Source organism: Coturnix japonica, chromosome 1 (assembly GCF_054131305.1).
Source record: "Coturnix japonica strain WE chromosome 1, WE-NBRP24, whole genome shotgun sequence".
Classification (NCBI taxonomy): domain Eukaryota; kingdom Metazoa; phylum Chordata; class Aves; order Galliformes; family Phasianidae; genus Coturnix; species Coturnix japonica.
The window spans coordinates 112,914,029-113,058,207 of record NC_140663.1 but is presented as its reverse complement, the minus strand read 5'-3'; the positions used below and the strand labels follow the sequence as shown (position 1 = coordinate 113,058,207).

General features: G+C 41.2%; 3 long non-coding RNA genes across 7 annotated transcripts; 1 reads left to right on the top strand and 2 right to left on the bottom strand.

Moving 5' to 3' along the window:
• The first annotated feature begins 8,467 nt into the window (after nt 1-8,467).
• On the top strand, nt 8,468-23,429 carry LOC146762650 (uncharacterized). Its single transcript, XR_014947339.1, has 2 exons — nt 8,468-8,592; nt 22,741-23,429. It is a non-coding gene; the product is annotated as an uncharacterized LOC146762650 (long non-coding RNA).
• A 49,745-nt stretch (nt 23,430-73,174) lies between these two features.
• LOC107305690 (uncharacterized) lies at nt 73,175-108,045 on the bottom strand. 4 transcript variants are annotated; one of them, XR_014947310.1, is made up of 4 exons: nt 103,367-103,502; nt 97,791-97,861; nt 83,709-83,803; nt 73,175-73,447 (listed from the first exon to the last, which is right to left on the bottom strand). It is a non-coding gene; the product is annotated as an uncharacterized LOC107305690 (long non-coding RNA). The 4 variants fall into 4 exon arrangements; XR_014947321.1 differs by lacking the exons at nt 73,175-73,447; nt 103,367-103,502 and adding exons at nt 83,118-83,610; nt 107,808-108,045; XR_001551863.3 differs by lacking the exon at nt 73,175-73,447 and adding an exon at nt 83,118-83,610.
• A 4,314-nt stretch (nt 108,046-112,359) lies between these two features.
• On the bottom strand, nt 112,360-142,829 carry LOC107305692 (uncharacterized). 2 transcript variants are annotated; one of them, XR_004305550.2, is made up of 4 exons: nt 142,287-142,728; nt 139,168-139,280; nt 128,782-129,014; nt 112,360-114,738 (listed from the first exon to the last, which is right to left on the bottom strand). It is a non-coding gene; the product is annotated as an uncharacterized LOC107305692 (long non-coding RNA). The 2 variants fall into 2 exon arrangements; XR_014947334.1 differs by lacking the exon at nt 139,168-139,280 and having other exon boundaries at nt 142,287-142,829.
• Between the last annotated feature and the right edge of the window lie 1,350 nt (nt 142,830-144,179).

The window sequence follows — 144,179 nt, the reverse complement described above, 5'->3', positions numbered from 1 at the left end:
AGCAATGGACAGTGATGTCTTGTGGCTAAGATCAGATGTAGAAGACCTTACCCTCTTCTACTGCATTGCAGTCAGCTTAATGTCACCACTGAGTTGTTTTGAGAGTTTAGGACAGTAGGAGTAATGCAGATGTAGATAACATCTGCTTCAGTGGTATCTACTGCCTCTAAAGCCATAGAAATTAAGGAGATAAAAATGAAATTATCATGCCAAGTGCTTTGCATAGTCAAAGCAGAACACCCACAAAAGGGTTTTGATAGCATCAAAATGTTTAAAAAGTTAAAAGAAGTAGTCTGAGCATTGATGAGAAACCAAGATGGAAACTCAGTCTGATTTTACATGAAGTAGACATCTACAGCCTCAAGAACTGAGGCAAAACCAGGTTTTTACCTCACAGGGTCAGAAGAGGCTCAGAATACTTACAAGTTCTAACAATATTTTGGATATATTTTAAATCTGAGGGGAAAGCTTCAATGAAAAAAGAAAATGTGAAGCTGAGAACCAGAGCCTGACCAGGAAAAAGTGCAGCTAGGCATTGGGGCTGAACTCTCATTCACCTCATATAGTCCTTATAACTTTCTAGTAACAGAAAAGGTTCACCACTAGAGCAGAGAAGCTTTTCAACAGAAATGAAAAGTCAGAGAGCTAAAATTGGAAATGGGATAACAAATGGAAAAAGAAAATTATTGCAGGCTTTTTCTGTGAAAATAATGGTGTGGGTCTAGAAAGGAAACAAAAATCAAGCCTTGGTGGGATGTAAAACCAGTCCTACTGTATTTGCTTGGTCTGGAAGAGTAAAATCATTTCAGTGCAGAAGGGTGATTTCCTGCTATATCTCAGCCTCTTTTTGAAATTTAGTACAAGGTACTTTACAGCAATTTGGTTCCTGGCATAGACTGAAGAAAGTTACAGCTTAATGACTTATGGGAAGTGTGCTGCTTATGGCAGAGAGGAGCCAAGGTCAGCTCTGCTTCTGTAGCAAAGGATCAAACATCGCCGGTTGGATCTATCCCAGCTCTGTCTGGCAGCAGCAGGAGGAGCTGGGAAGCCCCACAAGTCTTGCCCCCTGCAGACAGCCCCATTCCACATCCAGTAGGGATTTAATCCTTCTCTTGTAACCTCTGCCAGCAGGACTTCTGTGAACTTAGCTGCAATCAGAGCCTCAGCTGTGAGGTGAACTGCTACAGAGAATGAGAGCACAAACAATATCTGTGTTTCCCCAAAATGTGTGTTGCCAGGTAAATGGCCTCTTAAGTTGGTGTGGGCTTGTCTAAAGTTGGCTTATGTGCTTCCATCCAGCACTGCAGTCCACATGCAGTCAACTCACCATTTTATGCTGATTTGGTCCATAAAATGTTCCCAAATGCTTCCCAGCTGGGCAGTGTGTATGATGAGATAATGAACCCAGAACAGATTTATCAATTGGCCTATACAGCTTCTGGATGTTCTGGGACTGCTCTGTGGCTTTCTACTAGCTCAAGTGCTTTTCTTAAAAGGATTATATTCAATGCTTGCAACAAAGAATCAGTCAGCACCTTTTTACAATGCATATAGAAAAGTTAGTCAAAATCACTGAAGCTGCAAAGCCATTTTTCAAATTAGCTTTGAAATGTTACATGTTCACAATTTCTTCTCCAGGTATTTAACAGTGAGTGTAATATAATTCTGATTTTTTTTTTTATTTTATTTTTTTTAGTAAGAGAATGAAAAGTTGGGTGTATATATATATATATATATATATATGTATATAAAGGAGCAATAAACTGAACGTTTCTTGGCAAAGACCAGTAGAAGGAAGTAGCTACTAAAAGCTGCCTTTGATTAACCTTTCCCTTCAGTACATGCTTGTGACTCTATTCACTTGTGTCTCATTGCAGCAAATGCATAAAAATGCCCTGACTAATGTGATGGCCTTAAAATAATTTTTATTTGTCACAGCTTCCAAATATAAATCTGCATATTCAGGACATCTGGGTGCCAGCTACCTCCCTGCCCTTCCCACAAGTGCCTTGCAGATGCTGTTCTCTCAGGGATGGGGCTGCAGACAGGGCACTGAGGCCTTCCTTCCTCTGTTAGCCATGAGTCTGACATGCCCAGTCATGGTAACAGATGAAAGCATGCAGGGACAGGATGTGATCTATATACCTGGCCATCAATGCTCCATTAGGAGCAGGGCAGGCTGCTGGAAAAGCCAGGCTACAACAGGCAGAAGAGCGGGGATGGCTTTCTTCTTCCCTTCCCTTCCCTTCCCTTCCCTTCCCTTCCCTTCCCTTCCCTTCCCTTCCCTTCCCTTCCCTTCCCTTCCCTTCCCTTCCCTTCCCTTCCCTTCCCTTCCCTTCCCTTCCCTTCCCTTCCCTTCCCTTCCCTTCCCCTATTGCCTTTTATTCTCCTCCAACCAATTACTACCTTGACATTTTGCTTTTTTCTCTATTCTCCATCTCGTTCCTTTTCCATCACCACATTCCATCCTTTTTCCCACAACTCTTGGTACTATCAGCCTGCCTGAAACCTTGGCCAGCTGTTAATAGCTCTGGAATAAGCTCAATAGTGTGAACAAGAATGGGCAGAGTCCTGCCATCAGCAGACCCTGCTCTTGCACTGGTGAGGAGCAGAGGAAAGCAATAGGCTCACCCAGTGTACCTGCACCAGGGTTTAACCACGACCCAGATTTAGCATTTGACAGTAACTACAGTCTGTGCTAACCATCATCTCATCTTCCTCTCCAGCCCCAGTGAGTGACATGCCATAGATGGACGTCTTCTTCTGTTGTTGCTGAGTAACCTTAATCATCCAACTTTAACACAATACCCAACTTTTAGATGACTAGATCTTTATAAAAGAACTCTCCCTCCGGGGCATAGAAATAAAGGGAATATAAATAACTCAGATAGATAGATCAAAAATGATTTACCCTATGAGAACTCAAGATCAACCAGATCTTTCTACTATGAATCTTATGGCATTTTATTAATTTAGTACAATAACCAGTTATTATCATGCCTTTCTACTAGAGGTGCCTGAATCACTTCCTGATATCATCAGCTAATGGAGCCAGTCCTGTGCTAAGTAGGTATAGACTTGTATTTGGTACACCAATCCCCCAAGAAAGTCGTTGAACATGTAATGGCCCAAACCCTCAACAAAGCTTCTCATCACCCCATGAGTTTGGAGCGCACCAGTCCCATAGCTCAGCAACATGGGCATGGGAAGATAAAGGGCTTTAGCTTTTAATGCAGAACTGAGCACTGGAGCCCAGAGCTTGGGAGAGTGAGGTGGGTGTTTTGAAGCACAGGTAACACTGTCATCCACAACTGTGATTCAGTATTCATTATGTTCCAGGAAGAGTTGTGGCTGCACCTGGTTACTGCAATGGAAATTTGATCATTTCTAGAAACACTCCAACTAGTTGTATGGAACCAAAAAGGGACTGGGAAATGTGTCTGGCTGGCTGAGAACACGTAGGAAGGCCAACTTGTACTCCTGAGCAATTAGGAATATGACACTTCTAGACATGCTCTAAAGTACCTCTCTAGGGGAGGAGAAATGTAAAAGTGTGACTATTAAAAAATTCTCTAAGAATCAGAGCCAGTGGTTTGTTTGTTCGGCTGGTTTGTGGCGTTGTTTTGGACATAGGTAACTACATCCTCCTTAAATCCTAGAGCTACTCCATCAGAACTGGTCATTGGCCTGTAATGTATTTCGTCCTGACAGCTGTGTAGAAATTTTATCAAATATGTATCAGATTTGGAATGCTAAACCCAGTTGCATGAGTTCCTCCTGTTAGCATGGAGCGACTGAACTGAGATGCATCATCTGTCTAACCACAGTATTTCCCAGCAAGATAAAATAATCATGACATCAGGGCAGGCCTGAAACAGTGTGAGATTGGAGCCTGATGTCCTACTTTTGTCTGCCAAGCAACATCCCTTCCTTTTACAGCCCCTCTTCAGATGGTGCTTAGAAGGCTCTTTTAGCATTAACTGTCATTGCAGACATGGGACATCCTCTGATTCAGGCCCAAAGCAACAGTGAAGAGCTAATCTTTCTGCTGGCATGCATAATACATCCACACTACATCATCTGTCAAGAGTGTATTCCTAGGTACTGTAATGGTTAGTGGTACAGTGGACTGAATGATCTGTAAGAGTCCCTTCAAACTCAAATCATTTTGTGATTTTTACCATGAGCATTATAGAGGAAAATGCATGTAGAGACTGTAATAATAATGTGAATGCACAGAGACTGAGTATATGGTGTGGAGAATGGGAAGATGGGAAAAAGATCATTAACAGGAGGAGACTGTTTTTGTTTTTTATTTAAGAACAGATCACTGAATAATCTTGGTTGCTTCATCTGTGAGACAGAAAGAGCAATGCAGGTTTTTTAGTGTAAACTTTCTCGGGCCCTCTTTTTAAACAATTGTGTTCTTGTAGAATCATTGTGTCTTGTATCTGTTAACATATATTAAAGGTTCAGGATGACAATACAGTGTGGAGTGAAGGGTAGAGTAGGGTGTTAAGTGGCAGTGATGGAGCTCCAGAACAAGGGATGGAGAAGTGACAGAGAATGTGGCATTAATGTCCTGGGGTTAAATGAGACACAAGAGAGGATGTTCTCCTGATGAGTGCAATGATTAAGGGAAATAAAAACAAACGAAAGGTATATCAGTGCTTATTTTCACCAAACTGGTCCACTTCCTTACTTTGAGTACTAGAGCGAGCAAATTCAATTATGTGCTTTTGTCTAAACAGTAAGCGTGGTCTGTATTTGATTTGGGTAGAGTTCAGAAACTGACAGAAGTCAGATCTCCACAACATGTGTGTGCGTGTGCATGTGTTTCTGTGCATCTGTATTCTACTAACAAGGAAAAATCCCCATTAATTACTGCAGGCTGGCTTGTAGGCAGGGATCTACAGGCAATGGGGAGATTAGCTTGGAGGCAGCTCCTCGCTCTGACAACTGCATTCCCTCTGGAACCAGCTCTTAAGCGCAAGCTGTTTAAAAAAGACAAAAGACAGATTCCTCATTTAAACTTTGTGTTTAAACTACATTTTCAAATGAAATGTACCCTCAAGGAATCTCACTGGTGATGTCAGACACTCATTTGCCTTGCTTATGCAGAGGTTGTGGAAATGTTAGAGATCAAGCCAAAGCAATGAGAAGCCTACCCCTCTGTACCACTGTAATTACAGCACAGGAAGTATGTAGTTACCACACAGAAAGCATTAGCCGTTTGCCTCCTTTCTGTAAAGCACTGCTTTGCGGTTCTCCTCACATGGAGTTGTAAGCAGTGAATTTCCATGAGCCAGCGGTGACCTACATTCAAGGCAGCAGCCTTGCTGCCAGTGCTCAGCGCACACAGGAGCATGCCCTGGCTGTTCTCCAGGTCAACTTTAAGATTTGCAGAGTTTCATTTCCTGGCCCATCATCATCAGGTTCATCAGGGACCAGCTTCACAGTGAAGTATTTGCATGGGAAGGTCGCCACAAAAAGCAGGGTTGGAATGAATGCTTGTGGGATGCTTGCACTCTTGCCTGACAGAAGTTATAAAAATACAGTCAACCACAAACACAAATTAATAAATGCTGAAGAAATTATCAGCCTGATTGTAAGAATCAAAGCTGTGATTCAGTCGCAGCGTGGTTCTTTCAAGCTTTGTCAAACTATTCCCACTAAAGGAGCTGTTTAATTAAGTTTGCCATTGATACTTCGTTCTGCCCTGTACCTTCACTTACAGCTTAAGCTATCCAGTCTGCAAAGCAGAGTAAGAATTATGAACAGCCAAACATAAGTGTAATCACAAACCTTGGTGTCAACAAAGTGAGAGCGTTTAAGCTGAATGCATGATTAATTTATTAATATATTACTTTAGCTCTACAACACCAGCAACCTGGCTGTGAACTTCCTATTTCTGGTTTGAATTTTGTTCAGCAAATGAAGCAGCTGCTCAGATGCCTGCAGAAAGTTGCGGTTGTGTTGAACTGTATGAATCATCAACATTTTTCAGAAGGAAGCTCTGCTATAAGTGTAGCCGTCCCAGTAGTGTGGTGGTATGGAGAATAAGTGGCTCAAAACCAAAGCAAAAATTAGAGAAATGAACCAAAACTACTCAGAAGTAACAATTTCTTGAGAAACGCAGACCTACTGTATCCTTGGATTCATACAGCACAGCTTGACAAACACTTCAGAGTAAGTGGCACTGATCATCTCACTAGCTGCTTTCACAGCCATGAGGGTAACTAAGCATCAGAGCATGTGGCTGGGCTCCACCTTTCCAAGTAACCTCTGCTCAACATGAAAATGCTCATGAGGCAGGGGAAAACATTCATGTTCACTCTGATCTGCATAAATTGTAACCACACAGACCAAAAGAGGAACAAAATAAACAGAGCAACCCTAAACCCTAACTATTAAAAAAAAAAAAAAAAAGGAAAGGAAAGGAAAAAAAGTCCCCAAAAACACACGGCACAAGGACTGCAAGTTTCTGCAACTTTGGCAAACCAACAGCAATTTTTTGCTTGACATGTGAATGAATAGGGAAGATACAGGAACAAGCCTTTAAAGTTTTGGTAAGGCTAGCTCAGAGTTTAGATCTTGTTTTGGGAGTTTGCTTCAGGCAAATGACAGCCACTGGAAATGCTGAAGCAACAGAATCAGAATGATGAATGATCATGACTGCATAAGGATCCCCTTTGCATCATGCTGTTCACCTACCAGAAGGCTACTGACAGTGGAGAAGTAGTAGACTCTGGTTTTGTCTATTTGTTGATGTTATTTCAGCGTAAAGTGGATAAAGAATGATATCAATACCAACAGATGTAGAAGATTTGAGATTTTACATATTTTAACTCCTGGCTGTTTCCCTTAACCAGGGGAGATTACCCACTTTATTTTCCAGTCATCTCTCTTTCCAGAGGGTCCCACTTAGTCCTGCTCTGTCTGACCTATGAGAGCAGACTGAGGCAGTTTTGGTGGCAGCAGTGCAGAGGTGCCCCTAAGCAGAAGCTCCCCAGCACAGCCTAAGAGCAGTATGGCAGAGCAGCACTGTCTAGTCATGGCTGGATTGCTGCTAGGTGTCCCTCCAAACACCCCATCTTTCACTTCCATTTCTGCATTCAAAACTTCTGCACACCACCGTGCTTTACTTATTTCTGCCTTGCTCTGTCTGCTTCTCCTTTCTTTCCCTCATATCTCGCCTCCACTTGTTTTCTCTTCTTCTTCTCATATGCTCCCCTTCTGCTGTTCTTCAAAAATTGCTGCTCTGGCTTTCTACCACCAGCACTTGGGGATTTTCACCCTTCTCAAGCACTGAGCAAGACCATGAGCTCAACCACTACAACAAACCTAGTGGGTGAATTTTATCCCTGAACTTTTTTTTTTCTGGTTGCTATGCTACAGAAAAGGCCATTTTTGGGCACGAGGCTGTAAAGCTTTCTAGCTGTACTCTACCTGGAGAAACATAGAAACTGAAACTAGGATATTCTAGTACTAGCTGTTAGATCCAAAGTTAACATTGAGCTAAGCCAGGGTTTTAATGTGTGAAAACAAACACAAACGTAGAGCTACACTATCCAGCCAAGATTTCAGTGCTCTTGTTTTTTCATGAAGAAGCATGGGAAACTGAAGCACAACTCTCTGCCACCAGGCACAGCGTGAAGCAAGATAAAGACAAATGAACAGTACGAGGCTTCTTCTCTACATAATTTGCCTGGGGAAAGCACCTAGAGCAAATCAGAATGCTAAGAGGTGTTTAGAGGGATACAAATATAAAACAGATAGAAACCAATGCTCTGAAACTTGACTGTTTCCTCAGTACTGAAAAGTGAGTTTGCTTAGATTCCATCTCTCCTGTTGATAATGTGAGAGTAAAAGCTTTTCTGAAAGACACAAGGTGCACTTGTGTACCCTCCCACCATTCAAACCAAGAAATGCTTCTCTTTCTAAAGCTGAAGAACTCAGAATTGAATACAGCCATAGCTGTAAGCCAACATGTTACGTGTTTGTATAAGCAGACTATGCCTGATGTCTCCACACCTTCTCTTTCTATTTGGTCTGCTGGAAACTTTCCAAGGTAGTTAAGGCAATGGAAATGCAATCTCAGTCCTAACATCCCTGCATCATGCTTGTTTAAAATAATAGAAATAGATAAATTGAGATCAGACATTAAGTATCATTAATAAACATAAACTTCATCAGGGCATCAAAAGTAAACTCATCTAGGAAATTTCCCAACATTAACTTTTCATTTCATTTATTTTGACTTCTCACAAGAAAAGAAAAATGATCTAGTCACTGTCTTAATTTCTTCTACGTTAATTCTATTTTCAGTCAAGCTCAAAATTCTGGTCCGAATACTGAGGGTCTATGAGATAGACCAGCAATGGGTACACTGTGAATTCCCATCTCATTAATTAAGTAGTGTGAATGTGTTGTACAAGCTGAAACAAAGAGACAGGTGTGGGTGAGACTGCAGGGTGCAGATCAGCCCACTGATGCTGAAAGGGGACTCTTCCTGCTTGCCTCCCCTCTCTTGTGCCAGTGGAAGCACTTCTCTGACTGCAGGGTGCTGAGCTAACCCCTTCTCTTCATAGGGTAAGTTTTTCACCTGCTTTGCTCCATGAGGAAACAAGGCACTCAGGGCTGGGCATGGGGGAGGGAGGAGGTACACTGCTGCTTTCAGCAGTGACACTTGTGGACCAGGTCAGCCAGGCTGCAAAACTTCCCGTTTCCACAAAGGCCTCCCCACTATGAGCATCCTCTCTTCTTGGGTCTGCTAGGGATGTGTTACAGGCAGAATTTGTAAACATTTCTCAGTTTCAGGTGTTCTCATGAAGTCAGTAACTGTTTTTTCATAAACGAGCAGCATTCTATGTTTGTTCAGAAAACTGTGCTGAAAATATTTCACTTCTTTCATGAAAGACTATTTCCTTCTATGCAATACACTAATGTGACTCAAAAACTATGGTAGTGATTTCATTGCCTATAAAGTAAACATCCCATACACTGACTATAAAAAAATAAAATAATAATAAAAAAAATCATACCCTTCTTGTGTTTCCTGGATTGTATGGCCCGAGTCTTAGCCTCATAAACAGAAAGGGACATATGGTACTGGGAACAGTACAGTTCCCAGTGACTCAAGCAGCCAAGGATATGCGTGGGAGAACAGCAGTGTAAGGATTTGCCACTAACACTGCTTGTTTGGATCCTGCTCCTCAGACATAAATGTAGTTCTGCATGTCCCAAAATGATACATACAGTATCTGGTGTGCAAAGCCATCCCTGTTGCATGAGGAAATGGAAAACTTTACTGAGATGTAAGATTCATACCACATGTGAAGCTTGAATTTTTTGCACTAGCTATAATAAACTAGTTTTACAAATGAATTCCAAGGGCGCTTTGTGGGCTACAAAGATAAAATAATATTGCCTAGAATGATTTGGAAGATATCAGAAAAGGAAACACAGTGCCCAGGGATTTAAGAATGGCTATTGTACACAAGAAGCCTGACAAGTACATGTGGGTGGGAAGGAAAATAACACTTCTCACAATGCAAAATAATGGTCAGTGAGAGCAGGATTATGGCTAGGATGTGAGAAGAGGGTGATGATGCAGAGAACCAGGATAGTGAGACAGCAGGAGCTGCAGTTGATATTAATCTCCTCACTATGGAGCACACTGTTCTCTAGTGACAGGCTGGTTTCCAGCTCTTAGAAGAAAACTTAACAGCAAAATAATACATTCATCTTCCTATACTGATTAGCTTTTCCTCATTTGCTTTTTTTCACATCCATGTCTGTCCATGTCCATCTTCTACACAGTTTCTACTTAATGGGACCAAGAAAAGCCTTCTGCAAGCTCTCTGGTTGGAGCCATGTGTAACAGAAACCGCAGATGATGTTGCTGGGCACTGGATTCTTTAAACTTGTAACAAGCAGAAATATAAAAACTAACTTCAAGCAGCATTTGACCTGTCCTGTCTCCATTGTTTCATGATTGATGAGTCTCAAGGAGTGTTGCCTCAGCTCTTTCGATTCTCTACAGTTTTCTCAGGCTATGGCAGAGGAGCGCCCCAAATGCACCTGAAAAGAGCAGAGAGCAGTCTGCAAGTGTGCCCATACTATGGGTTAGCATTTATTCAGGAATTAGTGAGTACACTCCTTAGATTTCCCTTGTGATAATCAAATAATGAGGGCAGACAGAAATAAGAAGGTGGGAGTGCACTTAGGGGAAAGAGTTCCAGCTGTTATTCCTGCTTTCCTGGTCCTGGCCTGTAGAGTCCATTTCTTCCTAGCCCCTATTTCCAGAAGCGCTAGCTTCTGCCTCTGGAGCTCAGCTGTTGACAATTTTTTGGTCCTATGTAAACTGACAAGATATAAAGATACAATGTACCACAAGGAGAATGCCACCAGTTATGGAATGTTAAAGCTAAGTTTCTCCTTCTTAGATACATTGGCTTCAGCGCCTGCACACTGCCTAGAGCTGATGCACCTGGAACCCTGTACCCCTGTGTGATGTTATTCTGGGCTGATGATGTGTTGGTTGGGAGAGAAGTGGAGAGGAATTATCCAGGATAGGCAAGAGCTTTTAAAGTTAAAAAACTCTGCATATGCATCCCAGCGTGTCTGACATCATTAGTGTGGTCCTATGCAGAGGCCTTGTTGCTAAGTACCACCAGGAGAAACGTTTGCTTGTTACTTATATGAGGGCTGCTCCAAAATCAATGCCTTCTGTTTTATTATGTTGGACCATGATGTCAGAGGCTGATGTTGGTGGCATGGCAGTAGAGTTTGAATCTTCCCACCAATCATCCACTATATTTTCTTGCCATGTGACAGATGGCAGCAGAAGAGCAGTCTGACAGAATGGTGTCTGACATGGAAGCGTGGATGAAACAAAGATGTGCCATCTAATTCCTGCACACAGAAAAAATGGCACCCAGTGACATTCATCAATGCTTGCTGAATGTTTCTGGAGATCAAACAGTAGATGTGAGCACAGAGAGGGTGGGGGGGGGGGGGGGGGGAGTGGAGGAGGTGGTATGTTTCAGCAGTGGCAACAGCAACAGTGGGTAGTCTTGGCTGCTGCAGATTATTAGAAGTGCTGCATGAAATCTCTTGTTTATTGCTGCTGAAACTGCATAGCCAACAGTGGTGCCTATGCTGAAAAGGAATGTTTTGCAGCTGAGAATTTGCTCTATCAAACAGTGTTATTTTACTGTTTGTACCTGTTGTAGTTTCCATGGAAATAAATAGGAGGCATTACTTCTGGAGTGACATATGTACACAAAAAACCTAATCTGTGCTATAGTTCCTGCAAATTCATCCTCTGCATTTTCTTTCTCCTTTCTGCTGAGAAACCGTTCACCCAGAGCAGAAGATGTCACTTCATTCCCTCTGTTATGCAGAAATAGAACATAAACAAAAGCACGATCTAAACACATGAGCCTCCTGTGCACAGCTCCAACAAGCAGTGCTCCTTCTCAGGGCTGCTTGACTCTCCCAGAGAAGCGCTGTCTCTGAGCACTTGCTGCGAATGCTTTAGAGCAAAATAGGAAATACCTGAGCTTCAGTCTTATAATAGTTGTGTTTGAATCAAAGCAGACGATTCATAGCCAGGGTCAGGTTCACAAGAAAGGGCGAGGTTGCTAGAAAATCATAATGATAAAGCTTCCTGTTTTTAACGATATATTTCAACAACGATTATTGCTGTCTCAGAAAAGGAAAAGGATGCTTGTGAGCTGAAAAGTACCTTGCTATTTCTCCCTGCACTTTTGTGCCAAGAAGTTGCACAAACAAGTGATTTGTGTTGGAAATGGAACAAGGCTTCCTTCTGGAGTTTTCAGCTACAGCAAAATTACTACATGTTGCAAAATTAAGGCTGCTCTGGTTTCTTCTGTTATGCAAACTTTAGTCTTTCTCCTTGGCAACGAGTGCCCTTAAAAGCTAGACATGCTCTATGTCTTATGACTTTACTTTCTTTATATACACAATGATTAAACAAAAGACAGCTGTTAATTTCAGGGAAAAAAAAGAAAGAAACACCACCCATGTAATAGATCTTATGTGCTGCGCCAAAATAATTCTCCTCAGGCATCCACAATTTAGCATAAGAGTTGTCTGCCTTTGGTACTACTTCCTATAACAAGACAGTCTTATTTTCTAAATATGTAGCAGAGTAGTCTCTATGCTTATGTTAAAGACATAAATTAAAACCTTACTTATGTTTTTTCTTAAATGACAGCTGACTGAAGGTATCATGTGCTTTCCATGTCCTGAGATAAGTCCCACTGCTCGCTTTTCACCAATATCATAAAGTTCTTTTCTGCTACAGATGACAGGTTTTGTGCTTATTACCATTTGTCATGTCAATCATCTTGAGTCAGAGGGCCAGAAGGGTCTGAATCCGCTCTTTGCCACCAGGGCTCACCTTAGCCACAATGGGAAGTGTGGGGCAGGAGGAGGTGAAGCCCTGTGCGATTTCCTGTTTATCCAGCTCAGAAACCATGTCACTTTGTTCCATATTGGAAGGGATGAGAGTGAACCAGCACACAGTCAGCTCTCCTTCCACCTTGCCACGAGCCGTCCTCATGGAAAACATCTGGTTTGCTTCAGCATACTGAGGAACAGCAGAGATGGTCCATCATGCAGATCCTAGGCTTTTCCTCACTAGGGAATTGTTCTGCAATGTATGCTTGAATTGGAAGGTCAGCCACAAAACTAAGTGGACAGCTGCCTTTGGAATAACACTGGTTTTAATTCACTCCATCTTGGTTCTGACCAGAGAAATGTCTCAACACAAGGTTTTGAAAGCTGGAATGGGAAAAGGATCCTGCCTGGAAATATTAGGTACTTGATGAAGAAAGTCTTACTTCTGTGTGTTGAGTTGCTGCTGAGGAGAGCAACGAAGTAGCACAGAATTCAGATAGCAGGAGAACACCAAGTCAGCCTTCTTGGTTTAATCATTTCACAGGCTATTCCTAAGTCTTCATGGGTTTTGAGAGAAGTAAAATTTTATATGCCAAGTGTTACAGATGATTTAGTGATCTCTCTATTTCAACAGTGCTATAGAAGGTGATACAGTTCTTTGTTGGGTTCCTCCTACACATCTCTGTTCTCAGAATCTCATCTTTTTTGGGATATTTGTTGTACAAGTAAGTACGTAATTTGATACAAAGAATGTAAAAAGAAAGTAAAATGCATAGATTTATGCTTTAGAAATGAGGGTACTTATAAAATGAAGATTATGAGGTGATGAATTTTAGCAGTAAAACACAGATTAATTTTCTTTCAAGATCACCCCAAAGTCTGATGATGTGCAAATTTAGGGTCCTGACTTAACTTCTGAAAAGTCAACAGTGTGTCTCAGCCCACTAATACTAATACACTAATAATTATTGCTTTGAAACTATCAACAAAATTTGTAATTGCTGCCCAGTTGTAACAGGCTTACATAGACTGACCATAACTCTGGTTCCAGCAGACCTAGTGCAAGCGTGAAGAACATAAGAGCAGCAAAAGAAACTCTTGTGATGGGATTTTAGAACAGTCAGACTGAAGGTTGGATGGGGCTCTGAGAACCCTGATCGAGCTGTCCCTGTTCACTTCAGGAGAGTTGGACTAGGTGACCTTTAAGAATCCACTCCAACTCAATCCATTCTATGATTCAATGAAGGTAATTGCACATCCATGCTATTTCTTCATGTCATATTTAACCTGATAGACTGAAGGAGCCTACAGGTTGCACATAAATTCTGAGATGCGAGAATAGCTGACCATTACCTTTTGAAAAACATGGCTTTTTGTATTGTTAGTTTTTTGAGGTTTTGTTTGTTTGTTTGTTTTGTTGCTTATCTGGGCTACATTTAAGGAATTTTTATTAAACAACAACAAACAAATAACAAAAACAAATCCGGCTTGTTTTTCTTGTATTTAGAGTGAACTATTTAAGCCCACAATGCGGTTATCCTTCTAAATGACAGCTAGTTCTGCAAAATAGTAGAACTAACTGCTAATTAAGTAGAGAAGAAGTAGAGAGATTTCTCAGTTGTTACGAAGAGTGTGTAGTCTAGATTTAACGACCAGAGCATGGTCAAAATGTGGCCAGATGGAAAATAATTCAGACTTCTAAATGGAAGTCAAATGACCACCTAGCTAGCCCAGCTATTTCTGGTCATCTAAGCAAAACAAAACCACTTTCAATTTTTTAATAGCAGACCTCAAGGCAAAATAATGAAGAAAGATGCTTGAGGAGGTCTTCACCAGGACTCCTGATGAACTATTTCTTTCAGGGTAATATGGAACCTAGGCTTATTTCAAAGGGAAGGAATAAAAAAAAAGAACAGAACTGAAGCCCTGTGCTAAGTGGAGTCTGAACTCCCAAAAGGGAACTGCTTTCATCTGCCACAGAGGACAGGCTTAGTTTAGCAAGGGGAAGTTTACTTGAGAGGCCAGTAAGTAAAAGATTAGTCCAAATCATTTGCTAATGGGAATTGGGGTGGGAAGCACTTTAAACTCTTGTCATGGACATCAGCTGCAAGCCCTCCTGAGGAGGCACTCAACAAATGTTCTTGTTCCAGGCAGCACTGTCACAGCACAAATCTTAATCTTTGGACTACAAATTAACAGATTTTATGTTCTCGATTAAGCCAAGGTTGCTTGTTTGACATATGGCAAACAGAGCATCACTTATAGTGCCCAACAGTAGCATCTCATTCAGTGTTCATGCAAATCCTAAAGCTGCTAAACCTGCATAATTATCTACTTCACAAAGAATTAGTGGCAATGGGCAACGGTCTTCAAGCAATGACAACTTGGGTTTACTCCCTAGTGTTGATTTTTAATGAATATTCATTTCTTTAAAAATATGTCATGTGCAGAGTATTTTGCAGAAAAAGCAAAACTCCCCACCACTTCTCAGATTCTGAACTGATGAGCAAGGAGCACTTTGATTTCTCTTTCACTTTCATCAGCCTTTGGGAATAGTTCTATTTCAGTGAGGCAAAGCTGAGCAACTGTTGCAGGGTATTCATTCCCAGCAATCAACCTGTTTTTAAAATGCAAGCAAGCATGCTTCTCCTTCAGTGTCTGTGAATTCCAGATATCCAGCTGGGTGCTGCTGATAATGAAAAGGGACTGACAGCTATGTCCCAGCTGTCCCAGTGCAGGGCCGCCTCCTCTGCTTCATAAAGAGAAAAACAGCTCTGAGACTTGCTGGTATCCCGAGGGGGAGCAGGGTGATTTGGTATTAGAAGTCATGTCTGGCCTGTGTGAAAGTAAATAGTGAGTGGTAAAGAATCTTGCACTTGCAAAGCTGAAAAAAAAGCAATCAGCCTTTTAATATTCAGTAAAGCATGGAGCAGTCAGTCAACTTCACACACAGTGCATCTCCTTTCATTTCACATTCTTGCTCAGTACAGTCCTCTAAACCAGAATATTTATGTTAAGGCCAGATGCACAACAGAGCATGATGCAAGGATTATTCCTGTTACTTGGGAGCAACACCTCTTCAGCAGTAAGATTGGGCAGCAGTGCATATTCCCTGATGTCACTCTGCGCATGTCCAAATGTGGCTCTTTGTTCCATCAGCTGTTCTGTGTGTGACAGGGGCTGTTTCGGAAACAGCAGTTCCTTGTTTATGCTGCTCTGAGGATGAGTGAACCTTACTTAGCAAAAATATCCTCACATTTCAAGTCCAGCCTTCCTGCCATGAAGAGTTAATGTTGCCGTGGCCTTTTCAAAAGCACTATCAATTTTCCGAAAGCATTCTTTTCCCCTCCCTCTGTTGTCTGCCAGTAGTACAAGCCAGCTGTGATGTCCCTCAGCGTATTACAATTACAATTGTATGGAAAAAGCCACAGTCACTTATGTATGCTCCTGCCTGCTTTTTTTTGCTGTCAACTGACTGCTGTTCTTCAGACACATGGTACAAACCCACAGCCTTCCCTGCGTGCAGCCATCGTTAATAGGGAAGGAGACTGTAAGGGAGGTTGCAGTATTCCTCAAAGATGCATACAGCCTGTTTGCTGTGCTGAACTAATTTTCTACATTAATCACCTCTGACTTTTTAAGCTTCAGAAAAGGTGATTTTCTGTCTCCTCTTTCCACTCTGTGGTAGCACTGGAGGAATTTTTGCAGCAACTGATTGCCTCTATTTCCTAATAATTACATGCTAATTACATTTTCCCAGTGAAATTGCTAATAATTACCACAGTGCTATCTAAGAGAACACTTCCTCTCTGTAAAGATATCTATAGTAAGTATGGAGTAATATCTGGTACATAAAACTTGCTCAGTGAAATGCCAGTTCAAATTCTGAGTGACTCTCAATGGTCTGCACACGACTTTTTAGGAGCTGACACGCATGAAATTGGAAATAATACTTTGTAAAATAGATCAGGTTCTTCATCCCTAATTCCAGAAATGTTATCTCTCCTTGACAAGGGAAAATACACTGCTTCTACTGTAGATTTCAATGCTAATGGTATTTTAGCATTGTTCTGCTTTGGTACATGCCAGTGGAACATCCAGATGAACTAAAGCCAACCAGTCCCATGCCACGTTGTGCTGTGGAAGAGACAGGTGATGCTGTGGGATGATCCCATAGAATAACTGTGCAGCTAACAAGATTAAAGAAATCTGGGGGAATTAGCCAGGGAACTTCCAGTGCAGATCAATGGCTGCATCATAAACTGAGATCAGTCAGTATTACCTCTGCTCCTGCAGGTAGGTAGTGCAGTGCTATCTCCAGTCTGCTTGAGCTTGGAGGAAGGGAAGAGGCTGAGTGAATACTCAGAGCAGGAGAGCCACCATCCATGCCCCTGTTTTAACTATGTATGCACTTTCCTAAACAGAAGTGCTCTTTTGCAGTTTTCCCACCTGCCTCCATCACCATCATCACTACAGGCACCTGATTCCTGTGATGCAGGGGGAAGAAATTGAATATAGTGGTGTTGTTCCAAAAATGTTTGGGCTTTTGTAGTATTTTGTCATAAAAACCCAACTCTTCCCAGTTAGGTCAACATGCCCCATTTGCACTAGCTCTACACATCTCTTTGTTATAGACTAGTGTTTCTTTCCTCCTCACAAAAATGATTTTAAGCACTATGTAATCTTTGGTACAAAATACATCAACTTACAGATGTACAGGACTGCAGAGATCTGTAGTGCACAAAATATCCAATAGAAGATTCTGCCACTGCTGAAAAAGTCATTTCAATACTTGGAGGCCAAGCAACCAGTCATCGTTTCCCTTCAGTGCATCAGAATTAGGTGCAGATACAATCTGGCTAAGAAGATTTAAAATTGTATAATTATAGAATCATTATGGCTGGAAAAGACCACTAAGATCATCCAGTCCAACAGCCAACAAATTACCACATTGAGAGGTCAAGAGCCCAGGTTTGTTAATATGAAATCACACTGGGCTTCTAAGCTCTCTGGTACAGCCAGGAACAGCATGGAGCCATTTGTACATGGGTCACTGAAATGACCTCCAAAAGGCCAAGTGAGGCACTGCTGAGGTCTCAGGGTGAGTGCGATGCAAGGCCCAGTGTTGAAAGACTAAAAGCTGTAGGTCTGCTGGGAGTCACCACATATGCCCTTGAAAGGAGTCCCTCTTCTGCCACCCAAGACTGCTCTCTCTTATTCCCTGTGTCTTTTTTTGTGACTTTGCACTAAAATGAAACACGTTGGCATTTCAACATAGGAAGAGAGAAAGAGATCTACAAGACTCCACGGCCTCATAAATCCACCATTGATTTATCAGAATCAAAAGTAACCCCTGGGAGACCAGGAAAAGCAAAGCTCTGGGTAACGTTCTTGGTCTGCCAAAGGACGCTCTATGCAAACAGGTTGAAGTTCACTCTATGCATATAAAAGAAATCCATAGATGAAACAGCGTTAAACATCCATGGTAACAGTGGGGATGAATTTGGTAAGTTGTTGTTCAAAGTTATCACTGCACATTTGCTGTTACCTACTGAAACAAAACATGATGGAGTAGGGGATAGAATTTCTTCTGTATGTGTCCACAAGAAAAGTGAGTGTTGCTAAACTCAGTCCTACTCAGAAGTGAAAAGCAAATTAATCCAATTAGTAACATTACCTTCATATCTAAAGAACTAGTGACCTTGTTTCCATTTTTGAAGTATGATATAAAATACTTCTATGTATCACTTTGAATTATTGCAGAAATGATTTGGATATAAAACTTTTACTTGCTTAGGAAAGTATTCCTTTCATATATTCTGTGTTTAAGCAGCAAGGCTAATAAACTTAAAGAAGAATATTTCATGTATACCCTGAATAGATAAAGAGCCACAAAACTGCATAATGGCCAGACAAATCTTTTGAGCAAATATGATCTCCTATTTTGAATGTTATTTTCAATACTAATATTTATTTATGCAAATACTTACAGTGCTGCTGAATTCTGGAAGGACCCTCATGAACTAAAACCTGCCTGTGAAGTTGTTAATGAATAGCAAAATAAAAGTGGTTTTAGACATTGCTTCAATTAATGAGGTGTCTTATTTTCATAGGTACTCAAATATCGTATTGCTACACTCACCAAATGCATGGAGAGGGTAATAACAGTGATTAATGAGCTGTAGCAACGGACTTGTTAGAAGGAACTAAATATATCATTCTTACTGACTCCGAAGGAGTGCCTGCAAATATTTATATGGGAGACCATGAGATCTTAAGTCTGATATACAACTGAAAGGAGATTTTACCCACCAAAATGCATCACTGAGTGTCTTTTGGATCACCGCACCATTAAGGGTGAATTATGATTGTGGTGCCAGACTTGAAAAGAGGTAAAGGAATTATTAGTTTGATACCAGTGTGAGGATAAATCTGTAGAAAAGAGAAAAACATCCAGAAGGTTAATGACAGAGAAATACTTTCTTAAGGCACAAACTATGAAAAGGCTCCAAGTGAAGAGAATCACAGAATCACAGAATGACCCAGGTTGGAAGGGACCTCAAGGATCATGAAACTCCAACCCCTCTGTCTGGCAGGGCCACCAGAGGAATTCATATCCTTGGGATACTGACCCTGCACAATACCACTAGGTCTATAATGTCAACATATTATTTAGTATTCATTCTGTGCTGGCAAGAGGGTGGTGAATACCACAAAGTATTTGGTGATGTCTTCTAACTAATATTTTTATTAAGATTCCAAAGCCTTAGTCATATCCAAAGATCAAGGTTACCTCATATAGGCATGCAGCATCTCAGTTTGACATAATAGCTTCCAGAAGATCCTATACACCTTTTTTTCTGTCTCATTTTTGTGACTCCTTAATCTTCATTGGAATACTAAGAATCTGGGAAGTGAAGCCTTTACAAAGCATCTAGGGCACCACACAGTACATACACCAAGTTATAGAGAAGTATTGTAATTCCTTTGTTTCAGCTATTCCTTCTGCAATAATGGAGAGAAAAATGAACGTGCCTGGAGATGTGAGCACTCATTCACTTTTTCTTACTCTCTCCACTTTCTCTGAATTCTGTATTTTTCCTAGTCCCAGGTTTTCTAGATAAAAATGGGCATTTTCCCCCATTCTCCCTTGTGCAGAAAGTCATACTGTTGCCTCAGATCTACAGGTGGTAATGTCTTTGTTCCTCTTGTTCACTTCCAGATGAGACAGTCAGAAATCTGTGGCTGGCACACAGAGGAGAAAAGAAAAATGCTTTTATTTTACAACCATAATTTTTAATTAAGGCTCCAGAAAGACCTTTCTGCACAGGGACTGAGATTATGTTATGTAAGACTAAGAGGGTAGGACACAGGGAATAATGAATCCTAAACCACACAAGACTGTATTCATCAGACCAATTTGGGCTACTGGGAGGCCAGGGAGCATTATGGAAATGAGGCAAGCAAGTAAAACAATGTCTAAAGACAAGGGAACAATGGGCTGCACTTTACCAATCTCATCTGGGAGGCAAAACAGCGCTGCAGAGGCTCCATAGCCGTGGCCGCACATCTCCCCTGCTCTGGCCCAGCAGCTGTAGTTGCTCCACAGGAGATCTCCCCTCCAAGCAGTTGACCCAGAGAGGCAATTTCTGCATGACTGAGCATGTAGACGCTCTGCTGGGGCTCTGGCAGTCCTTTTTTTGTGGCACTGTAACCCCAAATCAGTGTTGACTGCCAGGCTCAATAAGTTCTGTCTCCACCTTGCCTGTTTACACTCTGTAGAAGTAGCAATTACCAGGGTTTTCCTTGGTCACTGTTTAACCAGCTGTACATATTTTGTGTTGTAAAGTTTTCTACACATGCCATTCACTCCGCCTCCTAGCTTTTTTTTTAAAGAATTCCTCGTTTTCTTTGAACATTTCCCATAAAGAAGCATTTTAAGCTCTGTGCAAGGATACGTTACAAATTGCTATGCGCATAGGTTATGAACTGTGAGAGCGTGGTGATGGTGAAGCATTACAATTCAACATTAAATGTATTGCACGGTGTCATAAAATATGTTCGTGCCAACTTTGTGCCTATCTTGAAACAATAAACCTCAGATATGCTTCCCAGCTGGAAGGCAGAGGCAAAAAAGCTCTGACAGGCCCTGGCTGAACTGTAGTCCAAGACCCAGGTAACCATGATGTTGGTCCCACTCACACCCCTTGTGCTTTGCTTTCTTTTTGGGGAAAGAAGATGCACAGAGATGCTGCTTTCCTGCAGATCTCCCACTGATATTAAGCAAAGGAGCGAGACTGCAGGAAAGAAAAATGACCAGGGAGCCCCTCTCACAGCAGGCTCCCAGCCTTGGTAAGAACTGAGAGAAAGAAAGTTAGAAAATAAAGGGAAGATGACAAGGTTATAGCAACACGCCTGTGGGTGGTACGGTGTCTGTGGGTGGTATAACTTTTGATCCCATGCTAAATTTTTCTCATTAATTTGGTGTGACTGAGTATTGTCAAAAAGCTTAACTTTGTGATGACAAAGCAAAACATTCAGGAATGGGGTGAAAAAGAAGGAGATCCTTACAGCCCAGCACTACACAGCAATGTGTGATTTCAGGCATGGTATAAACAACAGACAAAATATGATGTAGTGGTATTTTATCTAGATATATACTCTAGATAACAAGTAAAAAATAGGTAAAAATGAACCCTAGAAAAAGAGATACAAAATACAAGATGGTTGTATGATTTAGCCTCAACTCATTCAGCCTTGACTGGGCCCAAATATCTTTAAATATCTGAAAGGCAGGCTTTAGTCACAGGCAGCATACACAATTTCAGTTGTGCTCCTACATAAATGTGCACTAAGGTTGTCTGCCATGTTCCTCCTTGACTTGATGGGGATCATAAAAGCAGAAACAGGATCTGAGTGTAGCAATACCTAGCTTCTCCTCTGGCAGTGAATTCAAATTTTTAACTGGATGAAAATGAAGAGGAGCTCAGGGCAAACATACCTGCTGGTATCCCTTGACACTGATGATCTGACAGTACTGCATTTCATTCACGGCTTCCTTGTTTTCAACCATTCATGTACAAAAGTTCAGTCTTGTCCCACGTTCTTCTGCAACCCATGTATTAACTACAGAAAACTGACTCTCGCTTAAGGGAAGCTTGACAGTGGTGGAGTGATGCTTCAGTTTTCCTCCAGCTCCTCAGGTGCTTTTATCTTCTTGCTAACATCATTTTAAGTCTTTGCTATAAAATCTTGCAGGCAATATCACTGAAATCCTCCAGGACTGGAAACCTGAATTTTGATCCGTATGATCTTTCAGTTTTGTGAGGTCAGCCTAGGTCTGCAGGGACTTTGTTCCTGTCACTAAAAACACTGGAAAAAGAAGGGCACAAACAGCTGCAAGATCACGTCCATGTTCCTACATAACCTAAACTAGCATAACTTGTCATAGGTTATGCTAATGTCTATCCTCTTTGCTGCATAACAGCTTGGATAAAACCTTGAACTGAGTATAAAACAAGTCAGATCCAATGGCTGAGCAACCCAGTATATGCTAGCTTTGCGTTATTCAGATGGTTTCATGTATAATGCAACTAATGAAAATTTATTTCCTACAGACTTTTGTCCTTTTGCTGATTTACATCTAGAGAGATTCAAGGTCTGATCAAACTGTTGGCTTTGACTGGGTTTTTCAGAGTTTCCTCTCATGTGGATTCACTTTGGTTTAGTAATATCTGAATTTAAAAGATCAGACTGCAGCCCTTCCCCCTGTTACACAGTGGTTAGAGCCTTCTCCAATGCACAGCCTTCCTCTTCTAGCCACTGATCTTCATAAAGTGTATTTGGCTGCTGTCTATGCCACTCTCTTAAATTTTGTCAGAGACTGGGGTTAGACCTTAATTAAGCAGGCGAGCAGAGAGGAGGATGGGGAGATATAGTCAGACAATGTGATTGCACAAGTTTTATTTCCTTTGGAAACCAGACAAAAGAAGAAATTGTCTCAAAGTGCATTTTACAAGCCTGCCTATTTTTACTCCCTGGATATTTGAATCCTCTGTGTCCAATATGAATAAAATGCATTCAACACGATATTGATGTAATGGAAAATCAAACAAGTCAAGCCCAATTGCTAGGATGGAAACAAATATTTTTTCATGTGTTCAACTTGCCAGAGGCCTACAAACAAACAAGAGTAGATACATAAATGAGATTAATAATTAAACTCTTTTTGGGAGGCCTTTTAAGGTTTAGAGCTCTCTCTTTCCCTTCTCAACTCATACAGTGCATCTTTCCTTCTCTTCTCTCATCCAGGGACCTCTGTGCAAGGCAAGTCTCCTCCAGCCAAAAGACACTAGGACACAACCATCCCCAGATCCTGGCAATGCCATACCATGAAGGCACTCCACTTCAAAGCCCACCAAATGAGATGAGGATAAGGGATGGATGATGGCCATCACTTCATCTTCTTGGCTTTCAGCTGTCAACCACTTTCCCCTGTTTCAGAATCCCGGAATCGAGCCAGATTTCTTGGAACATTTGGACCAAATCCAATCCACCCCTAGAGATGTGGATACCTTGGTGCACTGTATTTGCAAGTCTCATCACAAGTAGACATCACATATAATGGCATATGTGCTTTACTGCAGCTTATACTGCTTTATGTTGCTACTAGGGACATTGTGCTAGAGTACCATTTGGAATAAGTACTGTAAGTGTATCTGCAGCTGTAGGCAGTAATCCATGCTATACTAGTAAAGCTTTGTTCAGTAACAGTGATAAACACAGATCAGAGACAGACTACATGCTATTTTTATGAGACGTATTATTATTTTGATACCTTCTTCACTTGACAGTCACAGAGGAATGATGGGATGAGTGTTGATATTTCCCTAGTAGTATTATGTCACATGTTAAATCCCTGGCAACCAAACTGTGAAGTCAGGCATTACTATTTCAGATTTACCCTGACTAGTAAAAACTCACTAATTCTGTCTTGGGAATTACTTCTTTTTAACACAAATGAGTTTACTCTACCTATGCTTACCTTTTCCTACAAAAATATGTTTGTTTGTTTTTTTCAATTACTATCAGCAACAGTTCTTTTACTTGTCTTGCATTTTTGCTAGATTAACTTCTTTGACATGAGTGTTCATGTGAAGCTAATAGAAAACACTCTTCATCTTAAATATTTATATCTCTAGACAATATTTACTCCTGTATATTTTTTGTACTAACGCTCTCAGCACCTGTGTTAGGGGTATGGTATGGGCTGCACTACTGTGGTCCTCGAGCTCCGACATTTTGAACACTTCTTTTTTGGCCCTCCTGTCTATCAAATGAAAGCAAACCCCTTAAAGAGATCTGGAAACTGATATATTCCAAATACAGCAACTGCTGCTTCCTCCTGTGTGCTGTTGCTGCTTCAGTAATACTGAGTTCACAGAATGCCCCAGTGAGGATAAAGAGCTCTGTGCCCTGTGTTCCACTTGTTTATGCTCTACTGACTGTGGCTTTTCTTTCAGTGTCACTGCTATGGGGACATTATCATGGACCAACACTCAGCTTAAAGGGAGGAAATATTTCCATTGTTTTTGCACTGATATCCCAGACATCTTCTCCTACAGTGTAATCCAGTGGTCCCAGGCAGAACCCCAGCAATGGTGGCATCACCATCCCTTCCCCCACAGTATGCACTCTCTGTGGGTGATAGTAAAAGTTTGTCATCATTTATCAGCAAATTCACTTTATGCAGCTTTCCCAAGTGCTGTGCTTGGCTCTTGTCTCTCACGGCATATTCAGCTCTTCTGGGTTGGCTAGAACTTGGGGATCCTCAGTCCTTTCTGACTGATGTCCCTTTGCTTGTGCTGTTTTGGGCTCTTCAAATGCAGGGCAAGCACACTGATCATCCTGGGAGATTGCCTGGGGAGCCAGTAGCAACCTTTGCTCTCACTGCATGTTCACACAAACTAGAAGTCACCAGGAGGTTCCATGTTTTGGGACAGCTCCTGGTGTCTACCTGGTCTCCTGCCAGGGGCCGTACAAGTCCCTCTAGTTTGCCAGCTCAACTTTCCTGCTTTCAGCCACACACCAAAGTTTCTCCCTGCTGTCTCACTTAGGATAATCTTCTCACAGGTGCTGCCATCGGTGGCACATCCTCACACACTCCTGATGAGAACCTTTCAATGACAGCTACCAGTGACTGCCAGAGTCATCATGGCAGATGGGAAAAGTGATTCGACTGGTCCAAGTGGAAATCCTCTATCAATCCCCTGCAGGTATTTCTAGGAGTACCTGATTCTCTGCAAAAGCTCCTGATTAGTTGGTGTGGAGGGATTTGATTTGAGTCCCATTCCAAGCTTACTTTCAGGAAAAGGAGACTGTAATGTCAATTTCTGATTATTCTGCTTGCACAGTATTTTTTTTTCTGTTAGTCAACCAGTTAAGGGAGGCTTATTGGTAGTATTGGTAGTAATGCTGTCTTCATTTTCTGCAGAACACAGTGTTACCTGCCTCAGCCTGTTGTGTGTGGGAGGGACCTGCTGGTCCTGCTGTGAATAACTACCACTGTGCTTGTGGGGCTGATCAGAGGGCTGACAAACAACGGGGAATGAGAAATATACCTCCTACCCAAAAGGGAAGGCACAGTCTCTGGTATAATTTACATAGCTACCTTCAGAGCTGATCTTGACTGCAACTGTGATCAGCTTTTTTTAAGCAATGGCACCAGAAGATACTTACATAAGCAGGCGTCCAGGAACAAGAGTAGCCATACCTGATAGGCCATTAAATGGTGATTTTTTTGTTTTGTTTCTTATAGGAAAGTTTATATATGTGCAGTTCATTAGAGCTGATGAGGGGAGGAGGGAATTTACCTCAGAAGTCCCATAAAGAAACATAGCAGAGCTGCTGTACCATGAACTTTAAGAATGATTATGTTACTGAACCATCTTGTTTCACAAACATTCAATTCATTTTTTCCCTCATAATTTATTTTCAATTTAAACGTCCTTCTAACTACTCTCTAGGCTGTAAGCAAAAGAAAATATAATTTACAGTGCTTCTAGAAGAGAATCCTTTGCCCATTTTTCTGTGGAATTTAACATACTGGCAAGGCAATTTTAAAGCAGCTCAAATACTGACAGAGCTTTTGTTTTGCAAAGAAAGTGTGTCCTAGCTTCACAGCCTGAGATCAAGAACGCACCTTTCTTTTAGCAACAGTTCACACAGAAAAACATGAAGTGCTGTCCCAGCTGAAAGGAAGGGTTTCTGCAAGGCTTTCAGAGAGACTACGTAGGACAGGAACACGGCAATTGGTAAATTCCTCTTTTCAGATTATTGGGTTTTTCATAAAGAAATGATACACTTCTGTTTCAAAGAGGAACTACCACAGTACACCAGACACTAATTAAAATTAAATAGCAGACTATTTATTTAGAGGTCATACCTCTCTGCCATTGTTCAGAACAATGAAGTTCCATTTTAGTTAAATAAATTAATTAACTACAATTCTCTGCAGTCCCAGATACCATGCAATCATGTTATAAAAGACAGATGCTACTACACAGAGCTTATAGCTTAAATGAGCTATGCGCAAAAATGGGAGATCTAATAGAGACACAGAGTTATCAGACCCATAGACCTTATTAGTCTGATTCTAGAGCCAACCCAACCAAACTTTAACTGAAGAGCAACAGCTAGGAGCACAATCACCAGAGGTCCCATGTAGATTTGATATAGGATTGTCTTTGCCAAGAGAGGTTTGGAGCTCAGCCACACTGGGTTGTGCCTTTCAGAATCACAGAATCACAGAATTATCAAGGTTGGAAAAGACCTAGAAGATCATTCAGTCCAACCATCACCAATACTTCCCAGTTAAATCATATCCCTCAACACAACATCCAAACATTTCTTGAACACTCCCATGGTCGGTGGCTCCACCACCTCCCTGGGCAGTGCATTCCAATGCCTGACTACCCTTTCTGAGAAGTAATACTTCCTAATGTCCAGCCTGAATCTGCCCTGGTGCAGCTTAAAACCATTCCCTCTAGTTCTATCACTGTCTACATGAGAGAAAAGGCCAACCCCCAGCTCACTACAACCTCCCTTCAGGAAGTTATAGAGAGAAATAAGGTCTACTTTCCATGCAACATCTGGATGAGGGGGAGCTCCAGCTGTGCACTTGTCAAAGCTTGGTGTGCCACTTTCCTTAAGGTCCTTCTCCCCAAGGTGATGGTGACTCTTGTTGGTGACTTTGAGGGTGCTGATTTAAGCACCCTGACAGAGGAAGTCTGCATCCCACTCCACCAGGGCTGCCTGCTGTCTCTCAGAGCTGCTCCTGTGCCGGCATCTGCCACAAGCCATGCATGAGTGCCATCAAAGATCCTGCTGGGCATAATCCCTCTGTGTACTCCAGCACCATGTTAACTTTCCAAGTGATGTGACTGTTTTTTTTCCATTCAGCACTGAACTGCATGCTCTCAGTGAGAAATTTCATTGATGTTCCATATCTTCATCTTTCCTTTTTTGTTTTGTTTTATTTTTGGTTGATGCTATGGAATGTTTTCTGAGTCATAAATTCATTATTCAATAATCTTTTTCTGTCCCCCATGGAACATTTTTATCTAAATCTCCATTATTCTACATTAAGTAACAAGCGAGTTGTGTACCTGCCATAAAGCCATTGCCAGCCTGCAAAGACGTGTCTTGAATAACATCCAGAGTTCTAATGTTTTGGGTGGCCTTTTTGATTGAAACAAGGAGTAACAGCTTGCAGACAAAAAGCACTCAGCTTTTTTTTGTAAAGGAGGCAATATTCAGATACTTTGGTGAAAGATGTGTTATTCATCAAAACTGCAGTTTTTAGGAAGACAGTAACTACACTTAGAATTTTTAGAACTGGTGATTCCTTCAGTTAGAAAAAGGATATTGCTCTTTTATATGCTTTGCAAAACATTTGGAATAATAATTTGTTAAAAATGAAGGGATTACAATTCTGAAAACAAGATTTAGCATTTCCTTCTAGATCAATTAAAATATTTTATTTGTAATAAGCACAACTTTTTAAAAAATTCTTTGAACAGAACAAATCACGCAATGTCTTTTAGGCAGAACGTGATTCAGCCAACAGGTTGAAGAACATACACTTCTGGCCTTAGCTGGGTCACCAGTAACAAATCTAGCCTTAAGAAGCACCTCTGAACATCTTGGACATCATTCAAGAGCTGTTGGTATTGCAGTATGAGAAGACACATCTGATACAGACTATTCTATCTGACAATGCAGAAGTCCTTCACAAAGACATGCAGTAGTTGGTAAAACTGTAGAAAGCTGCCACTTATTCCAACCCAAGCCTCAGAAGCGGTTGTCTTTGGCAGTCATGAGCGCACCTGCCTTGCCTTATTTTCTTCTTTCATGTGTTCTTCACTCCTTTTCAACAGATGGATATTACTGATTTGATGTCTTATGGAGATCTCAGAGGAGCTTGGTTGCAGCTGGAAATGGAACTGAACAGAAGAAAAACTTCAACCACGAAAACTGGACGAGGTGGGGGAAAGAATTAAAGCTGCTCCGCAGGCATGATAATTCATAAAATTGCCAATTATGGGGACTTGACACCTTTATTGCAGCAGCTGGTGCTGACTGCTGTTGGAGACTGTGGGACAGATGATGTACTGCACCCTGACAATTTTCTCCACCTATGATACTCAGAGTCCTGGCACAAGGACCTTCCACTTTGATTGCTAAGCTTTCCCCCAGAGAATAAGCTGTGTTGGTGACACTGATGACTTCCCAGTCACAAAAGGACAAGCCAAAGCTTGGTGTTATCTGAATTTCACAAAATGTCTACTTACCCCCTGCTTTGAGCAGGCTGTAAAGTAAGGGAGAGGTGTTACTGGTCCTGGAATGAATTCTTCACACCAGCAGACTGAGATAGATCCAGCTGGTGAAAGAAACATCGTGGAAACAAAATCTACAGAGGACCCATATGGAAAAGAACTCCTGAAGTAAAACACCAACTGATCTTGGTAGTATGTTGCAAACCAGACTTGATAAATATGGCACTACTACAGGGCACAGACAAGGTTCAAATCCTTCACCTTCTCTGATTTGCACACAGGGGTGAATATAAATCTGCCACATCCTCAACTGCTCTATCTGAAACCAGTGCATGCAGCTTTTCCAGTTTCTCCTGGAGTTAATCTCGTCTGAGTAAAAAACCCAGCATTTTGAGAAAGAAGAAACGATTCTCCAGCCTTAGAAGCTGAAATCTTAAAGCAGTTGGTCTGTTGTTATTTATACAGCTCTTGCTTGTGCATCAGGGAGAGGAAGTTCTAGTAGAGGCATGCTGTGTCTAGGACATCCTGACCATCCGTTTTTGACTGTGTCGAGTGGGTATGCCCCAATCCTTCTTGTATGACAAAGAACTTCTGAGCTTGGCAATTGCCCAAATTCTTGTCATATTGGATGTAAGTTTCTGTGCTAACATAATGGTATCTTCTAATGAAAGCATTTGCAATTGGTGGGGGTGGGAATGAAAAGCCCCAGGTGTGTTATGTGTGTATTTGATTATGTGAGAATTATATGTGGTTGTTTTTATTAAAAAAAAACACAACAAAACAAACCAACTGACTGGACAAACAATGAAAATATCCAGATAAAACATGCTTAGCATATCTCACAGAGACTTAATTTCCTGGGATTTCTAATGGATTTTCCTAGTTAATTTAATGGATAGCAACACTGAGTCACTCATCCTTCATACTTACTCTACCTCTTGTACCTTGCATATTTCTTAAAGCTACTTATTCCTACTGTAGAAAGAAAGGAATGGAAGGCTTCATTTAGACTGGCCATTGTATTAAGAGCTCAAATAGCTTCAACTTTATGAGCAAGTCTGTCACTCGTTTTAGGTCTGTTAGCTTGGTTGCCCCTGCTCTTTGCTTCACTTGGAGGGACCAAGGCAAAATGTGAATTTGAAGTTTAGATTTCCAGGATTACTCTCTTTTAAAAACATACAGCACATGAAAAAAATGGCCTCACGGATAGTCTCAAGACATAATTTCACCAGCCACAGTTTTCCAAAGTGTTCAAATTCTGCAGTAATGACCTGGAACTGCTGGGAGTAGTTTGGCAACCTACTTCTTCCTGAAGCAGCCACACCTTCCGCCTTTGAAGGGCTGATTCCTTGCTTGGGTTGGTTTTGGAGCACAGGGGGAACTGAGACTGGCCACCACACCATTTCTCATTTCTTTTTTTCAGAGACTTTCCTACTTTTGAAATCATTGAGAGATGAGAAGGTCTAGCTAGGGGTGAAGTTAAAAAGTATATTATATATATAAAATGAGCTTTTCTGTATAATTGTCTCAGTTTTAAGCAGTGAACATTTGTTCTTACAGGAAACTTGCCACAAGCAGGGTACAGGAACCTGAGATCGAACGTGTACAGGAATGATTGTAACCTGACAGACCTGGCATAATAAACCACCACATTCTTGTGGTATTGCAAAATATGTAAATCATCTTAGAGCCTACTTTAATTATACTCTTTTTTTTTTTTTTTTCTTGTGAAACATTGCTAAGTTATTATTCTTAATATAAACTGACTTGGCAGTCAAAATATCTACATTTAAAATTCAGCAGTCTCAACATATTTCAGAGAACACCGGAGACAATAATGAGGAGACATTGGAAATATCACCATCAGTACTCATGGATCTCACTGCCTTCTTGCTTGTCAAGACACTGCTGGTTGAAAAGCTGTCTTGCTTCCTGCCCTCAAAACTGGAACCCAACAGCTTGGCAGCATGTTGGCAGGGTCTGGCAAAGAGCAGCCTGAGGATACAGCCAAGGACATTAAACATACTCAAGATCCTCTTGGGGGTCTTGTTGGAGAGTTCCTGTGGGGCTGGTGTTCCCTCCAGCCTGGCAGGATGCAGTAACATCACTGGCAAGTGTGGCTGGGTGCTGTAGCTCCCACGTAGCCCACAGGAAGACATCAGCTATTCTGTGCACTGCCCAGTGCACATCTATCTCTGTCTCATCTTGGCTTTGAAGAACAACTTAGAGCTTTTTATTTGAATGGTTGCTTTCTCTTTTACTGACAAAAATTAATATACTTTTCAGTTTTTTCAGCATTTTTTCCTTCTTTTATCCATTCCTTTTTTTTTCTTCAGTTGTTATTCATTACAATTTCATGTTTACTGTATCTAAATGCATTTGGAATTGTGTTATGTGTTTTACAAATACGTTTGACTGCCTGTTATGTATGGACTTTGTGACTTCACTTTACCGCAGTGAAAACTAAAGGACGGGGGAAAAAAAGGACCAAAGAATACACAGAAGGAGCTTTGGTGTCCAAATCATCCTTGCAACTGGGCAGGAAGTTCCTCTCCGTGGTCATGCCACAGGCTGTTAAGCAGAGAGGTTGCACAAGTCATTTAGAAATTAGAAAAGAGCATCATGTGTTTCCTGTGCAGATCTGAAACTGGAGAGGCCCTTAGCGACCTCCAGCTCCTGCCCTGAGCTGCTGCATGGGCCCAGCAAACTGCAGCCTGTCTGTGATACTGCTCCTCAACACAAATGTACCTCTGGGGCACTCACCAATTGTTCCTTCTGGAAAGCTGGGCCTGATGCACTCTGTCTGGTGCTCAGAATTGCAGGTCTGCTTGTCCAAGACCTTTAGACTTGTAAGACAGAATAAAAAGCTTTTTTTTTCCTAATTTTATTTTTTGGGTTCATCATTTTTCAGCTTCAGTTTCAGTGTCTGTCATAGTGGAAGCAAAGATATCTCTGCATTATATACCAGCTCAAGAATCACTAGGGCTGCTTGGGAGGTACTTGATGAATGGTCCACAGTACATACAGTCAAGAGAAGACTAACGAGCCCACGTATAGTTTATTGGCTGTTTATCTCACAGGTTCACTGCTTATGAGTTAAAGGATCTGAGGTTTAGATGTGAACTACTTTTCAAAAGCCATCAATATGAGGCCAAATTTTCAAGTGTTTTGCACTTTAACAGTAAAAGAAATAGAAAACATTTGAAAGTCCTTTTTCAACAAAATATGTCGTTTTTTTTTCCCATCAAGATGTGCTTTATATTTTTTTCTTCAGGAAGAACTACAGCTTTTCATAATTTTCTTATGTTTCTCAGAAATTACTGAAGTCCAAATTATTCTGCAACAAAAAGCCTTAATTGCTTTTCAAGTAAAAGTTCAATAGCAATAAATACATGCCTTTGCTAAATCATACCTAGCAAGACTTTCAGTATTTAAAGGGAGACTGTAAGAAAGGAGGGAACAGACTCTTTAGCAGGGCCTGCTGTGATAGGACAAGGGGAAATGGTTTCTAATTACAAGAGGGGAGATTTAGGTTGGATATAAGGAAGAAGTTTTTTTTGCAGTAAGGACAGTGAGGCATTGCAGACACTCAAGGTCAGGTTGGATGGGGCTCTGAGCATCCTGGTCCAGCTGTAGATGTCCCTGTTCATTGCAGGGGTGTTGGACTAGATGACCTTCAAATGATGCTCTGTAACTCAAAATTCAATGGTTCTAAGAATGAAAGAGAGAAAGAAAGAAAAAGAAAGAAAGGCCACTTTAATCTCAGCTAACAGAGACTCATTTTTAACTCTCAGCAAGCAGCCAGACATGACCATCATAATGCAGTGCATGAAGAAATGCTCCTCTGAAACCACCCATCACAGCCAGTGCTTCCTGAGCGAAGTGGGATTAGGGCAATTATGGTACAGACACAGGCTGGCAATGGAGAGAGAAAGGCAAGAGTTAGTGCTCATAACTCTCAGACATTTCTTGGCCTGGGGTGAGTGGGAGGAAAGGTGAATTTTGTTTCTTTGGAATCTCATTGGATAACAGTGGTGAGAGGACTGGCAAGTCATGAATGTGCGGTCTGGGAAGCACACGTCCTTGGCACACCTAAAGAGGTTTCCTGCTGCTCCCTGGAGCAGATTCCAACTTTCAAGGCACAGGGTTGGTACCAGTTTGCCTAGCACCCCAGTGGAGATGAAAACAGACCAACTGCTGGGAAGAAAAGCAGGTAAACAAAGGGCCATTTGCAGATGGAGGTGGCTCTCTTTCAAATGCACGCTGAAGCGAACAGGAGCCTCTCTGATAAATTTTACCCTTCTGAGAGCTGTGCTGCATGGGGTTCATGACTGCATAATCTCATTTGCGACTGCTCCGAAAGCAACTATAAATGTCAGGTTGCTGCTAGAAAACCCACAGAGGTTTCCTGTTTCTTACGGTTCAAGATAAAGGTTGCACACAGCATGGGCTCCGCTCTTTGTAGCAATTGTTTTCTAAAAGGACTAGAGTGAAAGATCTACAGTTAACTCAATTTCAACCAGCTTCTCAATCTTCAGAGCAACTAAAGTCATTTGGCACCAATAGCCATGCTACCAGAAGCTGCAAAGCACACATTAGTGGGTGGATTCAGTGCAAAGCATGGTCTCACCTCTTGAGAAAGGAAAAGCACGACACATGGGTTTCTCTTAGTGGAATTCACAGACCCCTGCAGGCTTGTCTGCAGCCTCAGAGAAATAAAGAACTACCTTCAGATCAGAGCAAAGCTGGCAGCTGGCAGCTGCAGCAGCGTCTGAGAACTCAGAAAGGGGGAAACACTGTTCATACTAATAAACCTAATGTGTTGGTTTTTTTTTTTTTTTCAAAAGAGAATGGTATTTCAGCATGGTGATCTATCCACCACAGTGGAATGCACCTCCTGTATTATCCTCTTCTGATGGCTTCTCTCTATCTTGGTTCCCCCCAGAGGGAGAGCAGCACTGTGCATGGCGCTGCAGCATCTTCTTTGCTGCCTTGTGAGTGAACAGATGTGAGAACCTCTGAGCACATCACCCAGTGCCAGCAGCAGAGAAGGAGCATCTATGGTAATGTGAGCTGGGGAGAGCTGGGCAGCAGCGTGCATGCTTGGGGGACCTTGCATGGGGAGTAACATCACCGCAGAGTGTGGTGTGATCTGAATCACAGGTTGCTATGATGATGCAGTTATGTAAACTCGTGACTTGAGCTGAAGTCAAAGATGTTACAACAACACAAACTGACTTGGAGATAAGAATCACCTCAGTTTCTCTCGTAGCAGGTCCCATGGGGGATGCTGCTGACATGGCTTTGAGCTACAGAGCAAGCACCCTTGGTAAGGGGAAGGTGGAAGCTGGTACTGCTTACAAGAACTGTTGTGCAAAGGAGCTGAAGGAAACAACTGTCCCTTTGGGAGGCTGCAGCACATTCAATGCCTTCCTAGGCAGAAAGAAACAAGCAAGGTAGGGATTGGTTCACTCAAAACTTTTCTGACCACATGACAAGAGAGGCTGTACTATGCCTGGCAAAAAAAAAAAAAAGTCAGTATCCAGAAACTGGTGTTTGAACAACCCCTAAACTGATGGTGTAAGGGAAGTTAGAGTGAGTCCCATGTCCTGTGTGAAGTGTTACCTAGCTCAGCTCTCAGGGGAATCACACTCATCCAATTTCTGTAGCTGAGAAGAAGCTTTATGTGGATCCTTTATCAACTGAAGCCAGCATTACTCATAGGGGTAGTGAATGCTCCCCCCTGCTTGAGTGGAAGGCAACCACATTCACTAAGATACCACCAGCTAGTGCTACACAGTTGGACTAGGTGATCTTAGAAGTCTTTTCCAGACTTAATTATCCTATGACACACAGCCAGTCTGCTGGTTATTTTAAACTCTCAAGTAAGATCTAGTGTTTGTGTTGGGCTTTCACTATTGTTTCATCTTGCAGCATCTTTAATGGAGTGTTGAAAGTGTGCATACACTTCACCACTCTTTCTTTTAAACCTGTAAAACAAAGTCCAGAAACACTTACTCAGCTGCCCCCTAATTTATAAGCTAAGTTCTACAGATGCTTTATTTCATGAAATTCTCACAGTTCCTTTTTGTCCAAAAGTATGTTAGTCCTGATCAGACTGAGCAACAGGATACCCCTTTCTTAAGCCCATTTTATAGTCAAAACTAAAGTGTTCTGCCTCTTTCCTCCCTTGAGAAATCTAGGCTGGGCAGGTTTCCTCACAGAGTTCAATTGCTTCATTCATTTAAAGCACTTGCGCAGCAGCTGCAGTTTCCTTTTGCAAGAACCTCATCTGCTTTCCCCATGTGCTGGGCTAATTTCTGCCTGCTTTTCCAAGACACTTCCCTTTCTGCTCACTCTGACTCATTTTGAGGGGGTTTATTTATTTTTGATGATAAAGTGGAAACCACTACCCCAAGTACCAGTGTACAAGCAAGGTATGTCTGCTCATGCCAGAGGACTGTAATGGATGTTCACAATCTGGTACTTGTTAGCAGGACTTCTCTGCATTTTACATGTACCTTGACACATTTCTGGCTGCCTTTCCCCATTTCCAGGTAGCACCACAGCCCAAAGGTATCCCACTCTCATCCACCAAAACCTTAGCTATTTTAAATACATGAGCAATGGGGCATGGCATCGCCACACTCCAATCTGCAAGTATCACTGCCTTATGGAAGGCCGTGCCACCAACCAGTAAGGTGCAGGATACCTACATATCGGTCATGGAATGGGCCCATACCACATACTGCTCCTGGACTAGATGATCACAGGGAGGGGGTGCCATGACTGAGGGCCCTTCACCTGGCCAATGTCCTGCTCCGTGACCACTTTGGAGAACGTCTTGGCTGAGTGTGCAGTTGTCAGGTGGCCAGGCCTCAGAGCGATCTCAGCAGATCAAGCCAAGGTGAACTAGATCTGATTTTTTCTTTTTTCTTTCTTTTTTATTTATTTATTTATTTATTTTTTTATTACTTCAGCCACTGTGTCCTCTCATCCTACAGCCAGACAATTACCAGGTCTAATTCAAGGCAAAGAGAAAAACCAAGAAGCCACAGAAAAGAAGATCATTTGGAAGGAACTTTTCTTAGACAGTGTATAATGCAAAACCACAGCATCAGAGATCAAGGTAAGGAAAGGCAGCAGCTGAAGCTCAGGTACACCTTTCCTCCTGCTAACACTGTTAGGGGAAAGTAGTCTTTGCCAACAGGGCAGGCACATTTTAAAAAGCCAGGGCTATTTGCTCAGCAATCTCCTATTATAACCTGTAGGATCCAAGATTTCCATATGAGTTCCTGCCAACAGATCTCATCTGAGCTGAAGTCAGGGCATTTCAATACCTGCATCAGGAGACATTTCTCAGCAGGTAGAGGTTGGAATTTAAGGAGAGGTAGCTGTACACTTCCATGTCCTGATCGCTGCACAATGGTCACCTGGAGTTCTTTTTGACACAGAGGAGAGGCACATGCCTGGTTCCCTCCTTACTCAGCTGCAAAATATGACTCGAGAGCTAAAGACCTTAGATCAGGACTGGGGGTTATTTTCCTGCAGTGCTGGACAGAGATGTAGGAAACACAGGCCTATGCAGATTAACTGGAGAAGGAAGAAAAGTAATATGTATCTAACAAAAAAAAAAAAAAAAAAAAAAAGTGGCAAAAAAACCAAGATCCAATTGCTGGAGTGGCCTGTACTCTAGGATGTCCCTGTTAAACCCTGCCAAACACAGAGATTATGAGGAAAGCAAATGTACTGTCATTGTAATCTATTTCTTGGCTACACTGCTCTGTTCTTTGCAGTCAAGCATAGGTTTGCTGGTTGTATTTTTTCAAAATGCCACTTGAGTAATGAGGACATAGTTTGTACCACACCAGAATTTCCTTCACTAAGACTGGATTTTGCTCTGGTGCATATAAATGAGGTTCTTAACACTGAGAGGAGCGCTCTGTACTTACATTCTTTGTTTACTCATATATCAAACTTAACTATGAGCCTTCAAACAAAGAGATTTCCCAAATACCAAGGGCAATCCAAAGTCACTGTTCACTTTGGCTGACTGTGATTTGCCTGATTTAAGGCCCACTAAATTCAAAGGAAAGTTTCCTCTAGACAGTCTTTCAATCATGTCCACAAAGCTCCCATTCGTGCCTGCAAAAGTTACTCAAGCATGGGGATGGCAGGACAGGGCACGAGAGGTTGTCAAATTACTCCTGTAAAAATCTGCCCAATGTCTGTTGGCTTTGCTTTCAAACCAAGAGTCCGCTGGGCTCTGAGGGTTTGTATGTGTCTGTGTTCATCTCCAGGATGGAGACCTGCCACTGGTTTGGTTCAGCTTCTGCCAGTACACAGTTCTCAGTGCATCTTTGTGGCTAAAACAGAGATTGGTTTCAAACAGCATTTTCTGTAAGGCTGGAAAATAATCTTAGCACACTTGAACAGCAGTCAGCTCTCTTCCCCTGGTGTCTCTTCCCTTGACCTATGCACTTACCTTCCTGTTTCTGCAAGATGCAATTTCTTTGAGGTGAGTCCACATCCAGTGGCAGACAAGCAGAGGAGCAGACTCTCAAATGAGATGATATTGCTTAAGCCTGTTCTTAAATGCATGCAAGAACATGATAATGGCTTGCATCATGTCTTTGACAGATTCACTCACATTGCACTGACACGTTCAAGCCTTACTCATGATCTCTGGGTTCTGTTTTCAAGCGATGCTTTTCCATCAGCATAACTGAACTACTCTGTTACTTTTCCTCAGATAGCGCCTCTTCATTTGTATACTTACTGAGAAGCTGAGTCCCAAGAGAAAGAGGGAAAATTATAACCCAAGTAACTGTAGTGTGAGAGAGGCCCAGGCTTCAGCCCAGAGACAGCATGACATCAAGCCTCATAGCCTAGAAGTGATAGAGCTCAGCCTTCCTAGTTTAAGAAAATGAAGTTAATACCTGACCCTTTTATTCTAATTGAAAATAACCTCTCAGTGTAACTGTGATGCAGTCTGGGAAGGAACTCCCCATATTTGGCATCAAACATGCTTCATTCCAGAAACTTTAAATCACAGTGACTAATTACAGACATGCTTCTGATCTGGACAAGAACTCTCTCTCCCTCTCCCTCTCTCTCTCTCTCTCTCTTTTTTTTTTTCCCCATGAAAGGAAATAGCTTCATTGCTGCTGATTTCCATGTTGGAGAAGAGAATAGGAGAGCCATTGGGGAATTTCAGCTTTGTGCCTGATTCATTCCTTTACCTAACTCCTCAGCTTCCTAAACAAACATTACCCATTTGAGATGTGAAAAGTAAGGCTTTGCTTTACAGAAATGGCAATAATTGCACAAAAATAGTTTCAGCTATAAAAGCAAGCAATGTAACAGGCAAGTCATATATAGAAATTTAATTTTAAGTTATAGAAAAGCCATATAACCACTATCTTGGATCCACTGTCACTGCTTCTCTTTATCAGCATTATTGAGATATTGTCCTGCAAGCTGTCTGTATGTGTTTAGTTAGATAGATACATCTGTGTTTTAATGGCAGTTTCTCTGAAGAAAGGATGAAGCTGTCGGAAGGAAGGAAGGAAGGAAGGAAGGAAGGAAGGAAGGAAGGAAGGAAGGAAGGAAGGAAGGAAGGAAGGAAGGAAGGAAGGAAGGAAGGAAGGAAGGAAGGAAGGAAGGAAGGAAGGAAGGAAGGAAGGAAGGAAGGAAGGAAGGAAGGAAGGAAGGAAGGAAGGAAGGAAGGAAGGAAGGAAGGAAGGAAGGAAGGAAGGAAGGAAGGAAGGAAGGAAGGAAGGAAGGAAGGAAGGAAGGAAGGAAGGAAGGAAGGAAGGAAGGAAGGAAGGAAGGAAGGAAGGGACATTTTTTTCCCTTATCTTAGTAATAAACAAAGACAGGAATGAATCCTTTCTTGTTCATTTTTCTTCTTTCTAGATACAGAACTTCAAGGAATTGCCCACTTGGCAGAGATAAGGCTGTCCTTATAAGCAAGTGAGAGCCTGCAGACAACAGCCTGCAAGTTGGTTAGTCAGGTTGCTACTATGTTTGGGGAATGGATTAACTCTGCTGCCAAATATGGGCAGATTTTTTCCCCAGTCAATTCCTCTGACTGGAGACATTGTGTTGCCTTGCTGTTTCAATACAATCTTGAAACTGATAATGTGTCCTGATTACAGTCACAGGAGCAAAGTAAAAATGTCTTGTGTGCAGCGTGTTGGTGAAGATTATTGAGCTTGAGGGTTTGTTGTGACACTGAACTCTTCTGGGCAGCTTTTAAAACAGATCAGCTATGACAGGCAGCCCTCATTTTCCCAGGAAATGTTGAAGATGCAGTTTAAGAAGCCATAAGATTTAGGAGGCTATGCTTTTCGGCCATTTCCCTGATGCTGATCCAAATAGCATGCCACTGAAGTTTTTCTGCAGCCAAACTGTGAGGTATAATCCTTCTCTCTTCCTCTGGGGCCACATAAGTCATTTGCTATAGGTAATGATGCTTGCCTGCCAAAAGGATGCCATAGTCCAACATACATGCCTAGAGCTGACATCTTCAGGAGCAGCTGCTGTGAACCTGGACCTTTCCTCCTCTGTGTCCTTCTACTTCCCAGAACTTTCAAGAAAACTCACTCTGTTTCCTATAACCTCCATTTGTTTTTATTCAACAAATAATGAACAGGAAACAAATGAGCCTTTATTGCTTAAGATACCCCAAAGCTTGATTACTTGTCTCCCCAGCCAGTGAACCTGCTTTTCCTCAGTTCTCATTTAGTTTCATTCAAATGGTTCCTCAATCTCCTCCCCCGCGGGACAAGTCCCTGCTCTCCCATCATACCCACAACAGCAGCAAGTCTGACTGAGTGATTCCTACATTTACAACACAGCTCCACATCCCTCTTTTCATTTGGCATTGCAGCTGCAAGGAGGGACTTCCTGCCTTCTGACAGCAATTTGCTGAGTTTAGTGTATGCTGGCTTCATGCATTTGGCCTGATGTGTGCAGGCACATGGGCCACACTGCTCATGTGAGCAGCAGGCTGCAGCCAGCTCCTTCCTGCAATTGTGGAGATTGCCAGAGCACGGCAGTGGGAGGTGCAGGTAAAGATTTTCAGTGTAGGCTGAGGATGTTGTGTCTGCGCACTGCTCTTCTTCCCAGGAAGAGAGTGCAAGCCACTCTGAAATGCCTCTGCATCCCCAAGGCATGTTATAGAGAGCAGTGCTGCTCATGGGGTAGGCAGCCACCATCCCACGAAAGTACAGGCAGCAGCTTGGCAGCTAGAAGTGAGGGATGGAAAGGGACAGGATAGCATATGACAGGAAGGCAAGGCTGTAAACAAAGGGAAGGGGAAGTGTTTGAGCATAATGTCCAATTTCCATGAGAATTTAACTATTTCGTTCATCCAGTGCTGCACTGCAGTTTCAAAACTGTGACAAAATTCTTTCCCAGTGGGCAATTGCATGACACAAGTCATCTATATGATACAGTGTTCCATTGTTTGTACAGCGCAGGCAAGCCTTGTTCCACTATGTGCTGAACAAACACAGAAGGAAATAGTCCCTGCTCCAAAATGGCTTCATGGTTGCTGGAAGAAAGGGTAAAGGGAAGAATAGATGCACAATGTCCACTCTTCTTAGTGGCATCACCTGTGCCTCAAATTGCTGAGACCCTGTGCATTCTGTTGAGCTCTGCCCCACAGCCAGCAGTGTCTTGATGCAATCTCAGGTCCTCTGTAAATGTGGATAGCTGTGGACTCTGTCACCATAAGGCTGTTTTACCCAGCAGTGCAGGCAGATTTGGTCAGGCAGTAGAACAGACTCCATTCCCCCTCCCTAGCAGTGACAAACAGTCCTGCTCAGCTGAACAGGACTTACCCAGCAGGAAGCCTGTGCAGTAACATGTGGCTGTTTCTTATTTTTACAGGACAGATGGAGCCTTCAGCTCTCATATATATTTAAATATCTCATTACTGTTCATATAAGAAACTAAGTGGTTCTTTGTATTGAGTTCCTTTTATATCAGGTATAGATGCTGCCAGAAGTAATAATACTCAATACGTTCCAGGCAATTACATGATCTTGGAATGGATACAGTTCACTCAATTTTAAATTTTACTTAGGTCATATTTGACAGTTTCCAAGTAATATCTTTTTTATTTTTTAAGGCAGGGGCTGTTTTGATGTAGGAAAAGCAGTTTTTAACACAGAAGATCAGCCACTGGAGCAAATGATAAAAAGAGAATGGTGGATTCTCCCTTTGGTATTCAAACTGGAAAATATATGTTCGGCTCAGAAGTGCTATGAGGCTCCAAGTAGTGGTAATTGGGAGATCTGGAGAAAAGGGGAAGACAGAGGAGACACAGCGTATGTGTCCTACTGGCTCCATATATATATATATATATATATATATATATATATATATATATATGACTCCTTATTTCAGAGGTTCAGGCTGGAAAAAGCCAAGTGGGTAAGCTGCGTACACATATTAAGTGACCGGCCATTGTCGCAGCATCTGAGGCTAAGGGGAAGGTACCCTAGCAACTTCTGAGCTGCCCTATACATCCACAATTATAATACCAGACCCAGAGTTTTGATAGCTGAGGTCTTTTCAGTGTGGAACCATAGAAACATAGAGTCATGAAGGCTAGAAAAGACCACTAAGATAATCAAGTCCAATTGTGAACCCATCACATCATGCCCACTAATCATGTCCCTCAGTGCCACATCTGCATGTTTCTCAAACACCTTCAGGGATGGTGACTCCTGCACCTCCCTGGGAAGCCTGTTCCAATATATGGCTATTTTTTTTCTGAGAATAATTCTTTCCTAATATTCAACCTGAACTTTCCTTGGTTCATCTTGTCCTACCTTGTTCTATCACTGTTACCCAAGAGAAGGGACCAACCCCCGCCTTGCCACAATCTTCTCTCTGGAGCTGTAGAGAACAATAATGTCTCCCATGAGCCTCCTCTACTCCAGACTGAACAATCCCAGTTCCCCCAGTCACTCCCTGTAAGACTTGTGCTTCAGTCCTTCACAGCTTCAATGCCCTTCTCTGGACATGGAGAGCATCAAGTGGTAAGAGCAGAAGAGGAAAGGAGAAAGGAGAACAGAGCTCTGCACTTGAGAGAATGATGCTAAATAAGAGCAGTATCATGTATGTTCCTTTCTATCTGACTAATTATTATGTATGTATTTAACTGTGTCTGTGTAGCTTTCATGCCCAAATCCCTATGCTTCTTAGGAAGATTATCTCTACAGATTTCGTGTAATTTAGTATAAATGAGAAATGCAGTGCAGAAAATACACGCTGCATATAATCACATCTTATTCTTTTCTCAGATGACAATAACTTAGGCTACTATTTAGGCTACCTTTGTGACACTTTAACTTAACTGAATAGCTCCCTCAGATCAAGAGAATGTCCAAAATAGAATTCCAGATTCTATGATAAAACATTCAAGTTTTTAAAATATAGCAACCTTTTTGCTGTTGTTGTTTATCATTCTTTCTTTGGCAATGAGTTTTTCAGAGGCCTTCTGATATCCATCTTTATTTCTGACCATCCTCCCCATAGGATGGCATCATCATGTGATTAGAGACAGAAGACTCACTAATATCTGGAGGTAAAAGAATCAGAATATCTGATGTACAGTACTTTATTTGTGTTTATGAGATGTATGAGATATTTATGAGATATATTATAATATATATATTCAGAAATGAAAGCTTAAAGAAGAGCTATTCACGGACAGGTGTCAAGAAAAGACTATCCAATAAACAACATTATCTGTAATGTGATTCTGTAATTATGCCATCTTTTAAAGAGACAGCCACAAGTGACAATTTTCAAAGTGATAATTACAATTAATGTGTCTTCTCAGTGCAGGGGGAAGAGCTAAATTGGATGGTTCTTATTCAGGGGAAAAGCTGTGGGTGGCAAATGTGAGTGCCATTCTCTCTGGGCAGGCAGTAATATTTCCTTATACTCTTATATTAATGTAGTATTTTCAATACTTTCAAAAATGTAAACTCCTCAACTGCTTCACCTGGTCACTCAACGATTGTATTGCCAAACATTGTTATGAGGAACAACAAGATAAAAATAATCTCGTATCAGTTTGATAAATTTTAATAGATGACATTAAGTCTACAAGTATCTTGAGTTTCAAAAACACCTTAGGAGCTACACGTTATACTGCCATCAAGGACTTTCATGTTTTGATTAAAATGTAGCTTGACATTGCTTGCTAGTGCATATGAGTGGTTTGATTACATTTATAAGGGGTTGGAAATCAGCTCCTATTTCCTCAGTTATAAATTTTGTTTTGTGCTTTGTGCATGACTTGGATCTTCTAGTCACCTAGTGTGCTGCAGATTACAGCAGTTACTTACATCAGTAAGTTACATGGAGTGATGCTCAGAATAAGGTTTAATTTATATTTCAATTGTGTTTTTGGGAAAAAGAAATCAGAAGGATTTCTCTGGAGAAATAATTTAGTAATAAAAGTCTCATCAGAGACTTAGGTGCTCATTGGAATGGTAAATATTTTTTGTATGTTGGTTTGAGGTCTCCAAAGATTCTTCTGATGCAGCTGGAAAATTAGAAAGACAGTACATAGCTAGGAATAGATTTATGAGATAATACTGTAGATCAAATAACATTCCAAAGTGTCAGACCTTACAGAGAAAAACATGTGGTAGAAAAACAAATGATGGTAATGAATAGTGTTCCGTAAAGTGCTATTAAACAGACAGCCCATTGAAATCACTGAATACTAAGGAGAATAACTGGTTCATATTTACATTAGATTACATAGAAAGTGGTACTTATTTAAATAATAATGGTCCTGGGAAATATCTGCTTGGCATTTGCAAGCAGCCGTGAGCTAGTCCTGCTCAGCACAGCCAGAAGAGAAGCCCCTCTGGCTATGACACTGTGAAGCCTGAAATAACACAGCTTACAGCTTTCAAGGAGCTAATATGAGCATTGCAGTGGGCTGGATATCTTGCCCACTTGCCTATACAGTTTCAGCTTCAGTACTGACCAGGGTTCAGGTTGCTCCAATCCAGCCGTTCAGCACCACCTGGCAATCAAAGGTAATCAGATAGAGATGCCTTTGGCTCTTCTAGATATTAATGGAGGTAGGTGGCCCTGCCTGTGTTGATCATGATGATGCGATTCATGATCGTTGAGGTCATGGAAGTGACCCAGTTGGAAACCCCAGCCAGGTTAGAAGACCCAGGCCATTCTGTGATTCTGTGATTCTGTGTTGCAGAGGCAAATAGTTAAACCCTAGATCTCTACTGTCTATGGTGGGAGACTGAACAGCAAGGGCACAGCTTCTACTCTGTACTCAGCCTCAGTGGCACTGAGGCTGTTGGCCTAGAAGAGAAAGCTTTAGCTATCCATGTGAGTGAAGCATTCTATGTATGTATGTTCATGTGAATAAAAATATTCAAGGGAATAATCACAGAATCAGAGAATCACAAAATGACCTGGGTTGGAAGGGACCTCAAGGATCATGTAGTTCCAACCCCCCTGCCTAGCAGGGCCACCAAACATACACATTTACTAGATCAGGTTGCCCAGGGCTCCATCCAACCTGGCCTTGAACACCTCCAAGGACGGGGTGTCCACAACATCCCTGGGCAGCCTGTTCCAGGGCCTAACCACTCTCCTAGTAAAGAACTTCTCCCTAACATCCAACCTAAATCTTCCCTCCTTCAACTTGGATCCATTTCCCCTAGTCCTGCTATTGTCAGCCCTTTCGAAGAGTTTACTCCCCTCCTGGGAGTAAGTTCCCTTCAGGTATTGAAAGGCTGCAATGAGGTCATCCCGCAGCCTTCTCTTCTCCAAGCTGAACAAGCCCAGCTCCCTCAGCCTGTCCTCATAGGGGAGGTGCTCCAGCCCCCTGATCATCTTCGTGGCTCTCCTCTGGATCCTTTCCAAAATCTCTATGTCTTTCAATAAAGGAGTTACAAGAGCTTCAGGAGAACTACAGTAGAGGCCCATTGATGTACATGGGAGTAAGATCCTGTTAAATAAGTTCAGTAACACCCATGTGGGGTTCAAGTGGTAAAAAAAATTTATGAGAGAAATGCAAAATTACCAAAAGAGCCATTTCATTCATCCCTTCTCTAGCTTTAGCCAATATTGGCTCAAGTTCCTCCTCTCTCATCCACACTGAGGCACATTTTTACCCATGCCTGGTTCCACTGCAACTAGGGGACATAACAACTTACATTCATAGTGATCTGGTAGAAGGATTTGAATAGATGGAATTGACTCAATGGCAATGCTGCTTTTGCTTAGTGAGTAGGTGAAATATCAGGGTTTTCCTTCTGGGTTTGTTGTATTTTTTCTTTTTATTTTTTTTTAATCCAGGTCAAAATTTATTTACCTTCTTAAATCCATCTGGTTTTAGGAATAGTTTAAACAGTTATGTGCTTGCATTAAGAGCTGCAACCCACTAATCAGAGTCAAACATAAATAGATCTAAGACCTGAAGACAAAAAAAAACAACACCCTAACTCAATACAAAGGAAATTCCTTTCGAGTAATTATTTGCTTTTTGAAGCAAGAACGTGGCTTTCCTGAAGTTATTGTTGAGACAATGGGGCACCAGTCAAACAAGAGGTACGTTCAGTACTTCGAGCACATTGTGTATGACCTGCCTATACAGTTTTGCACCCATCTTACACAGCTTGCCTTCCAGCCCCTCCCCGGCCCTTGCCTCCTCTTACCCTCTTCAAGGCCATGAGAGATTATGCTCAGCATTCTCCATTGCTGTTAGGGTCATATTGCTCCAGGAAACAACCCTGAGGTTGTCTCCCTGAGGGGAGATAGGTCAACAGGCCAAAGAAGAGGTGGGTAGACAACCTCAAAATGTACTTGCTTCTCAGAGCTGAAGTTTCCTGCAACAACGGTGAGAATTTCAGCGGGTTTCCCTTCCTCTTCTCTATTCCCTTCCCATTGTTCCCTTTCCCCCCCAGTCATCATCTTGACAAAGATCACGCTATTCAGCTCAGCTCTCATCTTCTCAAAATTTTGCATTTAATCTATTGTTTAGACTCCAAACCTGAGAAAGAAAGAAAAACATTTTTGGTGAATCAGCTCTTGAGCATTCACACTATTGAGCACCAAGGAGAGAATACAAGGGGAAATGTTTGGATATACAACTACAAGTGGGAAGACAGATGCAGAAATTCCACTGCCACTGAGATGAGTAGGACAAATTGCTAATGGAAACGCATGTTTGTCTCCACTAACTACAGGAAAAGAAAACCTTCACAACTCTCCTGAGCTGGATACCTGCCTGCCAAACAACTTTGGCTAGGTAAACTGCATCCTTTCCCTTAAAGCTATGTATGTTTTTGTGGTTAGTGTTGAGGTCTGGATCCTGCCCAGATTCCTTACAGGCACAGGACTGGGAGTGGAGGGAATTCTGCATCCTGCCGGGGCGCTGTCTCTTCTCACTGTGCTGGTTGAAAATCCTGTGTGCAAACTAATCATGGAGTAACATCTGGCCCATTGCAGTTAGTCATTCCTGAGGTTATGGGGCTGTTTACAGTTCTTGAGAGAGTAAAATCCTTCTAGGTAGAGCATTGCACAGATCCAAGAAAAAAAAAAAAACAAAAAAACCTGCCTGTTCTGCTTTATTTGCAGGTATTTGCAAGAGGGTTTTTTGATAGCAAAAATAAGTCTATATTTGAACATTGCTGTGCACTTCTACTTTCAGAGCTTCAGCTAACTACTAGTAGGCCTTTGGCTTGCATTCCTCTATTAAAAACAAATATACAAAATTAACAAACAAACAAACAAAAAATCATGTTAATGCCCAGGGCTATGAATGCTTGTAAGTGAAATCACAGCTTGGTGGTTGATGGGGATTCCTAATGTATGTGGACTCCTCTAAAACCAGGAGGATGTCTACTTCTCTACTCCTACCCCTGCTTTTGGTGCACTAGACCACTCTTCCTCACTTCGTCTCTAGACAGTCTTAAAAAGGAGACTTCCAGGTTCCAAGAGAACCAATTTAGATGCAATGATATTCCATCTTCTGTGGAAGAGGCATGTGTGGAAAGGCAGGTAAGTTCTAAACCATTGAGATTCTAGTGCAATGACATCTTTATGATAAAATAATGTATGCACTGTCTTGACCAGCTGATGGCTGATATATCATTGCTATACAAGATTTAATATTTGTTAGCAGCAGTGGTGGCTGAGATAATTTGAATCAGCCTTGGAACAAAATGATGGAGGAAATACAGTCCCTCATTTTTTTTTTTGACAAGCAACAGATTACCAGGCATGTTTCCACCATTTCACTCCCTGCATTCCCGTGTTTCTTCCCAGATACATTCCAGATCTGCTGCTGTTTATTGTCCTTTGTTATGGGGATAAATTGACCTCTACAGATGGCAGGTGATGGCTCTTCTTCGCACATGCTGTTGAAAGAGATGTCAAATGTGCTAACAGCTCATCCAGTATCTGTGTGGCAGGGCTGGTGTGACAAAGCAAACCCTGAATCTTGATCCTATTACATCAAGACACTGCCGAAGGAAATGCGAAAATAAAGTCCACTTTGCTCTGTGTGCGCAGATACACTTTGTCATAAAGACTCAAGGTTTCCAGGCCCTGGTCTACAGCCATGTGATGTCCCAAATCTAAAGTACGCTTTGCTAGAGTGATGTCTCCTTTGTCTGTTTACAGAGAGGAGATGTGAGTTTTTAAAGGTGTTTTTCTTACAGTGAATGCTATTTTTTCCATTCCTTGTGTTGAAACACCCTTGCGGCTATAAAGGGCACAATGTTTAGTTTGAAGTGTCCTTTAAATAAACCTGTAGTAAGTGATGTCCATCTCAGTTCCACTCATGCAGATGAAGTATATATTATTCAAAAAGAGAGCCAGCTTCCATTATGTTGACATTAAAAAATAAAATAAAAGGGAACACATTACCAAAATCCAGAACCTTGACAGCCAGCTCTGCAGAAGGTTTTTGTTTCAAATTTTAAAGGACTAAATATTTCAACTAAACCTCCGGCTAGAGTCTGTCTATTTACATAAATTCCTTTTCTTTCCCCTGGAGCCTGACCCTGTTTCCTGAGGCCTGGGCAGAGCTGCCTTTCTAGCTTGTGAAAGGCTTGTCTTTGCCGTCCTGCTTTCTTCTTAAATATAAATCAGAGACCCTCAAAGTCAGATTTCACCACTTCCACTTGATTGAATATCCCTACTTAAAGACACTCCATCCTTAGAAATAAGTGTTCCTTAAATTACGAATCTTCTTTAACAAATCACTTGCATAATACTAATTCTCACCACTCAAATCCCTGTATATCATAGAACTCTGAGATGGCAGCAGGCTGGGATCTTCCAGCTTTGTTATTTATCTCTCAAATAAGAGTGATAACTCCACTGGCACAAATTCAACTAATGGAGGCAACTTTACTCTCAAGAAATATTGTGAATGCTGACAAAGTAACGCACATGGAAAGAATCGCCCCATGTACTTCCTATCCAAGGAGAGGAGCTCTGGTGTGCATGGAAATCGCTTTAAGCCCAGCTCGGGTTTCAACCTGTCACTCTGTGCGCTGAAGTGAGAGCAAGCCCTGTCCTGATACAAATTGGAAATGAAAGATGTTGACAAAAATTTCAGCTATGTGAGTAATGATTTATGACTGTTTTGCCTAGGCATCACAACAGGGTTCATGAATAAAGCACTGGCGTCTGGGCTAGCAAATAACTCATTAGAAAAACAACTTCAACTTGATTGGAGATTATGAAGAAAATATAAAGACCAGAGCATCTCATGAATCAGCACACACTTCAGCTTCCCTTCTTGAAATGTCTGTGGCAACATGTAAAATTTGGGTCAGGTCTCTAACCATGGGCACCTGCCAGTGGCAAGTTGCCAATACACAGCACCGCTGTCAGCAAATGGTTTCTGCAGCATTTGGGAGAGCATCTTATATAAACTTACAGCTTTCAGTGCATGACTGGCATGTATAGTTGCATTACAGAGCTGTTTAATGGAAGAGCAAAATTTTCTTGCTTATTTTGTAGATGTCATCCCAACACAATTATTGTGCGACAATAAGCACAAAATGGTGTCATGACCACATTGGAGTGTCCCATTTTTGAGACAGATGCCATCATGATGACTGAATGTGAGGCACATTCACACGGTGTTGTAAGCTTTGTGGATTTGTCCCATTCTGGACTGCCTTTGTTATATAAATAATATTTTATTAAATGATAATACCATAGAGAAAAGTCTGCCTATCACAGGCAGTTTCTACACATTACTTGCACAGAACTCCTTGATCACTGCTGCACATTGGAAAAGAAAAACAAATGTTCCCTTCTGTTGAGAAAATAAGAAGAAAATCTTAGAAATTATTGAATTATCTACACGTACACTTGAAAGTATGGCCTCTCCCAGACTTGAGGTCAAGTGTGTTCTATTTAATCCTAGTATTTCTGTAGCGAGCATCTGAAGAGTCAAGTTCCAAAAGCCCCACCCTGCAGGGAAGTGGTCCCCCCAGACACCCTTTCATTCTAGACACGTCCATTCAGACGCTGCTTTCACAGCCTTTTAATCAAATCAGCCCTTACAATCTTCCTTTCACATCACCGTCCAGCCTGTCATGCACATGCTAGCCAATTTTACACTGCAGTCGTCTCATTTATGAGTATCACGTCAGCCCCATTTTCACTCTAAGAAACTAAAACCTTTTTTCAGACTGCCACAAAGCTGAGAGAACTTTACATAACCTGTATATCAAGAAGAGAGCAAAGGAGATAATTAGAGCAAAGTTCGGGTGATCCTAGATGGAAGATTGCCTTCAGCTTTCACCTCTGTTTCCACCTTTTTTTTCAGACCCAATTAGCAGGTGTGGAGAGTCAGGAGGAGCTTTAAAGAGCAATGATAGATGTAAGGAAACCCAGTTTCTCTGCATGTGACCCTGCAGCCCACCTTTGTGAGATGCAGAGCAGGCTCTGAAGGAAGCCTAGGGATGGTTTTGCTCACTTGGAGCACCATTATCAGGAAGACTTTTCAGAAGTTTTTCTGTTCATTCTTTTAATTGTTAAAATCAGTGGTTTTAAGTGCTGGGATTCCTTTACAAGTTTCTGGCCCTCTCGGTGAATGCAGTCTAAGCTGAGGCAAGTCTTGTTCCCAGCTTTGCCATTTTGTCCTCTGAGAAACAACCCGGAGAGGGTTGTTGGTCTTATGTGAGCATAAAACATAGCATTCTGTTATTGTAGATGATCACACTGGTGTGACTGGAGACTCAACCAGAAAGTGGGAACATTATTACTGCCCTGTGGTATTTTTCTGCCAAGATGTTGTCTGAAAAATGCAGATAAGGGGAATCAAATGCAACAGATATGCAAAAAATTTTTCTTAGCAATAACAGCCCTGTAAAAGCTCTCCAGCTGGTGCTCTAACAAGGAAACAGTTGATGAAAAGTGCTAGTAGCACAGAAGGAGTGAAATTATTGAGTACCTCATTGGCAAAATAAATTACATGAGCAGACCAAGTGTCTGTTTTAAGCAGTTTCCAGATTTTCTCTGAGTTTGAAAACCTTGACATCAATGGCGTTCATGGGATTGGCAGCACACCTTTCGCTTAACAACACCGAAGTTGCATTACAAAGGAGTTGCCCCTTTGTATTTTAGCAGTATTTCAGTTCAGTTTATGACATAAGAGAGCAAACACTGCAGTTATGCATCACAGTCACTCTGAAGGTTTAGTCACATCTGGGAAATGCAGGCAGTCTTGGCAATTGAAGGAAAAAAGGTCTGAGAGCATGGATTCTGTGTGGTTGTGATGGCGATGGCAACGAGCTACCTTCAGGTGGTGCGAGGCTGGCAGTGGGGTGCAGTGGGGCCTCATATCTCTGAGTAAATGGAACAGGCAGATGAGAAGGGCACAGCTGTGCTCTTCCACCTCAGCATGCTCCCTGGACATCCATGCCTCTTGGCTGCCCACTAACCTCAGCTGGAGAGTGCACAGTGATTAATATTAGTGAATCTGATCTAAGCCTATTGCAAACCATTGATCTGAGCGGGCTGCACTGCTCCAAAAATAGCCTCACAATATTACTGAGGCATAGCTCTTGGTGTGGTGAGCTGCTCAAGCTGCCTAATCACATACAAGACCCCAGGCTCTGTATGTTCTCAATGCTTTTTTCTGTGACCACTGCTCATCACACTTGGCTACTGTGGGTTAATACAGCTATGTCATGTTCAGCCAAATCAGCTGTCACATCAGCTCTCCATTTTCAGACAAACAGCCAACAATAGTTATTTCCACATGCAGCACTCACCAGCTAAGTCAAATTTTCCACTAATATTTTAACACCCAAGGTCATTTTGTTGACAGTAGCTAAAGGAAACAAATTCCAAATTCTAAATAAACATTTTTTATCACATGAATGAGACCCTTTTGTTTATGCTGTTCGCATTGAAAGCATCTCTAACAAATTAAATCTGCTATTTAAATTTGCTGTGGGTGATGTGTCTCAGTTCTAAGCTGTACCTTTCACTGCATCCCAGATGTGACAACACCAATCTAAACTTTCACTTCTCTGCAGCAGCACTCAATCATCCCCAGGTATCTGTTCACATTTTACTAATTCAGTGCCTATGACTGGAAAGTCAGATGATGTTTTACTAGGAAAACACTGATGTTGTATTATAATAATACTGTTTGCATTACTGATATTGAAGCTGTGCACTCACAAAGCACAGCATTGTGCATTTTTATCAACTTAAGAATGGTAAACAAAAGACCAGGCTCTGGTTAAGCAAATATATATAGTCATAGTCATCTTGAAGTTCTGACTGTTGCTAAACTTAGTGATAAGTAGACTGCTAAACTAGGCGTGTTGCTCTTAATCTCTTCTAGCAAATTTATTCACTTTGGTATAAATAATTAAACTTCCAAAGAGGGATTTCAGCTTGACTGTTCTGTCCCCTAGGCGAGCAGCTTCCCAAGCGCTAATCTCACTTTCTCCTTGCGTGACCCAATAGCCCTTAATTATTTATGCCAAGCAGAACAATATGCCTGGGAGCGATTGCAATAGGGTGTCTTTCGTGAGTTCCCAAGTGCCCCTTGGGGGAAGAGGGGTGGGTGGGGGAAGTCTAAGCAGTCCTGTCCCTGCTTCTGTATGGGAAGTGTGGTCATGATTTGTGTGTCTGCATCCCCAATGCTTTTGTGGCATCTTGTTTCTCTCACCCCACTGCATGTTTCTGTACCACCCATTAGATTGAATCCCAGCAGTGGAGCAGCCAAGCTTTGTGATTCCCTCTTGTACTGAAACACAGTGGTGAAAGTATAGGTACCTCATTGACTTCACAGTCAGAAACACGGAACCTGAGAGGAAGGAACTTGCCTCTGTGGTTTTGTGCAGCAGAGCAGCAACATAGGGATGTAAGACATCCATCAGACAACTGAAACTCCCTGTGGATCTAGCTTATGACTCATAGCACTGCTTAGATGATGACTCCAGAGTATGATTTCAGCACAGGCCCTATACCATGAGCAGCCACCCAGACCTGCTAGGGGTGTTGAATGAATTCAGCTTTGCTTGACAAGTGAAGAAAGAGGAATGTGACCCTTTCTTAAACATCACTAAACTCATTTATCTAATCTGTCATATTCAAACATTATCAATAGTATTACACTGCATCAGTCAGCACAGCAAAAACAAAAAGAACAGAGCTGAACTAAAGTATAGCAGCTGGCTATCTGTTAGCCATGAAGAACAAGCATTTTTCATTTCAGTTGCTTCTAACTTTCTTGATTGCTTGTAGAGGAAAATATCAAAACAGGTTAAAAAAATACACACAATAAATGACGCCAATGCTTTAATGAATTATTGTCTTTTTAAGGTGTTTACAAATGCCTCATCTCTGGCCTCTGTGGCACTCTGGTGCTAAAAGAGAGAGAAGAAATGGGATTTTGTTGGTGCTGGTTTGTTTTTCTTCTTCTTTTCTTCCTTTCCTCTTCATATTTTCTTCCTGTCTCCTGGTTCTTTTTATCTAACAACTACTGCAAGTCTGTTGAATGCATCTAATGAAAATGTTACTAATACCTAATGCTTCAACACACCTCTCAAAAAAGTACTGGTTACCAAGCCAAAACCTATAGGGCCAGACTGCAGAGCCCCCTGCAAACTCATGACACAGGGATGAAGGCAGTGAGGGTGGCAGGAGGGTTAGGCTAGGAGGGAGGCTGTGAGGGAGGGAGCCTCCTCAGCTGGGTCCCTCTTTCCCTCCCTGCAGGAAGGTAAGGGAACAGAGAAGCTGCTTGTGAAGCCCAGGGCTCAGCTCTCAGCACAGTTCCTTGCCTCACAGGTGTGATAAGGAACAGGTCAGCCATGATGCCACTGAGCTTTACAGGCTGTCACCACTGAGCAGCCCTCACAGTGATGCCAAACCCAGATCTTTGGTGACAGGCCAGAGTGTGAGGCTCACTGTGCCTCTTGTTCCTGGTCCACATTGGTGACCAGAAAAGCCACAGACTCTGCACAGAGCATCCCTGTTGATGCCTGGGCAGGATGTGCTACAAATGCCTAAAAATCTCCATCTGCTCTTGTGATGCACGTCCTGGCACGCTGCCTAGGCTGTCCCTCCTACCGGTTGCTGCTGCTGTCACCAAGGCACACGTGATTGATAGATGGGGGTGGACCAGGTAGGGAGCTGCAGCACGGTGGTCCTGCCCCTTGCTGTAGGCTGTGCTAAAGGCAGGCTGAGCTCAAGCTGCACACCCCAAATCTTGCTCAAACACAGCTATGTCATGCAGGCAGGGAATAAATTCAAATCCATGCACGCACACCATGCAATATTGATGCAGTTAAGATTCCTCTATGTAAATAACATCTGAATAAAACAAAGCCAAAGATCCTGAGCTTGCAGTTTTCTCTCATATCCTCCTTTCATGCAGTGAAATAAAGAAGGAACAGATTTTGCACGTCACCATGAATAATGCTCTCTAAGCAGCTCCCACTTCCTTCATACAGGCAACAAGAATGAGCCTAACACTACAGCTATTTTCTAGTTCCCACCTCTCAGTTACTAGCAATGATGTGAAAACCAGAGCCATGTCTGTCCTCTTGCTTCCCCTGCTCTGCTGCAGCACATACAAGGAGACGTGTCGCTATGTGCTTATGAGATGATGCACCCAGAGCAAGCCCGCTCCCTGGCACACCTGTGAGGGGGAAGGCAGGCAGCAGATGCAATTAATTCTGGAAGGAGTCTTTCCTGCTGGCGGGCAGCCAGAGATAGCAGAGCCATAACAGCTTTCACGCAGCCATGGTGCAGAAATTACAGCCGTTCACAGAGGACACTCCTGCTAAGCTTCTGCTTTCTTGAAGCAATTGCACATAATATCACCAGGATTCAGATAGCTGGAGGGGAAACTCAGACACTGACGAGGCATGAAACTGCCTGGCTCGAGAACTAAAATAGCTCTGCATAAAAATTCACAGCTGCCCGTTGTTCAAAATAAAAACAAGACTGTAACCTCCCCTGCTCTTCATCAGAGAATTTCCTTTTGTGCCCCTCCTCCCCACCACCTGCTGCCCTCCCTGCACTGTTGCAGTGCCAGACGCCGACCACCCTGTGCCCTGGCACCTAGGGATGGATCACATCAGTGTGATGGGTGAACAGTGGCTGTGTCCCCAGTAAGCCTCCTCGGGGAGGGGATTGCGGTGTGTACTGACACAGCACAGACAGCACCTGCTCCCATCACATGCATGTTCAGCTTCTCTAAGCCGCAGCTATTTGGGTGCAGGGCATCGCTCCCCAGGGATGCCGCTGGCTCGGAAGCCTGGCACGTAGCAGCAGAGGGGCGGTGCAGAGATGCCTGTGCCTCCTGCCAGCTGCTGCCTTGTGTCTTCAAAACGCGTTGGCTGGAGTGCAGTCATAGAAAGCACATTGGATTTTTCAGGGGAAATGTTCCAAATATATTGGCTTTCCATCTCCCTTTGCCTGGAAAACCTCTGTGGAAGAAGCCTTCTCAAAATGATCATCTGTTTGTTCCAGTGTTAGGAACTGAATGCTGTGGCTAAAATACATGCAACCAGCAAGGCAGAGATGCCTTTTCTTACATCAAATAATGGCTTCTGCAGCAGGTCCAGTGAAGGGCAACAAGGCTTGTGAGGGGCTTGGAGAATATGCCCTATGAGGGGCAACTGAAGGAACTGGGGCTGTTTTGTCTGGGGAAAGGAGGCTGAGGGGAGACCTTATTACCCCCTTCCAATGCTTACAGTGAGAGCAGGGTTGTTCTCATTGGTGACAGGATGAGGGGAAATGGCCTCAAGTTGCACCAGGTTTAGGTTGGATATCAGGGAAAACTTCTTTTTTCTATCCAGAACTTCTACCTATTAGTCATTCACATCGCAGTCACTCTAATGGCCAGACCAAAACTAGAGTTCCTTCCACCTTTGCTGTCACACACAGTAACCTTGTGAACAGTAACCTTGCCTCAAATTATTGTGATCCAAACTAATCCAAGTAAGAGAAGAGGGTTGGAGATAACACTGTTCTCTGTACAGGGAGTTTGCAAAACAGATGGGATCTCCTCAGACTTGTCAGTCCCTGAGTTCAACATGTTCTTTATCAGATCATTTTTTTTACTAGAACTATGTCATCACAACTAGTAACACCTTGCACTTCTCTCACCTCCTTCATGTGAAGATCACAAAACTTCTCCCAAGAGAAGGGATTCACTGCACTGAACATGTCTGTCTGCAGACATCTATGCCTGAGCTATGGATGATGTAAGCCATCAGGAAACCAGTTAACATCATTGGTGGGGCACTGGCTAGCAGATATAAAATGGGATGCATCTCAACACCCACCACTCCTCACTGTGGTGCTCCAAATGGCTCCCAAGGCATGAGAAGGACATTCCCATGGCTTAACACCACCAGACATTCCCTGCAGCTACAGGCAGCCCTGCTCAGAGGGGCAGTGCCACAGGCCTGCTGGGCCAAAGGAAGGTAAAGGTGCCTACAGGACACAGGGCTAAACAATCCTATTTGGTACAACAAAGAAGTCACAGGGACTGTATTTTACCTAAGTTAGAGTGGGTAACTTCTAACTTCTACATGAACTTTTATCTGTACTGCTGTGGTGCATATCTCTTATCTAGAGGTCTACCTCCCAGCCATGAGGCGAGACTTGGTGCTGGCCTCCCTGTCCCCCAGGCTTAGAGCTCCTCCCTTTGCAGAAGTCACTGCAGAAAGTAAATCTTTCCTACTCACCACTTAACTCTTCAGGCACAGGTGGCATGCGTGAGACACCATGTATGGTGGACAAGCATACTTTTTACACATAGCAATGCACACACGTGCCCTACACAGAAAACCAAGATCCAAGGCTTATTTAAAGACATATAAAGTAAATAGCTGTAAACAGCCTTTTAAACAAATAGTTCACACTGCCTGTGTTACTCTTATTTTCTTCCCTATAGTCAGATATCACTTTCTCAGGGCAAAGTGACTCACAGTGAGCTCAAATTTATTTTAAAAATTATTATTATTGTTAAATTATCTGAGTTCAGGAAACCTGCTGCAAGATTTCCTCTGAGCGCAACATTATCAATCCCATTCTCCTGGCTAAAGCTTCCCAGAGGTTTTTGTGATCCTTACCTACTTGCACCTGGCTTTGGGCTGCTTCTGGTAACTTTCCACTCTTTCAAGCCACGCTGCTCACGTATCAACCTAGAAAAACTGGTTTGTGTAAACTTTAGGTAACCCTTTGTGCCAAGCCTATTTCCAACTTGATAGCTGAACGTGGTGGTGTCATGGCCAAACATTGTTCCCAGCAGAGGAGTTAAAGAACATTTGGGGAGGAGAAGACCGAGGGGAAATGAGACTTGCAGATACATTTGGCTTAAAACTTCATATAAAGTTTATGTTAAGATTCATTTTGTACAATTGCAGGGAGTTATTAGCAAGGAAGTGCACCAGCTGCACTAGCGTATCATTCCTAGTTAGAAAGTTTTATTTGACTTAGGAGTGAGCTGATCCAGAAACAGGTGGTGACTGGTGGCCCATCACACGCCTGAGCAGTGAATCACTATTAATAGTGTTATTGTAGATAAATCATACTCCAGCAGCACAGAGGCTCAGATAAGTCTGCATGAACTATTTGTGAAGTGGTCCCAGCAGAGACCAAGCATTGCTGTGGCTTTATACTCCTGAGCCACTTGCTTTCACTACCTTTAAATGTAAAGTCAACACTAGAAATCAAACAGATTACTTTATTTACAGGAGATATAATGGCCTCAGTCAAACAGAACTCATTAACCACAGTCTGCATCACTGTACAAGTAAGCCAAGCTCCCCATGTTCTTGGCTACAGCATAGCAAATCCTCACAGGCCAGTCCTTCTCCTGTAGGAAGCTGAGTATTCACAAGGAAACAGTGAGAAGCTCACAGGATGTGGTAAAGGGATGTCTGTGTGGGATGCATGTAACCTACAAAAGACTACAAACACACTCAAATCAAGACAGGAAGCATCTGTGGGGGTCACTGAGGAGTAAAGGAGGACTAAATCCATTCAGCATTCTCTGAGTCTCATTACTTTTAAATGAAGTACTGGGCCAAATTTTCAATAAAATTATTCCTACCTCTTTCATTTTATTCTTCTATCACTGGGACAATTACTGGTCAAATTTCATCCTGTGTCATTCAAATGCCCTCACAGCTGAGGAAAACAGACAAAAAGTTTGTACCTGAAACATATGAATGGAGTGAATGTGATTTTGTGGAAGTCTAATTTCAATGTTAGTAAACTTCTGCAAAGTTCTCCTAAAATGTTTCAAGTTGGGCAGAAAATAAGTAATATTTTAACCACTCCTTTATTATTATTACTGTTATTTTTACCTTGAGCCATTTTTCTTACTGACATCTTTTCAAAAGGTGATGCCCCTGTGGGCTTGCTTTTCCTCTCTGTTATGTCCCCTTTTGATCGTGCCATAGTAGTCACGGCAAAACAAAACTCCTGAATCTTCTGTGTAAGCTGCTCATCAATGACCAGGCTGTAACCATCAGTATTTTACATTTTTAATTCAAGGTATTTTTCCTTCTTGATAGTGGGTGTTGTCTATCTAAGGTAGTGCTGTTGTTGCCCAGGGATAAACTATCTATCCTTCCAGTAAGATTAATGCCAGGAGCTGAGTATTTTGTCTGGGAAAATAGGACAAATTACCTCAATTGAAGACAAAAGAAGCTCAGGATTCCTTTCAACTCTGAATGAAAACCATTCTCTGTGAATAAAAGATAACAACAAACAGCAAATATCTACTGACTTCTAAAAGAAATCAGGAGAATGAACCGGAAAATGTATTGCACAGAACACACCTACACTGAGTAAAAAATGAACAAGTACATTTTTTCTTGTTTCTCACTTCCCTAATTCTCAGCATCATCTTCCTTGCCATAAATGACATAGACTTTTGTATTGAATATTGCTTCCCCAAGATCCGATGGCTGTATGTTTGTCAGCACTAATTTTGAGTTAATACTGCACTGAGAATATGTCCTAGAATTCTTCAAGCTCTTAAGTTTTTGATTCCTGGGTTAGAATTATGCCATAAATGTGTTTTGTTTTCTTTTGTTTTGTTTTCCCCTTGGGTACAGTGCTATCTTCATTACACAATGAAGGCATTGTTTAACCAGCAAGATTGTGCATATGGGAAAAAGGAATGAAGAGGTCAGTGAATTATTCTGGATGCTGTCAGGAGGTCTCTTAAGAAAAGAACAGCTCTCAAGTAAACTGGAAGAAGCATAGGCTTTCCCTCTAAAAGAGCTTCTTTAAATGGTTAGAAATCAACAGCAAGAGCACAGAAACAATGAAAGCATCTATGAGAGATATTGTTCTATGTCTGGGAGGGCTGTCCAACACGATGAAAGTTTCACTGAATCTACAGACTCTTTATTTTAAGCCTTGCAGAACAAGAAGCTCGAGTCAGAGAGCCTAAACTCATTTTGTTTTGAGTATAAAGCAAAAGAGATCGTATATGTAACCTAGCTGTCTGTCATAGATTTAAGATTTTTATAGTGTCTCAACTAAATAAATGGGAGGAATGTAAGTATTCACATTTACTAGAGGAATTTGGACTTGATAGGTCTCAAAGACACAGAGAAGAGATGCTGAGACCAGGGCACAGCAGAAGAACAACAATTCAGATCTGGCTAAAACTAAGCATGACCAAAATTGATTTGGAAACTTACAGATAATAATATCTAAAACCTGGAAAATTGAGTGAAATTGGTCAAATAAAACTATTGCTCTTGGAATCTAATAATTCTGTGGCCTTTTTGTTTGTTTGTTTATTTGTTCAGATCTTCAGAAAGCTGTTTTGACCATAAGACATATGGTGTCAGTAAATGTAGTTACAGTATCCAACTTACGTTAGCAACTAAACAAAAGTGATGGCACAAAGTAAGGTGTCCCACTGTGAAAAGTATCTTGCAGTACAGAACTCAGGATGTTTTAGAATCAAGATGAAAGATAAAGCTTTAGTTTCAAATCTCTGGCTTCCCATTCACATAAAAGAAGTGTTGCAGAGAAGTCTGTACTTATTCAGAACTTCATTCATTATATTGTCTGTTATCATCCCTGTAAGTATGGGTTCCCACGATGAACCTTTACAAATAAATCTGGTTATTAAGACACAATCTGTATTTAAAGTATTTCTCTGGACAGAAGACTAGGAGTAATACATAAACCTGTATTGCTTGGACAGTTTGAGATTCCAGCCTTTGCAAAGCTTGGCTCTTGGATCTGAAATGACACCTAATACACTTTCAGCTCCGTTGTGAAATACCATCAGAACTACTAAAGGCTGTACTGAGATGAGGATGAGGCATCTACTCATTTCTTTTCACTGTCTGCAGCAGAATCCAGGCAGCCCTAGGCAGTGGATGGGCTTGATACACTTCAGGAAACAGAGCCTTTAGTGCTACATCATAGCATATTTGACTTGTGCTGGGGAAAATATTCCTTTAACTTGCAATCTGAACAATGCTACTTCATTGGAAGAACATTTTCTAACAGCCACATTTCCACCTTTCCATGCTTTACAACTAACACAAAATAGAATGTACCTTTCAGAAATGACTGCTTTCCTTTACAGCTTTGTGTTTTGATTCTCTCAAAATGCTACATGCAGACAAACTGAAATTCCAGAACTCACATGCAATATCTGTTGTCTCTGTTCTCTACCTCATTCATAGATACCCTCAAGCATGTTAAAAATGAGTGTATTGAACCTAATATTTGTGATACAGGACTCTAGCTTAAAATCAAAGGTTTGCCATTCACATGGCAGCATCTTGCAGAGAGCTCTTTATTCTGTGCTTCATTCATTATGTTGCACACAGTACTCATTACAGACAATTGTCTGCTAGCACTACCCACACCTCGGCTGTTTGTACAATATGAGTCACTGCACACTACAATTCCAAGCAGATTTTTTTCATCCTGCAGTAACCACATACTTTGTTCCAGATTACCTCCTTTCCTTTTGTGTAGGCAGAATTAGTGAAGTACAATTAGCTATAATGCCATTTGTCCCCAGGCTGGTACTTTGGCTTATAGCATTTAATCTTTCCTGTACCTCATGTATTACATCAATAAAGCTGCCGGGGTACAGAATGAGGCATGTAATAGGCAGAGATCCCAGAATAAAGATGGATCTCTCCTGCCGAAAGGAAGAACATTGGCCCAGTAGTGTTTGATTCAACACGTAAAAGTATTTCCACACAAATATCATGCCACCTAGTCTAATTGCACTTATCTCACAAAAATAATTTCCTACTTTATAACAGGAAGGAGCAGATTATATTGTACATTTCCCTGTCACTCTTCATGCCAGAGGACAATACTGGAGGAAAATGGACAACGTTCTTTTCCTAAGGACAATTTGCAAATGCTCATTCTAAAAATCTGGTCATTGGAGACAGACTACCAGGCTGTTCACATTCCATATCTGCTCTTTTCTTTTCTACTTTATTTTTCAGCTCTGGTTTCTGGTTGAATGCCACCTCTCTTTCCATTTAGTCCAAAGATAAACTAAGTGAATGGGTCTTTTCATTGAGCAAATAATTCCTAGCACCTCAGGTAAATAAGAGTGTCCTCTGTTTTTCCTCTTTCCCACTGTCCTCTGTGAGGAGAGCAGGGTAAAATATCTTTACACCCTTCTTGTGACGTAAAGCTCTTTTATGACATGCTGGCTCAAACAGAATAAAACAGCGTATAGATTCATAACAAGTTAGTATGTATTGTGCCTCTCGCTCCTGGCATCTGTCCTTATATGTAGTGCTTCTGGACAGCATTGTTATAACCCTGTGAGGAAATTACAGAAAATTAGAAATGTCTTCAGATAACAAGCCAAATAAAAATAATTCTGTCTCTGGTTTATCTCTTTTTTTCTTTATCCATTCTCTTTGCAACAAAAGTGATATTTGAAAGATAGATTCACTGAAACTGAAGTAATTTGTTCCCAGGTGGCAAAGCCCATGCACATCTTTGAGATGGGTGAGACTGGCTGGTGAATGAAGGTGCAGTTACTGACAGATAAGGCTGAAACCCAATCGGGAGATTTTTGCTCAAAAGAAGGCAAACTGAAGTACAGCTCTCACAGTCTCTAGCAAAGTGACAATGTGATGGAGGGGATGGTACTTTATCTATTGTTGATCTTGAAAAACATGTTGGCTGCAGAATTGTCACAACTTCATCAGTTCATTCACTTTTCTTTACCTGTCAAATTATCCATGGCTTTGATGAAAAACAAGCTTGTTCAGCAGGGACAGGTGGTTTTTATTAGTGTACTTTGTCTTTCACTGGCGCACGCTGTCAGCTTCTTGAATTCTCTAAGAGAGGGAGGCAGTACATCACAGTCAGAAGTTGATTTGGAGAAACAGAAGAATGAAGTAGGCTTTCTTTTCAAAAGTCTGAAAGGGCTGAAAAGAGGTTTATAGCTGTGCAGCACATGGGAAAACCAAGTGCTTAGCTACCACTGATACAACTCTTGCTGCCACCTATGTGGTACCAGGGTGGCAGAGTCACTCTTCTCCTTGTAGAGCTTGCCAGACACTACTTACCACCACCAGTGTCCTCAGGCACAGAAGTTTCTGTTCCATGGTCCTGCTGATCTTCATTGCTCCCTATTGCTGGTGTCAGTAAATAGGAATAAGAACCTGGGACAATCTGGATCTTCCGGGTTGCAACTTGAGACCACAACTTCAACTCCTCTTGATGGAAGAGGAACACGTATCTGGAGAAGGTTTCATATGACCTATTATACTTATCATAGATGAGATTAACCATATTTTTAAGATGCACTAATTTCCCTAGTTACCTGAGGTCATACAAAATGAACCGCAGTGACAGTAGACATCAGATATCTCAGATCCGTTCTTATGCTTCTTGCATTTTGTTTCTGCTACTGTAATTTGTTGTGTCTATTCATCTTGTTTCAAATTGTGCTAAGTCGATGGTGCTTTCATACTGATATTTTGTGTCTCTCAAGAGGGAAGGCTGAACATACTAATAGGGTTTAATGTCTGATCCTTGCCAGCCCAGACAGATTTGTTGTGATGTCCTAGTAGCATGTGAATATTCCTGGGAACTGTGAACAAAAGGTGGCGATAAATTATGAAGTCAGCATTATGGTTGCTAATATGTCCTATAACACAGCACAGCAGGTAGCAAGGGAGAGATGTCCCCTGTGCATACAACTAATTACTGTCATTGTAAGTAACACCCCACAGGAAGGCCTTGTGTATCTAAAGGCTTTTTTGTTTCTACCATTTACATTGTCTGGCTCAGGAAAACATGTTGGGATTTCTTGCATACATTTTACTGTGACTATCTTTGGGTCATCACATCTTGCTCCTACATAATTTTTTTTTATGTGACCGTACACCCAATGCAGTATCCTTGTCTCAATAACATAGAAGATGAGGAAAACAAATGTCACAACTACTGCAAGTGGGGGAAGAATTTAGGGCTCAGGAAAAAATGTGGCTGCAGGTGGAGGCCTCCTTGGCATTGCCAAACGTAATATGACTCATATCTACTGCTTCTTCAGTAGAGCATCTCTAATTAACAGAAACATCAAGAGACCCTGACAGGTTAAACCAGTAAAGGCCCATTACCTGCACTGCGCACAGTAATTTAACAGTTCCCTTCCCAAAAGAGTTTTATGGACAGCCCTTTTTCATACTCCCCCAGCAGCTCCTTTACCATGCTGTGCTCCACCTTCAGTCCATTTCTTCTCTCTCCTGTCCCCTCTGCAAGCTGGTCTTTGTCCTTTGTCTCCTTAGAGCTTGAGTGATGGAAATGCTGCAAGTGCCATGAAACCCATTACCAAAGAGTGGCCAAAGCAAATAACAAAATCACACTCTTCAGGAACCCCCACAAGGATTTCTTTTTGTAGAGAAAATCTTTTACACCATCTTGCAGTAAGCTGCTTTGGAAAATATCTTACATTTCCTAACAGCTTTTTCTCACCATGCAGCCTGTTGGGTTTTGACATTTTTTATCTTGTTGATTACTTATTTCCATTCTACCAGCAATTTTATTCTATCTGCTTTGGTTTCAAAGAGCTTCTTTCTGACAGAATTTCTCCCTTGATTTTGCTACACATCTTTCCATTCATTTCTGTGCATTTTGTCTCTAAATGAGTTTGATGCAAGATATTTTTATCTGCTGGTGTTTGTAGGAGCCAAAGGAGCCAGCGTATTTGGTTGTTTTGGGTTTTTTGTTTTTGTGTGTGCAAAAAATGGCAGTTCAGTATAACTGGATTTTATTTTGTGTCTTAATAGAAATCCTAATGTTTTGAGGAGCTCTTCAGAAATAGAAGTTGTAATCACTAGCCATTGAGAATAAATGTTGTTTGTAAATAACATCATTCTAGGCAGTTTTCTTCCTCCTAGAAATCAAAGAGAAAGCAAGATGCATTCTCATCTCCATAAATACTGCTTTGTTTCAGCTTATTTAAAATTCCTTTTAAGAGTTTCAGCAACCACATTTCTTCACCTCTATGGCGATTACAATGAAGCAGCTGTTAGCAGAGCTTGCCACACGTTTCCTGATGGAGCAAAACGTCTTCCTATGAGATGGCTCAGCTTTTCATCACTGGATTTTTTTCTCACAATATGTTTGCATGATCACTGTGAAGGGAGAAAGAAAAATTCTGTGTCTCAATAAACTCAGTCACACTCAGAAATGCTATCGTGGCAAGAGTATTACAGGGCCGTGGATGCTGGGGTTGTCATGTTTTCAGTCTCACTCTACAGACTCACTGTTTTCTGCATGAACATCAGAGCAGATCTCCAAGGACATTATGTTGACCATCTTGCTTTTGTGGAGCCTTTTGGTCATTATTACCCTGCACCAGGAGTACTGTGTCTAAAGAAAGAAGGAAATAACTGTTCTCACCCCTCTGAGACGAAATGCAGTGGGAAAACTTGACAGGACACATGAAGCAGAAGCAGATCTGCACAGCTAAGATTTTCCAGTTGAACTGTTCTCAGGAGTATCTCATCTGAACAGCTTGGTGAATCGTCTAAGAAATGGAAATGTTTTTCCCTAGTCTTACTATAGTTTTGGCAAAAGGAGACGTTCCCTTCACTATTCCTAGAAAGGAAAAAAACTGCTCAAAGTACAAATAAAAGAAGCATACAAAACTAAAGGTGCTTACTGATATCCTATAAATCTGCTGTGGTATAGGAAATGATAGCTTTCTGTTTACTTCCTTGTTTATTTTTAGAGTAGCAAATAGCTTATGTGAATCTGTACTCTTCTGTCTCTCGGGAAATGTCAGAGCTCCAGGAGGTATTCTGGACAAGTGAGAGATGCTGCACTAGCATTGCCTGATGTCACAGCAGGGATCTCACCATCACTGAAGGTTTCTCTCACACTCAGTGTTTCTTCAGAGATTTCCTGCAGATTTCCACCCACCTGCAGACCAATGGCAGAGCTACAGAAAGAAAGTTCCAGAACTTTAGTTACTAGTGAGAGTTAGGCCATGAAGCTTTTGTTTTATGTGTTGTTACTGTAAGACACATACAGTGAGTTGTGCAGCAAAGAGTACCTACACCACTTTGGACACTGGAGTTCTCCAAACACTTCCATATCTGTACACTACCTTTTGCACATTTTGACTCCTCTTCAAACCTGCTGTGTCCTTATATTCTTAAATGAAATGAAATTATGTCTCCATCCACTCTCCATGCTGCCAGTTTTTCCAGGCCTCACAGATCAGTGAAGAAAATCCACCCCTGGTTGTACTTTGCCCATTTTCAAGGTATCCTGTTACTGCGCTGTTAATAGCTGTGGTAAGTATTTAATATTATCCAGAAACCAGTAGTGATGCTTTTATTCCATACTTAAAACTTGCTGTCTGATTAGCCTACTCCTAAAGTATTTCCTTACTAACCAGATTACAAAGATAGTTACTTAATTTTTCCAACTGACAGTAAGTATGTTGACATTTTTCCTGCTTAGTAACAAAAGTCACATGAGATTATCTGAAGCAGGAAGCAAATGCATCTCTATGAAGACTGAGAACGTGGCATTGTTAGCGTTCTGGTAACAGTCTTGACTCTATTGACTGCTCTCCTCTGACGTTTCTACAACAGCAAGAGCCCTCTCAGATTTCTCCATTTCTTTTTAGATCTGATTGGAGAACTTCTTTGCTCCACAGCTAGCCATTTTCATCTTTTCACCCTGTGTACACATTCATTATCTCAAAAACACTAATTAAATCAGGAAAGCTCTTGGAGATGCAGTTTGAAAATACAATGCCAAATAAAGCTGTCCTGCCCTTGATCTCATGCTAAATTAGGAAATTGTGTAAAACTGGCAGTCAAACAGAAGGGTATTTGAATTGCTCTTATCTCAGACCTAGAATAAGGACATCGTTAGGGACAGTTGTTGCTGGGAAGGCAGAGCTTGTCCTCATTTTAACTAACAATAAACTACAATGCCAAATTTGAATGTGCTGAGAGCATGAATGATCTAACAGTAAGAAGGGTAGCAACGATTCTCCATGGCTTGAATGGAAATAGCAGGTGTCTGGTACTTTTCTGGCCCTAAGACAGTAATCAGACACAGATAATTGATTACTTTCAGATCCAGAAAGTGATTTGCAAGGGATTATATTTTCACTGTACTGTACTAGCTTAACATTAACTGCACAGGAGGAACCAGATTTCTGAAGCATCAGCTACACAACCAGTCATTTGTGAGCATTTGAGCCATCCCCATCCCCTATACAGTCATATGTTCAAACTTCTGGGAAAATACTAATTAAGCCTTCTAATTGTAACACAGCTGCTTCCATTCCATCTATTAAACTCTATTCATTCCTTATTATTAAACAAAATGTAGGGCAGGAAAATAGAAAGAGATTTTTCTATGCATCTGTCTCTTTCAAGCCAAATTCCTTTCCTGAACAAGTACAGCCATGCCTATAATCATATATAATATAGGGGATCACAGACTACTGACATTCACTTAGTAGACTTATCTAGTAGTGAATTAACTCCTGTTTTGTCAAGAAGGAGCGCGACCATATTAAGCTCAGCATGATTCACAAACAAAGCAGTATGGAAAAGCCCTTGTGGAAGATTACCTATCTTTGCAGATGTGTCTGGAGAGAATCCCAATTTAGCAATGAGAGCCGGATTCTCTTACAAATAAGGTAAGCAACGTAACAAAATGCAACTAATGACTAAGTGGAGCTGCCCCAGCACAGCTTCTGCCAAACAAGAAAGAGGACAGGTGCTTGTCCTGGCCACTCCAGGGGCCATTTCACTGTTTAACAACTCAAAATCATCCCAGCAGAAAAGGTGGCTGCTCTTCTGAAAGTGAATGAGTTAAACCAGCTCACATTTCAGCCCATGTATCTCAATTAGCCCAAGAGAAGTCAAAATTGTGTGAAAGAGGGAGAGATAGAGATGTGAAGGAGAAGCTCACTATCCTGCAGTAACAATCTGCTCCTAAATTGGCTCAGCTACCTGTGTCATGGCAGCCTCAGTTCTCAGTCTAGTTAAACAGAGATAAAAAAGTATTTCTCAGTTTTATCAGGAAAAACAGCAACAGCAACAAATACCCATACAAACAACACAAAAGAAAAAATAACTTCACTTAGGATCCATGAGATAATTTTTAATGAACTCTGGTATGATGACTCTGTCCATTCTCATTGTTTATCCACAGAAATGTATACAAGATCACACACAAGAATACGCATTCTATCTGTGACAGCAAAGGGCTGTCAAATATATTCATTTATGAGAAAAAGATAGGAAACGGCCTTCACAGATCTGATAGGTTCTATGAGAAACCATATAGTATTTCTCTCAGAGCCGTTCTTGTATTTGGGTCAAATTCAGGGAAAAGTATGTGCTAAAATCAAATGCTAAGACATGTTCCTGAGAAGCCTATGCTTAACCCCAGGACCAGTCCATGAAACAGGAGGCAGCAGCTCCCTGTCACCCTGGAAGAAGTTCTCCCTACCAGGCAGGTAGCGAGTTTCTCGCTCTATGTCTTGTTCAACGATTAGGTTTGAAGATGAGTCCGGGCAGATGCTACATCTCTATGCATCTTTTCTGGAGAGTCCATCACCTGCACCCCAGAGGAGTGCATTATCTGGTAGACCATTAAGTAGGAGGAACATATGCAGTTCCTTATCTACTCTGTAGATGATGATTAAATCTAGCCTGTCTGTTCCAACAACTTGCTTTTCATCAAAAACAGTCAGGCTGGGAAATGAATGGTTCTGTCTGAAGTTGAATGAAATATTTTGCTCAGCCCACAGAAATGTGCACACATACAAAACCATCAGAAACAAATTGAGCTGAAATGGACTAAGTTATTTTTTCCCTTCAATTTTTTGTTCATCTACCACACTGTAATATCAATTATTTTCATAGCACTATATCAGTCCCTCCTATTTATAGAAATTCTAGTCATACAATCCGAGAGAAGATTTCCCCTGCTGTTACATTGGCTTTAACTTCCAAGGAAGCCGATATAGATGAACTCTTTGGGAAAAATAAGTCCCCAGAGTAGAGAGCCTGAATAACAAACAACAAGTGTTAGAACAATTAGTCTCTGTGAATGCTTTGTGAGAATGAAATAGTGATTTCAGTTTTCTTGTTGAAAAGAATTCAAAAATATAACCAGCTCCAACTTATATGACCTGTTGAAGAGCCTTCTGGGGCTCTGACACAACACAAAATATTGTGCTACTCTAATTTAAGTGAGAGATTAATGGTGCAACCCCTATACTGGGGATTTGGTTATCTGGTTATACAGATACCGTTCATTAATCTCTGAAGAAAGGCATCAATCTTCAAAACTTGCATAGCTTAAGACTGATGTGTGACAGCACCTCCTACATGACTGGATTTTGTTTCTTGCACAGTCCAAATACTGAAGTGGACAAATACGACATTGCTTGCCTTTAGCAGCACCTTTCAGGCAAGTACTACAAGTCTGACACTGTCTCTCACAGTATTCTCTTGCAGAAGCTGTCAGTCTGTGGCTTAGATAGGTACACTCTTGTCTGGGTAAAAAACTGGCTGAATGGCCAGGCCCACAGTGGTGATGAATGACGTCTAATCCAGCTGGTGACTGGTCATGAGTGGTGTTCCCAGGAATTGGTACTGGAGCCTGTCCTGTTCAATATCTTTATCAATATCTTAGCTGAGGTGGCAGTCAGGATTGGATCAGACCAAGGGCTGCTGCCTAGTGGCATCATTTGCATGCGAAGTACTAAGTCCCGAGGTCATCACTGGAACTGCTTCCATAATGTGATAGCTGCTATAGCATGTGTAGTCATATTCAGCATTGTATCACTGCAAATCAAATCCTCTCATTAAAAACAACAACAACAACAACCCCACATTCCCCCAGGCCTGCATTTATGCTAGTCTATACCCACATGGAATTCAGACCTCTAGCCTTACACAAGTGATGTATCCTACTTGTGCTGGTTTTATATTTGTGCAAATCCACCAGAATGTCTTCCTTTCTATTATTTCCAATTCTATTTGAAAAGAAACAAACAAACAAATAAACAAAAAAAAACCTCAATACTTAAAGTCAGGTAAGAATTTGTTGATATGGTCTTTCCATCTGTTCATGTCATTACAAGTTACCTGTCTGGTTTATATTTATTCATCTTCCTCAAGAAGGTAACCCACTTCTGAATGGCATTTGAAATGAGATCTTCATCATGGATAGCCTTGTATAGTGATGCATCCATCAAATGGTTTATTTCATTACAAGTAGCACACCCAGCTCTAGAAAGCATTGTGCTGGTCATGCCTCTGTCAGTCCTTGCCCGGAGGGTTCAATTAGTGTCAAGGAGGTTTCCTGCCAACCTTTCATTTTTCTCTGCAGTTGGATTTTCATTCTAACTGATGAAGCCACACATCAGCATAATTCCACCAGCATCTGTAAAAGGGAGCCTGCCACAGCCTCCACTTTACATTAGCTCTCTTTTGATCTCTTACTGAGACATGTCACTCCATCAAGGCAAGGAAAACATCCACTTCCTTCTTTGATCTGCACCCTCATGACCTGGAGAGGAGAATAAGTCTGCATTTTATAACATTATGGCCAGATCCTTTGTGCATATCAGTCATTCCCACGGGATTCTCATTTGTTAGGACCCTTCTCATGGGAATTAAACTTCACCTACACCTGTTCAGCCCCACTATGTTTGGAGCTGGACAAATAATAGACCAAATCTGCAGTCACATTTTTTTCCTGTTTTTGTAATGCAGTCTGTCTTTCATGAAATGATCGAATGAATTGACATAATTCAACTCGGCTGACTAAAAATCAGACATAAATGAAATTATTTGACAACATGTTAAAATTAAGTCATAAAATATTAAACACAAGCCTGCAGTAGCTTCATGGGGGACTGCAAGTTAATTTCAGCTTTCTAAAGTAAGAATATAATTGTTATAAAATATGTCCTTAAATATTTATTCCCATCATTCTAAGTGGAGCAACTGAACTGAACAAATGCAGTCAAAGGACTTATCAAACAAAGGGATGGATGCCAGGATGCAGATGAAATGTATTTTATTGTACTCTGTTTTAAATTCTCCTTATTTTTTCACTTTGATGGTGTTGGTGGATAATGAAAGAAATTGTTGGTGTCACTCTAGACATAATTTCTTTATTTTGTTCTTTATAATTAATTTACCTCCCTTGCTTCATTTTTTTTTTCCTTAGGATTCTTAGTCATTTATTTTTTTTATTTCATGTGACCTCAGATTGCAAGGCTCAGACTTCTAAAGCTACTTAGACTGTTTTCCATTTAACTTCGCAAGACAAAATAGCTTTCAATAGGATATGGGAGATGAAGTGTATAAGAAATGGAGAAAATAGGACTCAGTTGTCAAAATCACTCAGACCATGTAATGTATTTATGATTTGTGGCTCTAAGTGCCTTTGCAAATGAGACCTTGTTTTTGCTTTGTGTTAATATAGCACCAATAAAAAGGTACTATAGCCCATTATTACTGCTATTATGATAGAGCTAAGAAAACTGCCAACCTGTGGAACTGCAGAGAAAAGTTTTAAAATATAAACCCTAGAGATTTAAGTTTGTCCATAAAAAAAAAGACCAAAACCTAAAACAGTGATATTTACTCCTTAAAACTTGAGGTCTTAAAATTCAGATCCCATAATCTGGACGTCTGATTTCTCAGCTCTGAATGGTTAGGGTTGCAAATTCTTCTTTGTCATGATCAGGCTAGGATTCACAATGTGACTAAAGAGGTTCAAGAAGAAGGATGTACATAACTGCACATTCTTATCACACCCAAACAGCAAGAACCAATTCTACTATTATTTGGGATTTTATACTGGTTAAAATCTTCTTCATGCATCTCTCTTCTTAGCTTCAAAATGATGAAAACTAATGCAAAATCTCAAGATTCAGTGACATCCTGCCTCATCCCTCCAGACTTTTCCAAGAGTGCCTTCCAGTGCAGTTCACAGAACACCTCATGTTGTTTCAGCTGAGCTGGTCAGAGTTCCTTCAGTCTAGCCAATTTGCAAATTAATTCTCTGGCCACCACCAATGCTACTGTGTCTAAAGTTGTTGTGAAAATCACTTTGAAATCGTAACCCTAAGACAGGGTCTTTCTGTAGCTTCAAAGACGTGATGTGTCAATCCGAATTTCTTTGAAATATTTAATTTGAATAATAAAACAGCCAAGCACCAGCATATTCAGCTTGTTATCAGTTAGCTCTGACCAGTGCCCACTTTGAAGTGTTAATTGTTTAGCTGGGCAAATCTGCCAACCTTATTGGTTTTGCAGGAAGTAAAAATTAACCCTTTTAAGCCCTGCTGAAGAGACAACATTTTAATAAATAACTCACAAAAATCCTACTTATGACCTAAAGCGTTCATAGAGTCATTACAGGAAAGGGAAAAAAAAAAAAAAAAAAAAAAAGGAAATTTAGACATTTTCATTCTCTACATCCACAGAAAGAAGAGTAGGGGCCCACAGTCCCACTGCAGACAACTAAATGTACGTGCTTAGTGATCTGAGCATTGCATTTATTATTCAAACCACACAGTGCAAGGAGCTGATTGAGCTCATTTCTATATGATGCACATGCTGAAATATCTTTGAATCTACTCTTGTCTGCACCACTGAGTTAATTATGTTCCTATGCCTTTTGAGTGCTCTTTTCTTTGACCTAGGTCCCCCCTCTGCAAAACTGAGATGCTATCATTCTCCCTTGTCAGGTGTAAGGGTGAAAAAGCTCAAAGAAATACTTGATACTCTAATTCACAATGAATTGAAAGAAAGAATTTTAGAGAAGTGCAGTTCACCTCACACAGGCCTGCATTTCAGTGGGACTTGTGCACTGAGAGGTTGCAGCATACAGGGCGTCCACCTGACCTTCAAACTCTTTAGTTCATCTCTTGTAGGTCTCAAGCCACTCCATCTGAGAGGGGGTAACTGTAAACAAGCCCTTCCCATAGGAAAGAAAATGTCAACTGAAAAACAAAAACCCAGTTTCATTTTCCTTTCAGACCAAAAAAAAAAAAAGGGGGGGGGGGTGGGGGGGTGGGGGGTGGGTTTAATTTGGCTTCAGCACCCTTACAGTGCCTTTATCCACATTGATCTTTTCCAGAATGATTTGAGGGTTACGCTACCACTTAAGTAGGCCTACTAGCTGACTGACAAGGAGGGGTGCTACATGGGGCAAGTGCCAAGGTTCTGGCTACCAGATGATCTGCTCCAAGGACTCTAACCCCATGTGAGAATAATGAAGAAACTAGAATCTAGGCATGGCCTGCTGACAGCTCTCACAACACTCACAACACTGTTACCGCTTTTTCTTGTTAAATTACAGTTTTTTTACATTCAAGAATTAACTCAGTTTAATCCCAAATGATCCTGGCTTGGATTTCTTTCACATATCCTGTCACAACATCGTTGCCAATGTAAGTGGTCATCCAGCCAAATTGGGAAAACGCTTCTTTTCAGGGAAGAGTATAGTCTCCCCACTGTCCCAGCGTTTTTTTCAAGTGAATGAAAAAACTTCTTATTTTTCCTTTCTCTTCCCTTCATAATACCATCTGACAGGATGCAGAGTTCACAATTCATGGCTCAAATGACATCTGTATTCCCATTACCCATGGCTCCTCCTCAAGGGATTTGCAGATCTATATTTGTATTTAAAAACTATTCCTAAATCCTTGCACAGTATGAGTGAGGATTAACAGGAATGTCACTTTCTAGCAATTATCAGAAATCAGAATGTACCCTTCTCCAAAAGGCTACCGCATGGCCTACACATTTTTAAGGACTAGAAATGCAAAAATAATTCTCATCTACTAAGGAGGAGTTAAAAATACTACAGATTTTGCAGCCCAGTAAATGATTCTGGATTATGGGTTGTTATTGGTCCAAAGACTTTTTTTAAGCATTTCTTTTGAAAAACGTATCCTCTGCTTTCTCAGATAGCCCTAAATAGCCCACACTCTCTGTACACCACGTGCTATTAAAATGCTTGTTGTTTGTGAGTGGGTGCAGTAGAGTGAAAACAGCAGCAGAAGTATGTATCTGAAAACTGCAGTGGCAAACAACAGTGGGGGAAGTAAAGAGCGGGTTTGTGTCTGGAAGAAGGAATGGGGCTGCAGCAGCTCAGTAGAGCGGAGTTTGTGACTGCAAGTTTGCAGGGAGGGCAGGAGGCAGGGAGCTGGGAGTCAGCTCCCATTCCCAAAAGCTGGGAGCTAAGGAAAGGCAAACAGGCTGGCCCAGCTCCAGAGCTGTAAAAATCCTTTCCTTCCTGCTTGAGTTCAAAGGAATAAACACAGAAAGAAACATCGCTCCGCTTTACAATTCATAGTGCTGCACTATTAAATCCAGTGAGTTTTTCCATCCATATTGATTTTTGTTGCATTTATTAGAGGCTCAGTGAAAGAATATTTTTTTTCCTTACTTGTGTAACCTTTTGTTCCTCCTGCTCTCAAAACACATTCAGTGTTCACTATGGCCTGCATTCAATCATCCCTCCAGGCAGTGGAGAGAGTTCAACCAACTGCAGTAAGATTTGGAGCCAATCATACTGCATACAGAGAAGAATACCTGGCAAATGGTATATGTGAGCAGAAAGCCAAAGAGAGATGCCTGCAGTCACTGCATTCAGTGGCATACCTCCCTTTGACTTCAGGGGCACAGACTCACATCCGGAGCTGGGTTGGGAGTATGGTCTGCTGGTTCTCACAATGAAATGCAGTCATGGAAGCTTTCACTATTCTGGTGGTTCTCCATCTACACAAAGTGAATTTTTCTCTGTAATTTGTCTCCAAATTGCATCTCTCAAGCATGAAACACACGACACATCCAGCTCATTCCAACTTCTTTATCTTCCAGACCTCTTGGAGAGAGATTAAATCAGGTTACACGCCAAGGAAGGATGCTACATACTGGGTACAGAACTTCAGTATCCAAATTTATATCTTCTAACAGGGATTACAGTGTGCTGGCACTTGCAGGGAGCTGAGCTGTTGCTCCTGGCTGTTGTACTGTCGTACACTCTCCCATCTTGTGGTCTCACAGGACTGGAACAGCGAGGAAGCAGGGTTTTTGTGATCTACTGCATCAGCCACATCACACCATGAACTGAGAAAACAAATATAAGAGATATGCTAAGCCCTGAGCTTAGTTTGGTCTGGCACTGAATTTTTTTAAGTGCTGAGGCACTGTGGATGTGCAGTGTAAGGAGCTACACCACTGGACACCTGTCAGGTGTATGGTGCAAGCTGTCTTTCAGGAGTGTGCAGTGCACTTGTAGGCAGGCAAGAGCAGAACAGACTGCAGAGGCAGAGAGTGGGGCTGGTTGGACAGGTGAGATGGAGTTTGTTTTATGGAGTAGGACTGCAGGGTGATAAAGTGGCAGAGTCAGCAAACAGTGTTGGAGTCACAGTCTGAGAAGATGTTTGTTTTTGTAAATAAGCATACCTTTCAACCATGTCCAAGTTTGGAGAGTGTTTATTAGGATTTGGCAAGCTGACCACCACACAAACCATTATAGAGGACCTTCAGCTGAACTCGAGGAGTAGGTTTCTTATCCATACACACACACATTTTCAGCTTTTGGATGATGCTCTTCTCATATTACACTAAGTGCAATAAATCCTTATGCTTAATTAAACCATTCTAATGTATGCAAAATAATAATGCTTTTTAAGACTGTCTTTATTTCATCAACATGTAACAGGCTGTGATACCGGCACCTGGAGAAACTAGTGAAATCACCATGGAGTGAAAGAATGTTGATTGAACAAAACTGAATTTCCAGGGCTCTGAAATCAGAAGAGCAATAAATTTACAACACAACAGCAGCAAAGGCAGCCCAGGCACCCAAAGATGCAACGTCTCTAACCCCAGTAGACACCTCTGCTACCTGTGCTCATGTCATCACACATAATGCCATTGCAGTCACACTGTAGCATTCTTTCTGGGAGACAGACCTCTTGTCTTCTATTACTCATCTCATGTTGTCACAAATGTTTCTGTAACAGTTTGATTGTGTTTTAATTAGGAAAAAGAATCCAAGACTTTAGAGCCTCAAAGTGCAGACTAAAATGAGTGGAGATTCACAAACCCAATGGGTCTAACAAAGCCAACAAATCAGAGCTCACAAACAGGCTTGGCACTGATGTGATTTATCTTCCAGGGCTGGCCTGCCTGGATATGATTTTATAATGATGGCAGCCAAAGATGTGATCAGCAGAATAAAAGAGAATTTGGGCACTGGAGAACTTGGGAGTGAGCATTGATTTTACTGTAATCACAGCATAAAATCAGTGAGATGATAGATATAAAATGCTCTCAAGTAGGTGATCCATTCAGGTGAACTGAATGCCTCAGATTTGTCAAAAAGGACATACAGTTATGTATTCTTCGAAAAAAATAGAAGTCTAACAAAGACATCAGATGTTCCAATGACTGTTAGGCAGACTTGAAGAAGTACCACATGCACGCCCCGAAGTAGCTCATAATGGAGTTCATGTCAACACTGACCAGAAACATCATTAAGGGATACTGTACAGGCAACTCTTAGAATAAATGTGTTTGCAGTATTCAGAGGCTGTCTGGCTGTCTCTACGCTGTAGGAGCTAGTGATAACTCAATTTTGAGTTCTATGATAAATAATAAAACACCTCTGGTAGGGTTATTGCTATGTCACTGTATTGAACATTGCCTTTTTGGAAGGAAATGAAAATAAAAGTGTTGTTCTTCAGTAAGATGTGCTTTCTCAGTCTTAAATCTCTTGTTTTGTAAATCTTGTTTTCTTCCGCTTCAAATTCATTCCACAAAATTTTACTTACGGTTGTAGAATCTCATCTGATACAACAGAACCATGAGCATCTTGAAGAGCTTAAGATAAAGGATAGTTTTAAAAGTGGGGCATGTGAAAGAGGATTACTATTTTTCATTAGTGGAGGCAGATACAAACCATAAGAGCCACAGCAGCCTGAAACCCAAATGTATTTTAAAATTCTTGTTTTCTCTTTTCAGAGATAGAGTGCCTCACTTGAAACATAACTTTGAACCAAATATGCATTGCTTTTTATTTGTGGGCATGCGAAGGAATTTAATCATGACAAGAAAGAAGCAGTGATTCTAAATACATAGGCTGTAAAAACAGTGATCATTTTCTCCATACTGAGATGCAGATGTTTTTACTGTGGCATTATGTGGGAATTCTATAGTCCGTAGAAAGATGAAAGATTACCCATGTCACACAAAAAATGCATTTCAGTGGCATCTTAGAAGATTTCTGCTGTCATAGTTATTGAGCATCAGATAAGCTCTGACTGTCAAAGTATTCAGATACTTTTCAGAAGTCTTCGCTCGAGAGTATTCAGAGCCCAAATTATTCATATAAGGAAATGCATGTTGACTGCAATGCTGAATTATTGTTTCACGTGGAAGTCTAGATATTATATAGTGAAAACATCTAGGAACTGATAAGGAAATGCTTTTCAAATAGCTTTACAAATACTTTAAAGTGATGAATGTAATCAATTAATGGGTTTACTCTTCATCCTAACTTACATTTCTAAGTCAGCCTTTCAGGTTCAGAAAGTCAACATTAAACAAGAAGCGATGCAAAGAGCCCTTTTTAAAGGCATTCAGAATATTGCTGTGATAAGTGGTTTGGGAATAATTAAAAGCAAAAATAAAACTTTAAAACACATTTAACTTGTTTGTTTTCAACACCGTGTCTGCAAAAAAAAAATCTGAATTCTTAAGAAATTTGTTCTGCTCAGTTCTGCTTAGTTAATGTCTGTGTAACCATCTACTTGTAATTGGTCACACAAGTCTGGAATCACAGCTTCATGGACTGGATGAAATTACTAGTTCTTTCAAAGCAAACGTCCACATGGGTAAACTTAGACTCCAGCATCTGTGAATATTTATGCAAGCAAATTTGAATGTCACCATGTTTACCCTGCCTGTAAAACATGCAAGCCAAGCTGTAGAGCATTTACTTACAAATCCAAATATTTGGAAGATCTTTTTCTTTCCTTTGGCTGCAGTTGGGGCAAAGCTCTGTCATGAGAAAATATAACTACATACTCCAGCTCTGAGGTCTTCTCTAGACCAGTGTCCATCTTTCTGGTCTGAGGCTCCTGGCTGGACTATTTATGATTGGGCTCTAGTCTAAGTGATCTCATGCAGCAAAAAAATCACAGAATCACAGAATTACCCGGGTTGGAAGGGACCTCAAGGATCATGTAGTTCCAACCCCCCTGCCTGGCAGGGCCACCAAACATACACCTTTACTAGATCAGGTTGCCCAGGGCCCCGTCCAACCTGGTCTTGAACACCTCCAAGGACGGGGCATCCACAACCTCACTGGGCAGCCTGTTCCAGGACCTAACCACTCTTCTAGTAAAGAACTTTCCCCTAACATCCAACCTAAATCTTCCCTCTTTCAACTTGGATCCATTTCCTCTAGTCCTGCTATTATCAGCCCTTTCAAAGAGTTTACTCCCCTCCTGGGAGTAAGTTCCCTTCAGGTACTGAAAGGCTGCAATGAGGTCACCCCGCAACCTTCTCTTCTCCAGGCTGAACAAACCCAACTCCCTCAGCCTGTCCTCATAGGGGAGGTGCTCCAGCCCCCTGATCATCTTTGTGGCCCTCCTCTGGACCCTTTCCAAAATCTCCATGTGTTTTTTGTACTGAGGGCTCCACACCTGGACACAGTACTCCAGATGGGGCCTCACAAGAGCAGAGTAGAGAGGGACGATCACCTCCCTATCCCTGCTGACCACCCCTCTCCTGATGGAGCCCAGGATCCCATTTGCTAAAATCAAACTACTTGTGCTACTATCAAGCTCGTTTAATGAACATGTCAGCGTCAAACTTGTAAGACTGTTACCCTGCTTAGAATGCACAGTGTTATACAAACAAGAGAATCAGAGACATGTTCTACTGAAAAATTAACACTGTTAATGAAAAATCTCCCTTTCTTCTTTGAATCCTGGTCTGAAATAAAGAAATTCCAAAATAAATATAGTACTTATTGGTGAAGATAGATTGTGTTCTATAGTATACTGGGAGTGAAATGGCTTGAAGGGTATTATTGCCAGCTTGAGAGATTCGTCTGAAGAAACTGAGCATATGGGACAAAGGGGAAAGGGGATGAAAATTAACATTTGTCAAAAGCATATCTGATAGTCCAACATATTTGATAGTCCTACTGTCCATGTGAGTGGAGCAGATCAGATCTGGTCCATCAACTCCAGGTTTTCTGTTCAGATGCACATGAGTTCCACATCATGTCTGTTACCCTCATATCACCCAGATGTGATGGACTCAATGTGCTTGTTTGGGTATATGTAACAGCTGCAACATGTTCCAGATGCACCAGATATGATGAATGCAGACAGGCTCAGTATCTCTTACACTGTGAATCCCATATGTCTGGGATAAATTGGCCTCATTGTGAATGTGATGTGGGATGCCAGTGATGCTAGGCATCCAAAAATATGCTGGGTTACTATTCAAAGCAATAGTCTTCTATCCAAAGTGTCACAGTTGGCTAGTGGGAAAATGTTGCAGAAGCACTAAGCAAAAAGGCTTCAGAAATAAAAAAACACTTAAGATTCCATGACTACTCATTAAAATTTTCATTTCCTGCCCAGCCCTCAGTATCACTGCCACTTTGTCTCCTAAACAGTCTGTATAACAGCTAAAAAACCTGGAAAATTACCATAAGTCAGAAAGACAATTTGGCAAAAACAAAGAGGAATGAACATAACAATTAACTGTGATAGAAAACTCAGTTATGTTTTCAAAGCTAGCACTAATATTTCGTTCCTCAGTGCAGTTGTTATCAGTTGCATATGGATGAGGAAATGGACAAAACCAAAAGCCATGCAACCAAGTATAAAAACTTTTGTGATCTGAGAATTTCCATTTTTTCATTTCATTTTATAAAAGGCTGTGCAATTATTTCAAGTAACAAAAGGCCATATTCTGAATTAGGACTGAGACTGCACAGCAAACCACTGCACAGAAAGCAGGCAGCTTGGAATAAAAGAGGTCCTCTCTCTATCTTTAACAACACTGCACCATAGTGATTGCTGCAAACACTGAGTAAACATTAGCTGATCATGTGGTAGAGCATCTCAGTTTCTCTAATGACCCTTCATTCTTCGCTGGGCAAGATTTCATTTATAAGAAAAGTGTATTTGGAAAAGTCAACTGAAGAGCAGTTGAATGAAGAGGACAATGTATCGTTGTTTTACATGCTAATTTAAATAAACACAATTGCATCATCATCAGATTTCCATATTTCAGTGTTTGTCTTTCTCTCAGTGGTTGCCCTTTGCTTACTGATGGGACTCTACTGAACTTCTTGCAAGGAGATCTTTGTGCTTTCCTCAACATCCAGCTTATTTTATAAACTTATTTTGAATTAAGTATTTCTGATTACTGCAATTGCAAACCAACACCAGTCAATGACATGCCTACTTATTGCAGAGTGCTTCTTATCGCAAAGTTGGATTATTAACCATAGTTTGAGGCAAGAAGCAAGGAGAAAGTTTTAAAAGATGGAAATAGGCACCTATTAATGCTTGGAAAAAAAATAAAAAATAAAAAGAAGGCTGAATCCAATTTGTAAATAAGTTTAAGTCCTAACTTCCAGGGAAATAACCTGATGGATTATAGCAATTTTCTTTCTTTCTTTCCTCTTTCTCAGTCTCCAGATTCCAGAGAATTTGGTATTCAAAGCCCTTCAGAAAATTCCAGTTGCCTGCCTTAGTTGCTTTCTGTCTTAACTTTTGGCTTAAAAATATCTTTGAGTGTTTCATCCATTCCTATTTTTATTTCTGTGGACAGCTGAATGAGACATCAGTCCTTCACTCACAGTCTTTCATTATTGTGGTGGAAGCAGAAGAGGGAGCTAAGAAATGCCACTTATTTAGGACCATGGGATTTGGACATGCTTACAGCTGCCTCATTAACAGCTGCAATTGCAATGCAGTTCCATATGGCCTGGTGTGCAAGGCTCGAGTCCTAAGAATGAATCTTACTCTAGCTGTATTATACTGCCAAACATTGTGATATGGGTTCCTCATCAACAGAGATTGATTAATGACACCTAATTAAGGCAAGGGACAGAAAAAAGAATGGAGCAGTGGAGGAATTAGATAGTGTACAGCATCCTCTCTCACTGTTTGTCTTGAATGTGCGTTGGTTGAGGTGACTAATAGCACAAACCTAGGAATTAACTCTCCAGCTGATGCTATTGTTTCTGACAGAATGCTTGCCTGACACACGAATTAATTCAATCTACACTGTTGTTTAGTCCCTCAATAACAGGTGCTCATTCAGATACACTGGCAGAAGAAAATGGCTTCCCTCAGTGCCAGTGCTTGTGCAGCAACCTGTGATGATCAGTTCATTGTCAGCTATGGGTTACAGCATCCCTTCACGTATATAGCTCTGCTTGTACCTATTTTACTGTGCATGTATGTGTGTGTGACATTTATGATAGATCTTTGGAAATAACATCTTGAAGCAAGTAGTACCCCTTCTGGGAAAATGCAGAAGATCATTATTCAAATATGGAAAATGGAAAGTGGAAGAGAAAAGAGAGTGATTTGTTCTCTACTTGCCACACCTCCTCCTCAAAAGCCACTAGCCCAGCCATTCTGTCCCTTCCTGGAAGGAAGGAGGACTGCCAGCAGCCTGTTTTTCCACTGAAACAAATGTCATTGCTGTCCTTTGACCAGCTCCACAGCTCCTTCAATAGCTGGCTGCTGGCCTGCCATGAGCACAGGGCTCAGCTCTTCCCTTACCCCCTCTGACAGCCCAGGCAAGATTCAGCTCTGATGAAACCAGTGCAAGTGAGGGAGAGAGCAGGCAGGATGCTCCCAAATGGCTTGAAACTGCTAGGTCTGGCACTAGGGACCTTGGTCTTCCAGCCCTTGCACCAACAGAACATGTCTGAGGCAACTGTGCAACAGATGGGAAGTTTATGAGCAGCAGTCTGTCTGACTAGACCCAGCTCAAAGGGTGTATGGGAAGGCACTGCTGCTAGGAAAGACTAAGTCAACCAGGACTGCTGAAAGTGGAAGAGAGCCAAGGAGGGAGGGACAGCTGAAGTGTATAAGCCCTAAATGACGTGGAAAAGGTAGATACAGAATAGCTGCTCCATTCTGCCATAGCACAGATGTAAGAGCACCCTTTGAAATTATCAAGTAGCAAGTTTAAAACAAATGCAGGAAGTCCACTTTCACACAGTGGAAATTAAACAGCGGAACTTGTTGTTACAGGATGCAATGAAGGCCAGAGCTCAACAAGATCCAGAAAGTGTTACATGAAGGCTAAAACAGGGATGGCTCGTCAACCTCACAGCCTGCCCTGGATGAGCAAGTCCACAGAGCACCAGCAGCAATGGATAGAGAGGGGAAGGATAACCCGAGAATGTCTTTCATTTCCTGCTCCCTTCCTTAAGTGTTTCTGGGAACTTCAGGGAACTCCTCGTACTGGGCAAATGTAGAGGTCTCCCTGTACTGCAGAAAGAGCTTAAGGTAACCTCCACTATTGTTCTGACCCCATCTGGCCATTTTCCTACATTTGTGTAAGGAACTAAGAGTATTGTCTTCTGAAATTAACAAAGGTAGATAAAGACATTTAAGAAAACACTATGCTTGCCAAAAACACCTTTCAGGGGACTAACATTCCTGCTAGTGAATTAGCCTGAATTCAGAAAATAGCGTTGTAACCAAAGAAAATACACAGAGTCAAGAACAGTGAAGTACTAAAACCATTTGTTTTGTCCTTCTTGAATGAATTCATTATTTTTTTCCTGGATCATCAGCATAAGTTAAAATCCTGATCTTCTTAAAAAGTTATTGTAACAAATAAACAGAGCTTAGGGCACAGGCTTGACATCTTCCTTCTTCAGGTTGATAAAAAACAACAACAAACAAATAGAGAAATCATAGCAAGGGCCCAAATGAGTTTGTAAACCAGTTACTAGTCTGGTATGAAAAAAAGAAAAACAGGAGTATTTGCAAAGCTCTTTTGTGAGCTCCTTGGCCCATTCTTCCAAGGTGTTTTCTGCAGGAAAGACACCTGACATTAGGACTGTGACACCATCCTAGTCCAACTTGAAGGAGCTGACATGAGGATTCCATTGGTGGAGCTCCCTCCATTCACAGGCATAGGTACAGGACAGGGTTGGGCTGGTTGGGCTGTACATCTCTGAGCACTGGCGCAAGGGATGTAGGCTGGCTGGACAACAAGGCAAATGTCACATTTGTATATGCTGAAGCAGTGTCAGATTCACTTCCAGAAATAGGGATTTTAGGTGAAGTTGTAGCCCCCTTGCCCATCCTCTATTTCAGTTGAAAACCTCTCCACAGGTGGCTGCATGGGGTGTGAAATTCTGCCTATAATTACAAGCCAGGAGCAACAAGGTGAGGAGCATCCTCCGTTCAGCTGCCAGTGGGCCTTTGAGAAGGACTTTATACCTCACAGTACCTGAGCTGTTGACCAATGCAAGCAGCTGGTGTACTCATATTGCGGATGAGAATGTGAGGGAGTAAAATTTATTGTTACAAATGCCACCAAACAGGCTGCAAACCCACCTGGCAACCACACAGCAGCTGGGAACCAGCAAGTGTTTCCTGGGGGCCTACAGGCAAACACTGTGGAAATGAGCCACCGAAGAGAAATCTCTGCCTTTGCTTTGAAACTGGGGAGTGACAACCGAACTGTTACCTTTCTGTATGAAAAAATAAGTGATACTGCAACCCATCAGGGGAAAGATAGATGGAAGGCAACATGTGTTCATGCCAGAAGATTTCCTGAAGTTATTCCCAGCATCAAAATCATCAGCCAATGCACAGCTGTCAGAGAAGGAAGAGTCACCAGGGTTTCCATCTCTAATTACCAGCTGGCTGAAACAATGACATAATCAGCAGGGGGTGAATCGCCTTTGTGGTCATATCCTGAGAAGAAGAACCAGATGCAAGGAGGATTCTACTGAACTATGAACTACTCCTAACAGCACTCTGAAAGAGTGTTTACAAACATAGTGCTATTCAAAGCTGGGTGTATTGTTTCAGCGGAACTGAGGAAATCAAAACAAGAAAAGAAATTAAGTTGATGAGTGTGTTTTACTATAATGATGCCTTTGGTAAACCTACAGGGAGGGCGTCCATTGGTAAAATCCATTACCCATTGATAAGTTGGGGAAAGGACAATTGGACAAATTGGTGGAACGGTGGAATGATCCAGATCTATACCAACAACAGAATTTCACATGAAAATTCTGAAAAGCCACAACTTTAGCTAGCTAATTGTGCTTAATTACATTAAGGCCAAACGGATCCTTCCCTTGGCTACAGGGGACAATAAATCAGGCCAGCAATTAGCAAATGGCACCAAAGCATCCTCAGCACTTACTCATTACCACTGAGAAGATGAACTTTCTCCGTACTCTTTCCCCTGGAAGGCTCAGCTTGGTACTGAGTGTTTTGGCTGCCATCCACAGGTAATCCATCTGAAGCCCACAGGGCAACTCAGGTGTTTAATGTTAAGCACATGCTTAAATACATTGCTGGATTAAAGCATCTTTGCAGCCTGTAGCTCATTGGCTCCCAAGGACAGTGTTGCAGTGTACTGCGGGATCAGCAGTTTCTCATCTTGCAGATCTCCAGCGGTCCCTACAATATGGGGAGGTCACCTGTGAAATGTCTGCTGCAGTTTTATGTTTGAGCTGTGCTCAGGGTTTCCCATGCATCCAGAGTGGAAAAGCAAAGAAAATAAGTTCAATGAAGTTTAACCTGCCTCTGTTTATTTGTAAATAAAACGCATGCAGAAACAGAGTTAAACACTCCATTTTATCTCAGCAAGGGAGGGGGGGAGATTGTCATTGGATTACAAACCTTCAGGCATTTTTTGTTATCACAAATGATGAAAAATTAAACTGTAAATAATTTCCTGTTGACTGACTAGTTGCACGCTGGCCAAACCTCAGGAGGATGTAGCTGTTCTGGTAAAAGAAAGAAGGAAGCCTTGCTGGATTGTAAAAGAAGGTGAAAAAAAGCTCCAAGTTATTCCCTCAGCTTCCTGAATAGTAACCAAAATTGGACTATGACCTTTTGAGCATGCTGGGTGTAATTAAGGAAATCAAAGCTGCTGCTGTATCTCCGAGGGAAAATAAATAAATAAATAATGTTTTGATCCTATTTTCTTCTTTTTATAAACCATGAAAGCCAGGATGTTCAGTGTTTAGGCTGATGTTCCTTCTGCAAGAGAGGAAATACACTACTGCATATAAAAAGGAATACAGGGTAAAAAAAAAAAACAGAAAACAACACTGAATGAAATATCAGCCATAATATACCTTTGTGATGTCTTGACTTTCGTAGTATTCAAATATAGAGGTTATTTTCACCTCCTCCACTGCCTCATGAACTCCCTCAGGGACTGTGATTTGAGCTTCAAACAGGAAAAAAGAAAAAATTCCTTTTTATCATGGAAGATGATAAAATGGGCAGAGACAAGAAAGGCTCCTTTTGTTCTGATCTTCCAGGCCTCAGAGCATCCATCAATTCATGCAAATATGTACTTATAATGCCATACAAAGCAACTGCATACGTTCTACGTACCTTTGCTTAAAAAGTGCATTTGGATTTTAACATTACATGTATTATTTCCCTTTCTGATATAGAAAACTGTCGGGTTTTTTTTTAGGAAATGTTTGCTATTTCTGTCCTTTACTACATGTTACATATTGAAGCTTAAGCTGTTATGGTCTTTTACATAAATCCTCCTTAGCATGTGGATTATTGATCCTATAATCCATAGTCATATTGTCTATTCTGTCATCCAACCATCGGCCACAAACACTGAAAACACGTATGGTAAATTTTGTTGTAACAATTAGCATGGTCAATGAATAGCAGTTTTTTAAAGAAAAATACAATTTCTCTCTCTCAAAAATAAAATGCTTTAAGGCAGTAATATTTAGCAATGGATTTATTGTCTCACAAGGTTTGAACATAAAACCATTTATCAGTCATACTGACACTCTTAAATACTTTTCGTGTTTTCATTTTCTGTTTGCAATATGATTTCAAAATAATTATTTCATTTTTTTTTTATTTTTTTTTTTACTTTTGAGGAAAGAACTTATTTGTTCAAGGTTATAATAAAGGGCTCAACCAACTCTGTTTTGTGGAACAATTAGACTAAAAAGGAAAGTTGATAGGAATTAATAGAAATAGAAATAGTAATAGTAAATAGGAATTCAGTTCCTGTAACCAGTTCTTATCACTGACCTGGGCAGAGTGACATGCTTAAATTTGCAGGGTGATCTAATGTTAGTGCTAGCTCGAGATGCCTCTACTCATCCATTTCAGACCTCTCCATAGCAGACCTAGAAGACATGTACCTTCTGCCTGTGTTGGCAAATTTTGCTAACAGATGGAGTGTTGCCTATTATAAGGAAGATACTATCTCTGTAGGATCACCCACAAGAGTTTGGACTTCACACTTTTCAAAGCCTGGTCTATTGTTGGTTAATGTGGTAGAGCCTGGACACAGAATTTTCAGTTTGAACACAAATATGATTTATTTTATTTTATTTTATTTTATTTTATTTTATTTTATTTTATTTATTTATTTATTTGCAAATGAGGGCTAAATGTAATGTCGTAATACTGAGTAGAATTCAGATTTTGACAGTGACTACACACCAAAATGCAGTTTCACAGAGTGAATTAAAGTGGATTAAGCCATCTACCATTACTGAGTCTAGATGTGACACTGATGGCACACTTCCACCGTGAGAGAGTCTCATCATTGTCCAATACCACGATCATTCCTCTGCCTTTGTTGGTCTGGAGTTAAAACAAACACTACATACTCAGGGAAAGAATCAAACCAACCCAGAGATAGCTAGCAGAGAGCCTGTTGATTGCTTGCATTAAATCCAGTAACTGGGTCAGTAAAGGCTTTAGTAAATAATCATCTAAAATTCTGGCAGCAAGCAAAACCAAAGAGCCTATACGAGTGTGTATAAAATAGATCCAAGTTTATAAAACTTATATATTCCATTCTTATCTGTATGAATATGTGGCTGCTGATAATGTCTGATTTACTCATATTATTTTTTACTGGCAAAGCTGTTAAAAGTAAGTGCCTCATAAATCATTTGTGATTGAGGAAAGTCCCTAAAACCACTTCTCTCCTGGAAAATGTCCAAATAGGGTACCCATTTTTTCTTTCAGTCCCAGAGATAATTTCTCTTGAGAAACCTGAATAGCTGGTTATGTGGGTCCTGCCTTTGGCAATCACTTCCAATCTTTAAAGGAGGTTTCTCCTCACCTGTTCAGCACCTCTACCACTCAGTATTTTCCAAGCCTGAGGCCATCATTCCACATTCTGCACACTCCTTTATCTCCCAGCAGTGTATGCCTGATTCAGATCCCGTGCATAAAAAACAGTTGCTGGATGAGCTAGAGCCCGTGGAACCAGTTTCACTGTGGCTTCATGGTGGCTTTGGACCATCAGGAGTGAAGATTATAGAATCATAAAATTCTTAGAGTTGAAAGAGACCTTCATAGGCCATCTAGTCCAACTCTCCTGCAATGAACAGGGATATGCAGAGCTAGATCAGGTTGCCCCAGACCTGATCCATGCCCTCCTTCTAAGTCTCCAGGGTCAGAGCATCAGCCATCTCTCCAGGCAATCTGTTTCAGCGCCTCACCACCTTCACTGTAAAAAAAAACCAAAACATTTTCCTTCTATCAAATCCAAATATACCCTCTTTAAGCTTGAAATCATTTCCCCTTGCTCCATCACCACAGACTCCACTAAAGAGTCTGTCTCCTTCTTTCCTGTAGCTCCCCTTTAGAAACGGAAAGGTTGCCATCAGGTAACCTCAGAGCCTTCTCTTCTCCAGGCTGAACAGCCGCAGCTCTTATAGCCTGCTGATGAGACCTGTCCTGGCAACATAAAACAATACAAGCCTGAAACACCAGACCAAGATAATCTAGAGTTAGCACTTTGCATCATGTGGTCATGGCATTTAGCAGCATCCAGCAGAAGACATTCACAGATCACATGTTCAGCATTGCACTTGCTTTGAGATACTGCACTACTCTGCAATGCTACCGTACATAACTTAGGTGTGAAGATGGATCTCATAACATAAGAAGGAGAAACATGACCTGAGCAGCACAGGTCATGTGAAGGACTTTCCAAATGACACAGCGTTGAAAAGTTGATTGTTACTTTTCAAGTACATTAATTCATCTTTTCTTTTAGGAGAGGAGGATGTCTTCACAGCATACAGCACACTTTGAAAGTTTTGAGCCTGTCAGTTTCATCTACATTCAGTGGGATGGAGTTCAATAGGATAACATTGTCAACTAATTTTTCTAAAAGTTTCCATGAAAAGGCATGGAAGGTGGACCCTGTCAGTTTCTTTACCCAGAGCCCAACTTACATTAAAAGTCAGAGAATTCATGCAGAAGAGCTATCATGAGTTCCATAGACATCAAAAATGCTTCAGTTAGAAATTGCTTTGGATTAGGTAACCAAGACACAAACCTAAAGAAACCAGGCATCATTAGCTCTGCTGCTCAAGGACCTGGGCACTTTGGAATGAAACGCTGGAGAAAAGGCTTAGACAGGGATGTTCACTGACTTGGGTTGATTATGTCAGAGGACTGGCTCTGCTTGTGACAGCTGAGGTAGGGGCAGATGATTTAGAGCTTTAATACACTATTCCTATTACTGAGAAAATTAATACTTGCAAAGAACACATAGGGGTTTTGGTGGAGATCTTTACACATTCACATAAACACTGCCAAGGTTTTCTAGTCTAAAGTATGTTTATATTAGAGAAAGAGCATAATCTAACCTCTTCTTCATAACAAATAGACATGTAGCCATTTTTCCCTGACAAGTCCATTCCTGTAGTTGTGGATCAGTTAGTATCATTTCTATATATCCCCATCCATATTCCTTCATTAAGAAAAATAAATAAATAAATAAATAGAAATCACTGAAGAGGAAATAAATAACATAAAACTCCATCCACTGTGGTAGCACCACGACGGTTATGTTGCTATGGAAACATCTGTGTGAAGAGACTATGATTCTCTTAGAGATTAGCATTTTACCACAGATTTCCAATGATGTCATCAGACTGGATTTGCACTCGTGTAAACTGACATAAGTGCATACAAATTAATTTGCACCAGGTAAAAATCATAACTGGCAATTATTTTGGGGGGTGGGGGGGAAATCACACCAACTAATACTTTACATGAAAAGGAATCCGAACCCAAACCTGCTATTGCCTTGTGCATATTTGAAAGGGGAGGAGGGTTAAGTTCTGCATTAATCACCTGGGTGTAATTCTTCTTGCCTAGTGAAACCCAGGATTCAAGGGAGCAGCTGGGACATCCACAGTCATTTCTGATATGCCTTGAATCTGATTAGACAGGATGCTAACTGGTGTGGTAGCTGTAAGGTCATCAGCACAGGGGACAGGTTGTCCTCACTGAAGCCTGTGTATGTTCAGAGTGTGCATCATGCACAGGCAAACCTGCTAGTTTCACATTGTGATTCTGGGCATATTTACAGCAGCTGTACTTACACTTGCAGGAAAAATATAACAAGGGAGTCATCTGGGCTTCCCCAATAACTGCTTCTCAGAGAAGCATCTACCATGCGATTGCTCACTCTAGTCAGCATCCCCCCAGCCTTTAAAAAATCATTTCAGGTATGACTAGGTTGCTTTCTTTCCCCTATTTTCACTTGTGTCATGTGCTGAATCACAGTCATTAAAGGTATACAGCAGTAACACATCTGTGAAATGTTAGGTTTTGTATAGTAAGTTCTTTGCACTGGCAAAACAATCATACACGATGAACTGAAGAAAATCACTATATTTTGCTTGATTAGGATAAACTGCATAGACTTTACGGAAGCAAAGTTCCCTTAATGCCACAAAGAGAGGTGCTCCAGCCCTCTGGTCATCTTTGTGACCTCCTTTGGCCAACAGGTCTGCATCCTTAGTGTGATGGGGGCCCCAGGCCTTGATGCAGTAAGCCATATGGGGCCTCACAAGAATAGAGTAGAGGGGGGACCAACCCCTCCCTCTCCTTGCTGTCTGCCCCTCTTCTGACACAGCCTAGGATACTGTGGGCCTTCTAGGCTTCAAGGACACACTACTGGTTCATGTCCAGTTTTCCATCCAACAGAATCCCCAAGTCCTCTTCAGGGCTGCTCACAGTGAATTCTTCTCCCAGTCCATACACATACCTGGAATTGCCCTGACACAATTGCAACCTCTTGCATTTCATAGAGTTATAGAATGATTTGGGTTGGAAGGGACCTTTAAGATCACCTAGTTCCAAACGTTCTGCTATAGGCAGGGACACCTCCCACTATACTAGGTTGCTCAAAGCCCCAACCAGCCTGGCCTTCAAATTAAACAAGGCATTGGGCCTTAATAAACCTCATTAGATTCTCATGGGATCACCTTTCAAGCCTGCCTAGGTCCCTCTGGATGGCATGCCTTCTTTCTATTGTGTCAACTCCTCCACTCGGCTTGGTGCCATCAGCAAAATTGCTGAAGATGCACTCAATCCCACTGTGTCACTGATAAGAAGATTTGAAGCATATCTGTCCCAAGACTGACCCCTGGGGGACACCACTCAGGACCAGTCTCCACCTGGACATAGATCCATTGGCCACAACCCTCTGGCTACAATAATCTATCCAGTTCTTTATCCACTGAACAGTCTAGCCTTCAAATCCATCTAATTTAGCAATAAAGATGTGCTGTGGCACCGTGTCATAGGCCTTGCACAAGTACAGGCAGATGACTTCTGTTGCTCTCACTTTTTCTGCTCAATGTTGTCACCCCATCACAGAAAAAGACCTTCCCTTCATGAAGCCACATGAGCTGTCTTGGATCCCCTCCTCATCTCACATGTGCCTTAATATCCCTACCAGGGGGACATTCTCCAGGATCTTCCCAGGCACAGATATGAGGCCTGTAGTTCCCCACTCTTCTTTACTCTCTTTGTTGAAGGTTGGAGTGAATCACCATCATCACTACTGAAATATCATTGTATGATGTGGTATTCTACACCACAGCTTACATCACTTGTTCATGTTCAGGGAGTCCTGCTGAAATGAGTGACTTGGTCAGCACCACTCAAATAAGTCACTCAGACAGTCCCTGAAGATTAAATCAAATCCATCAGGTTCAGGGTAACTCCGCCTACACCAACCAGTTCTGAGCTCTTTTCAGAATTCAGTGGTAGCAAAGTAACATCAAATAGGGTTTGTTTCAACAGTGTCACTTAAAATAGAAATATTGAACATTATAATCAAATTCTATTCTGCCCACAGAAGAAAACAGCCTTCTTCCATACCTACTTGTGCCCTATGTCCTGATTAAGTCCCTGCCATCAATTTGGACATAACTCATTTAAAAAGAGAACAAAAAGTGGAAGAATAGAGAAAAACAAACACGGCTTTGTCTTGTTCTGCTGCAATAGACAAAAAAAGTGACACAGGAGTTTCTTGTGAACTATGCTGCATATCATTTTCTACCATGCCAGATAAAGGAGGCATTCACAACAATATGCCTTTTGTGTAATCTGGACTAGACAGGGACAGGCATGAGTAGGGAAAAGACATATTATTTATTTGCAAGCCAAGCTGAGTGTGGTGGCAGTGCTATGAGTTTCTTCCATCAGTTACACTCAATTACAATTACTTTTATTAGTATGTAAGTAAGCTAACTAATTTTCCTCACGGTCCTGGTCTTGAGGTCCAATTTGAGTAAGTGAATCTTTAGACCTGGAGAAGGTACTCTTCAGTAAGTTTATAAAAACTTGTCTGTTTTGTTTTAAGAGAAACTAACTTTGCAACCAGAAGTTGCCTTTGTATTTTGGATATCATCAAAGTTCTTTAGCCTGACAGATACTGTATGGAATCCTTTTCAAATTTTAAGATGTCTGATGAATTAAATAAGCTCTCTAAAATTTAATTTTTAATACAATTCATAATGCACCCAGAGAAGATACTTACATTACTCGAGGGCAATTAAGATAATGATAATGGTAGCTGGATAGCCTGCTAATTTTACTAGTCTTTTTCTGGTTTTGAATCAATGCCTCTCTTACCAAATACGGCATTTCACTTCCAATATTTCAACAGAAAATCTGAAGGAAACAAGTAATTTGCACTAATTTTAGGAATGCATAACAGAGACATGAGTAAACTGTTAGAAGAGCTAGGAAACATTATTTTCCATACTATTTTCTTTGTTGTTGATGGTACATGGATGATCTCCCATCCTCGCTGACACTGTTGGATGAACTCCTTACAAAAGGGTATTTTGGTTTCATAGTGACTGAGTGATATGGCCAAGCATGAAAGTTTATTCCCTGCCAAGTTCACATTTTCAGCTCAGAGGAGAAAAGATCCTTTCATTTCAGCTAGGGTTCCCAAAATATCTGTTGTTTCCAAAATTCAGCCAGCCGGATTCATGTTATAGCCATACACAAACTAAAGGATATTTGGTGAAATACCTGACCTGCAAAAATTGCACCAAAATCATAAATGGGGAAAGCACTTGTGGGATATTTGCTGGCATGAAACAGCTGCTAGAGCACTTCCTTCTTTCTGATGCTAGCATATTTTATTACTCCTGTCAACTGCACAGTGATCTCAAGAGCACTTTGACAAAGCAAGAAATACTGTTTGAAAATTAGCAGTAAAAATACCTCTCTGACAAACAAATTTGTTATTATTTCTAGAAGGTTTATTATGTTTTCCTTTTTTTATTATTATTTCTTTTTTTAAAAGGAATCAATTGTCCAGGGATTTAAAGGGAAATAACAACAGGACTGCAATCCCTCACTGTATGGCGTATCTTGGCATCTCAAAGGTTCCCAAACAGTTGGTCCACAGAGACTTGACAGGTCACATACTTTTAACGCTTCCCTCTGTCTCTCACTACTAAATCTCATTTGTAATAGCTAAAAATACACATCTTGCTTTCCCAGTATAGCTTTCCCATGTAAATGGACTCACTACTACTGTCCCAGGATGTGATTATATTCTGGGGAGGTTTGAATGGATGCGAAGACAGAAGACATAGTTGTCAACTAGAAGAGAAGCAGCTTCTGAATAGAAGGGGAGGATTTCCCTTGGATAATTTAGATGAAGAAAAGATCAAGGATCCTGTGACTAAATGATATTTCAAGTAGTTCCAGGCACCTCTGTGAAAGGAGAACCAGCTCTGTAGCCAGTTAGGCTAGACAGCCATCCTGAGAGGAAAGGAAGGGCTAAAGCATCCAGAACTAATGCATTTTGTCTATACGTTATCACTGAATAAAAAGCATGGAAGCCAGAAAATTAGGAGATTTTACAGAGCACCTCAGAGAATGTCACTTCCTGGAAGGGATATTTAAAGTGACTCCCCTGATCAGCCCATTCTTGTTTTTAAATCTTCTGTGGGCATAAATATCTCTTTGCAATAAAACACAACAGTGATTTTAAAAGATGCTCCCAGTGACACATGCTATTTTTACTCTAACTTGCTATTCTTTACTTTAACTTGTTATTGTTTATAATGACCCTAGGGTTTCTCAAACACGATCTAGGCCTTTGGCAAAACTGTTTGCATGCGCAGAAATTTCTATGAGCATGTCCATTTCTCCCCATGATGATTTAGTTCTGTCCTTTGCAAGAGTGTTGCTGGGGAAACAGTGACTTTCAGCCATATTTCATGATGCCTAGAATTAATCTGTTAGCAGTTCATACTGGAAGGCTCTTCCACTTGCTGCATCTGTTGACAGAGCTCTTCAGTTATAATTTATCTACATGTGTATTTTGAACAAAACTGAATTACCTATCAGATCTTACTGACAATTTCCTTTAAAGTTTTTTTCTCATTTAACAACTGCATATGCTCCCAGATAGAGTGACATTTGGTCAGACCACTGGAGGCTGTGTTGTAAATAGATGCATTGGTATATCTTAATCTCACTAATTTATACAGAAATGTCTAGATATCTAGAAAATGTTTTCTATCAAGTTAGACTGACTGCACTTCAAGGTATTTATTTATTTTTATATCTGAGCAAATGTGTGGAGGGGAAGAAAAGAACTAGTTCATAGCTAAGGATAGAGATGTTGTGAGCATGAAAATGAAGTTGCATCCATGCGTTCACTGAAGAAAAGCAAACAGCATTTAAGTGAAGTAGAAACTGGTAACCAAGGAAAAGTCAATGTATGTGCACTCATCAGTATCAGGCTGGAATTAGTTGTTGACTGTTATACTTCAGATTTGGTTTGTACAGATTCATGATTGGAAATGCCACATATTTTAAACTAACAGTGAATATCAAAGCAAGATTCATTGGGTTCAAGCTCAGCTAAGAGAAATACACACCAGTTAACAGCATCTCTGAGTATGCCTTGCAGTTTTAGTAAAAGTATTGGAAATGCCAGTGTCTGGGAACACTATCTTCCCCTGAGAAAACAAGCTTAAAATTACCCTCTGTGTCAAAATGGAAAGCTGTAAGTTCTCAACAAACTGGGGGAATAGCAGCAATCTGGGGAGGTGGTGATGTGTTAGCTCTGTGTCCTTGTATATAGATGTAAGGGTTATGGAGGAGGGAGCAAAGGAAATTCCAAACAGTGAATTTGTTGAGCTAGACAACTGCATAAAACCTAAATTTCTCTCTCAAAGAACCAAAAGAAGTCAGCCTCCATATACACAAATTTTCTGATCACAGGGACATGTGGAAAATCACCTGCCATTTCCACCATGTGACCTCACTCAATAAACTACCTTCAAGCCTCACACAGACATCTCAATTCACAGCCCACAGAAGTTGTTCCTATCAGATTAAGCAAGAAAAAGTTTAAGGACCACATCAGCTTAAAGGCATCATTTAAAATCAAAAGGAGGCATCTGTTCTTCCACTCAGGAGCTTCACAAAAAATTAAGTAGTCTTCCAAATAAGGACAGTTAGCAGAATGGATTGCCTTAGTCTTTCATCTGATCTAGATAGTTTTCATTATTAAGCAAAGACTCATTATCCTCTTACTGCAAGCACAGTATCAATCACTTGTGCCAAGGAATTGGATTAAGAACACTTAAGAACTGATTGGCTCGCACCCAATTTTTTCCAGTGCTTTCCAAGCGGGCGCAGTGAAGAGCAGGGAAAATTTACAACTCACCCAAAGAATTCTCAGCGTATCAGACTTACAAAAACAGCGATTCCTGTGCAGGACAGCATGATCACTTTTGTAAATGTTATTCTTAAAAGCAGTGTACTAAAAATAACAGTACAGCCTAGCAGCAGACTATTCGTTTTCGTTTCTTTATACATGTCATGCACTTTACTAACTTAGAAAAAATTCTGTCGGGTCAAAGTAACTCAAACGTACTTATTGTAGAAGTCGTGGATATGAAACTGATTGTACTCTGTGCAAAAGTTAGAAGTCCAGAATTTTAGTTTAAAGTGCCAGAAGTGTTAGAATTTTTTATACTGACCTGCAGTTAAGTATGCAGTTATAAGCCTTAATGAAGCCCATAGAAGCCAACGGAAGTTTTTTCTACTGGGCTGCTACTAAAGCTTTGGAGAATTCAGAATGTAAGTAGAGGCAAATAAAATGACATGGATGCTGGATTAGGCAAGGAACAGATTAGAAAATAACATTAGCTTGTGCCCTTTGTAAAGGTTAAATTATGTTCACGTCTTAAATGTTACATTGCCTATTCATGCTGCCATGAGGACTATCCATTTACAGATTTTGGCTGAAAATGGCAAAAGGACCAGAATACTGTCAGAAAGATTTTTATTTTTATGTTTTCTCATACTAGGCTAGAGCTTTAGGACAGGATAGGTCAGAAAAAAACAGCTCCTCAAAGTCTGCTGAATAGTATATCATAGTCGTATGTAATAAGGAGACCCAGAACAAATCAGAAAGCTCCATTCAGAAAGGAAATCGTTTAAAAGTGAAAGTGATGTAAACATTAAATCATCCCATTACAAAGGTGGTGCTGCAAGCAACTTCAGTGGTAAGCTTTTTAGAATGCACAAATGTTTTAACAGCACCTAATCTTTTTGGGCATTCTCATTCCTAACCCACTGAAAAAGGCAGATGAAACAATGTTCCTGATCTCATCTCAGTTTGAAACTCAGAGTATGATCTGGGATGTCTGAGGAGGGATCCTGTTTAATATTAGACAACTGCCATGTAGATATCTAGAAAGTCAGAGACAAAAATAAAAAAGATCTAATCTAATCTGACTTAAAAATCTACTGTAGGATACTCTGAATATATCTACAGAAGTGTCTGGGTTTTTATTCCATTGTTAGGACAAGAAGAGGCATGTGACTCCTCTGTAGACACCTACACTGTGAGATGGTCTAATTATATCAGATGATCATATACCTGGATGTTATACTCTCCCATTAATACTTCCGAGACTTTCATTTATTTTCAGCCTCACAAAGAAATGAATTTCCCACTAAAGTCCAGTTTCTCAAATAGTGTGAACTAGTAAAACATTACTGATTCAACAGACTAAAGAGAACCTCGCTCTCTTGCTTTTCTGTGCCACTGGTCCTTCTTAATAGCCTCATCTATGCACAGTAATAAATGCCATGGTGCAGGAACATCTTTCACTAGAGGAGGTTGCCCAAAGCCCTATCCAGCCTGACTTGGCACACTTTCAGAGATGTGGCTTCCATATCTTCTGTGGGCAGACTGTGCCAGTGCCTCATAGCCCTCTGAGGAAAGAATTTCCTCCTAAAATCTAATCCAGACCTATCTTCTTTCAATATATAATTGTTAATCCCTGTCCTGTCACTACAATTCCATAAGGAGTCTCTTCATCATTTCTATATGCACCCTTTAAATACTGGAAAGCTTCTATAAGGCCTCTCTCTACAAAATTTTCAGCTGAAGGTGTCTTAGAGCTGAGATATTAAGGTACAAGGGATGTCTACCTGAGTGACCCTTCAGATAACTCAGGACACTCTCAACTCCATACCTCTTACATATTTTTCATCAAAATATAACAGTCACTAATGTGTGTTAGAGAAATACTGTTGAATACTCTCTTGAAAACAAAGAGAGTTAGGAGAGGTACTGCTATCTTGACAAAATAGGATCCCTCAACTTCCTTTTGTGTACACACATGCATTTTTGGTCAGAAGGGTCTATCACAGGCTGAAATTTATGGTTTGTTAGAAGAGAGACTGGTTACAATAATAAAACATGGCAGTGAAAGGACTTCCACATAGTGGAAAAATCAGAACCAGAGACAACTGAACATAAATAAATATTAATCTGGATGTGGATAGACTTTCATTATGTATAAAAATACGCATCATATTCCTTACTGTAATTCATGGTATATAATGAGAAATGAAAACATGTTCTAGTGATGTGACAATGTACTGCTTTATGAACACAAAGAAAATACAGGTTTGCATATTCAAGGACTTGCTGAATATCCTTTGTTTTCTATTTCCATGCTAGAGATGGAAACAGAAATATCACACTGAAAAAAAAAAATGAGCAGAAGGATCATTGCTCAGTCTCAGTGGGTTACATACTTTATGCTTGCACAGTCAACTTGCTTGACAAACGTATCAAGCTTCTCTACTGCAGATGAGCCATTAATTTTCTTAAAACTTAAATCCATGATCTCATCCATCCACTATTGGACAGTTCAATTCTGGAAGAAGCATTTATGAACAGCTAGGAAAACATTTCCAAATACAACAATAGTTTGTTAAAGTCCATCTGGTAGTAAGCCAGCAAGAGGGAGTGTCAGCATGTGCCTCAACAAAGTGATTAAAACACAGACAGTATGTGCTAGAGAAACTGACTAATCTAGAAGAGTATCTAAGTAATGCAGAGTTTCATTAGTCAGCTCTTTTGGTACAGCAGATATAGTTTGTTTAGTGCAAGCTGCTGTATCCATCTCCAGCCCAAATGTACCACTGATATTTAATTCTAAGACTTGTAAGGAATATTGTTTATTAACTGAATGAGACAAACAGGCACAAATTAGAAATGTAAGGTCTCAGTGAGAGATGGGAGGCCATTAACACCTGATAGCACACATCATGCTCCCATATTAGGTGATGTATGCATAGACATGTTTCTGTTAGTGATCTCCTCCACCTTCCTTACCCTCATTACAGACTGGGGAGACAGTCTTTGGGTCATCTTGAAGAAGTCCAAGTTATACCTGAAATAGCTCCTAACTTTTCCAATTTCTTAAGCAGGATAACATAGCATGTAAACTGCTGTTTGTTCTCATTGGGTTAAGTTATGCCATAACTGCCCATTGGAGACTAAGGAGGATCCTTTCAAAGATCTATATTAGCATTCGTGACCATTACTTTTGCAACATTTGTTATTTAACATACACTAACCCCAGTTCATGGTCTTTCCCAAGCCTAAGTCCCAAGTCTAACATGATTTAACTTCATTCTTGCCTACGCCACCCCTTATGTAAAAAATACACCTTCTATTTCTCCAGTGGATTTCATGCTATTTTTAGACCCCTCCTTTTCTTTCTCTTCCCCTCCCATAGATAACATTATTCCCCAAGTTATCAGAATGTCAGCTATATTCAACTAAGCTAAAACCTAATATCATGACCACATCTTTCTGAAAGAGGTAACTTTGTTGCCTAACAGAGGTTGATGCTCTCATCTCTTCCCTTCTCTTGTGTTCTGCTGTTGTTTGTTTCTTCATAATCCATCTCTCTTCTGGCTTTCTTGTGTCCCAATGATGCTACTTTGGCATGTCGATCATCCTGACTGGGATCTGCGCCTTCATCCATTCTGTCTTTAGAGAGGTAGCATGCACTTACGTCTGAGTCTAGGCTGCTTACAATACCAGCATCAAGCATCTATCACCAGCACTTCAAATTTAGTGTGCTGCCTCAGTTGAAAAGTTGAAACTGTCAATAAATCAACTACATTAGCAGCTAATCAACTAATCAAGTAATTAGAATATTTCCAAAGACAAACACAATAGAAATTGCTTTCTGCAAAGTTTATTTTCATTCTTTTCCAATGTGACTCAGCACAGTGTAACCAAAATAAGATATAAAAAGTGGATGTGGAGAAGAGGATGAGGTAAGGTCAAGAAATAAATGAATGGCAATGGATAAGTTCTGCAATGACTAGTCAAAACTGGTCAGTATTTATTACTCATTTTGCAAAACTGATCTTCCAAATATAATTCCAAAGTTGTAAGCACCATTTTCACTTTTAAAGATTGTTTAAAATTATAATATAACTATTTATTTTCACCATTAAAAATGTAAGTAAGACAGCTATCCCTAGGAAGAAATGACAGAAATGTAGTGAAATCAATTAATTCTGGTTTCAGGATGAGGCAAACTCACCAAGGTAGACCTCAGGCAAGAGTATACCGCTGATGTGGTCTTGCTGTGATAAGTGTCTTCACTGTGTTTTTCTGCCAAGGTAATTCATACATGTTAGTTAGCTTAGTGACCTCCCTCCTCCCCTCCCCCCCATATTCCCTCTCAAAAAAAGAAAGAGAATTTATAGCACAGAAACCCTAAGGAGAAGCATCACAAGAGTATTCTTGCTTAACTTGCTGATGGTTTTCCACTGCTCTGTTAATTTGTTTTCCATCCATGAGTTATCAGAATGTCAGAGTGTATGCGCATGTGCCTAGATATACCTCAGCAGCTTAGTAGCTGTAGAACAGTTAATAATGTGTTCTGTTTCTTCATGTTGCTTAGTGACCTATGATCTTTGGCAGATCTGCAGTCACGATTCACAAAAAGAGATATCTATCCAAGGAAAATCTGTTCTCTTCTTGTTTCATACTACATCTTAGATTTTCTTTCATCAGGATTCCTCTCCAAACAGTTTTCTGTGGGGGTAGGGAGGGTGGGAAAGTCTGCCTGAATGCTTTATGCTTTCTGAGAGATCATTACAGCGTGCCAAGATTTTACAGGGGTGAAAATATTACAGGAAGTTGTTATTTTTCAATTTCCAAGGAAATTAGTTCACAGAACACAAAAATAAGTCTTCAGCAAATGAAAGAAAACAATGTCATAAATTCCGAGGAGCATGCCATTTTGCTTTTATTTTCTATTTCTGGTACACCAACACAAAAACATCATCATCTGTCCTCTTCTCTCCCCTGCAAACACAGAAATGCTCAGGTTGTTCTAAAAACTTCAGCTCTGAGCTTTAAATATAGAGCCTAACAGCTACCACATCTGTTTCTTCAGTTTGAAATCACTGCTTTTCATTCTGATGTTAATAAAATTTCATGTGAACTTGGTGTTCCCTTGGTATCTGTCATTGAAAGTTGTACTCACAATTTTACTACTATGCTGAAGAAGGGAGTTTCTTGTTATATTTTACTCAAAGCTCCTTTGAGGACTCTTTTGGCTTTGAGAAGGGAGTACTCCTCTCTTATCTTAAGGTTCTGACTGATATTCATGATGGAACAAACAGTTGAGGTACTTAACAAGGTCAGTATGTCATGCTTCTTATTATTGAGCTGGGATGACATCACAGAAGAGTTAACAGCACTGTGCACAAACCCTTGTTTCAGGTGCAGCTCAGATGCTCCATTTCATGGTCTAATCTGCTTTATCACCCTTTTGAACTAATCCACCTGAATACAATTTTCTGCACCTGCTGAGTGATTTCTGCTGGCTCTGCAGGTGTGTACTGTGCAACTGGGAACAATAATGATGTCAAACACCCCTGAAAAATTTGCTAGAACTCATCCTTTATGTTGATGCCATAGCTGGAAGATTTAGAGCAGAGTGTTGGTACTGTTTCACTTTGTCCCACAGCATCTCCCAACCCAGACATCCTAACCTCAAGGTTTTGCACAGACATAATAGCCTCTCGGCTTGACACTATATGCATTTCTATATCCTCCTTTCTGTACGAATTTAGCTGAGCTGGAACAGAAGCTCAGTGGAGCTGCCTTCCAAGAACTGAAATATGGGAAAGTCTTAGAAATTACAGGCTGGTTTTCAACATGTTCTCGTGGCAATCCTCATGTGGGAATTCAGTTGCCCACAGATGTCAGTACAGCTTCTTGCTAAGCTGGAGGCAATGAGGTTGAGATTGTTTCACTTGGGAATGCACAGAGCCTCCACGGAGCCAAGGGCTCCAGCACAGGGGCCAGTTCACCCCCCAGGGTTCTGCTGCCTCTGGCAGGAGTCACACACCCCAATGGAGGTGTAGCAAGATCATACAACCATAGAATCATTAAGGTTGGAAGAGACTACGAAGATCATCTAGTTCAGCCATCAGCCCATCACCACCATGCCCACCAAAGAGGCAGGGCTGGCACCAGTGTTGGAGGCACTGCTGGATTGGAGGCTGAAATATGCAGCTGCAATACAGCAGGCTGCCTCAGACAATACTCCAACTTCTTCCTTTTCCCAAGAAATTCAAAATCATCTGCTGCCTGGTCCTTGTGATTCACTTGATGAAATGCCTTTGTTGACTCTCAAGAGAGGGAAGCAAGATCACTAGAGCAAGGATTGCTCAATGGGAAAAAAACTGCACCCAAGGGAAGTGGAGATGGAAGAGAGAATGAAATCCTGCAACTACTCTATTCTTCCTGCAGAGACTTGTCCTGTCACATTTTATAAAGTATAAAAGAGAAATGCTTGCTGTGAGAAAATGGAAGTCAGTTACACTTCTCCATCTTGCTCTTCTACCACACAGGGGCAGACAGGTGCTTCAAAACAATAGCAATAACATTTTCTAAATAGTCCTGAAGATGCAAATTTATGAAAGTATATAGGCAAGGAGACAAAGAACATGTTATTTGCCACACCATTAGGAGCTATCTGGGCGATGTGGCTGTATTTCAGCAAAATGCAAAATAGAGTTTTGAGATTTCCAATAGCTTAGGAGAACAACAGTAGCCACGTGTTGCTAGAAGGCACACAGAACTCAGCAACAGCTTAACTGAAACAACTGGGGGACAAAGGGGAACACCAATGCAGTAATACTAAACAACGGTGTGACTTCATTTTCAAAGAGCACTGAAAAATATCAAACTGTCCAAATCAAATTGAAGCTTTTCATTTTAGACACTGCTTTGCCCAGCCTGAAAGTTGTCCACAGAAGTTATTTCAGTTAGTCTGAATGTTTTTCTATTTAATTTTTAGGCACTGTCCACAAGCAACAAAAAATCATTTATTGCAGAGTTTGAGCTATAAACATTCTGTGAGATCCCCTAAGAGATATGGAGATTCAGCACCATATAGTACAAAGTCATAGAAGTGACAAGTTTTGAGGGATTCCTTTAGGAAACTTGATAGTTTCTCCTTTTGGTCACTGCTGGGAACATGATAAAAGGCAAACAAGTGTCTACAAATAAAAAATTGCCAAGTCAGCTTGAGTCCTTTCAAGGCTCTGACTTGGAGTAGAGTTGGATGGGCTGGGCAGAGGCATTTGTCAGAAGTGTGAGCCCAGGAGGAGTCTGAGAGCTTCGTGGAAAAGCCCTGGGGAGAAAACACAACTTTTCTGTGCAGCAGAGGATATTACATCATCACTACATTAGCCACCACTCTGAGAACAAACTTCTGTCCCAAATCTGTCTTGTGAGCTGTGGGTTTGCTTAGTTTTATCTTGTACTCTCCTTTTCTAATCCTAAGAATGCAAATTGACCAGCTAGTGAAGAAATTGTTTCTCTAGCTGAATAAGAGGTCAAAAATTCTCACTGATAAAATTCTGGCATGAGCACCACTGAAGACAGTTGTTCTCCCAGGCAATCAAATACTTCCAAATTACTCAGAAAGCAATAGCATCTTTATAAGGAGCGTATTCTTTAGCATAATCACCTCTTTCTTTGTCTCTCACCAGCTTTGACTAGAAAAGGTATTACTGCTACGGAGCATGAAACCACAAGAACTTATGAATCACCATTGCTCAGCACTGTGCCATTGCACTGTGTTATACCACAGGTCAAAGCAAGCCATGTGGGGTAGCACAGTGGCAGGCAGCTCCTCCTGAGTCACCCTGAGAGCAGGATGCTAGCTTGAACCATTGATTTCCCTCCAAATGTGGTAAGTGAGATGTAGAATCTTCTAAATCCTCCAGGAAAATGGAGAGGCTGTTGAGCTAGGAATAGATGTGTGCCCTGCATTCTTTGAATGGGTGTCAGCAGTCCTGTCCTATTATGCCCTTCTGAAAGCCAAAGTAGACTTTCTTTCTGAGTCCAGCACTCAGGGATCCATAGGGCTGTGTGAGATCTGCAGTTTCATGGGTGGATGCACATATGCACACCCCTTCCATTTTCTACGTTAATGCTGCATACAATTCACAATGCAGGCTGCTTCTGAAAATCCACTGTGCATCCTTCAGTGCACACAGCGCATTCAGCCATCTTTAAACACTTCTACTCCTGTTACCTTAGTAACAGCCCAAGGGAAATCCTTAAGTAATTAATCAAGCTGCTTCACTGTTTAAGGTTTCTTACAAAGGAAGCTGTTCTTTAGATTCACTTTCATTGCTGGTAAAAATATGAATATATTTATAAAAGAAATGGCACGCAGGATCATTTAGGGAATCTCCTTTGTCTGTTTTATGGGGAAAGAAGAGTGAGTATCCATGCGTATACTCACTCTCCTTCCTGTCAAGCCATTTATTTTGTACATGTATACACGCTTAATAAGTGATACTGCAAGTAATAGCTGAATCGTGAACCTCAAAGGATTTAGTGATGCAGCTAACTGGCTGGATTTCTTCCACTATTTCGGTATCCTTTCTAAGACCCCATCCTGGTATCTTCAGAAACACTTCCTCTGGTTACCAGTTTGTAACCAGACTGCAGGAGACCCTTGTGATCATTTAGTCACAGTTCCTGCACAACACAGCCTACAGAAAACAACTGTTTTTTTTCTTTTTTTCTGCAGAAGGCAGTATTTTTCCTTTGTATACTAAGAAGCATAACCGAGTGCCAGATCATAGAGACCATAAGGTTTCTTTTAGAGAAGGATGTATTTGTTGACTCTCTCCTCTAAACAGCTGATTCAGAGACAATTAGAGAAAACTCTGTGTGATATGGACTGCTCTTCCTTCCCTCAGGACAGCAGTTGACACAACGCCAATCTTCTTTTATGTATCCCAAAGATTTTCACGTGGCACTGGGCTACTGTGCAAAGTAACTACAGTCCAATTCACTTTGGAGTCACCTGGCAAAGCCCTACAGAGGAGCAGTCCAAAGCAACTACAACAAAGTTAAAAAAAGTAGTCTGGTCTAACAGGGTCTAACAGGACTAGGCCAGACCATTAACTTTTCAGTATAGCACTACAGCAGCCTCACACTCCTGAATTTTCACTTGTGTCCTGCATCAGTTTTTCCTCGGAACAGGACAATGGTGTATCAAGCCATTGCTCATCAAGAGCAACTTCAGTGCCTTGAGCCTCACCACTCGATATCCTCTCTCCGTGCTCTAAAGACAGTGACACAGTCTCTCCCACGTGTCCTGACAGCCTCTGAAAGTCTTCTGCTGTCTTTGTACAGGAAGGAAAAATATATGAAGCCTCAAAAACATTCATAGGAGGAGATAACAAAAGCAGCTGAGAGGTGTATTTGTCCAGGACCCATGCCACGCCAGAGGGGTATTGATTAATCTTATTTTGTTTCCTTTGTGTGCTGAACCTCAGTACCAATCCCCACACTGACCTACACTTTCTACTCCTTAAGGCTCAAAAATCTCTATCTACTTCATCAGCAGACGCTATTTCCTTTCTTAGTAAGTCAATTCTGGAATAGTAAAGAGATCATTTCCAACATCAGTGAAATTTCAGATTAATAAGTTTACTCTAATAAAACAAAGGACATCTTAAAAACGTGCAGCAAAAACTAGAAAGTATGAAAAATATATACCAGTAAAATGGAGCTACAAATTCAGTTTTATAGTGGGTTTCTCTTAAGCGATCAGTATGTCAGATTGTAGGATACCTGCTTTAATAGAGGGGTTTGACTTGATCTCTTGAGGTCCAGCTGCCCCTCTCAGCATACTGAGCTTCCCACAGCCTCCTCTGTCTCCCAGCTTTCCTTTAACAAAGACGCAGGCTATGATGACTCTGTTTTCCCCTCCCATTTTCTCAGAGATTCATTTCTGAAGAACCAGCAGTGAAAGTAAAATGGGATATTTTTCTCTCCCCTGGGACTGTTTCTACACTTACACTGGTATGCAGTGTCTGAGCAAGCACATTTCATCTGCTCTCATCAGTCTTCTTGCTGATTATGACTTTCACATCATGGCTACAATTCTCTGTAAAAAGTATGAGAAGCATTCATTTCATAAGCAATTTTGTAATCCCTAAGAACAGTATTCACCCCACTTAACTTTATCTTCTTAAAGTGGCTAATGTCAGCTTAGCTATCCAGGCTTCCTGAAATGAGGACCTGGATAGACAGAGATGATGCACATTTCATTATTGCACGCTTATCTTCACTGACTGGAGACAAAGCCTTGGGCACTTGGGGCATCTGTGTTTTACAGAATCATAGAATCCTAGAATCACAATGTTGGGAAGGACCTACAAGATCATCTAGTCCAACTGTCCTCCCATTACCACTGCTACCACAAGCTACTAAACCAACTCTCATAGCTCCTCATCCAGACACCTCTTGAACACTGCCAAGGGATGGCGACTCCACCACCTCTCTGGGCAGGCCATTCCAGTGCCTGATCGCTCTCTGAGAGAACAAGTTTTTCCTTATGTCTAATCTAAACCTCCTCTGGTACAACTTGCAGCCATTTCCTCGAATCCTGTTTGTTGCCTGAGAGAAGAGGCCAAACACCTTGTCACAACCTCCCTTCAGGAAGTTGTAGAGTGCAATGAGGTCTTCCCTGAGCCTCCTCTCCAGACTAAAAAATTCCAGCTCCCTAAGCTCCTCCTCATAAGACTTGTGCTCCAGACCCTTCACCAGTTTTGTTGCCCTTCTCTGAACATGTTCCAGGGCCTCAGTGTCTTTCTTGTAGGGAGAAGCCCAAAACTGAACACAGTATTCGAGGTGTGGCCTCACCAATGATGAGCACAGGGGGATGATCACCTCTCTGCTCCTGCTGGCCACACTATTTCTAATGCAGGCCAGGATGCCATTGGCCCTCTTGGCCACCTGGGCACACTGTCGGCTCTTTACAGTCATCCAGCCACTCAGCCCCAAGCCTATAGCACTGCATGGGTTTATTGTGGCCAAAGTGCAGGACCCATAAGGTGGCCATGTTGAATCTCATCCCATTAACCTCAGCCCAGCGATTCAGCCTATCCAGATCCCTCTGGAGGGCCTCCCTACCCTCAGACAGATTGATACTACCTTCCAACTTGGTGTCAACTGCAAACTTACTGAGGGTACACTCAATCCCCTCATCTAGGTCATCAGTGAAGGTGTTCAACAAAATGGGCCCTAGTACCAACCCCTGGGGACACCATTTGTAACAGGTCACCAGCTGGACTTAACTCCATGGACCTCTAGCCAGTTCCTTACCCGAAGGAGAGCGTACCTGTTCAGACCATGGACAGCCAGTTTCCCCAGGAGAACACTATGAGAGACTTTGTCAAAGGCTTTGCTGAAGTCTATGTAGACTAGATCAGCTGCCTCTCACATGTCTGCCAGTCTGGTCACCCAGTCATAGAAGGAGATGAGGTTGGTCAAGCACGACCTGCCTTCCATGAAACCGTGCTGGCTGGGCCTGATCCCCTGGATGCCACTCACATGCCATGTGATCTCACCCAAGATGATTTGTTCCATAACTTTCCCTGGTACTGAGGTCAGGCTGACAGTTCTGTAGTTCCCCTGATCCTCCTTATGGCCGTTCTTGTAGATGGGAATCATCAGCAAGCCTATAGTCTTCTGGGACCTCTCCAAACAACCAGGAGCGCTGATAGATGGCAGAGAGCGGCTCAGCAATCACCCTCGCCAGCTCCCTCAGCACACTGGGGTGGAGCCCGTCCAGTCCAATTGACTTGTGACAGTCCAGATGGAGGAGGAGCTCTTTAACTGTCTCCATCTGAATCACTGGGGTTGTATTCTGTGTAGCATCCCAGAATTTCTGATCAGGGCATAAAGTGCTTTGAGGATAACAGATCAACTTATTGAAGGCTGATGTAAAGAAGGTGTTGAGGACCTCAGCCTTCTGTTATGTGGCCACATTCCCCACTGCAACAACTAAGGAATGGAAATTCTCCTCGGTTCTTCTCTTACCTTTGATAAATCTGTAAAAGGATTTTTTTTTTCATTTACTGCAATGGCCAATCTGAGTTTTAGATCACTCAATTTGAGTGAGATGAATCTCACCAGTGAACCATAGGGCCTGTAGGGGTTTTCCTTGAGCCCACAAGACACTTTTTAAATATTTCTGACACAGACTCAAATTTTAATTATCCCATATATATTCTTCAAAGATTTTGTCCACTGTGTTCCAGCATATGAAGGGATAGATACAATTAGCATCAATAGTAGTTGCAATATGTTGATGTTTATGTTTCATAGTCTAGCACAAGAAGAGTTTTTTTCATTCTGGTAGTTATTCTCAGAAGTAAACTCTTCCTCCATGATTGTAATACAAAGGTCAAACATGAATTAATTTTCAGAAGACCTGAGGTCATGGTGCTGTCGCTATCTGAAACTAGAGAAAAATACATTCTTAACTGGGTTGTGCTTTCCCACTTACCTCTCATGTGTATAGGGATGTGTGTACACATTCGTAGGGCTGATGGTATGTCCACACAGAAGACTGCCTATAATTAGCAGTGTCTGCTGCTGTCTGCTAAGAGATGGTTGCCTCTGTCCAGCCAATGCAAATTGTCCTGAAAATGAGACTCCTATGTCTTTTTCTTTCTGTTTTTTGTCGTTATTGTTTTGTTTTGTTTTTGTTTTGATCTAAACCACACAGAAAGTGAAACTGCTCATTTTTGCACTCCACAAGAGTACTAATGAGGTCATTAAACTTTGATGATCATCCATTTATGCAATACACCTTTGGACAAAGCAAGGGCTTGGGCCCCCAGGGAAAGTAGATTTTCAGCCTTGGACTCTAGGCAGATTGTAGCTAGGCAACGCATCATGGGCAAAAGGCTCGCTTTATGTGGCTGATTAGCAATTCACCTGACAAGAGATTACAAATTAAACATTTTGGAATAAAGACAGCTCGGGTGGGGGGGAGGGGGAGGGAGGATGGTGGAAACTGAAAAAAAATCACCCATCTGATCTCTTGCAAACATCAGCAAGACACAAAGAAGTCAGAAGTGAAAGGAGAGAAGACACTGAAATAAGACTTTGCTCTCAACATGAGAAAAAGATCTGGAGTCCCACAGAATGGGAACATGAAAATCCGTGCATTTCTTTTGTTATACTACATGAAGAGTGAGCAGAGCCTTTGCAATTCCCAGATTCGGTACATCTATCTGCTTTGGTAAGCATGTTCACAGAAAGGGATGACTTATGCACCAACACAAGAAATCACGAGATTAGGAAGAAAGACTGTGATGTGCCCAGAAGATGGGAAATGGTCCTGCAGGCAGGAGGCAGCTGCACCCTGACATGTCCAAAAGAGGGCCACACAAACAATACAAGAGATGGAACACCTCCCCCATGAGGACTGGCTGAGAGAGCTGGGGCTGTTCAGCCTGGAGAAGAGAAGGAGAGGAGACCTGATAGTGGCCTTCCAGTGTGTAAAGATGGACTATAAGAAGGAAGGAGGCAGGGTTTTAAAAGGGTTTAAAAGGGTCTTTAAAAGGGTCTGTAGTGATAGGACAAAAAGAGGAGATATTTAGCTTCAATATAAGAAAAAAGTTTTTTTTACAATAAGGCTAGTGAGACACTGGCGCAGGTTTCCTAAAGATCTGATGGAAGTCCCATCCTTGGAGACACTCAAGTCCAGGCTGAATGGAGATCTGAGCACCTGATCTATCTGTAGGTGTCCCTATTCACTGTGGGGGAGCTGGACTAGATGCTGATGGCCTTTATGGCCCCCTCTCAGCACAAATGGTTCTATGGTTCTAGTATTGTATGATCCTGTTTCTGCAAAGGAGTCACAGGCAGGCAGAGAGACAGCAGGCAGGCAAGGCAAAAAGCATCCCTATGCTGGTAGGAAGGTTAACAAACTGCTTATGAACTGTCCCAGTGTGGGGACCTGCTAGTGTCCAACCAGCTCTGCAAACCCCATCCCATTCCATGCTGAGCCCCACACATACTGTTGCTGCACAGGCTGCCTGGTTAGGGAGCTAAAGAAGTCACCTAATTAGGCGCACTGGGTTTTCATTTAAAGCTCATTGGAAACAAACGATCTTTGTTCTTTTCCCTGTAGGGATCAGAGGATTAGTCCTTATACACAAACTATGCCTTTGACAAACAAAAGAAAAATCAATATATAACATGCCATGTGTCTCACCAGAGCAGTATGAAAACACAGTGAATCCCAGCAGAGGCTGCTTTTGCTGAAGAGGTTGGTCATCGATCTCTGCCACCCTGCTCTCAGAAACGCAATGCAGGCTGTGTGGCTCACCGCCAAGGATCACTAAACTGCTTGATTAAAATGAGTATGTTTATTTTCTTCAGGACTGAGCGTAGGGGAAGATCTGAGAGCCTCAAAATGGCTGCAGCTTTCCTCCAGCCTTCTTCTTGCAGACACTGTCTGTGTGCAGCTTGCCCAGCAGTCATTGATTTTCCTTTTCTCTTCCAAGTGTAAATCAATATGTCTGCAACTGGAGGTAAAATCACAGTATCTCTAATGTGGAAAGTAAGAGAGACTGAGTTCCTAAATCTTAATTCAAATACCCATGGAAAACAACCTTAGTTATAAACATACATTAAAACTCATTGCAGAAACAAGATTTACAAATGAATCAGTGGAGAAACAATGTCTGATGGACAAAATAAGCTAAAAAGACTGATGCGAGGATTTCCCTTTTCCCTGAAACACAGTGAAAGACAAGAGCTGCTGAGCTATCAGGGCTTTCAGCAAATCACTTCTAAAAAAAAAATTTTTTAGAAGCTGCGCATTTTGGGGAAGAGACCCAGAAGGCATGTCCAGCAGAAGAGTCACTGTCAATACTGCAAGAGCAGCAGTGCTGTATGTGTGTGTGACTGGCATGAAACACTGCACACACGCCGCTGTACTGCAGAGATGCACCAAGACAGGCTGAGGGTTAAAGATGTCTTTGCCTTAAAGACAGTCATGTAAAGAAAAAGTCTTTGCCAAGTTAGCCTCCTTGCTGTCCCTTGACAATTACAACCAGAAGCTTGGGATCCTAATCATAGAATCATAGAATCATTAAGGTTGGAAATACCACTAAGATCATCTAGTCCAACTGTCAACCCATCCTGGCCATGCCTACTAACCATGTTCCTCAACATCACATCTACACATTACTTGAAAACCACCAGGGACAGTGATTCCATCACCTCCCTGGCAGTCTGTTTCAGTGTCTTGTGAAGCCACCTAAGAGTGTAAAAGATAAATTCTTAGTATATCTTCCCTGATAGATGCTTTCAATTGTCATTAACTGAATGAAGTGGAGAGCTGGTCCAGGTGGTATAGTGTAGTATTCCACCAGGAAGAGCAACTTCATCTTGTCTCCATCTGTACACTGCCTGAGACATCCCAGGAGCTCTACCATGGAACTAGAAATCATATTAATCATACTATCATAATTAGGAACATCGCCTATCAGTGCAGTGTGCTCATCCCTACATGCTTACTGTAAGTGATCTGGGATGTTATGAACTTCACTTGTGGAAGGGTGCAGTGATAAGGTATATTAAGGGTGAAATTCTCTATTTACACTCTGGCTCAGCTCTTGAAAAGAATAATCAATTCAGATAAACACAGAGATTAGATTTGCAGACAGCCAAGCGTGAAGTGGTCAGAAATAATTTTAGAATTCTTGGAGTATGGCAGAGAGCAAAGCCAGGAGAGTGGATTGCAGTGGTAAGCACATGCAACTACATCCAGGAATTGTGTGTGATCCCTGGGGTTAACGAAGAACTATTACAGAGCAGGGCAGAAAGGCCACTAGAGAGGAAAGGGAAGAGCTGCTATTGTGAGACATACAATAAATAAATAAATATATAAATAACATAAAATTATTTCAGCAGCAAGGCTTAGCACCAGCTCCTAGGATGCTGCTGCTAAGATAAGGAAAGACCTGGCATCTGGTTTTTAAGGGCCAACTGTGATCATGGCATGTGCCACCCAGCCATCTCCCGACTCTTACTAGATGATGTTGCACATCTTCTGCTGCAAAGGTCCTGGTTTAGAGAAGATGGCAAATAATTTCTGTGCTTTGTTCACTGAAAATGCTGATTAAAGAGAAAAAGAAGAAAAGTAAGAGAAAAACCCTTGTGGAAAAACTTTCTCAATAGCCTGTATGTTGTTTATCCTGATATTGACTGCGACATACTTAATACTGCCCACATTCTCAGTTTTCAGAGTGCTACTGATTTTCTCCTTGATGAGACACAATTACTTCTAAATTGCTTGGTGTGAAGATAAGAGTCTGTGCAGCTGGGCTTGCAAGCACCTGCAGACAGAAGAGGCGGTTCAATACCATGGGAAAAGACAGATGCATCTTCTAAGTGTTCAAAAGTAAAACGCTTCATGATGATCCTACTGCAGTTGTTGGCTGTAAACTGAACAGGTAATAATCCCACCAAGATGCATGAGATTCTTTACTTCACGAAGCTGTGGCTTCATGCCTCCCGCACATGCAGTAGGGTGTTGCTGTATTGGTTTTGCTTGATTCCTTTTTAGTTCTCCAGAGTCCTGGCCAGGCTTCCTGGCTCTGAGCCCTCAGGAGGGCATTCCCTGGATCCCTGTCAGCAACCAAGGGACAACATCTGCCTGAACAGCAAAAAGACGTGTACTAACTGCACTTGGAGTCCTTCTGCTACATACAAATCCTGTGACAACGCATGTACATCCCATAATCAAAAGTATCCACCAATTACAAATAGATAGTATCCACCAAATACATCACAGATATGGCTGTCACTTCCATCAATTTGAATGGTGTTGCTAAGACCCTTGGCTATTGTTACCACCGTCAGTAATTATTTGCTCCTCTGAAGGTGAATGCCAGATATAAACTTACTGTATCTGCTTATTCACTGCCACTGCAGGCCAAGCTTCCTTTTCACTCCTCTGTAGCACATGACCCACTTATGGTCCATCTGTGTGGCTGATCCTCTCCTACCAGAGCTCTTCTATGTGTTCCTCCCATTGTAGCATGCCTCGCTTTTTTTTTCTACAAAGAAAGTACTCAACATGTTACTTTCTCATGTCTGTCACCTCCCCAGCATTTACCCTCCCCATAGAGTAAATACTCTTCACACTCCCCCAGAAAGGCACAGTAGCTGCAAAGAATCTCATTCTCTCTCTTGAGGTATGGCAGACAGTGACTATAACTGCTCACATCTGCTTTTCCCCAGTGAAAAAAAGACAACCACAGAGCAGCTAAAGTTGCCTTGCTATCAGGCTGCAGCTCGTAGCTTATCAGCATCAACGTTTCTAATTGGACAGATTTTTCTCACACTGAAGTTACAAAGAACATCAGCAGAAATGAGAGGAAATGTTCGTGGTTTTGAAGTTTTTGTTTTGTTTTGTCATAGTCTTTTTTTATGCCGGCTTACCTGCTTTTGGTGACAGGTGGGGGCAGACTACAGACACAGCAATGGAGAGGGAAGAACACAAGATCAGAGACATCCCATGATGCACAGAATTTGCACACTGTGGGTGAGAAGGGTGAAGACTACAGGAGGAGACAGCTTCCTTCTCCCCCTGGGTACCTGCCCTTGCAAATACAGGTTCAGGCATACAGCAGGGCAGGCACATTGGTAACTATTCTCAGGTTTAGCCCACAATTTTCCCACCTGGTTTATCAGCTACAGCCTGGCCTGCAAGTCAGAACCCACCTTTGTGGCTCAGCTGACTTCCTCTCCTGAAAAGCAACCCAGAGGCCTGCTGTAACATTTTTAATTAACTTTTAGTGCCGAGGAATTCTCAGCTGGCTTTGAAGGAAATCAACAAGTTTATGAAAGTAATGGATTTGGCCCTGAGAACATAAACAGTTATCTCAAAAATGTCAGTCTTCAGTCATTTCTTTGGACACATCTTCGCAGTGAGCTAGACAACACTAGAAAAGATCTCAGCCTTTGAATGTCAGTGTGGGTGATGAATTAATTATCAGGAATTGTACAAGCTTTTGTTAAGCATAAAAGATTATTTACAGCAAGCTATTTTAAGTTTGAGCCATAATGGGAACAGTCTGACTCACCTACACTGCCTCTTATTAAATCAATCCAAGTAACTAACATGGTCATCACCTTGGTAGATGTTTTATGTGGAGGAGGAATACTTTTTAAAACTTGGCAACAGCAGTTATTAGCTGAGAAGATGATCCTTCTAGCAGTGTTTGTGTACTGAATTCATTAAGGTTATTTTAATCTTGAATGACATCTTCAGCATCCTCCATTATATGCTGTGGCTGTCCCTATCCAGGAATGCAGCTGGACTTCTCATCTGGTCTTTGGGCTGCAGTAACCCTGCTCAACAAAATCAGTAAAGCAAAGTGGAGTAGAGATAAAGAAAAATTCACATGCTGGTATAAATGATTTAGGGTATCAGTTCCTTTACTCTGTGACATTTTCGGAGAGCTTAGCCAAATGAAAGCCGTACAAAAGAAAAGATGAATTTGCAATGTTGCTTGATGGTTTTGAGTTTCACATGCCAGGAAAACAGCAATGCACATTTTGTCACTGTGTAACTTTGACAGGTCCCTACCTCCTGTAGATGCTGAGTATTGAAACAGCCACTTGTAGCTGCACACCAGGCAGTGACATGCAGTGAAGCTCACCATAGTGCTGGTTTCTGTATTTCCTGCAGTGTTCACACATACACATCTGGTCTGTCCAGCAAGCAAATCCATGATTCAACACAGCAGTAAGTCTTAACTAAAAGAGTCTGAGCTTTATTGTAGATTGTAATTTTACCGAGTTTTGAGAGACAAAGAAGAGCCCGTTATGATCTTGCATTACAAAAGGATTCTCTAAACAGGAGATAAAGGAATTCTATATGAGCAACTATAAAACCAATTTTTCTAAATTAACCAGAAGCATAAATATTGGCAGCCAGAACTATACTTAACCCCACCATTCTCTCCTCCAGTTCTTTCTGTTGTTCATTTCATACAAATGAAACACATGTATGTAATCGTACAAACATCTCGTTTAATTCAAAACAGTATTCGTTTCTTTTTAAGGCAAAGTGAAATATATGCTAAAGGTGCAGTACTGATTTCATATGTCAGAAAATGGCTCTTTTTTTTCCCCAGGCATCGTAACAGTCATGCAAGCATTTTAGTTGATAAATTTCTTTCTTTCTGCTTCATGCTTGCTCAAGTCTACATTTCCTTTTCGGCGTAAAAAGCATTATACTAAAAGTAGATGACAATTGTGTCTCTCTACCTGTTTTCCTGAAGACTTAAGAACACTGTTTCCTTTCACAGTCATCTCAGTTCACCCAGCAGCATAGTTCAGGTGACATACAGCCAGAAAAGGAGAGATAAGTATGATCTTTTTTGATTGCAATTTTCTGCTGAATTGCATTGCAGGAAGTATTTTGTAATTTCTATAAGTATGCCGGGTATCAAGAATGTTGAGCAGGCTTGAGAAAGGATGATATTCCTTGTCTTGTGTGGGATTCAGTTGCAAGGCCTCTGTATTATAGAAAAAGGGAACGTAACTACTGCAGCATTTCACACTGAAACTATCACCCTAAGAGCAGCTACTTAACATAATTTATTTTGGAGGGAAGGAAGATCAATATCTCAGAAACATCTACTCGCTGCCTTTCATGTCTTTCATGCAGTTTGAGGACATACTTATTAACCTGAAGCTCTTAAAAGAAAATTACCCAACTTCATTTTCAGGAATCCGGAAGGAGATCTTCCAAGGGAAATGACATCTGTTCTGAACTAAGGGAAGGCATGTGCTACACATGAATGCAGCTTGCAAGTGTCACATGGCTGAAGTGCTGTGGTTCAGCTGTGTGACATTTAGAAGTCCTTGAACACAGCACATGCACTCCTGGTGCATGCATACACAGAGGAGACAATCAGAGAAATAACATGTTAATGTTATTCCTTTATATTCCACAAACTACTCCAACAAAAGAAAAAGAAACAGGCTTGATAAAACAGGACAAGATGAGAAGGAATTGCCAATACAGCAGAGTTAACAGCACAGGTAATCCTTTCTACTCTGGCACTGCCATCTCCCATTACTCACAGACAAGAATCAGAACAGGCAGAACTGATTCCAAGGCATAAAACATCATCATGGAGGATTACTGTATGCTGTGCCTGATGGTGCGAATTATATCTGAAACTCTGGGCCATCTCAGCATTCCAAGTGAAAGCCAGACCTTTCTTCTTCCTATTTTAAAGAAACCAGCTGTCCATTTACAAAAACATGAGCACTGCATGTTCTCATCTGCTACAGCCCCTCTTCTGTTACCTGTAATAAAGTTTACATATCCAGGCCATCTGCTCTTTTAGCAGCTGACATTTAGAGGGATAAACATAGCAAAAGAAAGAGATTTCATGTTGTGCCCAGATATGCAATTTCTTCTTTGAATGTGGGAAGCCACAAATAGGCATCTCCTGGAAAAAAAAAAAAAGAAAAAGAAAAAAAAGAAAAGAAAAAAAGAGAGACAAGCACAAAAGGTAGAGTAGATATAGGTAGACTCCTTGTTACTTAGCATGTGAAATTGGAGTTACAAGGCAGAATCTCCACTGGCAATGTGCCTGGGACAGACAGTGCCTCAACAAGGATGTACAACGTGATGCAGTGGTGAAGAGGTTCTTGGTCCTCAAAGTCAACTCAGAGCCCTCCACCTATCTGCTTCTTCCATGGCAAGGCTGGCAAAGTCCACATGCAGGCAAAATCCAGCAGCTTCATCAATGATTTGTGCTCAGGCACAGGATGCCATGGAAAGAAAAGTCCTTTTGTTGACTCTGGTCTACCTGGCCTTGCTTGAAGGAAGGGATTTCCTACTCCTCCTCTATGAAGCCTAGAGCGGGAGCCAAGCTTACAACAGAAGATGATCTGTGAGAGCAGGCTCACATCCTCAGCCTCTGCCCTTGCTCAAATTGTGCATTTGAGCAAGAATTAAATGCAGTGTGACCCATTCCTGAATAAACATGGAATGTTTCTTCCAGTACAAGTGTATGCTGAAAAGCTGTGCTGCAATTCATGTGCTGCAATTCATGTGCTGCAAGTCATGATATACTGAGGTCTCAAAAACTTCACATCCAGTCCAAAGCCTGTGAAATGATAACAGTAATGAACAATAATGAATGAATAATGAAGTCTTATAGGTTTCTGTGAGTCTAGAATTGTTGTTATGCTTATGATCAGCTTATTGAAAAGGGAATAAACTAATCTTCTGAATGTTTTCAACCAGCCCAAATTAAACAGCCTCCAAAAGCCATGAAGCAGGAGGCTTGCTTTGCTCAGCACTAGCTGTCCCATGCCCACAGCCAAGACCAACAGGGGCTTCAGGTATCCCTGGGCAGATCCCACCTCTGGCAGGTGTTGGGCTGATGCTGAATTAATAACTTGGAGTCTCTGTGTTTTGAACTAAAATGATGTTGATCTGCCCAGTTGCTAAAATAAACACTTCCTCTAAACTCCTCACTATTCACTAAAATGGAAATTGGACTGTAGCCTGTTATTATGTATAGTCTATGAAAGGAAAAGCAGTCTTCTGAAGCTATTACACATTTTTATTTTGAAGCTTTATGCTTTATTTCACAGCACCATCAAATCTATGCTGCTGCTTCAAATTTGCAAGAGTAGGTTGAAAAATTTGAATACACCTGCAATCTGTATTAAGCAGGAGAGAAAACATAAAGACTGCATTTATTTGTTTTGCTTTCAGCTCTATGCTGGTGCTGACTGACTTCAGAAAAAAAAAAAAAAAAAAAAAAGTGTGACTTTGTGTCAATAGGTCTACTAATTTATTTCAGCTATTTTCCATATTTGGGATGTGCTTGATGGAAAAAAAGAAAAAAAAGACGTGAGTATACATATACATCTGCAGATATGTGCATTGTCATGGAGTTATCTAGATCAGTCTATGTCTGTGACAGGGGAGCAGTAGGCCCATGGCCCCCTGGCCCCTCACAAATGGGAAAGGAAAAAGGGAAAGGGGTAGGGAGATGGGAGCCGGGCTCAAGGGAACAAACAGAGCAGTGGCAACAATCCAAGGAGGAAATTTTACTAACTCTGATATCGGAATGCAAGATAACACAATATAATACAATCTAATTGAAATTGAGGCTAATAAATCAAGTAAAATGAGATAGAGAGTTTTCTGAAGACTGAGAAGCCTACTTTGAAATTGAAGGCACCATGGCTTGGAAGCACACCCACACCCACTGCCAGGCAGTGAGAGAGAGCCAGCATCACTTCCATGATGTATTTCCCTCTCTGGCTGTGAGGTCCTCTGGGATGTGTAGTTCTTCTCTGTGCTCCATATGATGTTATGATGTGGAATACCAATAACTACAAAACTATGACATGCATTTATACATACATATCTGCACGCATTCTTTTCCCTGTTAAAGCTTTGGAGAGGTGGAAAAAAAATACTGGAGGGTAGAGGGAGTGAAGAGGTAGTAATCAGCTATTGCAATTGCAGAGGAAATAGAGAAAGCAGGTCTTTCACAGGTCAGTCACATCTCTGTAGCTGTCACATAAGCCCCAAAATAGCAGTATGTGAGAAACAATGGGCTTCTCAGCTACATATGAGGCTATTTTTTGTCTGGACAGTGCTCAGCACTGCACAACAGGCAGCAAACAGCTTCTTCTTCCCACAGGTTTGGACTTTGTTTAATATCCTCATCAGTATCTTCAGGAATAACTACAGGTGTAACTTTCCCTACGGCTGCTAGCGTACAGCTGTTGATGAAGTCCTGCCCTCACTTCCTTTAAAGTGTGAGCCCTGTCTTGGTTTGGAGGTGGCTCTAGCCACTGTCAAGTGGCTCTTCTCGAGCAGACTGGTTCACCGTACCCAAGGTGCCAGCCTGGGTTTACACCATGGAGAAATACGAGGTCCAACAATAATGAGGGGTCATGCAAGCTAGGGTACATTGTGAAGGTGCAAAGTCCTGCACAAGCACACACACTCCTCCATTCCAATTTACTTTAGAGAAACAAAGCCTAAGGAAGCTTATAGCTCTGAAAGCATTTAAGTAATAATCTCTGATTAGGCATAAGCCATAGGATTGTAGACTTTGTCCAAATCTGCTAGCATTCAGCAATAAGAGAAATGCTTATAATATTTAAAAGGGGCAGCTGTTGTTATTGTATTGGAGGGAAATTTCATTGGATGGCATTAACTCCTTTCCTTGCTAACATGTTTGGAGGCAGAACATTGTGTGTGGGCAATATATCTGAATCCTTAGGAGACTGAAGACTTGAAAGCACGTTTGATGACAAAACTTACGGGTTTTGCTTTCCACCTTTCTCTTCCAAAACTGTATAGCGTCTGCCCTGGCTTTAAAAAGGATGATGGTAGTTGCAAGAAGTTTGGGGGTAAAGCTACAAAAGTGGTTCATTTCTTAGAAGCTTAAGAGATTAAATTAAGTCAATCTATCTGGTTTATCAAAGAAAAGCTTTACAGTTGACTTGAGCTGGTACCATCTTACAGGGGATGGGAGGGGACTAAGGAGGATGGAGCCCTCTTTCCTGAGCACTGCCTGCCCACACATGCCAAGCAGGATGGACTGTCCCATGCTCTCCCGACTCCACAGGCAGTTGCTTTATGGTCCTGGGAACTAGGAGAGAAGCTGTGGAACAGGAAAGTAGCAACATGGACCCAGATCTGCCTGCTCACACATGGTTGTGCTGCTATCTGATAGGTGGAGGCACATACCATGGAACAACACATGGCTCTACAACCCAGCACCCATCTTAGGGCAAGGACAGGCAGCTATGTGCAAGGAAGATTACTGACTTCTCTGCTTAACAGCCACTACTGCAGCAAATGCCAAAAGTGGGAGGCTGAAGTTAGAAAATATCAGATCATGAAAAAGGCAAGATTCCCAACACAAGCAGCAATTAGCACCTGGGACAGAATACTTGTTTACAGTTGTGTTGAATTCTTTGTTTGTTTCCAGAAGTCAAGTTTTGCTTTCTTTCATAGGCACAGGCACCATCAGAAATCATGCTTCAGACAAAAGTGTTTGAATGAAAATCTATATCCTGTGTCATGCAAAAAGCCAGCACAGAGAGTTGTTCTGTTTAGCTTTCAAATCTAAAGCATTCCTTCATACTAGCATAGGCTGGTGCAGCCAGGACAACACACAGCATATGACAAAAAATAAATAATTTATTCTCTGTGATACAGGATGAATAGATTTTCACACCATTCAGATCTATTTTTTTTAGCCATCCACCATATGCCGGGAACTGAAGAGGAGTGTGCAGAGCAAGTCAGCAGCTGCTTCCTCCTTCATGCTGTGCATGCTTTTTATAAAAGTCCTGCTCCATAAAGCACAGAATGCATGGTCCATGGCACTTCCAAGGCTCTGTGTGAATGCTGCTGCAGGGGATACACAGTGGTAATGCTCAGTGACAACACGAGAAAGAGCTGTAAGACCATGGCATAGGTGAGGCATTCAGTGCCTCCAGCAGCAGCATGAAAGTTAACAAATCTGAATACCTTATTCAAAAGCAAGGGGAAAGTTATCATGTTAATTCTCCTGTGGAGGAATAAATGAGTCTTCACAGTGAGTTGGTTCTGGATTCAGAAGGATGCCCTGCCTCTCTCTCACTGCCCATTAGCAGACTCTAAGGACATTAGAAGCAAGCAAGCTATGGCAGAGGTCAGCTGCTATTACAGCACTGTTTACCACACAGGCTTATATTAGAATTGTAGATCATAAACAATACACACAACTGACTCCTTTTTCTTGGCTGGAATATTCATCCAGCTTTACACAGATCTCTGCTCAGGGTTGACTCAAAGCCATTGAACTATTTAACTGATTTGTTTATTCAGCTTCTATCTCATGTCATAGGCCTTTTTATAGGGTTCCTGTAGTAGATGCACTTGTGTGTGTCCAAGTTGGTTTAAGTAATAATGGCGTATTACTGTGTTTATAAATATTAGCTTGCCTGAAAAACTGCTTCAAATTTCACAGTTAAATTACCCGCCAACTTGCTTTTTCTTTAAGAAAGCAAGTACTAGTGGAACATGAGAAAAAGGAGTGGTTTGTCATTCATAAAGTTCACATTTAGTTCAGGTGACTAATTATAGAATACAAAGACATCAAAATCCATTTGTCACAGATTTACCAGCACCTTGCCTTCCCCTGCCCTGTAGCGTGTTTCCCTTGGCATTTCCATAGCATCAGTGAATGGGAAACTAGTCACCCAATAAACGCTCTGCAATTATTCTTCAACCAGATTGAGAATTACTACTTAAATGCATTACTACACTACACAATAGATAGGATTAGGTCATCAAGTTGGCTTTCTGTGCCGAGAGTTGCATGTATGACAGGGTTTATTTTCTAAACAAAAGACTGTTTGTCAGTGTTACTTTTGCTCTCATGAATGCAGTGCATCTGTATAAACACAGAAGTATTTCTGTACCACCTCTGCTCTTGAGAGATGGCTGGAGCTCTGAGGCAGAAAGGAGACCATCATCCCACAGAAGTGGGGCAAGGATATGCATTGGAGAGCCCAATGTAGCTTGTCACTTGCTGGTCCAGAGAGTTACCAATGGAAGTATATCATGTCACAATTTGTTCAAGTAGGTTTCTGGGCACCTAGACAGCCAGATGGTTAATTCCATTTTTTTTTTTTTTTTTTTTTTTTTTTCCTAAAGGAAGAACATGGGGGAGGGATGTTCATTGGCACCAGGCTTCTGCTGCAGCAGGCTGAGCCCCTGCACAGCAGTTGGAACTGCTGACCCAGTGAATATGCCCAAAGATCCTTTTCAGCTGCACAAAACGGTTCGTTTTGTCATTAGCATATCAGAGGTGGAGCAGTGGTGGGAAATGGTGCAGGCAACAAAGCCTACAGCTCGGCAGCTTTGTCCGAGTGGAGCTTAGAGAGGCAGAAAAAAAATGATAATTGGCCATTTGCCTTGCAGTGACAGACAGATGTTGACATTTTTCTCCCTCGGCTGATCCAGCCCCAGCCCTCGATCCTGAGTCTGGAGGAATGCTGCTGTCTGGGCCCTTCAAGCAGCAGCTCTCCCCATTCTCCTGGGCTGCCCCACTTGCATTTGCCTTCAAACAAGTATCCAGCATAGAGAAAACAATGAGGGAGAAAGAGACTGCTGCTGACTTGGCTTTTTCTTTTTACATCACACTTTAAATTAGACCTCAAATAAGATGTTAATTCATGAGGGTAGGTGTAGTATGTCACCTAAACGCTATTCCCTAGATCACCTTTGTCACATGGAAAATCCATGGGAAGAGGCTAATCTGCCCAAGACTTGTATAATTTCCTTCCAGAAAGGGGGAACTGGGGCCTCATAAACTACACCATGGAAATTCCTGGGGAAGACTTTACTGAGCTCTGTCAGACCATCACTGAATCTTGCCACTCTCATCTCTGCTGTCCTTCTGTCCTGTTGGCAGCAGCCCCCAAAGCAGTGCTGGTGGTGCTTCCTCTTGACCTGACTGCACAGGGTGGTGGGCTGAGAGAGAAGTGGAATCTGAAGAGATTCAGTACCTCTTGGCACAGCATTGAAGTAAGCCAGCATACTCAAAGGATAATTGCATCATTTTCATTTGCCACTCAAATCACAGATGGATACGTATGGACGGACTAACAGTCAGTTTACTGCATCTGTGACCTTCCCTAGATCCAAGCAACCTTATTTCCTCTGACACCAAGCTTATTATTACTGACTATGTCACCACATTCTCATTGGTTGCTATTCTGTAGTCTTTTCACTAAGCAGTATCTCTCACTTCTGCAGAAGCACTGAGACAAAACATTAGGACAGCATGCTCACTCACGAGCACTGTCTAGAAAATCTCTGGACTTCCTGGAAGTGCCTGCAGAGTCCAGTTCAACCGGTCTCCAAATCACACTGTGTCTGAATGATCCCCATCAGGAGAGAGCACAATGCCAGTGCCAATGTCAACAGCTAAGGGCAACTACACAGTCGGTACTAGTGAAATGGAGTTATTTCCTGTGCTGTCATCATTCTTCTGCTCTCATTCATTGAATGACCTTCCCACAAACTGGGCTTTCACCCAGCTTTTGGCTATTTCAAGTGATAAATCATGATTTCATATTGTTTTGGTTCTGCTTTAAAAAGCCAACATGAAGAAAGCACCTAATACATCTGTTTTGAAAATGCTAATGAGTGCAATAAGTATATTTAATGCTACATATACACAGAATAGAGAAGTGAAAGTTACATCAGCATCTAAAGTCCAAAACTGAGCTTGGATTTAGAGTTTAATGTCAGGTTTGGTTTCATATGAGATCAAGGGCCCCATCCTCAGCCTAACTGATACAGAGCATACACTGTCTCAGTCCTCTTAGCCAGGTTTCTTAAGGAGTAAAGAAATCCTCAGCTTGGAGAAAGGGCTTTTTGCACCACTCTGTATTTCAAGATCAACTGACTCAACCAGCCTGGATGAAGTGTCCACAGAGAGCTAATGCTAAGCTTTGCTAACTCATGTCTCAGGACAGGCTGAACCATTTAAGGGGACAGAACGTTAAGGTGACCCCATACGCAGAAAGTAGGGCAAATGGGGCCTGTCAGCACACACTTCTTTCTGTTCTTAGTTCAGTGGGCATTTGGGTTTGGGGAGGGTCTTGAGATTCAGAGTCACAGTCCCACTGCCTAAGAAAAGTGAAGTGAATATGAAGTGTCATCATTCTTCTGCCTTGTCCCAAATGAAAGATACGACCACAACTATCATTGATATGAAGCATATATCTTACACATACAGTATCTCTTTATGCACACACATCTCCATTCACAGCTTTGAAATCACAGCTTCTATTTGCTTCCCTCAGAGAAATTTATTCTGCTTTATGCTTAGAGTTCACCACTTCTTACTAGGGATGCAACGCAACTATTTCTTCACAAAGACCACTGTGTGGTAATGCCTTAATTTTTAGTTCTTTCTACAACAGAATACATATTCTATATAGTCTTAGACAATTCACATCTGGTGTTGAATCAGACTTATACCTTCTCATCTCATAACCAGCAAAAATATATCTTGTCCAGCCCTACATTATAACAGTTTTCAGATTCTCAGGCAGAGTCTCCTTACACAAGGAGAGAGGCTTTATAGCAGGGAGGGAACCCAAATTTGGCCTGGCAGTATTTTTTCTTGTGAGAAGAAATGGTATGGAAAGAAACAGCAGCCTGACTTAGAATGCACAGACACAGGTAGAGGCAGAAGGGGAAAGAAGTTTGAGAGTTAATTTGATATTCGATAGAGTATATAAATCAAAATTACTTTTCAATTGGGATGGACTCTATTACAAACAGTGAACACAATCACCCTCCTCCCATTGCCATCCCAGCGGTGGTATTTGAAGCAAACACATATTTTCCTTTAGAATTAATAATCTTAAAGTTCAGACTAGGTTATGTTCTGTGCTGAAATGGGAATGGTTGTACGTGGCACGGTTTATTGATCTGGTCTTAAGTTATTGTACATAGAAAAGCAATGAAACCTGCTATGGGAAACAAAATGAAACAAAAAACAAACAACGCAAAACCTTTAACAATCATTAATTTTAAAGCAATATCATACAATTCGTTGTGATGACATTGGTCTGAATCTAAGCTAGGTTGAAAATTACAGCTGTCTTCTGTTCAAATTAATGAGTGAAACTCACAGGCAAGCAACCACAGCTCTCCACAGACTCAGGCTCAGCAGCACCTACTGATTTGTTTTCAGAAATAGCTGTGAAGAGGTATGGGAATCTGAAGAAAAAGACAGGTGAGAAAACTTTCATTTAAAAAGGTCTTGCAGCTGTTGAAATTCACACAGCTTGTCTTCACACCTGTAGCAAGGCAGTGCAAGAATCCCTTGCTTGGTGTGCTCCATAAAGAAATCCTGTGCTCTTCACATTTTAGTGAGGGTTAAGAGGGTTAACACGGCTTAAGGCAGTGTTAAGAACCTATATTAATTGTATGTGTCACCTTGCTAGAAAGGAATAAAAATAAGGCATCTAATGAGGGTAGCAGAAACATTACTAGCTGGCTTGATCTGAATTCAGATTAAGGAAGGACAATGGCTGATTTTTAAACAAGCAGCTGCTAAAGAAATCCCCAGATCAGCTCCAGTTCTTGTAAGGAAATCTCTTAACTCGCTAGGAGCAAGCCTCACAAGGTCACTTAAAATGTGGCTGCTTTTCCAGAGCTCACCTCAATCATGGCCTGCTGCCATGTGCACAGCCTGCCCTCCCTCCTTACCGCATCCTTGTGCCAGGCCGCTGTTTCTGGGGAAAGGCCTGTGGAAAGTCTCTACCTGGTGCTTTTCATAGGGCTGGCCTTTATGTGACAACCGCACAAACAACTGCTCGATTCTGTATGGAAGCCGGCCTGACAGCTCCCCCCATGTGCATAATTTAGTATTTCAAGCACAGCCAGAGACAACCAGGATGAAAAATGTACAGCGCTGCTTCTTTTCAAGGTGGTCACCATAATATGCATTTTTCAGGCAGAAAAAAAAAAAACCAACGTTATTTGCACAAGGTGTGATCTAAGGCTTGAAAATCCATGTTTGAGCAAAACTACATTTTCCTTGTCCATGGAGATACACCTGAAATCCCGTAACGAACTCAGTGTTGGAGGGTGGAAAGGTAACAAGCACCTTGGCATGAGAGAGGGCACTTGATGTATTCATTAATCACTGTCTGGTGGAAGGCAGCTGAAATGTCACACATAAACCTCCCATCTCCCTGGAGACGACTTTTTCTGCTGAGGAGATAGGAAGGAGCAGTCCACTATGAAGTGTTTCTTGTGCACATGTGTGTGAGGTGGAAATCTGCACAGGCAGGGCTCCTGCAGCATGGGGACAAGTGGTTTCTCCTGCAGGTCACCACAAACAGACAGACCTGGGTGGTTAGGTCCTCATTAAGAAATGCCCTTCGTGGAGGATTTTCTTTTGTCTTGTCTTCCTGCTGCCCTTAACTAGAAACCATGGATGCAGGAAAGAGGTGATGACAGAGAGACCCAGACAACTTCTCTCCACCCCATGCTCCCCTAACCTTAGCAGAAACGTCTCCTTAATAGAGCTGCTGAAACAGTACGGTGATGGGAGACGTTTGTTGTATCCAACCCACTTGTCAGACTTTTACGGGTTCCTGTTTTATCAACATGGCTCTGGTCTGACTCACAGTGACGGCCAGAAATGATCCTGTTGCACTTTTCGCTTCCCATTTTCCAGCAAATTTACACAGATCTGTAGTATGGGAAGTTTTGATGTAAACAAACCTGAAGTAGGAGAACCACAGGCTGCTGAAGAAACAAAAACAGTCCCCGTGAATGTAACTGTACTGTCCTTTTGGCTTTTTGATAACTATGTTTTCTTTGACTACAGAAATTATGCAGGTGCATCAGTGAGGACAGTGCAAGCAGGAGGACATGCAAGCCCTGCTCCATCTCCCTTCTGAAAACCCAGCCGAGAAGAAAGCTGCTTTACAGAGCTGCATAAGCAAAGAGTACATCTAGATCCATTTGTCTTAATGGCAATGCATGCTAGAAAACACATGCAGAGCTAAATCTCAACCAGGAAAAATATTTTTAAAAGTTTGTGAACAGATGCCATCTATTCCTTAATGACATTTGCTTCTGGAATAGGAAATGTTTTCATTCTCAGGCTATGCATTCTCTTCTACCCTTTCTAGTCAACAGGAATTGAACGTGTAAGTCAGAATAGCTTTCTGTCTCCAAACAGACTGAGTCAGTACCGTGGTTTTAAAGGAATAGGGGAATGCTATTGGCAGTTTATGAGACAAGAGATAGGGAGAATTTCCTGCAAAATGAGTTGTGATGCTATAAAACAGGTACTGCAGCTTCAGAGCTAATTTCACTTAAAGAAAATGTTACTGCTGTGTGAATCAACAAAACTGCTTCCACAGCTGATAATGCTGTGAAAATATTTGCCTTTAAAGATGCAAACTGCTTTCTCATGTCACGGATCATGCACAGCGCTACTGCAAAATGGAAGGACACTGTTCTGATTGGGTGTTTTATGTAATTAGCCCTCCCCCTTTGTAAACAGAACAGATGCTTTCAAAAAAGCCAGCCTACTGCCATTAGTACTAGTATTAGTACTGAATTTACTGTGAGTGCGAAAAATGCATTTACATGCGTGCACTGCACTGTGCAGAGCAATAATAATGACATATGCAACAGAAGAGACTGCCAACACCTAGAGCATCGCTGCTAATTTGTCTGTATCATTATTTTGAGAGAAGGTCAATCTTGATACCAGACCAACAAGTCTGTTGGTGTCTTGTCTGTTTCTTTATATATGATGACCCAGAGGAGGTGGGGCACAGGTTGTAATCTGTGTTGGTATCACGCTTTTGCAGCAGGTGTTCAGATCATTTGACAACACAAATATGTCAGTTTAACTCAGTCAGTGTGAAAAAAAAAAGCACCAAAAAACAGGAGGGAAGCCTGAATCCATACTGGTGGGCTGGACTGTGCAACAGCATTTCTGCACCCAGATAGAAGTGGTGGTGAAGACAGGACCATCTCTTTTCTGCCTAGTAGGAAGGACTCCAGAGGAGCTCCGTTTTGCTCTTGTGTTCATCAAAAGGACCCAGACCCGTCTTCTTTCCCCAGGAGCGCTGCCCTGCTTTGCTCAATCTGATTTGATCAGCACTAAATGAAACCACAGCTGGTTTAGATCTACAGACCTCACGATGTGTTTGGAAGGCAGACAAAATACTCAGAAAAAAAAAAAAAAAAAAAAAAAAAAGATGGGGAGAACGGGAATCCAGAAGCAGCAGCAATGTTTGGGATGCCTTATTTGGCAAACAGAGTGTAGCCTGGGGAGGCTTCAAAGAACAGCCTGAGGGCGAGGGCAATCCCTTCTTCTTCACAGATAATGTTACCTTATGCTGGAAAAAGAAACCTCACTCATTTTGCTCATTTTGATATCATTCAAGAAAAACCCTCTAGATACCACTTTAAAGGCAAACTTCCAGAGCGGAAATATCTTAGGCGCTCCTCATAGATCACCAAACTGCACTTTGGGTGATGAAATGCATTGGAAATTTAAGATTTGACATTTTTCCAGTATTTATTGTATCTGCTTTTCTCTGCTGCCACGAGGTTAGGCAATTAAACAAAACAGTTTATCATGGGGTTTCAATCAATTTTCCTCTCAGGTTCTCATGCATGGAGATAATGTTGAATTGCTTAGCTTGTAAATACTGCTGGGTAATGTTTATTTGTTTAAAGCTGCTTTCATAAAACCGTGGAATGCTTTGTTAACCCTAGATCACTTACGAAAAAACAACCATCCTCAGATTATGTCTTCTTTCATATGTATACCATGGTTTTATCCCTTACTTAAAAGCGATTTTATAAAAAAAAGTCATATGATCTTTCAAATGCTTCCACTATTTTTTTTCTCAGTGACCAACACATAGAGGTCAATTCTCTTCCTCTACTGTTACTGTCCTATAGAATCCACTTCCCGATTCCCATTTATTTTTAATACTAGGTTTCATCCACAGAAACACATTTGTTATAAAAGCAAACTCCTATACTGCTGGAAATCAGAAATGGCTCTGAAAGTCAGTTCTACCGGAAGAGTTTCCTGTCACAAAATAGGTACAGATTTAGCAGCAACTTCAACTGCACATTCAGAGTTATGCCCATGAGGGCTGCATCCATGACTAGACACGTGGATGGCTTCATCTTGTTCTATGATCAATCATCTAGAGACTAACCATGACTTTGTAAGCATAGTTAAGTCTGTTCTAGCTATCTTCCTTTAGTCCTAACATATCTTTGTCCACCACTACTGCCTTCTCTTTATACCAGAAGGTTTTGTGAGAAGCAGAGGTCAGGGATATTGGCTTTCCATTGCATGTTGTGATGCAAGTTTTAGAAAATCAATAGATGCCAGATCTTTCTGTCAGTGGAAACTGGCCAGTGGATTTAAAGCATGAAGCACGAATGAATACAAAGCAAGACTGCATCAGATTAATTATTACTAGGAAATCAGTACAAAATCTATTTTTTCCAAGCTCCTCAGTTGACTGGTCCCCTCACAGAGTTGACCATGCCCTTCTCCCCAGCATACTCCCCAGCCCTTTTTGGGTGTCTGTGAAATGAAAGCCTAATGATTATCCCCCTCCTGTCTATAGAAACACCAAGTGAGAAAGAAGACACTCTAGTCACCAAGTGACACATCCTGAGCTCTGATATTGTGGTGGCCCAAGTGCTTCCAGCAGGTTCTCTGAGGAGACCAAGATCTATCCCACCAATATCCCACCTTGTTTTAGAAGGAAGAGATGATGAGAGGTTGGGCTGGTGTACCATGCCCGTCTGCCCCTGTTCTAAAGCTCTGCTGTTAACTATGGCCAGGGAATGAGGGCACTTGAAGCTCCTTACAAGAGCTGCTCCTCTCATAACCCCAGCAAGGACCTCTCAGAGTGAGCCTCAGCCACCTGCCTCATGCCTACATCACCACTACCAGGGCTGAACATCCACTGGCTGAGTTGCCAACACTGCTGGAAAGGGATCACCAGGCAACAGTTTCCATTTACCCCCTCCCCTCCCCGATAAAACCACTATTGTGAAGATCCACAATCCATTATTTAGTGAAAGTCTTTACTGAAGTGCAGTCACTTGTGAACAGAGATGGGAAAACACATACTTTGGCCTTGGATTTCAGTGTTCTCCTCCATTAACTTTGCTCAGAAACCAGGCCCTGTTGTGTCCTACGTCCTTTTACAAACCTGTCTTAATGCAGCTCCAGACACAATGCAGAGAAGTCATCCCAAAGGCAAACAAAGAAATCCTAAAGCAAACGTGCTGCTGCTGTGCATGAAGGCCAAGGGCTGCAGTATTGTTGTGTGTGGGGTTGTTTTGGTGCTCTCTGCCTTACATCTGTCTCTTGGAAGGATGATTTATTTCCTCCTCAAACTGTTCTGATACCAAGTGATAGTTACCTGAGTGAGCCTCATTCATAACCTGTGGGTGGGTAACCAGGGAGGGGGGCAGACCTGCTGTTCCCCTAGTAGAGAGAAGACTCGTACAGTTCAGCTTTGTTCTGAGCTCAACAAGAGGAGCGGCGCACATGTGGTCTTCATTAGTGACGCTCCTTTGAAATGTCTCCAAGCCCTTGGATTGTAACTCTAGCACACAAAGGGGTGGGGGGAGTGAAGAAGGGAGGAAGGGAAGGAGGGAGGAATGAGGCTGTTGGAATCGTCCTGTGAAATTCAAACAAAGATGGAGATTTTCTTTTTAATTTTTTTCCCTTTTTTTTTTTTTTTTTTTAATCCCCACAGGCACAGAATTGTTCTTAACCTTCTGAACTGCAAAATGCATTTCAGAAGAATCCACTGCTCTTCTGTCAAAGCAAAACCAACATGAATAATCTCTCTTAAATTACAAGCGTTAAATGACAAAGGGGAACAGTTATCATTTTGTTGCTCTTTATGCATATGTGCTTGCATATATGCTTTTGCGGTCGTGTGAAGCCCGTGGGTCTCCAGCAGCCTGGAGTTTAAAAATGCTTTTGAAGGAGTGGTTAGAGCAAGCAGAAGAGTAGGGATTGATCTGGCAAGCTGAAGTAATGGATGTTGATTTCTGCTCACTAGGAGCCATGTCACAGAACTGCAGCCTGAACAACACGCATCCCTCTGACTGCCTGGCATTTCCTCATGCTTCAAAACTCTATTCCTCTTCTTCCTGGGAACACTAATGAAGAAGGAAGTCATTTGGAAAAAGCCGTACTAACTCTGCATATATTATTTTTCTGTGATTGTGCCCATCAAATTGGATTTTATTAGGATTTCAACACTCTTAAATTCACAGCTGCACATGCATGACTTTCCATAACAGAAATCAATTAGATATTGATGAAAGCTAAAGAATCTTAGCAGGAAAATAACCAACAGCAAATACAAAGCGTGTCAATTAATCCCAGAGGTGATCTGGTTTCTCCCCTCCTGCCTGTGGGAAATGAGAAAATTTCATGGCACCAACAAAATGACATCTATGGCTCTTTCCTTGGAAGGCTGCTGAAGCTTCCCTTCCACCCCTGGAGGGTTTGAGACATGCTGATGCATTCAGCTGGCCAGGCATAGAGCATGAATCTCTAAGCCCACACGCATACCTCCCTGTTTGCTGTGCTACCTCCCCAGGTGGTCTGAGTTTCCCAGTAGGTGTTCACATGAGGTAGATGGCAGCTCTGATGCACAGGCTGGAGCAAGAAGGTGCTGCTCTGTCTGCTTCTGCACACAGCATGATGTTGCCTGTCCTCCACTCTTCCTTGGACATGGAGCAGAGGATCTCCAGCACTCTGGCAGAACTGGGCTCTCCATTGTCAGTCACAGGGCTCATTTTTGACTGTGAAAAGATGTTGTGAAATGTCAGAATGTGCCAACAAGGTTAGACCAGTGAATATTACAGCCTATTTCATGATAACGATATATTAATGCAGAAAATCATACTTCAGTAGCTTTTGTTAAGAGGAAGCTCTCACAGGCTAGATGTTAAGATGTAGGAGTCACTTCCCTCAGTGGTCATAAATTGCAGCAAGATGCTATTCTCCCTTTGACCCATAAACTGTTATCTGTCAGATGGAAATATTGAAAACTCCCTAACTTTCAGGTGGGCAGATAACCTGTTAGAAAAAACTGCTCAGAAAAATGGCTCTGGAGTTTTGAATCACGATTATGACTAACAACATATTTTAGGAAGTCAGTGCACAAACAGCCTCACTCTAATCTCTCAGCAGGCTCACAGCCAGGCAGCTCTCTCATTTGATAACCAGATAGACCAGAATTAGGCCCAAGACAGTCATTTTTATACCACTTGGTATCCTAGTAATGGCCACAAAAAGGGAATATGAACCTTTTGTCTCCATACTTCTACAGACGCATTTCTTGTATATTTATTGCACTCCATTCACAGGTGTTTCCAAAAGCCTGGGATTGCTCCTGCTTCTGCAGCTCTTTAAATACTCATTCGTGGCAGAAAAACAACCCTGAATAACACAGGGCTGCCATTGCCTGCTTCTTATCTCACCTTCCCAAGCCTAATCCTCTTATAATGCCATTGGCTTAAATAGACACATCCCTGATAATGTAAATTGGGGCCACTGTAAATAAGATCAAATGATACTGTAGCCCACGATGTTCTAAGAGGAGAAATACGAAGCAGAAATGGTGAAGATGCTACATTTTGCATTCAGTAATAGAACTAGAAATGCTTTTATTCTAATTACTCAAAAATGTTGGCTCTAGCTAAGTAGTAGTTGCCAAACAGGTAAAACGGATTATTATCAATACACACCCAATTCAGTAAGCGTATTAGTTCAATCCAATAGGTATGATGCTGTTCTGTTTTAGAGCAGGTCATGACACAACTGCACCATCACTCTGGAGGTGTGACACTGGACCACACAGCACTCCTCACTTATTCTCAGTGCCAGGCACACCGTGCTATACTGAACAGTGCAATACAATGGCAGTACTGTTAGAAATCTCACTACCCTGGCATTCAAACAGACCAGTTCCTACTGCACGTTTGTTTCTGTTTAAAATCTGTGCCTACATTAGCAGCCCCTGCTGGCAAGCTGGAGCCTCCTGATGAAAAGTCAAGTAGTTACAGAGAGCAAGGGGTGAGAAAAAATGGAAAATTCTGATCGTGAGTAGTAGTAAAATAGTTCTGCATTTCAGCCTCTTCTAGAATGAAGATGTTCACCATAATTCCACTTCTCTTGCATGTAAAATGATCCAAGCAAAACAATAAATGTGCTCTAAAAATGGCTCCAATGGCGAGACCTAGAAAGCTAAAACTCGTGTATATATCAATCACAAAACTTCACAAAATAAATCTGACAGTGAGATTTGTTGCAAACTGTACTGGTCACCAGACAGCTTCCGTTATTTTTATTGGGGATTATATCTGCAGTGTGAAAACGTTGTTTAGATTAGCATGCATCAAGTGATGAATCACGCAGTATTTAAGAAAAGCACATATTTCTTCAGATACATCCACTGTTCTGTTTGTATCAGTATATCTATGATATCATTTCTTCCCTGTGTTATTTTGAATATTTCTGTTGCCTACAGGGACTAGAAATTGCAGATGCAAGCAGAGATTATTTTTTCTCTGAGTTAAATAAGCATTTTCAACCAGTTTGCAGTTTGGTGTCAGGTTTCAAGTTCAACCTGGTTCTTTTGTTATCCATACGTTTTACCATTCTTAACAACAGAGAGTTGCTGTAAGCTTTATAAATTTCCTTTCAATAAAAAGCTCTGATCTGACTTGTGGTAATGTGACCACTGTTTTCACACATCGAAATGAAGGTATGCTATTTTCTAAAACTCTATCATGACTCAGGCTGGAAGTCTGTCTACTTTAAGTGTTCTACAAATAGTACTTCTTCCTCCTTTAATGGGATTGTTTGTAGTAAAAGCATAAAATTACTGCTTTCTCCAGGCATTTGGGAGGCACTTATTTGTACTATATGGTTTGTGATAATTAGTGTTAATTACTCTGAAAAAAAAAGAATGCATTCCTTATTAAGCTTTGTGCAATCTACTGAGAAAAAGTACTTCATCAAAGGAGCCTAGAATTGATGGCAATAACAAAATTCTGCAAATACCAAATAATCATAATAAACCTTACCATACCTTCCATGAAAACACAAATAATGTATCTAACCCTTTCACATCTTTCTGTGTTTTCAGCATTACTAAAGTGGAGTTATAAGAAAGACAGGGACAAACTCTTCAGTCTGTGGTGATAGGACAAGGGGAAGTTTCAAACTAAAAGAGGGGAGATTTAGATTGGGTATAAGGAAAAGGTTTTTGACAGGAAGAGTAGTGAAGCACTGGCACAGGTTGCCCAGAGAGGTGATGGATGCCCCATCCCTGGAGACAATCAAGGTCAGGCTGGACAGGGCTCTGAGCACCTGACGTAGCTGTAGGTGTGCCTGTTCATTGCACGGGAGTTGGACTAGGTAGCTTTTAAGGGATTCTTCCAATTCAAACAATTCTATGATTCTACTCATATGGACTTTCTTCTCTGTAGTAAAGGAATTTGAACCTTTCTAGTGCCTCTTCAGGAGCAGTTTCTGGCAGACTGCAAATGTTCCCCTGTTCTGCCTCGAAATCTTTCCTCCCCTTTGCTTTCTGTCCCAAGAACTAAGCACAGTGTTACAGCTGTAGATGTGCTAGTGCTGTCTCCAAAAGCCCTACAATATTGACCCTTTATAGTTTCAGTTGCTTGACTTGCCATATTGAATTCATACAGATTTGAAGTTCTAGCTTTTCATTGTATCATGTTTTTAACTGTGAGAAAATGAAGCAAATCTCAGGAGAAGGAAAGGTCAACGTGCAAAGGCTTAATCAGACGTGTGGAAAGGCTGGCACATGAAAGTACCACTCCTCCTCCTTTCTCTTCTCCACCTCTCCAAGGGAGAAGCCAGTCAAGTACACAGACATATGGCAGAGCCCCACGGCTGCTCCCACAGCTGCTGACAGAGAAGAGGCATTGATGTGCAGGATGATGCGTTAGGGAAGCTGGAGCTGAAAGGGGCCCCACAAGATCAGGAGAAGTCCTTTTCTATGGTGTTAGGTTTGATTTTCGCTTATGTTAAAATGGGTCTTTTGTACCTCAGGCCTAGGAGTTGAACAGGATCTGCAGAAGGCAGTTTTTGATATGCATGGCAGAGCTGGACAAAAATACATGTACAGGAGACAGAGCAAACAGGTATGTGGTGAAGTGGAACTAACAGCACAGCCAGTCTTTATAATGTGTTGTCAGTGATGACTGCTTGTAGGCAGGTGCCAAAATATTGTTTTCTATTACTAGTCAGAAACAAATCTGTAATTTTTCTGGTTTAAATTGTTTTTTCACGTGGGAAAGAATGGTTGGCTCCCAAGTGAGACTTAACCTGGACACTAATGTTTTAAACACCTCTACCTGTGTGATTACTTAAAGATATGGGCCTGCAGGTACAGCCAGGCTAGGAGAACTTAAGTCTCCCATATCTGTGATACTTTTCTGATTATTTATAAGAAATCAGAAAAAGTTGATTGGCAAGAGACCATCAATTTCCTCACTCTGCCAAAGCCCTTTTGCAGACAGTTCTTGAAAACATCTATTTCATGAACTTTGGCATCCCTGGACAAGCAAGTGGAACAGCAGGCTGTGTTGCATTTTCCTATACTACGTAAACATCCAGCTGAATTACAAGTAGTGTTTATACCAATGACAAGCTGCAAAGTGCAAGACTACGTTGTAATAATTGAAAGATCAAAAGGTAGAGGAACTCTGGCACTTTGGCACCTTCTCAGTATGCTGCTCACACTGCTAGGCTGGATGTAATGGATTACTTTTTGCCTCTGTTCTAATCACTGTTGTGTTCTGCACTGCAACAAATAAAGCATTCCTTTCTTGATAGTCATGTTTTACTCAATTCATTGCTGCCATCTTGCATCTTAGCATAGCAAAATCAGAAGCTACACTGGATAAGTTAAATATCATGCATGAAAACGACTACTTGAAATGTTCCAGAATTTCCAGTTTTGTAACAGCATCTGCACATAAAGGCCCTTTCCTCACACAAGCAACGTGTTTATTTACAGCATGTGCATTTGAGGAGAGGATTTCCTTCTTTCCCATTTCTGTCTTTCATTTAAGTTCACCTGAAGGCAAAAAGACCAAAATACTTGAAAGAGACCAATGTTAGTCTTTCTTTTAATGAACAGTGCAGGCTCCTTCATTGCATGATCATTTCTATTGTACAGAAGTCAAGCTTCCATGAATTATTAGATCTTTTAAATGAGCTAATGGTTCAACTGCAGATAGTGACTTTCTGATCCCTGAGAGCTGTGTTTATATAAATAACTGAAAATAAAAGCTCCCACAAGCATTTGTGGTTTGTTCTATGGCCCTGTGTTCAATATCCCATATGTATTACCTTTCCCTGGAATTCTAGTAAATGAGGTCAATGGCCTGAGTGCTAGTCAGAAGACCAAGCTGCAAAGAAATGCTGCTTAATATTCACAGAAAGCAGAATTTACATTTGGAATTGATAATATTCACATGAGAAACCTGATTCCAGATGGTAAGCCTATGCAGTAAGATGAAAAAGAAAGTGTAACATGACCTCCATACCCACTCAAATCAACTTTAAATTGGGCTGAGGGGCTGCAACTAAGTGCTTGCAAACGTGAATTCTCTTTGGTAAAATGGAATGCAGTTTTTGAATGAGTGAGCAAATTGCATGCTCTTTGCAAGCAGAAACAAAGATGTAATGCAAGCGAGGATTCATTAGATGATGTGAACTTTTAAAAGTAGTTGAGCAAATTACTTAAGGCAATTCAAAATGTTCTTCATATTGTAAATAATGCAATGTTAATTCCAACTAGAAATGAAATGTACTGCTTTGATATAAAATACAAGGAAGTAATATAAAATATGCTCAGATTTAGACTAAAATATCCTTCACCAGAAAGTATCTATACCAAAATATTTTTGGGGGTCAAGGCTCAGTGTTTGGGTTATTAGAAGATTCAAATCAAGAGGCTCTGTTTAGACTTAGAAACACTGAAAGTTTCCAAGCTTTTCATTGTGTGATTCTGAGTCCTGACACTCAGTCTGCAAGATCAGCAGCTCTGGCTACCTCAAGAGAAGAGTGTTTTTTCTAAAAATACATTAGCATTTACTTGAAAACCTAAATGGAAATACTCCATGTTAAAGGCCCTTTCAGAGGCCATCAGGGATGCAATCCCAGGAAATATAAAATAAAATAAAATAAAATAAAATAAAATAAAATAAAATAAAATAAAATAAAGCAAAACAAAACAAAACAACTCAGCCAGTAAACCTTAGTTGAGACTCATGGGGTTAGATTCAAGATTCTGTGATGTTTCTGTGTTTGCCCTTATGCAGTGCATAGCACATAGTATACAGCCAAGATCCCAATACCAAGGATTTCCCATGCTCTAGGCTATATTGCATCCATTCTTGTGCCCAACAAGCAGGACAACAGCAACGCTGCACACAGGACAGTCATATATTGGCAGCAAGAGTTGGAGCGTGTAACAGGTGTGCTTGCTGGAGTCACCCATGTTGCCAGCAGCCTTACAGAAAATGTGACTGTGCCAGAGAGAGCCTGCTGGGCTACCAGTATATTTCACAGAATCATAGAATCATAGAATTACTCAGGTTGGAAAAGACCTTGAAGATCATCAAGTCCAACCACAGCCTAACCATAGTACCCTAACTCTAAGGGTATTAGTAACCCTTTCTATACGAGTATAGAAAGTCTCTATTCTCAGAGACCCCAGAGCCCACCCACCTATGCAGAGCGAATGGAAGAAGACAAAGCAAATGTTATACAAGCCAAAATAAAAAACACCACACACACAAAAAAAATATTCAGCATGACAAAGAGTTGGAATATATTTTGTGTGCCCTTACAAGTAGCAAAGAAGGGAGGACAGAATGGAGGACGGAGGATGGAGACCCTATAAGAGGCACAAGTACACACATGGAATATAGGAGAAAAGCATTATGCACAACCTCGTGAAAAGGAGTTATATGGGAAAAGTCAAGATACGGTAGCCATATTGCTTTGTGGAAGTAGCCCAAAGGAAATAAAAGGAGCAGCAAAAGCAAACTGCAGTTCTTCCCTCTTTCTTTTTATTAGAAGAGAAAATCACAGTGACTTGGTACAGACAGAGCATCCTTAATCCTTCTCTGGTGTGGTATTCAGTGGACAGAAAAAGCTGCATCAAGGTGAACTGGTTTCACATTAGTGAGATTTTGTTTCATTCTGAGATTATGGTGTTCACCATTCATTTTCCAAGGCACTCTGCTGGGACATTGCTTATTTGGCTGATTCTTTCCAAAACAGGAGAAATATCTTTTGTCCTAGTGATTACTTCTCCTTATTTACTATCTATCTGTGATAACTAGCTAAAAAATAACCTTTTGCTGTGTAGTTAATTTTCAGATAAGAAACCCGAACATTTCTAGTGCACCAACACACAAAGAAGGGTCACTGTAGTGGCCAATATAGGAATCAAGAGAAAACACATATCTGCTTCTTTTGATTGTAGTGCTGTTTCTTGCCTACTTAAAATGTTCATAAAAAACAGTCCGTATCTTGGGTTGTTTTCTTACCTGCGAAGTATATCCAATGGCTTTGAAGCAGGTAAATGTAACCTCCGTCCAGATTGTCTCTCTATTCCTTTCTTCTTCTCTGCTCTCTGTTACATCACCTCTACACGGGTACTTTCAGACCCACTGGAATTTCCATAAAGCAATCCTGTTCATTAATTCAGCACCAGTTTTTCCAGGTGGATTATGCTGAGTGCAAAGAGGGAGCTGATGAGCTCCTCTTCCACTCAAAGCTGGTCTGGCCATGGTTGAAAGGGAAGTGGCAGAATCATTAACAGGAGAGTAGGACATTGTTATTTCACCGTAAGCACTTAGGTTCAATTCACTGCCTCTCCTGAAAGCCTTAGATAATATATGGAAATAACACTTTACTCCTACTAACATTAAAAATCCAACCACTGCCTCAGTTTTGAGCAAAGGAGCTTCCTTAGCTAAGGCTCCTAGCTATGTTTAGGAGCATTCAATTTTGAAAATAAGCAAGGAGTAACCCAGCTACAGGACTCTGGCTTTCAATGGGAAGTGGCCTCCTCACTGGATTGAAGAAGCAGGCTCATATTTTCTTGTGTATTCTGACTTCTTCATTCTTTTATTCTTGGTTGAATAGTGAATTCTCTTTGACCAAATGGCAATAAGCCTCACGGCAAAACCTTGGACTCAACTGCCTTATCTTGGAAGACAGTGACCTAGAAACTTAGGCTTCTTAATTCCCATGGAAATGTCATTGATGCAGTCTTACTCTTCCCTCAAGAAGTGCTATATAAGATCTCACCCTGTTTCATAATTCGGATCATTACAGAATTCATGAGATTTTGAATCCTGAGGTAAAAAATAACAATAATAAAATAAATAATAGTAATAATAGTAAACCTACTTTTTTAGCAGTTTAATAAAACTGTTTCATTGTGTTTTGCTGAAATTCCTCTGCTTGTTGAAGTTAATCATGATAAGTTGCAGAGGGTCACTCTTAGGGGAGAGTGTTCTCCTTAGCAGTACAGGGTAAATGAGTTGCAATAGGCTTGCATCAACTCTTGCCATCTACTTCTCATAAACTATCTATGAAATAGCAAAATCTTCAGGCACTTTGTGGATCAAGTTCAGCAAATCCAAAAGCTCAACTAAAGCTCTAGGGTTAAAACTGAAGATAACATCGCTGTTTAAGCAGAGAAGAATCCTTTACTAGAGATTTACACCTTCTCTTATGTAGGGACAACTCTCTTGGGAATGTTACATAGATGAGGGAACAAATTCCCTCAGGAACTTTCAGCTGACCACAGCAAAACATGTTGGTTTTGAGCTTGCTCTCTCTAAGATAAGCGTATAACATCATTAAAAAGCAGGAATAGAAAAAAACGTAACAAATATCTAACTACCTAACTAAACCAAATCGACATATTAAAGCATAACCTTTTCCCTGAAGAAGGAATGAGTCCCACAGGACATATTTCACCTTACTAAAGGCACAGCATAACTACACTGACATTACAGTGATGAAGGAGAACAGTAAAGTCTCACACAGTACCACTGCATTGCAAAATGCATCTAATATCACATTTGAAAGGATACAGATTTGCAAACATGTCAAAGACTCACACAGTGTAGAAATACAGGGGTTTTAAGGAAATAAAGGTACACAACCCACACAGTAAGATCACAGGTTGTGTTAATAATAGTTTGCCTTGAAGAGGGTTGCTTTGATATGGTCACTATATGTGTATAAACTGAATGATTAGTATTTTTCTCTAGTGCATACTAAAGGAAAGAAAAAACTGTTTTTCTGGGCCCTATTGCTAGTAAACAGGCTCTATTAGATGCAGAACCCTCTGTTTAATGGGAAATATATTATAACTCACCAAGTGCTCCTCAACTGCACTAAAAAAGCAAATCCCAAAACCCCAGTATTCTTTCTTTGTTAGTGGGGTATTTGGCATTTCTTCCTCAGAATGCAGAGGAGAATTTTTGTTTGACAGAATAAATCACCAGGTCAGAGGATGAGTGACAAATAAGAAGACTGGGGGTTTGGCTATGAAATATTCCTTGGGAAGGCTTGTGCTAGACCAGGCGAGAACAAGTGAAAAAGAAATGCCAACTTTAATTTGTTTGTGGAAAATAACAAGCTTTTACTTTCAGGTTTTCTTCTTCTTCTTTTTAACTGCTGCAGCTGGTACAAGAGTTTCTTCTATTGAGCAGGTGCTGACTTTTGCTAATGGACTGTATAGCCATACTCTGTCAACACATCAATATAATTCAGCGTTTCAAGAAATGAACTGACTGAGACTTGGAGCCACATTTAGAGACATTTCAATTCAAACCTCCAACTGTATTTAAGAAACCATATCTAAAAGCTCCCATCCAAGAGACTGGAATGTGAAGCATGCAGGAAATGTTATCTTATTGGCCTCACGTCTGCCAGTGATTGTGAAACAGCTTCATTATTCTGGGAAAAAATACAAGCTCCATTCCAGGCAAAGAGAGATTCATGTAAACTTGTTAAACTTTTAGGGAATACAAATAATATGGAGTCTGGAGAAAATCTTCAGTGCTCTATCATGTGGAGATAAGATTGGTGTGAAAGACCGCCTTTTGCAAACATATGAAAATGCACCTAAAAACATATATGCCTAATACATCTTGTTGGACCTATTTCTTAAAATCAGTTCTTCTCAGTTGGTCTGCATTCACTGGATATAACAGAGTACTCCCACAGAAGTGTGCCACAGAGGTGAGAGAGCAGAACAGGATGCTGAACAACAGTGTTCATGTTTATCTTGCACTGTAGCCCCTGGACTCAAAGCTGGGTGGCACCTCCCCTCTGCAGTAGATGTGTACTGTGCTGCAATCACATCTCTTGACGCAGCCCAACCAAAAGGCTTGGAAGCAGTCAACATGGTTTCACCAAGGGGAGGTCATGCTCGACCAACCTGGTAGCCTTTCATGATGTTATCACTGGCTGGGTAGATGGGGGGAGAGCGGTGGATATAGTCTACCTTGATTTCAGCAAGGCATTTGATACAGTCTCCCAAGATATCCTTATAACAAAGCTGAGGAAGTGTGGGATAGATGAGTGGACAGTGAGGCTGTGCTGCTATTCAGTGAGACCTGGACAGGCTGAAGATCTGGGCAGTAAGAAACAGATAAGGTTTAACAAAAGCAAGTGTAGAGTCTTGCACCTGGGGAGGAATAATTGCATGCACCAGTACAGGTTTGGGGATGACCTGCTGGAGAGGAGCTCTGCTGAGAGGGACCTGGGTGTCCTGGTGGACGACAGGTTGGCCATGAGCCAGCAGTGTGCCCTTGTGGCCAAAAAGGCCAATGGCATTCTGGGGTGTATTAGGAAGAGAGTGGCCAGCAGGTCACCTACCTGTGTGACCTGGTGTAGGGAACCTGCTTTGGCGGGGGGGTTGGACTCGATGTTCTCTGGAGGTCCCTTCCAATCCCTATGATTCTGTGAAGCTCCCATCCAGCCTGTGGGCCCTACCAGAGAAATGAGTATAGTATTGCACGCACATAGACCTAAAAATTCAATTCTGGGTGCTTCTCAGATCTTCATTTCAGTCACTCCTCAATGGCCCCAGGGTAGTGGGTGCATCCACTCTGCATAATATGGTATTTGTGAAGAATTGTGAACACTGGAACTAGAGTTGAAGGCTACTATGTTTCCATCCTGGATCTCTCAGCATCCTTTTCCACAGAAGGGGTAGATTTACCCTGCAGAATCAAACATGTATTTCCTTTTCAGGCCAGGTATAAAGCAAATAAGCAGTGAGATTTTTATCTCAGAGAGTCAGTGTAGGGCTTAAATGGAAGGAACTTATCTCTGGACATAATTTTAAACACTTCTTAATATTTACACAAACAAGTAAAAGCTATGTTATTCTGTGGATCTATTTCCATTTCTGTGGTCTGATCTTTTCAGCCATGTTAGGATTAAATTTGAACCTCAAAAATCACATCAAGTTCCATATCAACTACAAAATGCATTACATATATGCTGGTTGCTGGCCAGCTGGCATTTTAAACAAGTAGTTCAGGGAAAAGCAATTTTGGTTGAGGCTGACCACAGCTGGTTTCTCATTAGACTACATTTTCAAAATGTAACACTGCCAAGCCTCTGAAGTTTTAATTACTTATTTTAGACTTTCTCTGATTCAATAGCCTCATAAAATGAGGGAGGGTGGGGGGTGGGGGGAAAGTGTAGCATGTCAGCTCCCCAAGTATATAACTTTGTGCCCTTCATTTACTTACTAAATGTTTGTTATACTACATCTATTTTTTGAACAATGGTTTGAATGTCATCCTTACTCTTGCCACATAGTAAGTGTGGTAGCTGAAATGCTGCCTTGAATGGATGTGACCCCCACATAATGTAAACATTGCCAAATGTTGCTTCTTGGCCTTTTGAAGACCACTAAATCATTATAAATCTGCATAGAATAAAGTGACAATACAGTATAACTAAGCTTGCAGTACACTAAGACATGATCCAGAGTTGTCAGAAAGAAGCAGCAATTGAGAAATCAGAAGGTAGGGTTTTTTAAATCACTTTCACTTTCAAATATATTGGAGAATATACAAGAAACATTCTCGGTGATTTAAAACACAGGCATGCAGAGAATATTAACTGAAAGGCAATTATAAATCACCGTTTTCCAGTAGAGATTCCAGCATCATTTAAAGCTTCAGCTCAGGATACATTACACCAATCTTTAGAAAAAAAGGCTCTAGCCAGTTTGAAACTGACTAGAACACGTCAAACAAAATACAGTGTTTATAAATAGATTAGGTTGTTCTAAATTTAACATAATATTCTTGTTCTGTACAGGTCTTTTGGTAAGTGATTAAACATTGGAGGAAAATCACAGCTGATTCCTTTAGAGATATGTTCAGAAACAGCTTAGTACAGATTTGGATGCATCATTTGCTAATTTCTTCTGGTGAGCAACAAGATTTAGAAGGCTTCCAAATAATACTTTTCTCTCCTACACACTTTATAACTTCAAATGTTAATTTATCCTTTTAAACTGTGAAGGGAATTTTGGAAAATCTATTGTCCTCTTCCCCTACCGACTGAGTGGGAAACAGTAGAGTCTTTCAGAAAATAAGTACCAAAGTTGTGACAAGAACTCAGAAAGTTTTAGCTTAGAACTTTGCAGATCTCTTCTGTCCAAAAGGACCGAGGAAAAAAATATCTCAATAATATATATTAAAATACATCACAAATACATTCAGAAGAGACACAAGGCAATTAATAAAGTAATTACAACCAAAATATGTCAGTTGTGAATAGTTAATAATTAAAGTGTGGCATATAATTTCCTTTCCTAGCACTGCATCATAGGAACACATAAACAATGGTACATCACGATGAATGTAGTGATGCAGAGTTTTAACTATGAGTTTTCCTAACTTTTGTATGTTTGACTGCTGATCTTCTACTATTCTTACTCCAAAACTCTATCATACAACATGAGTATGGAGGAAGCCACTGATTTTGAAATCTACTGATGCAAAGACACTGTCAAGGTTTACAAAATATGCAGTCTTTTCTGTTCTGGCTAACCAATTTCACAAACAAACATAGCATCAATGCTCATGTGGATGGGCACCCCAAGAACAAGCAGGTGATGAAGACCTATCCCCTCTACTGCCCCTCCAAGCCCATTCTTCCTCCAATAGGGTGCCTCCTGTAACTTCAGGAAGAAGCTGTCTGAGTGCTGAGCAAGATTTTTGCTTCCTCTCAAAGATGCAATGGCACTGCATCCTCAGATAAGGCAATGCAGCATCTGGAATAACCCATTTTCACCTTTTCCTAGCGTGGATCACATCTTCATGCAGAGCTGGTCCAGTGCAAATTTCCCTTTCGTGTTATAAATTTCTGACTATCTCAGTAGTTTTCATGAGAAAGTAATATCAGGAAAACTGCACACTGGACTTCTCAGTTTCTGCAAGTTCATCAGGAGCAGACTCAGAGTCCAATGCTTCCTGACTAGATTCTTATAGTTATCCCACATGGAAAGTTTAATAACACATTTATAGATGATTTGATGATGTTTGATGTTACGTGGGATTTTGATTTAGCAGAGAGATACAGCAATGTGTTGAAATCACCATGCAAGCACAATATAGCAGTGGTGACATATGTGTGGAACACAATGCAAATGTGATTCTTATTTCCAGGTTCTATATGCTCACTATCATGACACAAAACATTCCCAGCAGAAAGGGATGCATGGCATGAAGGCAGTTCAGAAGAGTTGCCATGTTCATTTTATTGATTGCTCAATTTTATACTCTACCCTAGGTCTGAGCCATGTTCACACTTTCCTCATTACAGGTTTGGCTATCTCAGGAAGACATTCCCACTCTTGATTAACTCAGGGTAAATTGTGGATCAGTTGATCCACCCAACTGATACAATAATTTATCTGAAACAAAGGCCACCCTCCATTTCCCTTAAGTTTAGCCATAGTCACGCCCTACCTTATTCAGAGAGCTTCACGAGCACATCATCTTTGCCTGTCTCCACTGAGCGTTCTTCCAGTGTAGGGTTGTGTCCATTAGTCACAAGCATCTGATGTCAAAGAGTTCTTAGGAGATTACCAGAAATTCCTCTATAGGCAACAGCAAGCAAATGCTTGAAATACCATAATTCCTCTAGTGCCCTTAAGCCAGTTCCAAAGGGTAAGATTAGGCTTCACTTGGAAGAGATTTTGTAAGTTACTCTGGGGGGATGGGGAACACAGATTCCCCTGTTCGGAGCATTAGAAGTTTTTTCTAATATGAGGAAAAAAAAGTCATTACATGGAATCTTTTTCCCCTTTTCTCCCTTTCCTTTTTCCATTTCTACTTAGCAAAAATTTAACATGATCATGACTCAGGCAAACTATGCTTGGCCTCTGTAAGCACAGTATGCCCCATTTCCTGCAGCTGGCAGGGGATATCAGGTTTCTAGATGTGGCTGAACAATGCCTGCTGCATTTGGCTTCAGAGGTCCGAAATGGAGCACCTGAGCTCACTTCACTCTACTCCCAGTTTTCAGAAAGCTTGATTTATGCACTACGGGATCTCCTTATACAGAAGACTAAGAGCAGAATCTTACTTTGATGTGTGCCTATAGATCAGCTTGCCTAGAGAAAAACCCTTGGAAAGAGGAACAACACAATACTCACACTCTCCCCCTTTTGCTGAAGTTGGGATTGTTGGAATGTTTTGGTATTTGGATCTACATCCAAAAGAAAATATGCAAACAAAGTATTTTGATTTGGATGAAAACGAATTAAAAACTTCCCATTTCTTGCCAAATAAAGCAAAAAACCAGAAGGTGGTTGGAACATTTGAAGGTTTTCCATGGAATAAGAAATAATAATAATAAAACAATCACTATTTTGAAATGTATTTTTAGAAAGAGCAAAAGATTAGAAAGTTGAGAAAGCTATTGGACAGTAGCTGTAATCTTGCTCAGATGATTTTAGACTCTTTGTCCAGGGCCTAGAAGATCCAGGCCTATTTTCTCCTCTATATATGGCAGTTTGATTTTCTTGCCTCCCAGAGAAGGATTTGAACCACCAGCCCATAGGATATACGTTGGATTTTCAGTTTCTTCAGTTGCAAGTTTTTTGTTTGTTTGTTCATCCTTGCCTGTTCTTTTCAGCCAAAAGATGATAAAAATAACACCTTAGTGTACTGCTAGGAGACTGTAGATGACGTGGTCACAAGAATCAAGATTAAATTCTGTTCATCTCTTAGGCTGCGTGAATCTTCACTTCTGCTCTAGATGAAGGAATCATAGAATCATTAAGGCTGGAAACGACCACTAAGATCATCTAGTCCAACTGTCAATCCATCACCACCATGCTCACTAAACCATTTCCCACTCCTGCAAGACATTAGACACCAGACTTCTAGCTTTCAGACTTGCAGCTTTTTGTCATCTGCATGTCTAACCACATACACAAAACAGACTTGTAAGAATAGGAGAGCAGAAGTTTGTACACACATTTTGACACAGCTGAAGGTCCAGAGGTGTGGACCTTTCAGGCACAGAAGGATTTGAATGCAGCTTTCCCAAATTAAGAATTAGTTGGTCCAAAGAGACCCTTAACAATTTTTTTTTCATTCCAGACCCATTTTAAATAACCAAAAGTACAGATGCAATTTACTTTCGATTTCCATCTTGTTTTGTATTCTTTTTTTTCCCCCAGAAAAATCTTTTTCAGAAACTCAGTAAACCTCAGAACACATTATACAGTGATTACAGCAGAATATCTGATAGTTCAAGAAATAATCATAGAATCATAGAATTATCCAGGTTGGAAAAGACCTTGAAGATCATCAAGTCCAACCACAGCCTAACCATAGTACCCTAACTCTAAC